Raw genomic sequence first — 144179 nt, 5'->3', positions numbered from 1 at the left:
TACTTCTGATGTACTTAAAAAAAAATTGTTATTACCTTTTGAGTTTATAATATGCTTCCTCTCCTTTCTTGCATTCTTTGCTGAGCAATGAACTACTTTACTGGTCAGCATTGTTAATGATCATCCTTGATATCCTAATTAGTATTCTTTGAAATAAATGGGATAAATGGCACTTCAGAACTATTGTTACAGGCTCCCTGCACACTCAGACAGATATCACTACGTCAGCACATTGGCCTCCAGGGCATTTATGTTCTTAGGCTTTAGGAGATAGAGGAGTAAAATGAGTATTGGACTGCTGAGGTATCTTCATTCTTTAATATTCATGGCTTTATGTTAATCTGGGCTATATGGTTGGCCTGGGCTGCTGGAATGGGTTTGAATCATTTATTTTTGTATGGATTTGGCTGGTTTTAATGTCATGACAAAGATACCTAATACCTTATTTATTAATTAATAAGTTAATTATTCATTGGAAACAGGAATAAAGAAAATAAAATAATAATTCACCCTCTGTAAGGGCATGTTTGTTCCACAAATTATATCCTCTGATGCTTTGTGTAGTCTTATGGATCAGTATGACATTTTAAACTCTAGGCTTTCATCATATGGTTTGTTTTTTATAGTTTATATTTGTGCCAAACAGCTTGTTGAAGCTGGAGTGAAGCATATTTATGCTAATACAAGAGGGAAAAAATCCCATTCTTCATTTGCATTTGAGTCAGAGTCTCTAAACCTGTCCATAATATATTATTCCAGCATAGAAGGCAATCCAAGATCATATTCCAAAGCCAGGCTTGTTCTTTGTTTTGTTTTGTTTCACCCTTCAAGGCACTATTGTCAAAGTGCATCTGACAGTAATTAGTAATTATCTGTACCACTATGTTTTTTTCCCCAGTTGTAGATTGAAATTTTATTTTTCTCTTGTTGGCATGTGAAGGTTAAAGCTGCAGCAAACCGTTCACCCCACTAGTAGGCTCATGTGACCAGCCCCTGGAAAACTAAATATTGAGCTTCCAAGCCTTTCTGCTATTTGTTTTCTTATGAATAGTATGGCTGAAGGATATGTTACGAATTGAGACTAGAAGACACCAGGAGATATAAAATTTTACAAGTGCCAGAAGTGTTGTGAAAATAAAATTCTTATGAATATGAAATATGAGATTATATATAAATCAATATGGGAATTTAAGGCAGCTAAAAAAAGGTTTTTTTATTCCAAAACATACCAGAGAAAGGGGTGGGGAAGGGGTGGGGAAGGGTGAATTTATTCTCAGTCTATATTTTTAAAAGCACCAACAGATAGTTCTAACCTCAAGCCCCAATTCTGCTATTAAGAATGCATGAATGGTATTCTGCAAGTGCAAATTGCAAGACTGAGCCCTAAAAGAAAAAAAAAATTATCTTAAACATATTTGATTCTGATATATTTTGTGGTACCAATCCACTTCATTAAAGCAAGGCCAATTTACACCAGCTGAGGGTCTGACCCATATTTATTATATGTATACTTTTGCCAAGAAATAAGAAAAACAGTAGTCACTAGTTATCTAGCCGCTGTAGTCACATCATTTGCTTATTCCCATAATGTGCACAGCAATACCTAATGTGCATACATTAATTTGATACAATGGTTAAAAATATAGGAAAATTAACATTATTTTTTAAATTCTCTAGGTTTTTAAGGTGGTTCCTGTGTAACCCTATTATTTGTTTTATTCCTACTAAATTCTGTATGACTTTTCCATAAGGGATGAGACAGAGAAACCTTAGAATATTATTGTGCCTTTAATGGCCTCCTCTATTGCCTTTAATTATGTGTGCCAGACTAGCTATGGTAACTTCCCTGAAGCTAAAGAAATTTAGGAAGAACCAATGTGTTCTGTATGATAATAATGGCAGGCAGTTGATCTGTTAAATATCAGAGTAAACTGGACAGCATAAGTAGGTGAAATAGTGGGAGCTTTTTACTTTCACATCTCTAGTTGACATTTTGCTTTCTTATGTTTACTTTCATTTCAGGAGGGTCTCTGCCGATTGAAGTCACTAATAACAGGATTGGGGACTTCAGCAGCAGAGTCCAGGGAAGGGGCGGGGATGGTTTTATGGCCTGCAGCGTGCAGGGGGTCAGACCAGATGATCATAATGGTCCCTTCTGACCTTAAAGTCTATGAGTCTATGAGTCTATGAGTCATTATTGCAAAACTTTAAGATGACATGGAAATATTTTAATATTTGCTAGAGTGACGTAATCAAAGTATTGAGGCTTCTTTGTGTAGCCTGTAGCAGTAATTACTACAAAACAGCTGAAATGAAGTGTGTAATCAATCTAAGGGTGTATTGAAAAACTCATAAAAAATAAAACTATGCTTTTTCATCTATAATCGTGTCTTAATAGACCTGGCACAGATTCTAAAAGTCTGACTACCAGAGATTTCATTTGGATAGCAGCTAAAATGAATAGTTGCAGGGGGAGCATTGACACAGTCTCAATTAGAAAAAAATGAGGGTAGGAGCTTAGAGTGGTGGCAGCCAATGGGATGAATAAAGACAGCCAATTTCTGAGAGAAGAAGAAAAGACCCTTGGGTCTGCACAACTGGCTGAGAATCTCACAATAACTGGTTTTCTTGAGAGCTTCCTGGCATCTCCACTTCCTCTCCTAACTAGAAAACCTGTGAAATTACCCTCTTGTTATCTCTGGATTCTTTCTTTTAGCCGAAGCCAGAACCAAGAAGTGAAAATATATTTATCAGAACTTCAGAAATGTATCAAAAAATTATTGACCATCTCTAGCCAAAATTCTAGTGATGGATTCAAGAGATGAAACAATATACACACATTACATCTTCATGATGTATCTGAAAGCAACACATGAGCTGGTCTTCAGTAGAAAATGTTGTTGTGAATGTGATTATGAAGTGGTTGAATTAAGTGATGTGATGCTGACCATGACTAACCAACCAATGGAAACCAGGAGAAGCTATTCTGAATTAAACATCATAGTCAGCATTTCTTGCCACTACTTTTGCATAAGATCTCCAAGATATGTCCTACCATCTGCTCACACTGCCAAAACACTTGTGCAAGCCCTAACTATAGTGACCTCTGTCTATGGCAACACTCCATACCCCTCAAGCCAATTACAAATGCTACTGGTAAGATCATCATCCATCTCATTGAGCATGCTATGTTACCTCTTCTAAGTCTTTGATCCCCTCCACAAGTATCAAACACAAACTTCTTGTCCTAATCTTCAAAATTCTGTTCGGTTCTACCCTCTTATCATGAGGTTGATTCCTACCATTCCCCCACAAATGATTCCAGTCTCAATCATTTGCTTCTCTGTTCTCCCAGAATCATGTTTTCTGATTTCTCTCATGCATATGTAAGGAAACTATTGCCCCTTACTAAAATTTGTGAGTGACTTTGCTTGGCCCTTTTCCCATACCAGGAGAAAGTGGAATAGCCAAAAAGGAGTCAGGATCCTGGAATTGACAGGGCCTCTGACGAATCAGAGAGCTCCAGACCAAAGCCAATGCGAAATAGTCAGTCTGATTCATCAGGCAGCTGGGCCAATCAGGGCCTCTGTGTTCCGGGGGGAGAGACAGAGAGAGCAGCAGCACAGCAGGCTGAGGGGCTCTGCCTGGAAGCCAGGAAGAACTGCCTAAAGCCCAAAGAAAATTACCAGAGAGCCATCGAGCAGCGTGAAGATGGGTCATTATGGAAAGCTGAAAACACAACATGAAAATGTGAAGGAACCAGGTGGGAAGGGACCTGAGGAAGGAAGTGAACAGCAGCAGTAGTGAAAGCAAGAACCTTGAGAGAGTCACCTGGGCATCAGAGACAAGCAGCAAGTAGAATGAAAAACAGTTACAGAGAAACCTCTCAAGGAGAGTAAGTGGAGTATCAGGGAGGGGGACAAACTGTGGAATGCAGTAACACGCCTCACTATACTGCTCTGAGACCAGCTGTGCAGAGGAACCATAACTAGCACGAGGTTTGGGGAGTTCCAAGCAGCACCTGAGTTCTGGAAGAAGGTGGCAAGTCTTTTGGGGTAGCTTCAGCCCACTCTAAGGAGACTTTTCTGGTCCATTCCTAAGGCATAGATTTGTGTGAGCTGTGAATAGCCCTGGACAAAGGTGGCCCCGTCCTCACAGTAAAAAGAGTGAGTGGGGATCAGAGGAGGACTTATTTTTCTCTTTTTCTCTCCTTTTCAGTTGACTATTGGGGTCTGTGAGTGGACCACTCCCCCCAAGTGAGTTCTCAGCTGGTGCATTCACCCATTTGGGAACTGGATCTTCTTCATTCACCAAAGTCTACTGTGAAACAACATCTAGTGATCTTTTGAACCAGGGTCAATGTTGGAGGGGAAGATTTTGGGCTTGCACAAAAAAGACAAAAAGGTGTGTATGTGTGTGTGCGTGGGAGGTATAGGTGTGTTTCTAGACATTGTGGTGATGATTTCAGTGGAATTCCAAGTGAAGTCATAACCTGGTGAGTGTGGAATTATCCTCATCATACATCCCTTCTGGAAGTGTCAAACCAAAGAGCTAAGTGTCACCACCCCACAGGAGAGACTGTTCCTGTTTAAAGTTGGGTGGTTTGTTGTATGGACACATACAGAGTAAATAGTTTAGTATGTTTTCTCATCTGGGTGCAGGAAGTAGTGTAAAGATTCCTTTTCTTATATTTTAAAATCTTTCAACTGCTTAGTATATTTTGAAGCCTTCTATAAAGCTGTCTTTTGTTTTTAGGCTGTTCCTGAGAAATATAAATCTGTTTTATTTAATTTGGTGTTTTGTGTGTGTGCCCTTTTTAACATTTTAGTTCAAAATAAAGCTACTACCCCCAGCTCGGGGTTTGTTACTTATTGGGAATCTAGTAACTGTGTGGATCTGATGTGGTAAGCAGAGCAATGGAGGAGGTACTGTGACAAGAGGGTGAGGCTATTTGAAAGCTCCCTCACCACAGTTTCCAGTGTTCAATCTGTCCCCAGGTCTCATGGGGCAGCTGTGACATCCCTCAAGAGGGAGGGTAATTGGGTTGCAGCCTTAAACCCAATTCTAGAGTCTTCTGGAGACCGAGTAGTCAAGACCCTGCTGGCATAGCCAGGCTAGGTAGATCAGAGGAAGGAAGTCCCCTAGAAGTAAGTTTCCCACCCCTTCCCATAGGTGGGGAACCACACCCACACAGCCTGTTCCTCTAGGGGTGGTGAGAAATAGGTTGCTGATTGTCCCATTGAGATAACAAAGGGTGCGGTGGGGTGCCATTTTACATTACCCCAGCCCCATGACATTTTGGTGCCACAAACAGGATAGTATTAGATCCTCTCTTACTCTGTAGAGAAGTATAAATCCTGGATAGTTGTTCAGACACAGTGGACAGCAGTGGGACATAAGTGAAGATCATGAAAGAGAGAAGTGAGCAGTTAAAAGAGCTCCAGAAGAATCCAAGTAATCAGAGCAGGCCAGGTTCTTGCAACCGGCCCGAGAGCTGCAGAGAGATGCTATGTCCTTTGTCAGACCCGTTATTGAGAAGCAGTAAGCACAGCCAGCTGCATTGTATATATCCTGCAATCACCCAATCCCTGTTTTCTCTGGATATCCCACCAAACCAGGAGATCTCAAAGTAGGAGAGTGGGTAGCTGCCACTAAAGCTACCCTGAGGATCTTGCAAGTTCCAGTAGAGGATCAGGTCAAGTTAGTCAAACAGTATATAGGGGGGCAAGCACACAGTACTGTCAAGTTCTCCAGCTTTACCAAGGAGAAGGACATCCAAAAATATTTCAGGATTTGACAGAGGTCTATGGGGACAAGTTACCCTTAGACACCAGGCTGAAGGTGTTAGTGAAAACAAGGTCCTAAAGAGTCTATTAGGGCATTTGCCCATGATTTGAGAGAGGATGAGTGTGGTGCAACAAGGAGAGCCAAGTAGGGTTTCACAGCAAGAGGTCATACTAAAGGAGCAACTTGCCCTGGACTTCCATGATGGTCTCTTGAAAAAGGAGGTGAAATGGAAGAACAAAGAAAACCTGGACTTAGCATGTGTGGAACTGATGCAAGCCACTATCAAATGGGTGGAGGAAGAGACCTTGGCCAAAGTAGGTGCACCTAGCTCTAGCATCTGAAATTGTGCTAGACCCTTGGTTCACTCCACCACATCTGAGCATGGCCAGAAGGATCTAAAACTGGGGATTGTGGAATCATCTGGAAGACCCTAGATAAACTTTTAAAGTTAAAAACTAATCTCTAATTACCCAATTCTCTATTCACCTATTCTTATCATTATCTACTTCCTCACCTTTCCAATAGGGATTTGATTTGGATGGTGCAGAAGCCTATATCTATATATAAAATTCTGACTAGTGTTTCTAACACTGTATAGGGAAGTGTTATTACTGATCTTCATTATGTCATCAGTCTACAACCTTGGTATGAGTGAGAACAGACCGATCTACCCAGTCATAAGAAGAGCCATGGGATCATAAGTATGGGTTTAGTATTTAGAGCCTAGATTAGAAGAGAATATGTATACTGTTAGAAAAAGCTTGCATTAACTATTGAGGGGAAGGTGATGGAATAGTGAGGTTAATATATCAGAGGGCACATTTCTTACTTGAAATGTACTAAAAGTTCATTTCTTACATAGAAAAAGTCAGTTCAGGCTTCTTCCCAATGTGTTCCAAGTGAATTCACTGATACAGAGAGTCCTCCAACACTCTGACACTTCTTAAAATTACCAGCAACATTTTACAATTGTTATGTTCACACATACATCAAAAGACCAAACTTGTATTTTCTTATGTTCATCTCATAGGGTTGCTGAGTATGCTTCCTGTCAGGCTTTGTTTCAAAGAGTATTATGCAATGTTCATCACAATGCAATCACTGAATGAAAGCATACATAGAATGCCACTTCACCTCAGCTGCTTGAAGTCTGTGTGTTCCTTTAAAGAGCCCTAGAAGTCTCTGCTCTCTTTTCAGCTGGAGAAATATTATTTCCTTCTGAAAATCTTTATGCTATTGCAGAAGAAGATTATGGTACCCAATGAAAGAAATGCTAGGGATTTGCTGAAAGCAAACGCTATCGTTTGATGTTAATAATAAAATAAATAATAATAATAATAAATGTGCATAAGGCCCATGGTAGGAATCAACCTCATGATAAGAGGGTAGAACCAAACAGAATTTTGAAGATTAGGACAAGAAGTTTGTGTTTGATACTTGTGTGTATAAGGCCCTGATCCTGTGAAGACTACTGCACAAGCAAACCCCTGCACTGGGTGGAAGTCTAAGAGTATGTCTACACCATTAAAAAAGCCCTATGGCAGTAAGTCTTAGAACCTGGGCCAACAATAGCAGTGTAGATTTTGGGCTCTGTTTGGAGCCTAGGCTCTGAGATATTCCCCCCTTGCTGAGTCTTAGAGCTTGCACATCAGCCCAAGCAAGAATGTCTACACTGCTATTTTTAGCATCATAGCACAAGTCCTGCGAACCCGAGTCAGTTGACCCAGGCTCTGAGACTTACTGCTAGGGGTCTTTTTTTGCCATGTATACATAACCAAAGAGGGGTCCTGTAGCGAGGCGGTGGGATACCCCACAGCCCAGCTGAGGGCCGAGACCTTTACAGGTCCATTTACAGAATCAAAGCCTATCTCCTGGAAAATTCTCAATGTTCACATTGGAAATAATCCTGGCCCCAGTGAAATCAAGGAGGATTTCCCCCATTTTCTTTAGTCACAATGAATTCTTAGATTGTGTACTTTAAACTCAATTGTCTTAGTCACCTTTTTAACTTGCAGTATATGAATAGTCCTACATATTTCAAAATGATACCATATGTATTATTTCAGGTAAAAAATGTAGAAATGTCTGTGTGTGTATATGTGACACTGGTGACACCACTTACATTTCCCCCATTTGAAAAATTGCAGTAATGATCCTGACCGTCCTTTTGTAAAGTGTTTTGAGATCTACTCATGAAAAGTGCTCTATAAGAGCTAGATGTCATTAAGCTTGCTGAGCACTTCTCATTATAAGACCTTGTAATGGGTTGGCACCCACCTCTTGTGAGTGCTCCCTTCTGATTGGGCATGTCTGTGTTCTTTAGATATGGAGACCCCTTTCAGTGGTTCTCAGGTGGGTTTTCAGTGACTCAGCCCTCCAGCCAAGTCACACTATCTGCATATTAGCCAGCAGAAACCCCTTCCAGGGTATACGGTCCCCAGGGGCCTATCTCAGTACCCCTCTGGTGGTGTCTCTCTAGCCCTCCTTGGACTTTAGTCTTTAAGTAGTCTAGCACTGGTATGGGGCTGTATCACCAGGGCTTCCTCCCTGGAGAAACTATCTTTGTAACCCTCCCCAGGCTCAGTCCTTACTCAGTCCCTAGCAGCCAGCCAGGAGCCTCTCACTCCCTTGGTCCCTGCCAGCAGACTTAGCTGTCCGCAGTCCTGCTACTCTTCCAGGCAGCCAGGCCTGAAGTCCATTCTTCTCCTGCTCCATGCAGCAACTAACTACTACCCTATTCTGCAGCTCCTTTTATATGGCCATCCTGGGTCCTGATTGGCTTCTTCCTCTGCAGCCACTCTAGCCTGCTTGGAGGACCTCTCCACTCTCCTTTCCTGGGATGGGTGTGGCAGAACCTTGAGGCCTCCAGCAGCAGGCCTTTAAGCCTAGTCCACTCCATCACAGACCTGTTTTTCAGTTGCTTCTGACTTTACCAAACTGTAACCATTCAGGATGAAATTTTCCATACCTAGTGTCTGCATCAAGCTGTTTTTTGTTGTTGGTTTTTTTTAAGTTTCAGCAAAAAAAAAAAGATTAGTCTATTTTGGAGAGCAAGATTGGGGACAAATATGTTTTTGCCCATGTTAAAAAAAAACCCACTTACAATCATTTTGTTGAGAAGCTCTAACATCTCCATTATTTAGAACAGGAACATGCTCTTGGGTTAATTTAGCAGGGGGTTGCCTTTGTGTCAGAAATCTGACTTTTACTGTTCCTGTGCAAACATATCAAAATTTGGACAAGTTATGAGCCTTTGAAAAATTGCAGTTCACACTTGTTCAATAGAGTTTTGTTGGTGTTTGTCTGCTAAATTCTCTGAAGATTCTATCTGTACTAAGCACAGCACCAGCACTGGACTGCAGGAACTGAATATGTCTGTCTCTGAAATTGCTGCTCATGGCTGAAGCTGGCTACTGAGGCACTGGGCATCACATCTGAAAAGAGGGAGAATGTCTGTGCCAAGCTCTCAGTGTTACCCCCTGCAAGTATGCAGGCACTGGACAAGGAAGCTGTCTGTCTGGAATGCAAAAGGGAGAAAAGCCAGATATGGATGAGGTGGTGGAAGAAGTAGACTAAGACAAATAACCTCAGAAGGTGGACTGGGAGATGGCATAGAAAGAAACTGGGAGTGGGGGATGGGTAGAGAGGAGGAGAGTGTGTGGGAATACTGGGAATAAGAAGCCAGGGAGGAAGGTTGGAACTGAAAGCTGGGATGAAGGAAAGACTGAAGCTTATGTGGGGAGCCCCCCCCCCCCAAAAAAGTGAGATTAGCTGGATAAGGAGAGTCTGACTGTCATGAGGAGCTGGAGATGAAAGATGGGAAAGAGAAAAGACAGAGACACTGGCAGGATGGAAGGGAAAGTTGAAGAATGAGTCAGGCTTGGGGAAAACAGAGTCTTCTGTGGCCACAAGAGCAAACTTTCATCCAAATTCTATATAGGTTTTGTGATGCTAGCAGACCAGGTGCCAGCTCATACCAAAGTCCCTAGGCCTCACTGAACACTGACAAATGCATAAATGGAAACCAGTCTGGCTCACTTGTCTGTTAGTATTGTTAAAATACTAACATATTGTTTGTTTATAAAAATGTGTTTAATATTTAGGCTTTATGGAATGCTTGTGAGTTGCTGCATGCATTAATCTCACCTATAATATCTGTATTCCATGTTATAAGGTAATATTTAAGTGTTTCTTTGTAACTAAAAGTGTTTGCTACAAAACTGGAAACATTCAGGGCCAGGAGAGAAGCATTACCAAGTGTGAAATACTAGTTTACCGTAAGAGGTGTCATCTCTTGTCCAACAAAAGAACTTCTATAGACACCAGATGGAATATCAGTGGACAAAATGATTGCTCCCACACACATTCACGAAGAGGGGATGTGCACAAACCCATGTCACATCAACTCTGAGAGAAGGGAATAAAAATCCCTTACTAGAAGGAATTTTATCATGATGTTGCTGACCCATCCCTCTCATGTGACCAGAGGAGAGTTGGTACGATATAGGTGCATGCCAGTGCAGGAAAAGCCCTCTTTTACTGGGACCAGGAGGAGCAGCACCCACCCTCCCAGCCATCAAGATTGTGAAATATTAAGCTTTGTCAGGGTCTGCTATTGGTATTGCTCTAGTCGCTTCTTTCTCAGGGGGCTGGGAAGGAATTTTTCCCTCACCACCAGATTGGCCAAGGCAAAGTAGGTTTTTTTTTCTTTTTTTCCACACAGTCAGGTTTTTTTGGGGGGTAGAGGGGCTTAGTTGGGGCAAACAAGAAACAGGAGTTAGGCTATGATATGGTAACTCATTATATAAACACTAGACACATGTCCAGTGCAGGTACTCCATAGGGAAGGGATAGAGTGATCAGATCATAGCATCATAGAAGATTAGGGTTGGAAGAGACCTCAGGAGGTCATCTAGTTCAACCCGCTGCTCAAATGTAAAGGATTTCAAGGAAAGAAACAGAAACAGTGGGCTTCTATATCTAATACATCAGGGATTCCCACTACTTTCTAGCGCCCCGCGCCCACCTTAATCCTCATTTGAGGGGGGGAGATGGTGAGGTCCCAGAAGTGGGTTGGCTGGGGACAGGGATGATAGGTAAGGGGGAGGACTGACAGAAGCCTCCCAGATATATATTGAAATTATTAGGGAATTACTTGGACTGTACACTTCTATCTGCCAGATTCTTCCAGACATGTAAGAATAAAGTTGTGGCATAATTAAACCACATCCACTTCTGTCCTTCTTCCAGCATAGCTGGACACTAAACATTTTGAAAATTCAGGATTAATTGCTAAACTAATAAATAGTTGCTCCTCAGGCTCAGACTTAGAGTAGAAATATGTAGCTAAATTGGAAAAGCAAAAAAAGGATAAGTTTAGCAATAACTGAGGAATTTTGTGAAAATCATGCAAACATGCAAATTAATGCTTTGGGTATGTTGAATTACTAGGGTCTTTTCATAGGCAGTTCTTTTTGCAATTGAGGGCTTTTTATCAGGGGATTGTATGTATGATAATGTGCTACAAAGTTCTTAACTGAATGATCTAGTATTCTTCAGAGCAGGAAAGGTTATTTCATTTATTGAGTGCTCAAATTGCAGTAATGAAGACTCAGAGGAAAACAATGCCACTTAAAAGCAGAGACTTGGCTGTAAAAAAAGCTAGAAAGCCCCTTTCTCTTAAATCAGGTAGGTATTCATATAGAGCCAGGTTCTAATAGCCTTGCTCAGTTAATGCTCATTCCAAACTCTCACTGAATTCCCTGAAGAATGATTGAATACAAATTAAGTAAGGACATCAGAGTGTGGCTAATAAGAGAATGTATGACTCATGATGGAAAGGGTCCATTGGCCTGCTTCCTACTTTCAGCTCCAGCTTCAGCTCCTGTACTGGTGGCCCTCCACATAATCTTCACTGGGTGCTGGCAGACCACTCCTCACTAGCAGGCCTGTTGGGGAATGTCCAGTATGGCCCATTGCTTCCCTTAATCTGTAGAGGGTATACTTGGGTGGTAATAAAATATACACTAGCAGAAATCATTCAGAATTCTTAGCTTGCAGTTTCTTGGGAGAACAAGGGTTTCCCTAGCTATCACACATAGTCCTGGATCAATGGATGGCAGTGACATCTGCCTATCTTATGCTTCTGATTGTTGGGAAGAAGAAAAACATTCCAGGGAGAAACTAAAATACCTGCTATGGAGAAAAATAACCCCCCAACAACATCAGAAAACCAGAGAAACAGTCACTTGGCCGTAGACTGGAGCAGAAACTCAGGGAGTAAGCAGTGAAACTCCATTCATAGACCAAAGTTTAATAGAGTAGTCCCAGGAATGATGGGAAGAATTAGCTGGATGCTAATTTTTACACACTGCATATTTCTTAAAAGTGAAAACACCTCATTGGATTCATGCAAACATCTTCATTTTATCCATGGATATTAGGAAATAGCTATGAATCTCACATCAGTATAAACCTGAAGAAGGTACACTGAATTTACACTGGCATAACTGAGATTGAATGTGGCCCTAATGCTGGCAAAAAATAATTTGTGTATAGCAGCAAGCCAAAAAATATGGCAAGTAAATTAGAGGGGTAGTATGGTTGTTTGTGCTATCCTCATTTATTATCAGGTCAGAAATATCAGTGATTTTATTATTGGAAAATAGATTTTAAACTCTTTAGTCTTAATCCTGGGAGAATAATCTATAGATCTGAATTGAAAGAATTCTTCAGCTGATATACTACTGACAAATCACAAGACATTTCTACATGCTCAAAAATGTGCATCTTGTCAAAATGTATCATTTAAAAAAATTTCAGACTCTTCAAATGATTGCATTATATGATATTGTACTGTCAACTATAAAAGTGTATTCAATCAGAAAGAACAAGACATGTTGGAATCTCGTTGATACAAACCCTTTGAAACTCATTCAACTAATGGCAAAGATCACCAGGTTCAGCATAAAAAAATATCCCCTTAAAATCCTTATTCATAATTGTAAGCCTTGGTAGTTTAGCTTCCTCCACAAAGACAGTATTGAAATATTATGCTTCCTTTTTTAGTCCTGTAGGAAGCATGAAGTTGTGTGGGAGAAAATAAACAACCAACAGATCAGAAAGTATGTATCTAGACATTTACAACAGATTTCTATGCACGAATAGTGCAGTTATTATTGATATCCATTTAGTTCACGTTGTTCTCCTCCGTAATGCTGAAGCATCATTTACCATCTCAACTAACATTTCCTTATTATGTTAGCAAAAGTTATGTATATATAGTATATTCAGATCTCTGTATTTACCAAATACTTAGGGCCTTTGCTAACATGATCAAAGGGGAGTCTTTATAGGTAAAGCAAAAGGAGAGTCTTTTTCTCGGCATCATGCACACTGATCAGTTTTACAGGATTACCAGCATACTGTTTCCCTACTTACTATCAAACTCCCTCCCTAGAGAGTAAGGTGAGGGACAGTGATCATGCCCTTACATATGTTCTGGCATCCAGCAAGTCTCCCAAAATTGGCAGAACCCCCTGCTGGTTTCTTGGGAGGAACTCCACCCAGCGAGAGAATGATAAGGTGAAAATATGTTGAAACTTGGACTTCCCAGCTCCCCATGTAGCGGAATCCCCATAGCTGATAATATAGTCCTAAGGGCCTGATTTTGCTCTCAAATAGGCATATGAAATGAATCCCAATAATTTCAACAGGAGTCACGTGAATATTCTGAGGGCAAAATTTGGGTCAAAGATAAGATTAAACTAAAATCATCACATATTCAGGTATCACAGACACTCCAAAGATGAATAATCAAATTTATAGATGAGTCTCTCTCTTTCTCTCTCTCTCTCTCTGTAAAATATTCCGTTGCACACTATATTAAAGACACAATAAAAATAAAGGCAGAGATTTTCAAAAGAGCCTAACAAAGTTGGGTGCCCATTTCCTATTAGAATTCCATCATAGTTGGGCACCTAGCCCCTTTTTGCTCCTTTGTAGGTCCCAGCCAAAATACTTACCTAGTGAATCATCCATGCTGATGTCATAGAGGAACAGCACACAGTGAGGACAGCCTTTATTGTAGCAGCAGACACCAGCATAATTATTTGTATGGGTTAATTGATAATAAAACAATCTTAAATGAATTACCTTAGATTTCCTAAAAAGGTGGCTCAAGCGCCCCAAGCTATCAAGGGCTTTTTACTTTTTTATTATGGTCTTAAAAAGATATGGTGTATAATGTGAGAATAATGCTATTGTATAATGCATTAGATCTCATCTTCAACTGATGATCTTATTGGCTTAGATATCCACATCGCAAAAAATAAATAAATACTGAATTTGTTTATTGATCAAGGTTTATGCTTTCATATCTATTTTATGTAGTTTGTACAATGTTGTTTTTTGTTGTTTGAACTTAAGCTATTCTCTCAGCTATCTTTGTATTAAGAATACCAATTAGATGACAGTTTTTTTGAGTCTAAATCATTTTATGCTAATTTTGCCTACACTTTTAGGTTTATTAATAAACAATATGTGTTTCATTTTCAGTTGCATTAATATTTTATGCCTAAAATTGCAGATGTAGCAAGTTTGCAGCAAATTCTTTCTGGCTAGAATTTAAATGAAAGAACAAAGAAAGTATTCAGTGTATTTGAATTTATAAAAAGCTCAGGGAGGATAATATATTTAGGTTTGATATACGAAGTTTGATCAAATCAATGCCCTTATCGTATAACCATTTTTTTGCTTTATGAAGAAACATTTAGTTTACAAAATGACTGGGAAAATAAGTAGGTGGATGAACTTACATTCTGTTGTAAAGCAAAATAAGACAAGAATATAAAGCAATTCCCAGAATTTCCTATTATTTATCTCTACATTTTGTAGCTTTTCTTCTAATGCACCTGAAGGAATTTGAAAAGGTGCTGATGAACTGTTATTTCATGTTTAAATATATATTTGTTTTGGGCTGGATTGTGCCTTGCAGCACTGCTTTTAGCAAGGGTTGGTAGACACCGTGCAGTACCTCATAAGTAATCCCAGTGGCATGGACTGCAAGTTACACCTCAGGGATACATTTCCTGATTCCTTCTTTCAACCTTTCTTGCCTATACCTAGTGCAAAGGGAAATCTTACATCTAATGCACTATACCATCGGTGCACATGAAAATGACATTTCTTGTGTAGAAATCCTTCATATTACAATGAAGATGTCATAATAATTTCTGTCCTCAGCCTATTGAATTATCTGGATAAAGTATAAAAAATAGTCATGAAAAATATAATCATATCCATCAGACGGACAGACAGAATCTAATGTTCAGTTATTGGCGTATCCCAAATCATTGTTTAAGTGGGGCAATCCCTCTTCCAGACTCCCTCTTCCTCCCTGCCTCAATTTGCATTCACACTCTTGAACCACAAGACATTCCAGCAGGAAAACAACGTTTGTCTAAGTCATTTTGAGAGGGAAAACAATCCCTTCTCCCCTAGCTCTCAGCAAAATAACACAACAGGACTCACTTTTCTCTTTTTTTCTTCCAAATAAAATCAGTAGCCAATGTAGCTGGTGACTACCTCTCCTATCCATCAGGTGCTGAAGTATTGTGGGGGGAAAGGCTGAGTCAGCACTGCATAAGAGTTCTTTTCTTCAAAAATGACTGCTGCTCCACTTATCTTCCTTTCCTCTGTATCACTGACCCCTCCTGAGACTGAAGTCTCAACTTCCTGAGGTGATAGCATGATGGAATGAGGCGCTTCTCAGTGAGATAATTCTGGTAAACTGATCCCAAGGGTCAGGGGAATAATTTTGGTTTCTCCCTCTAGTTGAGCAGAAGACCATTTGCTAGCTAAAATAACTTAGAGGATCCAAATTTGGGCAGAGCTGAAAATCCAAACTGCCTAATCATCCCAAAGAATTGAAGCTATTTTGTGCCAACACTAGTTCTTTTCATATGAATGCAGCAAACAAGCATCCCTAGATGGCTACAGAAATAAGATGCCAACATGTATTTTCTCCATTGAGAGAGGTAACTCTGTTATCGCTGTATTATTTTTTTCATCCCCTAGGGTAATTGTTTATCCACCTGCGGATTAACATGACAAACAGAACAGTCAATATTACTTTAGTATCACACTGAATTGTCTTCTTTAAGGCTATTTTATTTTCCCTTTAGGTTCTAAAGCTCAAATTTTCAGGACAATGCCTTTATTCAGTGTTCCCTGATTAGCTTTATTATATCTATGCTTAGAGTATGTTTATTACTCTATCTTACACAGTACCTCAGAGTGAAGGAAATTAATGTTTAGTGTTGAAATTGCGGGTTTTTTTTAATTAACTTGTATTAGAACTGCAATTAACTGCATACAATGGAAGTAATAACAACTGTAGGTTAGTCATTTGTGTATCACACAAGTTTCTTTGCCTGTATGTATATTGATTCAGGACACATTTTTATTTTGGAAGAATTACTCCCTTCATCCCTAAAAATATGCATAGGCAATCGTTGATCCACCAATCACACTGTACATGTAGGTGGTCTAGTCAGGTGCCCGATAAATCCATTTATGGATGACAAGCCCAATTTGAGAGCGAGACAGTGTGTTACAAATTTCACAGATCCATGTGTAGTCTGAGTTGGAGTCCAAAATTACAGCACGCTGCCATCTTATTTCTCGCTATGCTTCCATCCTCTGACTCAAAGCTGCTTCATGTTGAGTTTCACCCAGTGCCAGATATTCCCTCCGGATTTGATGGGATTCTGTGCACTCCTCACAGCTTTCTACATTTATGTTGAATGATTTCATATGATTTTTGCACACATCATGGTACCACCACAAAGGGCAATCCCACTTTCAAGAGCTATCTTGAATCTCATTGTACAAAATATTATTGGGTATATGGTCTCTTCACAGTCTCCTGACATGACTGAGCCATCACAATCGCCTCTTCTTGAATGTGGTTTCTAAGTGTGTCCGTCCTGCGAACTCAAGCACCTCTGTATTTGGTATTTTCTCTTCCCACTTCATTTTCAGGATCTTACGCAGGCATCTTATGTGGAAGCTGATCAGCTTCCTGATGTGCCTAGCATATATAGTCCAGGTTTCTGAAACATAAATCAGGGATGAAAGTGCACAGGTCTCGTAGATTCACATCTTCACCTTGGTCAATAGTTTTCTGTTATTCCATACACATTTCTGTAATAGCCTGAAATTTTTTGCTGCTTTTCTGATTCTGTTAGACAGTTCAGTCTGAAGGTCAAGACTCCTGGTGATCGTCGAACCCAAGTAACCAAAGCTGTTGATGATGCCAAGAGATGTACCCTTCAGATTGATGTTAGGCATTGGTTCCTCCACCCCATGGTACATAATCAGTCTTCTTGAAACTAATTGTCAATCTGAAGCTCTTGCATGACACAGAAAATCTACCCAAGAGATTTTGCTGGGAAGATTCACTGTGGGAAACCAAGGCCGCATCATCCACAAAAAGGCAATCACTCAGAAACAGTCCTTTCTCCTTAGTTTTCATTCTAAAACTTGCAGCCAAAGGTCTGGGATGCTGTCACCTCACAGGGTCTTAAAGCCCAGGCTCCAGTCTGAGCTGGAAGTATACACTGCAGTGAAACAGCCTCACAGCCCAAGTCACTGGCATGGACCAGCTGTGGGTTTTTAACTGTAATGTAAACATACCCTAAGAGTGTGTGGTTCAGTTGCTATATAATATCTTTGTTAAGACAGCCTAGAGGTGTCAATTGGGGTGTGGGCAAGGAAGGACAGGTTCCTAGTTTGCTAGTGATTTGGGACAATAACAGATGACATCTCTCCATTATTTAACTAGTTATTTTACCTCATAACAATCCCAAATCAGTGCATCTGGCCTAAAATATATATGGGTTATTTTTATAATTGTTATGTTTTGTATGAAAAATACTCTCAAATTAAGTTTGAATCCAATTTGAGAGCATAACAATTTTCTTGTGAATAAATTCATTTTGTAAGCCTTGTAAAAATGACCTGGTTATGTCACGGAATAAACACACATATTAGCTAACTATTCCATACATTCATCAACTATTATTTTACATCAGTATCCAGCATGTAACAAAACAACTGTTTGTTGTGCAGGCATTATTAGTTCCATGCAGATGAAGAGATGTCACACTAGAGAATTGTTGTTTACTTTATTGTTCTAAAAGGTTGAGAGCTCAAGGAGAGAAATGGAAAAGCAAATATTATGAAAAAATAGTTTTAAAAGAGGAAAATGGAAAATATGATTTGCAAATATGTTTCTCTTTACTGGCAGTATGATAAAAGATCTATTGTCTCATTAAAAGTTATAAATAGTGTGTGATTATTTCATAATGTTCCACTGCAGAAATATAATAAGTGAATGCAATATTAACCTCTTTTGTACTATTTTCCTGATAAGTTAACATTCCCTACACTCTACACAATTAAGCTTTATGAATGCTACCACTAAGTGTATATTATTCCTTTGACTACTTTGCTTCTTCACTTTGGTCTTGATTCAGTCACTCTTTTCATTCAGGAAGGGTGCTTAGGCACATGCATAACTTTTAGTTATGTACTCAAGTCCCACGGGCAATTAACCTTGTGTTTAAATTTAGGCACATACTAAAGTGCATTTCTGATTAGAGGCCTTTGTCTTTATTTTTCTCTTTTTAGTTGTGTGGAGGATATAGGGAATGGTAGCATCATCAACAGGTGGGTAAACATTCCTTCCTTCTCTGCCTTCCCAATTCATATAATTTTCTCAATCACTGCCACCAATCCTGTTTCATCACAGACCTCCCCTGCTTTTCTTTGTTTACAGACAATAAAGGGACAGTCAGCTTGTGAGCAGGCCTAATTAAGACTCATCCCCATTCCACCTCTAAGAGTACCCTTCTGGTCTTTGCCCTGGCTTTGCTATAATGAATGTTGCTATCATGACAGAGAGATTAGTAGCTTGGTAGTACATCTGAACTGCTCTTAAGAATAAAGCCAATATCTAAAAGAACTTCAAAACCTTTGTTGGGAGCTGTCTGTGGGTATATCTACAGTACAGTTACAGGTTGTGAGTGTAGCTTATGTAGACTTATCTGAGCTAGTTTTAATTTAACTAGTTCAGGTACCAGTACAGTGAAGCTGTGGAAGTGTGTACTTCAGCTTGGGTTGTACAAGATTGCCTGGAATCTCTGGTAATTACTCATGGAACTAGCCCAAAATAAAATATCCACTGCCATAGATTCATTGCTATCAGTGCCTGAGCAAGTTAGATTAAAGCTTGCTCAGGTTATGTCTACGTGAGTTGCAGTCACACCCTATGATTGAAGTGTAGATATATCCTGAGAGTTTTGGTTACAATGTATTAAGCATGGAGTTGATTAAATCCTAATTTAATAGATTAGAAAACACAAAAGTAATTTTATAAAGAATGAATAGAGCAATGTACTGAAAACAGTACAACAAACAAAAGCAGCTAAATTGGTCACACTGTTATCTATGTGTAACACCGATAAACCCCAGGATTGAACCTGGATCTCCGGATCTAAATACATGAGCTAAAAGCCTGTTAGCTAAGGCTTTAGAGCAGACTCATTAATCTCTCTCTAAGTGGTCTCGGTGCCGCTAGAAGGGACAGAACACCACACCGAGGAGGTGCGTGGGTTACATACTTTCCCCTAGCTGAGGAAGCATGTCCTGAGCTTCAGAGACTTCCCAGTTGATATCCAAGACGAGCCGCCACTTGTAACCCTGACAGACCCCAGTCATCAGCGAGCGGGATCAAACCTGGGACCTCAGTGCATGAATCTCTACCACATGAGCTAAAAGGCATATGTCCCTTAGCTAAGGCTGTAGAGCAGATTCATTTATCTTTCCTGCTCTGTAAGTGGTCTTGGTGGCACTAGATGGAACAGAACACCACACGCAGGAGATGTGAGGGTTACATATGCACCAAAGAAACATTCAATAATATTGTTACAGTTCTTCAAAGACTTGCAGTCTTTCTTTTGTTTTTTCAAACATTAAATTCCTTGGATGTTCTTGGAAACAGGTATTGTCTGATATAGGTGAACATGCTCAATGCACTGTGAAGTTGGTGCATATTTAGATGAAGCATTTTGAGATCATTCGTATGTAGCATTAGTCACAAACCTATTTAAAGTCAGTTGTTATCAGAAGCCAACCTTGCCTTTCTCAGAGCTTTTGTGATTGCTTTTGGGCATAGAAACAGGCAACAGTGATACCCAGCAGTTAATATATATATATATATATAGAGAGAGAGAGAGAGAGAGAGAGAGATACAGGCACTATGAATAGAATAAAATACAAGGCTGCTATTTGAAATAAAAGGGCTTTGCTATCACTGCAGTATGAAGGCACATGTAAATAATGACTGTTATTTCAAAGAGGCTAAATGACATGTCAGAGGCAAAATATGTCATGCTAAAAAGTCCTGCTGTTCAAAAGGCAGTTCAGGTTCCAAAGCAAACAGCCATTCAGCAAGTATATCCAATCTACTGAGTCTGAAGGTGGGGGAGGAGGGGAGGGGAGAATAATTTCCATGTTTACAGTGGATTTCAACAAATGAAGAAAAAAATGTCCATTTAAATAACCTTTACCATTACAGAGAAGGAAGTGAAGCTAGAAATTGCTACAATAGCACTCACTTCAGAGAATCACTCCAGAGAAAATTTGAGAAACAGCTTCCTCAGGTTCTTTTGGAAACAGCCACAAGAAATAACCGAGAAGCCACTGATATAGGACATATCTCTGCCTTCAGACCATCTCAGCCTGCAGAGTCTCTGCCTTTAATAGTTCTTAAATGCAAGGGCTCAGCTCTCTGTTGAAGGAACTGGTATAAAAGCTGTCCAATTTGTAACTTTTTTCTGCTAAGTGTAGAATTGTATTTCAGGAAATGCAGACACATCCTTTGCTGATTAATAGCAAATTGTTACCTAATGAATGTATCACTTTAAGACTACCTTTATTCCACTAAAAAGTACAGCTTTTCCAAGATCCCCATTTTTTCTCCATCCCTATTGAACATTCTTTTCCAAACCTTGCCTCAGCTATTGTAGCTTTTTCTCTGGATCACTTTTGTTCTCATCTCATCCACTTCCAGTTCCTCCAGATTTTGTCAGTTCAGTTTCTTTGCTCACTACTCAGACCATGTTGTTACCCCTCCTGTAATGTCCCATTTATAATGCAAAATTGAGAGCCTCATCCAAGAAGAAATTTAGGTATGAAGTCATGCTAATTTATGGTCTGCTTCTGAAGTCAAACAGCAAAAGTGAAAACATTGTAGATGTTTAAATGGTTAATCAATTGTTATAGAACCCAACAGGTCTCATTTTAACATTAAACTACATTTTCCCAAAATGTGGAGCCTTGGGACAGAGAAAGCGGGGGTCCTTCCCCACCCCTTCCACCTGCACTTACACACACCCCCCCCAGCCTCTCCATCTGGCACTCCTGCAGGGGGAGCGCTGGGCAGGCAGGCGGGAGCTGGGCACAGAGGCACCCATTTTTCTGGGGGCTCCCCAATTGGCCGGGACTCCTGGGTATGGGCCCAATTGTCCCAGTAGTTAATCTGCCACTGTCCCCCATTCTCCCCTATAGGCCAGGCTCCCTGACTGGAGTACATCATCCCTCACAGTACAGTCAGAGTCATGTGACTCCCATGACAAAACGAAATGCTTTAGTGAAAGGGAAATTTGCATTGTATTATGAGAGATGTAGCCTTCCAGGGAGATCAAGCTACATGGTAAAATGGAAGCCTGAATACAACAACCATAAGAATGGCCATAATAGGTCACACCAATGGTCCATCTAGCCCAGTATCCTGTTGTCTGACAGTGGCCAATGCCAGGTGCTTCAGAGAGAATGAACAGATTAGGTGATCACCAAGTGATTCATCCTCTGTCGCCCTTTCCCAGCTTCTGGCAAACAGAAGCCAAGATCACTCAGAGCATGGTGTTGCATCCCCGCCCATCCTGGCTAATAGCCATTGATGGACCTATCCTCCATGAACGTATCTAGTTCTTTATCTAGATCAGTAACTGGTTAAAAGATAGGAAACAAAGGGTAGGAATAAATGGTCAATTTTCAAAATGAAGAGAGGTAAATAGTGGTGTCCGTCAGGGGTCTGTACTGGGACCAATCCTGTTCAACATATTGCTAAATGATCTGGAAAAAGGGGTAAACAGTGAGGTGGCAAAATTTGCAGAGATAAAAAACTACTCAAGAGAGTTAAGTCCAAACCAACTGCAAAGAGTTACAAAGGGATCTCACAAAACTGGGCGAATGGGCAACAAAATAGCAGATGAAATTCCATGTTGATAAATGCAAAGTAACGCATATTGGAAAACACAATTCCAACTATACATATAAAATGATGTGGTCTAAAATAGCTGTAACCACTCAAGAAAGAGATCTTGGAGTCCTTGTGGATAGTTCTCTGACAACATCTGCTCAATGTGCAGCGGTAGTCATAAAAGCTAACAGAATGTTGGGAATCATTATTACAGAAAATACCAATTTTCCAGATCATATATCAATATGTTGAACAACTCTGGTCTCAATATAGACCCCTGAGCAACACCACTATTTACATCTTTCCAGTCTGAAAACTGACCATTTATTCCTGCCCTTTGTTTCTTAGCTCATAACTAGTTACTGATTCATGAGAGGACCTTCTATCTTATCCCACAACAACTGTCTCTGCTTTAGAGCACTTGTTGTGGGACCTTGTCAAAGGCTTTCTGAAAGTCTAAGTATACGATATCCATTGGATCACCTTTGTCCACATGTTTGACTCCCTCAAAAATTCTAATAGAATGGGTAAGTGTGATTTCCCTTTACAAAAAACATGTTGACTTTACCCCAACATAAGGCAATGTGCCTCTAGGGAAATGCAGTGTAAGGTTTTATTGAACTTGTTTGAAATGAAGTGTTTCAGGTCATGCATCTGAAGAAGTGGATTATTTACCCATGAAAACTTATGCCCAAATAAATCTGTTAGTCTTTAAGGTGCGACCAGACTCCTCATTGTTTTTGTGGATACAGACTAACACGGCTATCCCTCTGATACTTATTTCAGGTCAGTTCAACAAAATGAAATATTATGATTTGAGTTGAACTGACCCAAAACAATAGTTGTTTAATAGTTTCACAGGTTTCCATTGTTTGACTTTCAGTAGCACACTATAGTGACTGCAGTGAATGTACAATGATGGGCCTTAAAAACTCACCAGTAGACTTAGATAATGTATATAAGAGATGACACTCAAATGGATTTTGGTACAAGATTTTTTTTTCTAATTACTGTACCTGAGGGAGCAGAGCAAAAGTACTCCATATCAGATGAGTAGGCAAAGCCACAAACAAAATGGTTCTCAGCCATATCAGATGAGTAGGCAACATCCACAGATTAAAAACTTCTGATGAAAATTATAGGTTTTAAGAACGCCATGTAATTTATTTATATACAAAAAATCTGTTTGCTTTTTTTAGAAAAAAAAAAAAAACCAAGCATGTGGTCCAACCACCAGCATGCAGTGAGACAATATTTTCCCACTGGGCTTCCAGGTATTTGGTAGCACCAGAGTAATGGCTTCTCAGTAGGCCTAGTTGAAAAAATTCTATCAGAACAGTTTTTGGATGGGAAATTTAGTTTTAAAAAAAGTGAAAAATATCCACTTTTAATGGAAAACCTTGACTTTTCATTCCCCCCCCTCCAATCCAAATCCTCAAAAGTTTTTGGTTTTGTGGATTTTATTTTATTCTACAAAAGGTCAAAATTTTCTGTGGAAAATATCCCATTTTCCAACCAGATTTAGTTCTGAATGAACAGATTCTGAAGGCAAGTGTTCTTTAGTGGTTACATATCCTTCTGCCCCTGTTCTCCCAGCCTGCCTCCTTCTGCCCCAGCACCTCTGCTTCTATCCCCCTCTATCTCTCTTCCTTCCTCAGCCTGTACCTTTCCCATTCTATTTCCATCCCCTAGAGGTGCTGGAACAGTTTTTTATAGTGGGGGTGATGAGAGCCATTGAACCAAACTATAAACCTTGTATATAATGAAAACCACTTCAAGCCAGGGGGTGTGGCAGCATCCCCTGCACCACTAGTTCCAGCATATATGCCATCCCCTTACAGATTGTTTTGGTCCCTCTGTGCTTCTATCCCGACCTATCCCATTCCCAATCCATTTCTTTACCCCATTGGTGACCTGTCCCTTTCCCACTCTTCTCCTGTCCTCTGTTCCTGCCCCCAACTAGCCTGTTCCTGTTTCCCCTTCTCTATCCCATTCAATCTGCACTTCCCAGATTGGCCTTGTATTCTTCCAGCCTCTCTCTGAACTGAACAAGTTCTCTGAACAAGAACTTCTTGTTCTTAACTCCCTCTACTTTTGTGTCATACTTCCCATACATGCTCCCCTTCAGAAATCCTCACTGCTGCCTGGGTGCCAGCATTGAGAGTACAGGAGTGCAAGTCTCTCTTTTAGTTCTGATACCTGGCGCCATAGTGCCCCTCTGCCAGACGGAGAATTCCAGGAAAAGTTTTGCTCAGCACAAGGTTGGATCATGCTCCATTAGCTTTATGTGGCTATGCTCCACTACAGCTGGGATCGAGGCTCTAAGATCTATCCAGCGGCAGTTGATTTAGCGGGTCTAGTGAAGACCCACTAAATTGACAGCAGATCACTTTCCAGTTGACCCCTGTACTCTACCCCAGACGAGAAGAGTAAGGTAAATCAACGTGAGAGTTTCTGGTGTAGACCCCACAGTAACTTGACCTATGGTATATCAACTCCAGCTCTAGAGCACAGTGGTGCTAAAGCTTCTAAACAAAAGAATTGTATTTTTTTTTTAACACTGGAAAACTTCAAATTGATGTAACATTTTTGCAGAAACTTTCCAAACAGGTTCATCATGAGGCCATTACTCTGCATGAATGTCAGCTCGAATGGTTAAAGTTTGACAAATGTATAAGCAACTGAAAACAGGGCTTTATAGTAGAAAGTGTTATGCAACTTTTATTCTAGAGATCACTGCCATCTCCACTTATGATGTCTATCAGAAAGAAAGCTTAAAAATCAGATTCCCCCTTTTTTTTTTTAGTGAATTAATTCATACCATTCCTTATATAAGTAAGAATTATATTTTGGGGGGAAAGTGTACAGTGAGAGCTCCTTAAATTGAAACTAAACATATTGGGTCTGATTCTGCTCTCAGTTACACTGGTGTAAATCCATTGAAGTTAGTAGATCTACAATGCTTTAAAACCAAAAGGAGAGCAGAATCATGTGCACTGGGTATCAACAAAAGATATAGCCTGTTTCAAATCAACTGGATACTCATAGAAAAATAAGCATCATTTGTGCAATAATGCATGCATCCTTTTTCATGTTTTCCTTCTGGACCATGCTTTTGTTCATATCATGTAATTAAGAGAATTTTCATTTTATTCATGTAATAACTTATTGTTGCTGATACTGAATGCTATACAATAAAATCAAGTTGATTTGGCATATTATGATCAGGCGGCTTGAGATCATCATATTTAATTCACTTTATATTTGTTTTGTTTTCCCCCAAAAAGCTTTATTACTATTTTGTTAATAAAATGAAAAACTTTCTACAGCATATTTCACCTAAATCCTCCTTTTTATAAGTCTTCTTAACTCCTAATTGTGTGACTGAGAAATAGTTATTTGTATATGAGCTTAAAGAAAGTGAGATTTTCTTTCTATGTGCCTTTATAATGAAAGAGTATTTTACACCGTTTCTCAGTAATGTACATTCAAATTCTAGATGATTGCAGTTTGTAAATACGAAAGCATCAGGCACTCAGAATGAACATTTACTCAAACTATAAAATTGGGAAATAAATCTTGTTAACTCATGGCCGTGAATGATATATACAGTTCTTTTAAAGTATTTTTCTTATTCTTCCTTAAATTACAGTGTATTATATGTTTGTTATAAGTTAATGTATTCATTGTGTGACTTCTCTGAGGCATAAAACAGTTTAAATTAAACTGGAACATACACAAGCAAATCTTTGATGTGGTGTTCCCTGGTGTAATGAAAACAACAACAACAACTAGTAGAGTGTTTTTACTAAACAAGAAAATATGGCTTTAATTTTGATTCACTATAAAGTCATCTTATATCACGCAAAGCCCGTAATGTTCTTTCTAGAAATCTTTGTGATCAAGAGTCAGGCTGTTATGTAAATTATTTAAGTTAAGCTTCAGTAGGAGCAAGATCCATTTTTATGTCAGAAAATAATCAATTGTTTACACATGAGCCACCAAGGATGTCCCACTGTGTCAGTAAATGTTTATTACTGAGACTGTGAAGAGACTATTTTTATAAATCCTGCATTATTGTATAAACTGTATGAGCTTACAAATCTCTATCGTGGAAGTGCAGAAAAGAAACAGAAGTATTATTTTCTGAGATTTTTTATAGATTTCACCTTTCAGTACATTTAGAAATAGGTACATTTGTACATTCTTGTTACATTTGCAGGTGCTCCACAACTGTTTCATAAAGTTTAGTACTCTCTTTTACTTTGACATCTTTCTTTTACACTCTGAGTATTAATTCATTTTTAAGGGAGAAACATTACAAAGCCATACATTATATTGATCTCAACGCTTCTGAGAGGATCAGCAGTTAAAGATATTTTGTTTTTTCCAACACATGACAAGACAATATATAAGGATTTTATGTACTTATTTATTCATTTATTGTGAGGGGTTAGGGACTTTAAGGAGAGTTCTAAAAAAGAGATGCAAAAATGGTAAAAAGTCACTGCTTTCCACAAAGTATCTTCTTTTCAAGGGCAACCTAACATGCAAATATTGAAAAGAGAAATGGCAGTCACAATGCATGGTCTTTGTTATCCCTGATCCCTCCAATAGAAAAAATATTGGGAGAGGAAAACTTGTTACCTGAATCACAGGTACCATTCCCTCCAGAGGAAAGAAACTTGTTGCTACACAAAGAGATCAGGGAGCATGGTCTTCTTACCATGCAAGATCCACATTTGGATCCATACACCTAGGGGTATATGCTCTAAGACAACTCCCTTTTATCTACCTTTACTCACTTTATCTACCTTCTCTGAGATGGCTCTTTTTGCCTTTGGAGGATTGTCAGTAGTTCCTTCTCTAAGGGGACTGGAGGTGGAAGCCATGAGAGATTGGCAGTTAATGAAACTCATATCAGAGTTAATTCCCAAATGGAAGATCCACTATAAGATTTCTCAGGGAAATAGAATGGAGCTACACCAATATATACTAGCTGAGGACCTGACCCTAGATTTCTCTCAAACAGTACTTCATATATAGTATAGTTGTTCTCCAACTCCAGAAGTTCATTGAAAACCCAACTGTGTAATATTGGTGAAATAAGGGTTTCTCTGGCTGAAGAGGGTTGGAAATAATACTGTATTGTCTCTGATCCCCTGTCTCAACCATCTGGGGAGGGGAATGTCCCCAAATAAATTCTGTGGGCTGACTCCATGACCTCAAATTTCTCCAAAGTACCTACAGACCTGCTGACTACCTTTTTATATATTTCTGGATCCTTGGACTTTTCAAGTCCAAAGTTTTTGGAATGGGGAGGTTCTTTGTTTGCATGAAGGTACTATGTTTCAACCCTATTTGTTGATATCAGTGACCTTAGGAGAGGAGTGAACCATTCTGATTCGCCAAGTTCTGATAGGAGCTCCAAGTGGGAAGAACCAGCCAGCCTACCATCATCAGACCACTGAATGAAAGGAAAAAGATGTATTGCTGTTGATGGCTTGCTTGTTTGTTTGCCTACCAAGGCAACTGCTGTGGCAGCTGTAGGTGCTGACATCTGGACATGCAATGCCACTATGTCTGACAAATAGTATGTCTACACTGTGATGAAAAAACTGCAGCACAGCTGCGGCTGGCCTGGGTCAGCTGACTTGGCTCTGCTGTGGGTCTTTTATTGCAGGGTAGACATACCCAACCTCTCTCTGATAGACCACAAACTTGTCGTGGTGGAGAGACCCTCAGAGCTATATTGCCCAGAGCTTTTATACTCCTCGTAGGGTCTCCGTTGGCGAGCAGGTCTGAGACGAGGCTCCTGACTAACCATGGTACAAACTTCAAAAGACCCCAATGGTGGATTGGGCGCATATAGAGGACCTTCTAGTACTCTGCAGCTGTGAAGGTGGATGAGCGCTGCAGCAGGAGGGAGGCCCTTGGTTGTTTTGGATCTCCTTGCCACTGGGTCATGGTTTTCCTCCTGTTAAGTTTCGTGTGGTTACGGCCTGCACATCGGTTTCCCCACATTAAAAGATTTCATGCACAAGGCTCTGCCAAAGGGTTCACACCCACACAAAGTCCTGCGGTGAATTACAAGTGGCGGGGAAGACAGAAGCAGTGATCTCTGGGAGTCTTAAGTCACAAATCTGCATGCAGGCAGCAGCTGAGTGATGGTCGTCTTGTGTTTGGTTGAGACAGAAGTGCATTTTGGCAGCTGTGGCTATGACTGAGCAGGCCTTTTCAGGATTCCCCTCTGCTCACCCCAAATGGGGAGGGGACTAGAAAAGGTGCCCCAAATATAGACTGTCTCACACTCTTCTGACTGGATGGCCGTATCCAGTGGGATCACTCAACTCCGTGGCCGAAACAAGAGCAATGAATTTCACCACCTGGAATGTCTGCACCCTTATGGACTTTCAGTAAAGTGAATGCCCAGAAAGAGGAATTGCCATAATTGCCAGAGAACTGGCAAGACTCAGTATTGACATTGCAGCTCATAGTGAGACGTGCCGGGCCGATGAGGGTGTATTAAGAGGATGGAGGTGCAACACCTTCTTTTGGAAAGCAAAACAACCTGAAGAGAGATTCATTCACGGGATTGGATTTGCCATCAAAAATAAGATCGCCAATCAGCTTTTGGAGCTTCCTGTGGAGATCAACGAGTGTCTCATGACTCTTCAGCTCAAGCTTAGCAACAACCAATATGGCATGGTCATCAGCGCATACACCCAACACTCAATGTTGAGGAAGACAACAAGGAGCAGTTTTATAGAACTCTTGATGCAGTCCTCACAACCACACCTAAGACAGACAAACTCATCCTCCTGGAAGATTTCCATGCCAGACGGGTAGGATTCCCAACTATGGAGAGGCACAATAGGCAAAGAAGGGGTGGGGAATGTAAACTCCAATGGTATTCTCCTCAGAAAATGTGTGGAGCATGACCTGCTCATCACAAATACCATCTTTAGGCAGAGTAACAAATTTAAAACCACCTGAAAACATCCTTGATCCAAACACTGGCACCTACTTGACTGTTATATTCAGAGCCCAAGACTATACCAATGTCCATATAAAACAAGCTATGAGAGGTACCAATCACTGTTGGACAGACCATTGATTTGTAAGATCAGTCACGTATCTGCAGCTCGCACCACCACACTGCAAACACCCAAAGACTAAGCGAAAGCGGTACAACATCAAAGCACTTCGAGACCAAGCCAGCTGCGAGATGTTCCAGCAACATTTTTCTGAGAAACTCTCTAACCTTTCTGACAACTTCATTTACATTCAAGAGCACTGGGATCGACATAAAAAACACTATTCACTATGCATGGGCTAAACCACAGGATATTCCACTCCTTGGCACCAAGACTGGTTTGACAAAAACAAGGAGGAAATCCTAGCACTAATTCAACAGAAAAGAAATGCATTTTGTAACTGGCAAAATGATTCCTCTAACAAACAAAAACATGAGGCCTATCACCTGCTTAAAGCCAAAGTTCAAAGGTGGCTATGTGACATCAAAAAACAAGTGGTGGCAAGAGAAGGCCTCTGAGATCCAGGGTTTCATAGACCAGGATGACATGAGAAACTTCTTCGAAGCAACAAATCTATGTATGGGCCAAGCTCCAAAGGCCAAACCTCCTTATGTTATCAGGATGGCTCCACCCTGTTCAAGGACAATGCAGGCATTAAACAATGCTGGAAGGAGCTCTTTGAGAGCCTACTAACTGTGAATCCATGGTCTCTGAAGACAGCATTAAGTTTATTTTACAACGCTCAGCAATGGAAGACCTTGCTGATCCCCCCATCTTCTGAGGAAGTCCGGCATGCCATCACTCAGACAAAAAATCACAAGGCACCAGGCTCAGACGGCATCCCAGCTGAGGTTTTTAAAGCTGGTGGAACAATGCTCCAGCACAAACATTGCCAATTCATCAACAAAATCTGGACCTGTGAAGAAATTCCACCTGACTTTAAGAACGCCAACATTCTTACAATATTCAAGAAAGGGGATAGATCTTTGTGCGGGAACTACAGAGGTATTGCTCTCTTTTCCATCACAGGGAAGATTCTTGGGTGGATCCTACTAAACTGCCTCCTCCTCCTTGCTGAAGACCTCCTCCTCAAATCACAGTGTGGCTTCAGGCCATCCTGAGGCACAACCAATATGATCTTCATGGCATGACAGATTCAGGAGAAGTGCAGAAAGCAACACCAGGAACTGTTCATGGCATTCATCAACCTAACCAAGGCCTTTGACTCTAACAATCATGATGCACTATGGAAGGTGCTGTGTAGGGTTGGATGTCCACAGAAATTCATTTCTATCATCGGAGTATACTCCATGATGGGATGACTGCCACCATTTTGTGCAACTGCTCAGAGACCGAACCATTCACTATTCGCACTGGTGTCAAGCAGGTCTGTGTCATTGCTCCAAAACTCTTCTCCATTTATCTTGTCATGATTCTGATTCTCATTCACAACCACCTTCCTGATGGAATCGGAATTGAGTATTGTATAGATGGCCAACTCCTCAGTCTTCAACATCGCCAAAAAAAATCTAAGATCTCAAGAATTAGAATCACTGACCTTCAGTGTGCAGATGACTGTCATTCTTGCACACACAGAGACCAACCTGCAAAGCACTCTAAATCTTTTTGCAGATGCCTATCACAGCCTGGGTGTCTGTCTGTCTGTCTCTCTCTCAGCATCGGGAAAACCAACGTACTCTACCAGCCCTCACCTGCACAAACTACTCTTTGTACTCCACAAATCATGATCATCGGAGAATCCCTGGAAATGTGGACCGTTTTCCATACCTTGGCAGCCACTTCTCCCAAACAGCCAGCATTGACACACAAACTGAATACAGGATCTGCTGTGCCATCATATCTTTTGGAAGACTACTCAAATAAGTCTTCAATGATAGGGATCTACAAACAGGTACCAAGTTCTTGTTCTACAAGGCAGCTGTCATCCCCACCCTTCTGTATGGGTGTGAGACCTGGGTAACTTTCAGACCATATCTCAAGCAGCTGGAGTGGTTCCAGCAGCACTGCCTCAGGAGGATTCTCAGGATCAGCTGGGAAGACCAACACACTAACATCAGCATTCTCTGTGCAGCCAACATCGGCAGTATAGAAGCACTGGTCATGAAATACCAACTCAGCTGTGCTGGCCACTGTGTACATATGCCTCCCAAACAAAGTACTCTTCTCTCAGTTAAGTCAGGGAAGAAGGGCTATTGGAGGGCAGAAGAAGCAATTCAAAGACATACTGAAAGGATGTCTTAAAAAGGGAGGCATCAACACAAAGGGAAGACTTGGTGCAGAACAGAACCCATTGGTACCACACCATACACTAAGCCACAGCTCACTTTGAGGAGAACAGACGTGCTCATGACACAGAGAAATGACAAAGGAGGAAAGAAAGGGCAGAACAGTCCAACCAACAACTATGCCTCCTCCAAGATTACACTTGTCACTTCTGTGGGAAAATCTGCAGGGCAAGAATTGGGCTCCTCAGCCATTTTAAAAACTCACCCATGAACCCCATTGGCAGACATCTTCCTTGCATTGAGGGATAGCTGAAGAAGAGGGTGAGGAGGAGACAAACCCAACCAGGCCTGTGTTTCCTCTGCACAGTCTACTGGCCCCCAGTGAGTAGGAATCCAGCAACATGCAACACCTAAAATTCAACATCTTGAAGTAAGTAAACTCTAGACAGACAGCAAGCCTATTGACATAAAACATGAGAGTCAATAAGAATGCAGACCACTGTTTGCAACCACATACCAGTTTCTTGAAGGTGAATGAAACCACAAGAGTTGTGACAACCATCCTGCAAAAGTTTTAACCTTTTTGGTTTTGTTGCCCAATTTTTGATTACAGGGGAAAACCTCTAACTCGTTCTTGCACTTTTGAGACGGTTTCCAGCAGAGGGCTTACAGTGTATGTGTTATGTGTGTGCACATAGGTGCAGGAGTATGTGTACCTAGAACCCACAGATTTTGTTTGAGAATGGTGCCTACAACCTGATAATCAGATTAATTTGATTTTATATTAAACCATGTTCTTTAAATTTGATTTGTTTACATGCCATTTATGCTTTTGTTTAGTTATTTAGTTTAGTTAATTATATACAACTGGAAACCACAATAGTTGTGGATGTTTCCTTCCCAGACATCAGAATTCTGACCCTAAGGAGTCCTCAGAGCAAATAAGGTGCAATTCTGGGACCCAACTAGTGGTGGCCCTTAGACCTGCCCCTATGGATCTCATAACTAGTGCCTTGAGTAGAACATTTTGAGAGAAAGTTGATTTATGTATTGATCATTTCTTCTGATAAGAAACAGGGTTTTCAAACTTCTGAGGGCTGGTGTGGTGGATATGAACTGGTCAACCTGAAGTCTGACCAGTTCCCCATAATAAGAGGGACATCTTATTGCTAGTAATAATAGTAATAGATTTATAACAATCTGTTATTACTATTATTATTTACCAAGTAGTTATTTGCATTCATATTCATTGCCTGGAGACTATAAATGGCTATGTGGTGTTCTGTCAATTACCAATACAGTGAATTTATAACATCCATTATTTTATGCTATGTAACAGTGCAGTCTACCCCTGTAAGGTTTGGGAGTCCTGGGACTAGCCTTCCCTCTCCATGGTAGAACCGCTTGAAAAATTAGTGTCTGTGACTGGTAGGTTTCAGAGAGAATTGTCAGACCAATCTGGGATGGAGACTGGGTCATGTGACTGCCTGTTGGAGAGTATAAAAGAGTGTTCTCAGTAAGTCACCAAGAGCTTGGAAACAGAACAGATCTACAGGGAGGCTCTGCTGTGGAGGTGCCTATGCGATGCTGGGCTCAGAAAGTCAAGTAGAAATACCACTGGGAACTTGTAATAGTGTTTACAAACCCTAGAGAGAGCATAGGCAGAAGAGAGCCTTCCTCACTCACAGTCAACCAGGCTGACCACACCCTAGCACAGGTGCCAGAACTGCCAGTCATGGAGACAGGTACCCACAGCTGGGATCAATAAGGAAAATAATCCCATCTATTAAGGAAGGAGAGCAGAGAGAGAATGGGAGGTAGAAGGGCCTGGAAGGGCAGAGGGGCAACAGCTCCACACCAGGTTGCCTCCAGGGAACTAATAGATAGAGAAGGAAGACGGGAAGCCTTGGAGCTTAAGGGCTGATTAATTTGTTTTATGTTAAATTAATGGATTGGGCAAATTTGAGTTAAATAGAGGTGATCCAGTTGGGGAGAAGTGGGCTGCCCAAAAAGGGACTGTACACAAAACTTTTGACAGGACTGTAACCTGCTATGGTCATGGGAATTGTTTTATTTTGTATTCGGGAGTTTTTTGTTTAAATATTAAATTGATCTCTGCGGCCAGGGCCTGAAATTGACTTGGGTTCCTTCATAAGAGAGCCAATAAGTTCAAGATACCATTACTGAATAGTTATTTTAAGTTAAACATTGATACATATAATTAGATGATATATGTTGTAAAATACCCATTCCAATTCTGACTGAAGTCTATGGTCACTATGCTAAATAAAAAAATTGTTGTTATCCCCTGCAAAATGCGATAAAGATCAAATATTAAAAATAATATTGACAGTTGAACCAACATTATTTTTCTTTTGTGGCAGTAAGAAAAATGAACCCACTTGTGCTAGTAAAACATGAGTTCTTAGCATCAGAAGGCAAGCTAGACTGCTTGCACTAGTGGGTTAATTATGGAATAAAAGTCTGAACTTCTGAAGATATATATACACCCTACCACCCAGGGACTTTCCACCCAGGTATCTCAAAGGGCATGAGAACAAATGGTATGGCTGAAAAGTTGAAGGGAAGTAGTCACCTTTAGAGACTGTGTGCAGTGCAAAATCTTACTGTGCTAGAACAGGAGTTAACCAACATGATAACATAGCTTAGCACTAAGTAGAGAAAAGGGTTGCTGCATTTAACATTGTGTCCGCTGGCTTTCTAACACATACCTTCCAGTAGAGCTGATTGGAAAATAAAATCTCTGCCCTGTGAGAAAATCCAACATTTCCAAAATCATTTTTTTTTTCAGAATCAAAATGAAAAGTCACAATTTTTAAATTTTAGTGGAATGAAAACATCAGAATGTTTGGTTCAGAAACATCAAAAATGTATATAAAATGTTAAATATCTACAGTGTTATATAATATGATATTAATACTATAATGTAAAAGTTACACAAGGGGAAAGGAAATTATAAGTCAAAATGAAACACTTTTGCCTTATCAAAACTATTTGGTTTACACCTGTCCTTTGAAAATTTCACCAAAATTGACATGTTGGGAAACATGTCAATTTTAATGAAACTCTTCTGTCAAGACAAACACTACTTCCCAGTACAGATAATTCTTTTAAGTTAGAATCACAGCATTGAAAGGGTTTCCTGAAAGGGAATAAGATAGAAATCCGGCCATCAGGAATAAAGATAAATATTTTCCAAATTTGGCACCGAAATGTAGGCAACAAAATCCTTATTTAGTCCAATCAAACTTCATTTGATTTATTGTGCTTTCTTAGAACCCAAAATTCCTCTTGAAATCAATGTGAGTATGAGGTGCTCAATGCCTCTCAAAATGAGTCCAATTTCATTAAGGTGTCTAACTTTACAGAACCACATTGGAAATTTTTGACTTTGAGTGACAATAAACATAATGCATTTTGTATGTATACCTGAGTGCACACACTAACCACATTAGTTTTGTGAAATACTTACAGTCAGGGGAAAACAATTGTGTGTGAGCATGGCATATTGGAGCTCAGTACCATTTTTTTTCCTATCTGTTATTTAAACCTCTATCACAGCTGAGTGCACTCTGGACGTAGCAGTCTGGGAACAGTCATTCCATTGATGAAAGTGATCATTGTAAATATTCATTTGATCTCCATCATTTAGTCAATTTAAACAGCTAATAACAATATTGATCAAATAAATAATATTGGAATTTAAATAAATAACAGTAGTATGCTTAGTTCTTATATGACACTTTTCATCCAAGGGGAAGTATTATTTTATTCTACGGATGGGGAAAGAGAGGCCCAGATCCACAAAGATATCAAAGCACCTAACTACCTTTGTGAATCTAGGCCAGAGAGGTGAGTATTTTGTCCATGATTACCCAGCAGGTTAGTGGAAGAACAAGAATTAAATACATGACTCCTAACTCCCAGCCCAGTGTGTCTGATCCAGTGAAGTCCTATCCACTGGAGCACACTACCTCTTAGTTTAAGTGTGTACTGGAAAGAACCTAACTGGCATACATATAATGATGTATGATATAACTAAAGGTCCATATGGTAGGGATAACAATTGAGGATTCCATGTACTTAGGGACATATCCTACAGCCATCAAAAGGGACTGTGAAAGTGCTCAGAGGATGCTCAGACAGTGTTTGGGTATTTCTCCCCAAGCAATAAGCTCTGTGTGCAATGCAGGGACCTTGCCAATGGCTCTGCAATTATGTGGATCCAGTGACTAAAATGCCCTGTGGGAGAGGAGCAGAAAGGCAATGGGCATTTCTGTCTTCCCCCTGAACCGCTGTAAGGAAACTTTGTGCAAAGCTAATTTAGTCATGTTTTGAACAGGGAACATAACTTGGCTCCTCATAGTTAAATTCTATTTCTAATGCAACACAGTTAAACAACATGGAATCAATCTATTGTACCATATTATTCCCTCTATTCCTTTTACAGATGGGTCATATAGATTGTAAAGGCCACATAAAGGCAGGAGGCTGATTTTGAACATCAGTGTTCTTGGACACATTTTCTCATAGGTGAATGAATCTACATATAGGGTGACAAGATGTCCCGATTTTATAGGGGCAGTCCCGATTTTGGGGTCTTTTTCTTATATAGTTTCCTATTACCCCCATCCCGATTTTTCACACTTGCTGTCTGGGTCACCCTACCTACATAGTATAGTCGGCTGGAGTTAAAACAGAGATGAAAACCACTTTAAGATGCAAAATTGAGCTGTTTTACTTATTCTTTTTTCATTAGTCAGATTAACGGCCTTCTGAATGGGTTGTTGTATATATGGCATTCTTTGTCCAATGCACAGATCTCCCACGCCTGCCAATGGCAGAGTCATTTGCATATTCCCCAGAGAAAAAAGGAGCATGCATGGCATGTGTAGAGACAAGCTAATGTCCAAGTGTCTGAACTGAGTATCTGGTGACAAGGAGTGGCATGGAACCAAGGCTTGTTACATTTAGTCTTGCTGGTTATGAGAATGCAAAAGAATAATAAAAAATTGCTGAGTGAAGAAAAGGAAATAAGCCTAATCTTTGACATGGCATGGGAGTTGTTAATGTTTACTTTGCCATACTGGGTCATCTCACACTTGCCAGTCCCCATTATGCTCCCTAAGAAAAGAAACAGTGTGGAACACTTTTGCTTGTATGATAATGTTAGTGTAATGAGAAGCCAGAAACATTTATTTAAGAAAGGTGGTTCAACATTTTAATATAAATTTAGGATTTCCAGAAAGTGTTTAAAGGAAATTTGATTTTCATGTCATTTATTAAAAGTGGTAGGGTTCTCCTATTCACAGGAGTTTGACACCAGGGTAACTCCATTGTAGAGTCACTGATTGATACTGATGTAGTGAGACTGCTGTCCCACATGAAGGCCCTGAGCTTGAGTCCAGCCAAGCTCTGGTTAGTGCCACCTTTAGACTTCCTGACACTAGACTTTGCTGGAGCTAATCCACATTCCAACATAATTTAGAGCAGTTCCAGGTCTGTTCTGAGTTACATCTGCTTGTAACAGTGCCCTAGGGGCTCTTGTGCTGGGTGGTGTTTAACCACCAGAGCAAAGACCATTCCAACCATGCCCCCTCCTGCCCTTGCCACACTCCCAATATTCTCCCTCTATTAGTTGGACCAGGAGTTGACCATTAGCTTCCTATGCTGGCTCTCTGCCAACCTGGGAGATCCTCTATGCTGGTGGAATCCTCAGCTGCCTATTTGGGACAGCTTTACAACCTCTTTGTGCCTCTGCAGTGGTGAAAAGGGGCCATCACAAGGTTCAGAAAATGGGATAGCTGATATAATTAATTTTCATGTAGACGAACATTTTCATATTTAAGAGACTAAATGTATGCACCTAAGTAGGAGGTCTGATTTTCAAATGTCTTAAACACCCGCAACAAAGGATCAAAAGGGGCTTATTTAGGTGAATGATTTAGGCTCTTATTTTTGGTAATCTAGTCCCAGTTTCCAGGAAAGAGTTTGAGAAATATTAAATTTCTCATTACTGTTAAAGGGTCCTTGCCATTGGCCTAATTCTGCTCCCATTGAAATTAATGGGAATTTTAATGTTGGAGGAGAGTTAGGTTAATGCTTAGCACTTTTGAAAATCACTTCTTAAGGCACACTCATCTCCCCAGTATATTCTATTTTACACAATATATTCTTTCCCAATAAAGCTGTGTACCCCCCATGTACTGCAGAAATGTGTGTGTGCATAACTCTAATGTTCCCATCTTCAGGGATTAATTTACCAATCTAATGTACTTGGGATGTGTGTGCCCCTATTTTCCCTTGCAGTACTTGAAAACATACTGTCTAGCAGTTGGAAGCCTTCAATTAAGAGATATATGGTAAAGAATTATGTAAAACATTTGTTATTGTTTTCTGTTTATTTTCCTTTGGGATTTAGACTGTGAACTGAAAATTCAAATAAAGGAAAATCACTTATAATTTATCATTTGACTTTCTTTGCTCCTCAGCTTTCTTTTGATCTACTGCCACTAAATTAGCGGAGGTTTCATTCATAGCATTAAGGGGCAGATTGTGCCTGGCCTTTGCATACATGTGCATGGGGACTAGGAAGGAAGACATGAGGGACCTGCCCCCCAGCCTTTGTTCCACTTACGCATGTTCTATGACATATGCAATAACTGACTCTGGGCTTGGAATGGCTACAGTACTCCCCGAGAAAAGAAAACTACTCCAAAGGTTAAGGGGAGGCAGGCAGGATCATGACCCTCATCCAAACCCCTACTCTGTTTGAAAGAGTTGACCAGTTGTACAGTGACAAATATATTCAGCTAGAACAAATTGTCACAGATCTGTTGAAGTCACCAGTGAGTCTCTGATCTTAATAAAATGAGGAAGAGAACAGAGTGGATTTTTACTTGGTTAACAAGGCAAAAAATGAGATATTGTCTATATTAAAGTTGTGGGGCAATTGCCCTTGGTAGGTATACATGTCTCAGAATGATGTAACAAGTTCCTAAGAGTGTTGCTTGTACATTTCATCACATAATCCCTTTGTTTCCAGAGCTTTGACAATGTGTGGTGAGTTATAGTTGTTATAATTTAAGATGGGTTGTTTTGTTCCCCATTGATAGCATAACCTAATATGGAAGGGCTGTGAGATTGATTTTAACTAAATATTTTTTAATTTGACTGTTACTGTAGGATTAAGTGGATGATATAGTGTTTTACAGTATGCATAGACTCTCCTGCTGATTTCCCTGAGGTTGTATTCAGTTCAGCCATCATTCAATTATCCTTTATGTTCAGTTTCGAGGGTACATTCTCAGCTTCATCTCTCTAGAAATCAGAGAGGAATATTTCATTCCCTCATAAACAGTTACTTTGTTTTGTTCAGAGTTACACCTTTAGCCCCCAATCATTCTCAGATACTCTCATTATTCATTATTGCTGATCGGGCTGATATGATGTACTTAACATTAAAGTGGCTGTCATTAATTTTCATTATTTAAATCAAGTGTTGATTACTTGTTTATTTGCCAGAGAAGGCAAGATAGCCACACTTATCTTTCCATTTTCCTTATGTAGAAATTATTTAATTTTCATTTTAAAACATCTACCCCAATTTAAAAGATAAATGAAATATGTTTCTTGCTTATTTAAATGACATTTTACTTTTGTTAAGCAGATTCTGTTCACATTTCAGGTTCTTTAAAGAGGTCTGTTAGTAAAAAGTTAGTTTAACACAAATAATTCATTCAGTTACATAAGAACATACTCTCCCCCACTGCCTTCTAGTTCTGATCCAAAACCCATGAATCAATGGGAAGACTCCCATTGACTTCAGCTGGCTTTATATCAGGCCCTCTGTGCAAATCAAGGGGGCAAACGCTCCAATTTTCTTTAATTAGCAGCTAAGCGCCAAATCTTTCTTACTCTACCCACTCAGGAAGCCTTTTTGAAATAATAGAATCATAGAAAGGTAGTATTGGAGGGGCTGTGGCAGGACAAAGTAAGAATATCCCTGACAGGTGTTTGTCCAACCTACTTTTCAAAACTTTCAGTGATGGGGATTGCATGACCTGTCTTGGAAGTCTATTCCCGATCTTAACTACTTTTATAGTTAGAAAGCTATTTCCTAATATCTAACCTAAATCAACTTTGCTGAAGATTAAACCTATTACTTCTTGCCCTACCTTCAGTGGACATGAAGAACAATTGATCACCATTTGGCTCTTAACATATTTGAAGATTGTTACCAGGTCCCCACTCAGTCTTCTTTTCTGACTAAACGTGCCTAGGTTTTTTTTTTTTTTAAATCTTTCTTCAGAAGTCAGGGTTACTAACTTTTGTTGAGTATCAGAGGGGTAGCGATGTTATTCTGAATCTGTAAAAAGCAATAGAGGGTCCTGTGGCACCTTTAAGACTAACAGAAGTATTGGAGCATAAGCTTTCATGGGTGAATGCCCACTTCATCAGACGCCACCGGCGAAAGCTTATGCTCCAATACTTCTGTTAGTCTTAAAGGTGCCACAGGACCCTCTGTAACTTTTGTTGCTCTCCTCTGGATTCCATCTAATTTAATCATCTCTTTCCTAAAGTGTGGTGTCTGAAGATAATAGCTCAGGCAGGAGCAGATGCATCCTAGAGATGAATGCGTGGCTGCACAGATGGTGTTGACAGGAGGGCTTCAGCTTCCTCAACCATAGGATGCTGTTCCAGTTGAAGGTCTGGTAGGAAGAGATGGGGTCCACCAGATCAAGAAGTGGAAGAGCATCTTCATCAACCTAGTGAGGGAGGCTTTAAAATAAGTTCAAAGGGGGCAAGGGACAAACAGCCACAGGTAAGTATAAAAAAAGATAACCTTAACAGAGAGTTAGATCTTAGGTGGGACATGGAAAATTACAATAGGGTCATAGGAGCAACAAGATGGAAGTCAGTGGGGATGCTACACTGCTAAATATGTACTTGGGCAATCAATGGCTGCTTGCCAACATTTGGCTTAAGAAAAGGGAAAGTCGTCTTTTCACATAGCAAAGCTGTGGCGTAAGCACACACATAGATTTTTTTCTAACCTGAATGAATCTGAGAAGCATGGACATGCCCCAACACAAGACGTTGGTGCTAATGGTCATGACTAGCAAATAAACCCAGCATAAGCTTTGCTCCAAGGAAAGGTGTATTATCATGTGGGGACTGTGCGGCACAACTGCAGATAAGTTTAAGGAGACAGTTGCAAGATTTGAGCCAAGAGAGAGACAAATTGGAACAGCAGGAGAGAAGTGGTGTATTTTCAAGAATATATTGATATGACAAGCTGAGATGGTATGTGGATGCTCTAAACTGGGTAGACCACGAACTTGTGAAGAATGATGTTAAAATGAGGAAATGCATTAAGAAATAAGAGAGAATCCAGGAAAAAAAATATGGGAAAAAACCCTTTGGAAGCAGTGGTTGCCTCCTATGGAGTCACCAAATGAGCAGTAAAGTAGGCAGTCAGAAAGGCAAGAACCCTAGCTTCAGATGAGCTGTATAATGAGTTGAACAACTGCCCTCAAGAAAATATATGCAATTTCATAGATAAGAAACAAAGGAAGGAAGTATCAGGGGGTAGCTATGTTAGTCTGTATCTACAAAAACAACAAGGAGTCTGGTGGCACCTTAAAGACTGACAGATTTATTTGGGCATAAGCTTTCGTGGGTAAAAACCTCACTGAAAAAGCTTATGCCCAAATAAATTTGTTAGTCTTTAAGGTGCTACCAGACTCCTTGTTGTTTTTAAAAGGAAGGAAGACAGCATATAGGGAGCAGACTTCTTGCGACAGGAAATAGTGTATGTAACTGGCAGCATGACTACAAGTGTCTACTTAATGAGGAGAACCCTTTATATGCTATATTACCATTGTGTGAACAGATATTCCGAGGCATACATTGATGCAGCACTTTTGAAGATGGCACTTGGAAAAGCAGCAGGCCTAGATGAGGTCACAGAGGAGAGGCTCAAAGCCCTGAGAGAAGCTGGTGTATTCTGACTTAGGCAAGTCTTGCATACAATTTGGAAAAAAGAAGAGTATCCCAAGAGAATGGAGAAAGTCCATACTAGTACTGATATACAAACAAAAAGGTGGCATACATGACTATTCAACGTACAGAGAAAATTAGCTGCTGTCTCACTGTGAGATGGAATCACAGATAGTCACATTTGCTGAATAATGGAGCCCATTTTAGAAAAAGAACAGCTTGATTTTAGAAAAGGAATGACAGGTGATATGTTCATTACCAGGGAGTTATTGGAAAAGAAACTATTGGAAAACATTGAGCAAGGTTGGGCTTTCCTCAATTTAGAGAGAGCCTACAAAAAATACCTAAATGACTGCTGGTGCCTCTGCAATGATTCTATGGCGTATCGGAGGAGCTTGTCCAGATGGGTTTGTATGATGCTTCTATGACAAAAATGGGGATGACTTTTGACGTATTGGAGGGTTTCAAGGTGAAGATTGGGCTCAGCACACCGGAGATCAACCCTTAGTCGATTAATGATCATAATTGTGATGGACTTCATAAGTAAGCAAACAAAATGGAAGGTGGTACGAAGTTGATCTATGCGGATGATATTGAGCTAATGGCCAAAAGTAAGAAAGATTTGGTCCATCTGATTGATGCCTGGAATAGAGAACTAACAAACTATGGCCTCAAATGAGTAGAGAAAAGACTAACTAGCTAAATTTTGACATGAAATATCAAAATACTTTCTTTTGACAATAATGGAGTCATATGTGTGATTCACATGGAACCAGGGCAGATGACTATCAATATCGAGGGACAACACCTAAATAAGGTTTCTGCATTTCAGTACTTTGGGGGCTGGTTAGCAGCAAATGGAGAAACTAAAAGAGAACTGCAAGCAAGGCAGATGAACACAGAGGAAGTCTGGCACAAGACGAGTGGATTGATTTATGATAAACAGATGCCTGGACTACTTAAGGGACAACTATACAAAACTATATTAAGACCAGCTCTTCGGTATGGATCAGAGTCATGGACGATCAAAGAGAGGCACTTGAGATGACACGAAGCCGCTGAAATGAAATTTTTGAGGGCAAAGGAAGGGGAGACATTGCAGGACCTCATAGAGAATTATGTAATCAGAAGTGATACCAAGGTGTGTGATATCAGAGAGAAGATGCAAGATAGGAGGCTGAGATGGTATGGACATGTATGATAGATGGATGAAGGGAATCTTGTTAGTGAGGGATTTGAGACTAGAGCTTATGGGCAAAGAACAAAAGAAAAGTGTGGATAGACTGTATATGGGAGGGTGAAGTGGATGTGGAATGAGCTTTGGACTGGCACACCTGAAAAAGACTGATCTGTTGACAAAACTCCAGCTATTTGGGAAAAGGGAAGGAAGAGGAAGAAGAAGAATAGAGATTACTGAGTGATGAGGCAATAGAAGACAGAATTAGTTGGGGAATTGAGTAAAGTATTCAAACTTATGAGGAGCATATGAAAACTGATTACTTCCTCTTTTTTACCCTGATCTATAACAAGAGAACAAGAGCAAATCCAATGAAATTCAGGGACAATACACTTAAAACACAGAAAACAAAACATTTTTTTCTACAATAACAGTAAATTTATGGGGTGAAAACCTGGCCCAAATGAAATCAATCACAGTTGTGGGGCCAATCAAACTTTGTGGGAATTGACAAAGCCTGGTGATTTTTGAAGGACAAGTTCTTTAATTTTGTGATCAGTTCTTTACCTTGGAGGATGAGAGGAAATTTTTAGGAAGTAATCCAGGGAGATAGCTGCATAGTACCCTAAGGTGGAGTCTTAGGCACATTTCACTGGGCCCTGGATCAGAACCTCGTGGAGAAGATGGGCCCAGACTCCCCTACAAACCCTTAAAGAGGGAACAATGACAAAAGTCTATCCCTCCATACGGAACCTAGTTAGAGAAGTTCCTGAAAGTGGAAGGATCGAAACCCTAAGACCCAACCCAAGAGTGAAGCCATGAAGCACTTAATGACTTCTGAAGATATCCACATTATTGGATTCTTTATGTACCCTGAAAGGGATGGACTTGAGTGTGTGACGCTGCTGGAGGACTATGTTGCTAAAAGGACAGAGTCTCACACAGTGAAGCTTTACTAAGGCCTGGTCTACACTAGGAGGTTATGTCGAATTTAGCAGCGTTAAATCGAATTAACCCTGCACCCGTCCACACAACAAAGCTATTTAGTTCGACATAGAGATCTCTTAAATTCGATTTCTGTACTCCTCCCCAATGAGGGGAGTAGCGCTAAATCCGACATGCCCATGTCGAATTAGGGTAGGTGTGGATGGAAATTGACGCTAATAGCTCTGGGAGCTATCCCAAGTGCACCACTCTGTTGACGCTCTGGACAGCAGTCCGAGCTCGGATGCTCTGACCAGCCACACAGGAAAAGCCCCGGGAAAATTTGAATCCCTTTTCCTGTCTGGGCAGTTTGAATCTCATTTCCTGTTTGGACATCGTGGCGAGCTCAGCAGCACTGGCAACGATGCAGAGCTCTCCAGCAGAGGTGACCATGCAATCTCAGAATAGAAAGAGGGCCCCAGCATGGACTGATCAGGAAGTCTTGCATCTGATCGCTGTGTGGGGCAATGAGTCCGTGCTTTCGGAGCTGCAATCCAAAAGACAGAATGCAAAGATCTACGAGAAGATCTCAAAAGCCATGACAGAGAGAGGATACAGCTGGGATGCAACACAGTGCTGCGTGAAAATCAAGGAGCTGAGACAAGGGTACCAGAAGACCAAAGAGTCAAACGGACGCTCCGGATCCCAGCCCCAGACATGCCGTTTCTACGAGGCACTGCATTCCATTCTAGGTGCGGCCACCACCATTACCCCACCACTGACTGTGGACTTTAAGGATGGGATATTGTCGACAGCCGCTTCCTCGGAGATGTTAGTGGACGGGAAAGATGAGGAAGGTGATGAGGAGGACGAGGCAGTCGACAGCGCTTACAATGCTGATTTCCCAGACAGCCAGGATCTCTTCATCACCCTCACAGAGATCCCCTACCATCTGTCCCCAGGCGTTAACCCAAACCCTGAACCAGGGGAAGGATCAGTCGGTAAGTGTTTTAAACATGTAAACATTTATTTTGAACAGAACAGGAATATTAACAATGGGTTTTTCATGATTAGTTTGCCCTAGGCCCTCTACTTTTTAGTCCTTGCCAGTGCAGCTACTGGAAAAGAAGGTCTATATGTCTGGGGATAAAGCTGAAATCCTCATGGGACATCTCCACGAAGCTCTCCTGGAGGTAATTGGAAAGCCTTTGCATGAGGTTCCTGGGGAGAGCGGCCTTATTGTGTCCTCCATGGTAGGAAACTTTTCCACGCCAGGCTATCATCAAATACTCTTGCAGAGCATGGGGGCATACGGCCCTGGTTTTTGCTGGCTTTCATGCAGCATGCGTTCTTTCTCGGTCTCAGAAATCCTCAGCAGAGTGATGTCGCTCATGGTGACCTGCTTAGAATTAGGGGAATGTTACTATTGGGACTGCTTGCCTGTTCCTTTACAGAACTGTCACCGGTGGTTTACAGCCATGCGGTGGAGGCGGGAGAGGGGCAGCATACAGGAATCTTTCCCAGGGACAGTCGCGAGGGGGTGGGACAGGGGCAGAGTTCATGCTTGCCGGATTGCCGGCAGCAGGAACTGCCCAACGATAGGAGCATTGCTTTGAACGTGAAAGGAGGGCACTGCTCTAATTTAAGTGTTAAGCCACCAAAAGTCTACGGTTTACCATGTCAGCCTGCTACCCAAATTCCGCTGTCCTGCCACGCTTGTCTGATCTCCACTGCAAGACCCCAGGCACTGAATGTGAAGGCCGAAAATTCGACCTTGTCCTGAGTGCGCATGTGATAGGTGCTGTGCATGGTCTTGTTCACAGAGAAAGATTATGTTCATTGTTCACAAAAAATTATCTTTGTGAGGAATTCACTCCCTTTTTCCCATCCCACAGTTGCGACTGTCTCCTGACCTACCCTGGCATCCCCCTCCCAGAGGCTGGCGCAGATTAGGCAGAGAAAGAAAAGGACAAGGGTCGACATGTTCTCAGAACTTATGGGCTGCTCCCAAACCGACGTGGCCCAGCAGACCCAGTGGAGGGAGTACGTCACAATACCAGCGAGCACACAGCGAACGGGAGGAGAGGTGGCGGCAGGAAGACCAGCAGGCGACTCAAACGCTGCTTGGACTAATGAGGGAGCAAACGGACACGCTCCGACGCCTTGTGGATGCTCTGCAGGACCAGAGGCAGGAGGACAGAGCCTCGCTGCAGTCTATCTCTAACCGCCCTCCCCCGCCACAAACTCCCATACCCCTCTCACCCAAAATCCCAAGAAGGATGGGCGGTAGGGGCCGTGAAAACTGTCACTCAACCCCTTCAGACTGCTCAATTACAAGAAGGCTCTCACTCCCAAAAATTTGATAAGTCCTTTCCTTCCCGCCTCACCCAAGCCCCTGTCCCAGTTTCATCCCCTAACTGAGTAGTTGCTAATAAAGATATGTTTCTGTTAATTACTGTTTCCATCATGTTCTTTTAGAGTAGAGTGTGTTTGAAGGGGGGGAAGGGGGTTGGTAATTGGAGAGGACAGTCACCTTTACGAGGGTACACGCACTGAATAAACTATTCACCAAAAGAAAAAAAAATCTTCCAGCATGAATCACCAGGCCATTAATAACAGGAATAACTTACAAACAATAGGAAGATTACAATATTGATGAGCATACGTCAGTCTCTATGGTAAACGTTGACCTCCTGCAGGAGTCAAATAGAATTTTCCCACATTCTTATACACGTCTTAAGTTCAGGGAGCTGTTGTTTTCCTTAGAAGCATGTTATTGGCCACACAGAAGCAGCATCCTAGATTATATGGAGCAATTAGCTAGCCTAATAGTTCGCTAACCTAGTAGGTTACTCCTATGTTCTAACAAACTTGAATAAATCTAAGTGATTTTCACATATAGAATTCCATACAGAGTATGTTTCCACATTGAGTTTGAGGGTAGTTGTGCTCATGCAGGGGCTTAGGCTGTAATTTATTATAATAAAGCACATTGCATTTTTTCATGTTGAGCCAGAGTCATCAAAGTGAAAATGTCTCATTTTTCATATTTGAATGAATAAATAACATCCCTATTCATTATTTATCTATTTTTGACTTAAGAAATAGTTCCAGTAATAAATTGCTTTTATATTTAAATGAAATCGGTATAGCAATTCATAAATATCAAATTATGTTATCTGAATATGCCAGTTGCTATAAGATTTGAAATGTAGTGGGAAATATCATTGGCACTGTTTCTTAAAATAAAAAAAAGCTAAATAGAAAATAGGAATGAGAATTATCTTTTAAAAACTTGGAAAATATAAAGAATTAATAGAGTTATTTGAGTTTGTTTCATTTGACCTTATGCTGTAAGCTATGGAAGGGCATTATTTATTAAATTTAGCATGAAATATCAAGGAGTTATGTGAAAAGTTGTATATGTAAAGTAAAAAGTAAAGAATCATTCAGTGGCATTCGTTCTACATAAACAAAATTAAAATCCCTATGGAGGTGCAGTTATAGCAAGGGATAAACACTGCTTAATGTGACCTGCTTTTGTCACACGCATCTTACCAACTTGGTCAGTGCTGTGAACTTTCACATGTTCCACTCTAAAGGGAGAAATTCAAAGATGGCAACTGTATCTTATTAATTCCTAAGGTGCCTCAGAAAAATTCTGTCCACATCCCTGCACATCCTCGGCAGTTATCAAATGACTGCACTGTAATCCAACAAATGTATATTAAAACAAAATAAGATTAATATTTTTAAAATGTTACACTGCATGGGATGGCTCTGTCTTGAGCTTCTCTTTTTGGCAGTCATGGTAATGACTTCGCCGTTAAAGTTACACTTTATTTTCCATTTTCACACCTAACTCTGACCCCTTCTAAAAATTCTTTTCAGAGTGAAAGGAGGTAAATCTTAGAAATGCTGTAAGCTGAGTTATAAAGTGCCATTTTTTTCATTGGACTATAGAGTCAGGTACTTTTGGTCATAATGAGTAGAATCATACTGCACTTCACTTGATTTATTGTTATGTTCTTCTTATTATTTATTTGTAATACTACCTATAAATGCCAGTCATGGATCAGGACCTCATTCTCCTAGGCACAGTACAGAGGGGGGGGGGGAAATCCCTCTCCTATAGAGCTTACATGGAACTGAATGAGGAGTAAGGTGATACTGAAGTAGAATATGGGTACGAGACTGCCTGACCATTACTACACTGACTACAAATACATCACAGTATGTTTTGTCAGTAAATGTAAAAGAACACAGTTGTTTACATGGATAAATATGGAGACTGGGTAACAAAGAAAACATCTGCAGATCTCATTTTATTAAAATGAGACTGCAGTAGCTAAAAAAATAAACAGGAAATAAAACTACAGTATTGAGTCAAATTATTTTTCCATGGTTACTAAACACACACATTATTACAAACAAAAGACCATGTATTTCTCCCAGTCAACACCTGCAATTGACATTAATTGGAAAGGGAGTGTACCTTGCAGGATGAGGATATGCTATGAATAGGGTGACCATCCATCCTGTTTTTAAAGTGACAGTCCCATTTTTGGGGACTTTTTCTTGTATTGGTGCCTATTACCCTCCACCCCGTCCAGTTTTTTCACAGTTGCTATCTGGCAACCCTAGCCATGAACCAACATGCTTCTGGAGGTCAGCCATGTGCTTTGTTTATTTTAGGTTCCTTTTACTCCTTTGTTTGTACTTTGTGGCCAGTGCTCCTTTGAGATGGGAAAACAAATTGGTGGGGAGAGCAGTGAAATGCATTGCAGGGAATTTGAACAATGTCAGGATGCAAATTCATTTATTCTGTGTGCATAAAAAATAAAAAAAGTAATAATTGAATGAAGATCCTCCATCAACAAGGCCAACTTTTTCTGTTAATTAGAAGATCAGAAATCCCTAAAAAATATGTGCTATATCAAAATAGTTTCCTGAAAATTATCTTTGTAGACAGTTTCAGAGACTTTTAGATCAATACAACATTAAACTCCAAATTCTTTCACCTAAAATCAAAGGAATGGCCTCAAATAGACAAAAGGTTGGGAAAGGGCAAGGGGCAGATAATGACCTACTAAGCAGTCCAAGTCTTCAGACAAAACCAAGAGATTTGGTCAGTGTGTTCCTTGTTATATCTTTAAAAGCAAAAAATCACAAGAAAGCTATTGTGTTTTCATCACAGTCACCTAATGCATGAGATATGACTGAGTTCCATCTGGATGAGCATTCAGCTTAAAACAATCTCAGAAAAGCATACAGCTATCTCAAAAAAGCCCCAGGTTTGTTTGTAAAACCCAAGGCTTTTCTGAGATTTGTTTTCTCAGGGCTGTTTGTCACAAACCTTCAGTTTTTCCAGAGATTGTTACATTATATGTGTTGTGTCACAGAAGCAGATTTAAGCTGGTTTTCTACAGATAACTGAAAACATGAACTCAACTAATGGATATTCATTTCAGTGCAGCACTACAAGCTTTCACGTAATTGTTTCAGAAGAAGTTTGAGAGATTTTTTAAAATAAAGTTTTGATTTAACTCTTCAAAGCTTAAATATACTTTATCACTTTGTTTTTCTTTAAAGTAACATTCTACAATATTTTTTCCTATTTTTTTAACAGGAGGTGGCACTTAAAGCAATTATTAAATTTACAGACCATAACAACTATGTGAAAGAGGTATACTGCTACAAGATATTTGTGATTAAAATTAACTATCACACAATATTCCATATCTATGATTTAATATCTTCACCAATTCATGTAGTTACAAAAATTCCTATGCAATCTTAGATTCCTCTTCAGTATATGATGACAGATATTATATTTGCCTATAGACCCAATCTTGTATCTAGTACTAAAACAATTTCCCTTGATCATAAATTGTAGGACCAAGCTCCTTTATTCATGAACTGAAAATCTTATGGACAAAGTCTGCTCTCTTTTTCACCATTATCAATCCTAAATAACATCACTGATGACAGTCGGGTAAGATTAGATTTAAATTAGAGAAAGTATGAACAGATTTTGACCCTTACGGATTATGATTCATGTCCATATTTCTCAATCTTTGAGACCCAGATATATGACACAGACCTTTAAGACGTATGACAAAGACATGAACTAGACATATCTTTCAACAAGTAATAGTCGAGAAGTAGAGCGTGTTAGAGCTGTCATGAGAAGACATTTTTCTGTATACATTTCTATCTTTCTAACAATGGAAATTATACAATTATTATTATTTTTGGTTGATTGTGTGTTTATGACATATGGTGCATTGTTTACTTCTTAAATAGTTGCATCTTAGCTTAAATTTACTGTAAATCCAAGATGCTAAAGTAGGCAATGAATATATCTCTGGACACTTACCTTAGGGAAACTTTGCATACTCTCAGTGCTTACCCGATTGATTTATAGCTTCAAGCAAAAGACACAGAAGAGCATTTGGGGGAAGAGAATGGAAAGCACAGGTGAGATATTTGAGCTCTGGGGGGCAATGGTGATGGGCTGTGTGCTCTTTAGTGCCTCCCTATGGCCGGCTCATGCAACCTAAGATAATTCAGGACACATCGACTCATAATAATTCAGTATATAAAGTAGAAGTTATCATAAAAAGTGTCTTTTTTAATGTGACATTTACTTAAATAGAAAAAATATTGTGCTTCTACCTTCCTTGCCAGCCTGCCAAATGCAATGGAAAAGACGACAAACAGAACACAAGAAAGAAAAATAAAAGGCTTTAAAACCACGTAAACATGTTACTCCTGGGGGGAATTCTGTGCCGCTGCCATGCTGGAGCTGCCATTCCAATTGCTCTTCTAATCTATTGTCTGCACCAATTTCAGTTCTAGTCTAGTGACATGCTGAGTACTAATTAACCATGTCATTCACAAGGGCCCCAATCTGGCAAAGCATTAGTTTCAATAGGGATACTCAGCTGCAGAACTTTAAGAACATTTTTAAGTGTGGTGCCAGATCATGGCCTAATTTCACTCCTAAGGATGCTGCTCTTAAGGGTATGTCTACACAGCGAAGAAAAACCCACACCTGGTCTCTTTGAACTTTGTCATTGGTATGGAGACCAATACCAATGGGGCTGTTTCATTAGTATGTAGACTTCCAGACTGGAGCTGGAGTCCAGGCTCTAGGACCCTGCAGGCTCTGATGGCTATAATTATATATATATATATATATATATATATATTACGCTTACTTTATTTTTCACTCCATGCATCTGATGAAGTAGGTTTTAGCCCATGAAAGCTTATGCCCAAATAAATTTGTTAGTTTTTAAGGTGCCACAAGGACTCCTCGTTATATAAGAAATAGAGTCCATTTAACTTTGGTTCCATCTTCTGTTTTGATTGTCTAAAATTAGTCTTAAATATTATATTCATTTTAAATTATTACAATAGCAGAAACAAGGCGTTACTACATGGAAGTCAGCTGTCCTAAAAAGTTGTGTCAGGATCAAAGAAATCAACACAGAATTATAGCCTTTAAGGAATATAAAGATTAATGCCCTTCTTACCACTTTTCTTAAGGATTACTAGCCTATGTTGGTCTCTAATTTCAAATATTTCTGTTTTTTGTTTGTTTGTTTGTTTGTTTTTAAATCAGGTCATAGTTTCTGTAGGGATTCAATGCACAGAGCCTCACAAAATCTGAATCCTGCCAGCTAATAGGATATAGGAATGGGTTAGAATTTCTACCTGCCCTTATGAACCCATGCAAGGGAGAGAAGTCTTCACAGAAGAGAGCAGCAGTGGGATTATGACTCCATCCTGCTGTCCACATTAATGCCATGACCAGCACAACTGAGTTGGAACTGATCTGACACCAGTTATCAAAGATGACAACTTCCCCCCTTGGAGTAAAGTGTAGTGTATTGGTCTCAACAGGTGAGGGACCATATTTTTGCCACAAAGAAACACTGCATAATAAACCCTAATTGCATATCAAATTATCTAATGATGTGATAACTAAAAGCAGCATCAATGAAGAACATAAGGTTTTCTGCACTCTATGGGCTATTTCTGTTTATACTGTATCTTCTTAGATGCTCTGAGGTCTGATTTTCAGAGGTGCTGAGCACTTTCCCCAGCTCCCATTGGCTTCAGTTGGAGTTATGTGCTATTATCTCTGAAAAAACATCACTCTGATGTATGAGAATCCTTTAATTATACCTTTTTTTTTGGCAAGTGAGGAAGTGTACTTGACCTCAGAGTTTTGGTCAGCTCTGCCTATTTGAATAACCTGTGACTTGATGGATAACTAATGAAAAAAATAGGATTTCATGAAATCATCTGTTATACTCATTTCTTCTTCTTAGATTGAGTTGTCCTCACCATTCTGGTTGAATTATGAGAAATATGCAGTTCCTTGTGCTTCTGTAATACATCTTGCTGGAAAACAGTGTAAGTCCATTTCTGCTCTTAGTTTATTACACAACTCCCACTGAACACAAAGGATCTGAGGACATCTCTCTTAGGGTAGAAATGGCTGTTAGGCGGATAAGATTTGTGATGCTCGCAGACAAGTTGCCAGCTCATGCAAAGGTTCCCATGTCTCAAGTGAACACTGACAAATACGTATCTGGGATCAGGCTGACTCACCTGTGTGTTAGAATTGTTAAAATAGATATTTGAATTATAATGTGTTTTGTGTTTAGAATTTATTGAATGCTTCTGAGTTGCTGTCTGCACTAAACTTACTTATAACATCTGTATCCCTTCCTGTAAGATAATATTTAAGAGTTGTGAGCCTCCATGATTACGTAAATCACCAGACAGAAAAGAGACATTAACTAGTGTGAAGGGCTGATCTTACACAGGTGTTATGTCTTGTCCAAATAGGAAAGTGCATCAGCACCAGATAGACTTTTGTGGGACATTGACGAGGACAAAAGATGTTGGTTGTTCTGTCCTCCCCTCCGTGAAGACAGGTCATGCAAGTGGATTCCTTCTGTCAGCTGAACTTGCAGCTGAGAGCACAAGGGAGAAGGGAGATAAAACCCCTAACACAAAGGAACTTTATTATCTATGTTGTTTGGACTCTTGCGAGCAAGATTTTCTATACATAAGCAAGATATCCCCAGCTGTTTAGCCTGGGTTAGCCCTACAGGACATATAGAGCTTGCTTATTATAGAAGTTTCTATCACTTTTTGAAACTTAAGATGATAATGTATTTGTACGTATCTTTGTTTAACTGCTTTAACCTTGTAAATAACTTGCTAGTTTCCTTTTCCCACTTAATGAATCTGTATATAGTTTATTAGAGGATTGGCTACATGTGTTGTCTTTGGTGTGAGATCTAAAGTGCAATTGACCTGGAGTAAGTGACTTGTCCTTTAGGACTGAGAGTAACCTGAATATTGCTGTGATTCTTGGTGTAATGGACCATCTCTCACAAAGATACATTCACCTGGGTAGAGAGAAAGATCTGAGTATCCACTGTCCGTGGCTCCATGTTTATTCTGTTATAGTACCTGTGGAGTTTACACTTGATAATTGGTTGATGAAATTTAAATATAGAACTCACATCCAATTTGGGGTTTGTGCCCTGCTTCCTAAGGTTTGGTCTGCCCTGAGGTTGGTACGCACACTCTTGAGACACTGGCAGGCAGCTTTATAACTTTATCTCCCCCTGTTCCCCCCAGTTCCAATACAGCACTGGTTCTCAACCAGAGCTATGTATAGCCCTGAGGGTATGTGTACCCCTGAGGGTAAACAGAGGTCTTCCGGGGGTACATCAACTCATTTAGATATTTTTCTAGTTTTACAGCAGGCTACATGAAAAGCACTAGCGAAGTCAGTACAAACTAAAATTTCATATACGATTCATTTATACTGCTCTATATACTATACACTGAAATAGAAGTACAATATTTATATTCCAATTGATTTATTTTATAATTATATGATAAAAATGAGAAAGTCAGCAATTTTTCAGTAATAGTGTGCAGTGACACTTTTGTATTTTTCTGTCTGATTTTGGAAGTTTTTAGGTGAAGTGAAACTTGGGGATACACAAGACAAATCAGACTCTTGAAAAGGGTACTGTACTCTGGAAAGGCTGAGAGCCACTGCAATACAGCATCATCTGCAGATTTTGTTAACATGCTATTTTCAACTTTTTTTCCGATTATTAATTGTCAGCAAGGATGCTACACTGGTCCTGTGGTATCCTACTCTAGTCAGCGTCTTCTCTACAGAAAATGTTTGTGGCAAATATCTTCCCTTTTAACTCATCCACTCATCTCTTTTTACATAGATTTCCAATATCATACATTTTCTCTCATCTCATCTCTCTACAGTGCTGGTGCTGTGGGCAGCAGGCTGCATTTGTCCCTTTCTTCTCTGATAAGCCTTTTTAAGGTAGGAATGAGTGGGTTAGGTCATGCTACACTTCCATGCTTTTGGTGAGCACTTCTTTGTGTGAAGGTGCTTATTAGAACACCTGTAATTAATAGTGAGGAGTCTTCTGATTGATTTGCTCTGTCCTAAAGAAGATGGCTCCACCTGTTATTCAGACATTAACAGAGATCAGATCATTTGGTTTATTTTATCCTCATCTTTCAAAAAAGCCTAAATGCAGAAACATTAATTAATTTCATAAAAGTTTATAGTCATATACATGTGCTATAGTTGTGGCCATTTTGGCTGTATGCACTGCAGTCTATACAATGCTGCATGAATAAAATATTAACATAAACAAAATAAAATGCAGCATTATGCAATTAATGTTTTATCTATATTATGATTGTATCCAATTTGAACATTACTGTGTAAAAAGGAGTGTCTTTCTGGCCCAACTTTTACTGTATATTAAATATATAAATTTGTATATTTGAGATATTTCAAACAAATCAGAGTCATACACTTGAAAAGACATACTTCAATTTTAGAGTGCAAGAAATTGTGGAAGCTTTTATTCAGTGCTTTACATTTGGAATAAAAATTTCTCTGACACAGTATTCTTGACATTTTTTCAGGGTGGCTTTAAGATAATTGTGAAGGGGATTGTATAGTGTAATGACATGTGAAAATTTAGAGAACGTGAGACTCTAAGTGATTTAATTCCTTTGGTAACAAAACTCATTATGATAAGTAACAACATCCCAGTTATTTATTCCATTTATACATGATTTTTGGCCTTGAAACATAAAGTAATGCCATGCAATTTACTTCTTTACTGATTGACTCATTTTGGTAAGTGGCTTATTTTATGTCTTCATTCACATAAAACATCTTATCAAAGTTCTCTTTCTGTATACATTGCAAATAACTGTTTTTCCCCCCCGCCACAAACCTAATAATGGCTTAATCCTGCAAGATGCTGAGCCCTCTGGCCCTAATCCAGGGAAACATTTAATACATACTTAATTTTAAGCATATAAGTAACTCATAGAGCTACTCACATGCTTATGGTTCAGAATGTGCTTAAGTGCTTTACTGGACTGGAGTCAAAGTGTTCGGCGGCTTGCAGGTTTAAGGAGGGAAGAACAATTTAATGTCAGAGACCTTCCCACATCCAGGTCCGTTATTGCAGATCTGAAAGGAGAACTTTGCAGTGAGCACTGATATGTGAGGTCTGCTCCTGCTTAGTGGAAGTCAAAGGGGGATTTACAAAGGGAGTAAAATCAAATCTCTGGTTTTGTTGTTTGATTGGATGGTATATATCAAATGTACCAGTCTAGCACTCTTTCATGACCAAACAAATCAACTGTCAAATGAATAGGAAACCACTTCTTTTAATTTTAGACATAGTGGTATAGGCAACGATTTAAAACATCATAATCCCACTCTGTTCACATTGTTACTGTCATGTCAGCACTTCTCTTGTTTTCAGAGGTTTATAGCTCGGTCATAAAAAAATTGTTCTGAGCTATAAATCACACTCCAAAAACAGGTTTTCAAATATGCTGTTTTCAAGATTTAGAGTTGTAAACATTTTTTTTTCTAAAGTGCTATTTTCAGATGCTTGTATTGTCTTCAGACATTTCAGAAATGGAACCCTTTGTCTATATTTGGCTCAGGAATTCTAAACAGATGTATATAGTAAGCATACTTTGAAAGATTAATCTGTCTTCTTTCCTTTTTGACATGTTGGGGTGGGGTGATTGCAGCAGCTAGCTATCACAGCTAACAACAAAGACACTTGGAGTCAGGCTGTACAAGCCTGCTTGTACTTGCATTGGTAGTCTGTGCTGAAGCCAATGCCACCACATTTTCACTGCTATTTTTAGCCCTTACATTGAAAGTAGTGTGGGCCCACTTGAGCTGTGAATCACACCTTTTGATTGCAGTGTAGGCATACAGTTAGTGATCTGGGATGAAAAACTCTCATTTGAATCAGTCAGAACAGGGACTTGAATCTGGGTCTCCCACATTCCAGCCACTCTAGCCACCCTCACCATAAATTGAAAAAAATGGGTGTCAGTCCAAAAATGCACATTTCTACAAGATTCGGTTTTCACAAAAAATATTTTACAGGTTTTGTTTTCTGTCTAATGTAGAATGAAAACAAATTTTGAAACTACAGAAGTTGCCATGAATTTTAACTGTTGTTCTTGAGTTATCTTTATTAGCTACAATGTCTGACCCATTCACACACTCAGTCAGGCCTTAATCCCTCAAACACTCCTGTGTTTACCTTTATGCACATTAATTGCCCCAGTTGTGTTTCATCGAACACACACATTATTCACGTGTGTAAGTGTTTTGGGGATCAGACACTCAGTTATGGGGCTGATCCAACTCTCTTTGAAGTCAAAGGGAGCTGGATTGAGCAAAGGGAGTGATTCCAAGAAAATAATCTGCCAGATTCTCAGCTGGTGCCAATTTACTGATTTACACCTGTAGAAGATCTGGCCCACTGTGTTTAACAGTAATATGGAAAAAACCTTAAAAGGTCTCTATCATGAGTATTTTCAGTAGCCCCAAAATATTATGCATTACCACAGTCTGCTCTCACATACTATATCTGAATGATACAACAACAATAAACTGCAATGTAGATATTGCAATGTATATATTGTAGATAGGCATAATGAATTTGAATACTTAAACTATAATTCCTATAAGTGGTGTTGCTTATGAACTGCTGAGTTAGAGTTTCTTTAGTCATAATATCAGCAAAACACTTTCCACTGTGTATAGCACAGCATATAGTAGTCTGTCCTATAAAATATGGTTTGATGATTATAAGCTTTATATATAGTAAAACATCTGTGCATTCACAATAATGACTTTTTTATATAATGCATTTTTATTAAATATTATATCATGTTGCTTTTATATGGTTCCTATGATGAAATGTATCATTTTAAAACCTTAAAAATATATGGTTGACATTAACCTTATAAAGTATATTTTGAGATGTATATAAATATTAGCACTGCATAATACAAGGAATCCAGGAACCAGGAAAAGAAACACTCTTGGTCTACAAACCTGTTTATACGTATCCAGTAAGTGCATTCCTTTTTTCTAGGTGATTACAAGCCTGGCTTTCTCTGGAATCTTAGCATTCAATTGTGATTTTAAACAATTATCTCAGTTTGGGAACAGGACAGAGCCACACTGTCAAAGACTGAGTTCCTGGAGACACTGTGGCTTAGGCCCCAGTTCAGTAATGGTGATTCCACAGGTGTATTCATGTGCTTAAAGGTATGCACCTGCTTCAGTATCTTGCTGAACTGGGGACTCTGAAAGGCAAAAAATAGCCTTGGTAGCTCCTTTGCATTCCAATGTTATTGTCCTTATGGGGGCTCCATTGGAGATGTAGCATGCTTGCTCTTTCTGGCTAACCTGTTCTGCTGGCTAGCTGGTGAGACGTGGGAGCAGGGCCTCAGTACTGTATATTTCCTATTCCTTTGGGATTCCCAGAACCAGACAGGAGTCCTCCTGTGCCAGTGGAGCAAAAGGATTGCAGTTGTAGCCCGTCCTGAAAAAAAAAAAAAAAAACAGAAAAAAAACAAAACAAATGAAAACAATGGGGCATAAGAGATTGGAAAACTTTGCATGTTTTCCATCCTATCTCTGCATCCCCAGGCAGAGCTTTGTCCTTAGTGGCTAATTTTGGTGATCTGTGCAGTATATGAGCAGCATCTGTTAATGCTTTGTTTCTGTGGTTTATAAATAAACTCTATATCATCTATTCAAGTTGAACCATGTTATACAATTTATCTTCCCACATCCTACAAAATTTTACAAAATTTGGGTGAACTGGCTTGGCAAGTGGAAGCAACAATAATATATTTTTTTTTAAATTCCAACAGGTTTTTAAGTGAAGGTAATTAATGTGATAGAAACTAGCATGAGAGCAATGGAGATTACAGTCTTCTATTCAAGCACATTAGATAGGACATTGTTTCTATCTAGAGCTCCTCAGGAATTTTCCAACAAAGGTCTTTTGGGTCAGAAAATTCCAATTCATTGAAACTTAAACTGGTGGGGAAAGATCCATTTTGACGAATCACCCGATTCAAAAAAAAAAAAAAGGAAAAAGTTTTGAAATTGTCAAAACAGCCCATTTTGACATTTTTGAAAGAAAACATTTTGGTTTTGGGGGTTCAAAATGACTTCTCACTTGAAAATGTTAATGTATACTAAAAAAGGTATAAAATTGAAAAGGTTGAAATCAAAACATAACATTTCAAAATGATCTAAATGAAAGAGTTTGACTCTATCCATAATTATTTGATTGTTTCATGAAAATTTTTTGAGGTTTCAACTTTTTGTCACAGCTGGGGACAGGAAAACGTTTTGAAATGTTCAAAATTCTCACTGGATGGGAAAATGGTTTCCTGTCCAGCTCTAATGTTTTCTCCATATTGTCATATCACTTTTCTGAGAATAAGGCTGAAATTTTTAAAGCACCACCTGCCTTAAAATAATCATGCTTTGAAATAGGCAGATAAATGATAAGTCATGCTTGTAAGGCTATCTCTACACTAGAAGCTAGTGATATGATTTCCCCCTGCTCATGTACACATACTCTCATCAAGCTAACATGAAATTAAATGGCAGCATAGACATGTGAAGCTTAGGTAGCGGCAGCAGAGGCACCGGTGATGCTGCGATAAGTACATACCCACTGGTTTCAGCCAGCTTTATACATCACCACTGCCACTACCCAAGCTACTGCAGCTACACTTATTTATACTCATGCCAGCTTGATAAAAACAACTGTGAGAATGTGTACACGAGTCAGGGAATCACAACTCCAGCTCACAGTGTAGAAATCACCTAAATGGAAAAAAGGATTTCAAGCTAAGACATTTTCTGTGGATGATATAACCTCCTGCAAGTCTACTACATGCCCTGGGTGCATCCAGTATTTGTGATCTGTGAATGTGCACAAGGGCCTAGTAGTTCAACAGGCATTTTCACACTTGGTGGAGCAAGGGAGGCACATAGCCAGATTCAGGGACTGGAAAGTTATCCATGGCATACCTGAGTTGTTAGATGGTCCATGAAACATGCCACATTAACAATAAAAACAATGAGGAGTCCTTGTGGCACCTTAAAGACTAACACATTTATTTGGGCATAAGGTTTCGTGGGCTAGAACCCACTTCATCAGATGCATGAAGTAAAAAATACGGGAGCAGGTATAAATACATGAAAGGATGGGGGTTGCTTTACCAACTGTGAGGTCAGTCTAACAAGATAAATCAATTAACAGCAGGATACCAAGGAAGGAAAAATAACTTTCGAAGTGGTAAGAGAGTGGCCCATTACAGACAGTTGGGTGTGAGTAACAGTAGGGAGAAATCAGTATTGGGGAAATTACATCATCTGCTCAAGAAACTCCATAAAGAGGCACAGGAACAAATCTACACTGACAAACCCCTAGAGCCCCCACCAGGGGTATTCTACCTGTTACCCAAAATCCATAAACCTGGGAATCCTGGACGCCCCATCATCTCAGGCATTGGCACCCTGACAGCAGGATTATCTGGCTATGTAGACTCTTTCCTCAGGCCCTTTGCTTCCAGCACTCCCAGCTATCTTCGAGACACCACTGACTTCCTGAGGAAACTACAATCCTTTGGTGATCTTCCAGAAAACACCATCCTAGCCAGTATGGATGTAGAAGCCCTCTAGATCAATATTCCACACAAAGATGGACTGGCATAGCATCCCCGATACCATCACGGCAAACCTGGTGGCTGAACTTTGTGACTTTGTCCTCACCCACAACTATTTCAGATTTGGGGACAATTTATACATTCAAGTCAGTGCGACTGCTATGGGTACCCACATAGCCCCTCAGTATGCCAACATTTTTATGGCTGAGTTAGAACAGCGCTTCCTCAGCTCTCGTCCCCTTATGTCCCTACTCTACTTGCACTACACTGATGACATCTTCATCATCTGGGCCCATGGGAAGGAGGCCATTGAGGAATTCCACCAAGATTTCAATGATTTCCACCCTACCATCAACCTCAGCCTGGACCAGTCCACACAAGAGGTCCACTTCCTAGACACTACAGTGCTAATAAGCGATGGTCACATAAATATCACCCTCTACCGGAAACCTACTGACCGCTATACTTACCTACATGCCTCCAGCTTTCATCCACTCCACATCACATGATCCATTGTCTACAGCCAAGCTCTAGGATATAACCACATTTGCTCCGATCCCTCAGACAGAGACACACCTACAGAATCTCCATCAACTGTTTTTAAAACTGCAATACCCACGTGCTAAAGTGAAGAAACAGATTGACAGAGCCAGAAGGGTACCGAGAAGTCACCTACTACAAGACAGGCCCAACAAAGAAAGTAACAGAATGCCACTATCCATCACCTACCGCCCCCAACTAAAACCTCTCCAGCGCATCATCAAGGATCTACAACCTATCCTGAAGGACGATCCCTCACTCTCACAGACCATGGGAGACAGGCCAGTCCTTGCCTACAGACAGCCCCCCAACCTGAAGCAAATATTCACCTGCAACTATACACCAAACAATAAAAACACCAACCCAGGAACCAAACCCCTGCTACAAACCCCAGTGCCAACTCTGTCCACATATCTATTCAAGGGACACCATCATAGTAAGTAACCACATCAGCCACACCATCTGGGGCTCGTTCACCTGCATAACTACCAATGTGATATATGCCATCATGTGCCAGCAATGCCCCTCTGCCGCTATACATTAGCCAAACCAGACAGTCTCTACACAAAATAATAAATGGGCACAAATCTGACATCAGGAATCATAACATTCAAAAACCAGTAGGAGAAAACTTCAATCTCTCTGGTCACTCAATAACAGACCTAAAAGTGGCAATTCTTCAACAAAATAACTTCAAAAACAGACTCCAACGTGAAGCTGCAGAACTGGAATTAATTTGCAAACTGGATGCCATCAGATTAGGCCTGAATAAAGACTGGGAGTGGTTGGGTCATTACAAAACCTAAACTTAATTTCCCCAATACTAATTTCTCCCTACTGTTACTCACACCTTCTTGTCAACTGTCTGTAATAAGCCACTCTCTTACCACTTCAAAAGTTATTTTTTCCTCCCTTGGTATCCTGCTGTTAATTGATTTATCTTGTTAGACTGACCTCACACTTGGTAAAACACCCCCCATCTTTTCATGCATTTATACCCGCTCCTGTATTTTTCACTTCATGCATCTGATGAAGTGGGTTCTAGCCCATGAAAGCTTATGCCCAAATAAATTTGTTAGTCGCTAAGGTGCCACAAGGACTCCTCTTTGTTTTTGCTGATACAGACTAACACAGCTACCATGCTGAAACCTGTGATCATTAACAATAAAGAAGCTGAATGTGGAGAACAGGAGACGAAACTTGGGTTCTGACTCAGGAAAGCAATTAAGAATGTGGTCCAGCTCATTGACTTCATTTGGTTTTAAGCACACACTTAAAGTTAAGCATGTACTGTGCCCTTCCTGAATATGGATGCTTGCGTGAACTGGATGGAAGAAATGGGATGGTGCAGGAAACCACAGATAAAATTGTGCAGTACAAGGACTGTATTTTAAAAAGTGGAGGAAACAGAAGGAAAAAAGGAAAAGGAATGACTGGCTAAGGCGCACAAAGGTGAAAAGTGAGATGGGTAGGAAGTGCTTACTTTCTCTTTCTCCACTTGTTGAAGGGTTGTATGACTTGTCCCTGAAGAGGATGTAATGCACGGTAGAATCAGACATCAGTTCATAGTCTTTTTTGATCCTCGCTTATCTCCTCAGGAATAAAGTAAAGAAATAGTCCCATTTATCTGTTATAACCATTGTGATTTTTTCCTTCTTATAGATAAGTTTCTTTTAAGCAGGTGCAAATGAGCAGGACATGTTTGGCTTATTGTTCCTTTAGTTAGCCGTATTTAAGCACTTACAAAACAGCACTATCGTAGAACAGAGGGTTTCCTTCATCTGCTTCATCTTGTATGTATGTACCTTGAGTTCTTTTGCTCCCACACAGAATTAATTTACAATTAATTTCAAGTGATCCTAGTATCTCTCGCTTCAGCATGGCCACATTTTATCCTATTCCCTCCCCACATATCACCAGTCCTTACTGTTTTGGATTCAGATTCAGTAAATCTCTGACTAAGATAGCAAAGAGGGCAAGTCCTTTATCAGAGATTAAACTAATGGATTCTTGAAATGTTTAGCAGAAATATTCTTATCATAAATCTTAAATTTGTTAGTCTCTAAGGTGCCATAAGTACTCCTGTTCTTTTTGCGGATACAGACTAACACGGCTGCTACTCTGAAATTTTATCATAATGTCCTTCTCTAGACCAGCCGGGCATATCATCTGTGTGATAAGTCCCAATCACAGCTGCTTGAGGGGCCAAGGGAAAGAATACAGGGGCAGAGGAAGAGATTTAAGGTAAAGTACAAAGTATAGTTGTAGCCGTGGATTATGACGTGATCCAGGTGAATACAGGAACTACTCAAGCTGGGAAAACATCCATAGTTGTCCTTGGAACCTGTCTCTTGTTTCACTTAGTTAAATTAATTATTACAGAACTGTACAACAAACTTGTGTAGAAAAGTGTGTATCAGATGTCTGTACATTTAGCATTAAAATCACCCTTCTTTCCCATCCAGTGGTATCATCAGCAAATATTTCCTGTTATTTCAAAATAAATAAAAATAAAGAACCCATCCAGTCTGATTGTAAAACTTTATTTATGCTGACCAGGACTTGCTCAAGTGAGTATTTCCGTTGAAATTAATACATTCCTCTTAAAAATGAGTATATTTCAGTTTCCTGTGATTTTTCTACTGCTATTTAAAAGAAAAATAAAGTTAACATTTTAAAAAAATGACACCCTAATCTGGTGAGGTGCAAGAGGCAGATGTTGGAATAAAATTCTTTTAAAACTCTTTTGTATGTTTGAGAAATATATAATTAATTCTAGGATTCCATTGCTGACTCCAAGTGATCTATTCTATTTAATTGTGTTTGGTTCTTCACATAATTGCTGATTTTCATATTTTGTGCTGAATTTTCTCCTATTTCCTGCATAAAGGAATGGAAACACCAATAATTCCAGTTTCTTGGTAGTTCTATTGGGTTTTTGTCCCTCAATGAAGAGGTCTGAGGACCTGTTTACCCCGTGAGCCCAAATCCACAGAAATCTACATGAAATCATCAGAAGGAAGGACTGCCACATGAACCATCTGTTTCCTGCCAGTTATTTTAACACACGGCTGCTGAAGAAGCCATGCTGCCATGAGCTCTCCAACCATGACAAAACCAGGACCTCCTGTCAACTGTGGTAGAGGTTTCAAACAATGAATTGCAGATGGAGATATCCCATCTTCCTTGCCTTGCCTCCAACCCACCTTCTCCAAACCCACAGAGCCAGAGTTCCCGCAGCCTCTGCAGAGGGACTAACAAGGGGCTGGAGGGAAGGGGAAGGAGGCTGTGGAGGCACATCCCTTCAGCAGAAAACCATGTGCGTAGAGTCTTTTCTGCTTATCGAAGCTAAAGGAAGCATTGGAGTTGATGGGGGAGCCTATTTAAATTGAAATATCTAATTAAATAAGAGAAGAATGTTTATAAAAAAGCAAACTTGCAGTGTAAATCTGGAATAGCCCCATTGACTTCAGTGTAGTTCCTTTATGCTTACACACATGTGTTGTGAGCAACTTTTGGCATTTTGATTTCAGACATATAGTGGGTCAGCCTTAAAATCTGTCAAATTTTGCATTGGAGTACTCAATTTACCACAGCATTTGCAGTATTCTCTATTCAATTCAATGGGGAAAAAATAGGTTAACAAAATCAATAAGGTTGGTTGGTGGTATGTCCTCTCCTTGCAGAATTCTGAGCTGGGCAAAACCCAAATTTCTGAAAACCTGGAAATGCAGAGTTAAAGTTGCTCATGTCTCCTTCACCTCCCTTCATTCTCATCCACAGGATTCCCTATAATGTTATTAGAGGACCAAAAAAAAAAAAAAGATGGTTCATGCCACCTTCCCTCTATCCAATTTGAGCAATGCATCAGTATGCACATACTTACACTGGCCTTGGCACTATAAGGGTATGTCTACACTGCATACTCATTTTGATGGCATGTAGAGGACATACACTGCACACACACCTCGACCTCATCAATATAAATTGCAGTGTAAACAGTGAGGCTCTGTTTAGATGAGTAAAGACATGCTGGAACCCTGTAGGTCTGTACCCTACATGGTTCTCTACATGCTCAAGCAGTGCTGCCCCTGGCTATTTTTAGCAGTGTAGTGTCCCGCTTCCTCCCCACTTCCTTGCCGCCTCCACCAGAGGTTTTCACTGATGCATGTAGCTACACACCACAGGATGGACACAGCTTGCTTTTCACTGAGGTTGGGGTACACTGGTAGAACTGGGGGCATGGTTGGGGTGCACTGGAAAAGCTGGGGTTGCAGGGTGGCTGGGGTGGAGGAAGGTCGGAGTGCACTGACAGAGCTGGGAGTGCAGAAGATTTGGGGTTCACTGGCAGAGTTGTAGAGTGCACAGGGGTTGGGGTGTACTGGCAGAGGTGGGAGGTACCATGCCTCCCTCGCCTGAACCCCCAACATGTCTCTCTTCTCCAATCATCCATTCCCATTTATCCTCCTCCCATAACTTCCTTCTTCTCACTGCAGCCCCAAACCCCTCTCCCCAGTTCCCTTAATTTTCTGTTCCCTAATATGCCTTCCTTCCCAGGAAGCATTCATATGTTCCCCCCCGAAAACAATTTTATTACATTCACCCCAAAATAAAATTGCTGCCCATGACTCAAAAACTGTGGAACCCTCCAGTCATTGAGTCTAAAACTCCCTTGTCTTAGGTGGGGGATTATGTTTACTTTATGCTTTGATATTTTAGGTTAGTTGAAGGATGAGTTCACAGACATCATGGAATCTGTGATTCATCTGGTCATTAGTTTCCCTCAGTTTAACAAGGCATGAAAAGGAAACTTTTGGGGGGGGGGGGAATACTGATTCTCAAGAACACCTTGCTCAAATGACCCCAAATTTGGATCACCCCATGAGACACACCAAATTTCAAAGCAATCTGAGTAACTGTGGATTTTGGAGAACTTACAAGAGTTGAGTTTAATTAAAAAAAATAATGGGAGTAGAAACCCTGTAGCCATTTTTCTGTACTGGCACATCCACAGTGTAAAAATATCCATTTTCTGAAATACAATAAAACAAGCAAACAACAAAAATTAGAACCTTTTTATGTTATTTTTTTTGGTGGGGGGAGATGTTTTCAGAACACCTTGATGAAATGACTACAGATTTGGATCACTAATGCTACCCTGCACCCTTGTGGTGCACACCATATTTCAGAGAAATGCATCTCGATTTTAGAGGACTTGGAAAAATCCACCTTTAAATAGATGTCACGACACACTTAATGATAGTGGTGCTCCTGCACACTATAATATTTATTTGTAGTATCCCCTAGGTCAGGGGTCAGCAACGTTCGGCACGTGGCTCGCCAGTTTTATTTACCTGCTGACGTGGCAGGTTTGGCGGATCGCGGCCCCCACTGGCCGCGGTTCGCCGTCCCGGGCCAATGGGGGCAGCGAGAAGCTGTGCGGGCGAGCGATGTGCTGGCCGCGGCTTCTCGCCGCCCCCATTGGCCCAGGACGGCAAACCGCGGCCAGTGGGGGCCGCGATCGGCTGAACCTGCCGCGTCAGTGGGTAAATAAAACTGGCCCGGCCAGCCAGGGTGCTTACCCTGGCGAGCCGCATGCTGACCGTTGCCGACCCCTGCTCTAGGTATTACATATACTACTGATGGGTGAGGGGAAAAAACTCCTTTTATAATTGGCAGGTCTGGTCCTGCCTCCTGAAGCTGCAGAGTAGAGGAAACCCCAAAGTTGTAATGGTGAATTTGGAAATTATGAGTAAGAATGTACCTGCAGTTTCCAAGGTGTAAACTATTTTTCTACTGAAGTATGTCACTTGGGGCCAGAAGTGAGAAAGAGAAAGAGAGATGAGAAAGGGAAAAGCCCAGAAACCTCCAGAAGATACTCAGTCTGCATGCTTCCCACCTCCACAGAAAGTCATAAAATCCTATCCACATCACCACTATGCAGTTGGGATTCTGTGGGTTCTAGAGTTACCAGTAAGGCAACTGAAGGGGAGTAAAGGAACAAAAGTCTGTGAGGAATTAATACCCTGGTATTACCAATGGATTTCACTTGTGCACCTTCTACTGCCCTTGAAGGCTTTAGGAGACCATTGATGCAATAGGAGGAACCCAAAGGCAGCCCAACTATGCTGCCAGAAGGAAAGGGAACCAAGAAATAATGTGAAAACAAGAGGTTCTCTTCATATTTTCCCTGAGATTAATGGAGTTGAATACTGATTTCTGCAGTGATCTCAAGACTTCATGGGGCTTGATCTTTTGTTTAGCCTTAATTTTCTGCTAAAAAAACCCCTGGGTCTGAGTCAGAGTCAGCATCTTTATGCAGTGAACCTCACAGACTTTCCTGACAACTTTGAAATCTTCCCCATATCTGTGGTACTTTGTGTAGCTTAGTCAGTGTGTGAGGCAAGATGCTAAAAAGAAAAGAAAATGCTTGTGAGCTGGAGGACTAAAGCTGTGAAGTCTCAATGAAGCACACATGAAAAATATTCAAAACTCAGTAAGTACTGGTAAGGATAACACTGATTTATGATGAATGGCTTTGTTTGTTTGAAATAACATCTAAGTTCACAGAGAGCAGCTTTACTGAGAAATACAATCCTCCTACAAGGAAATCAAATCTGCAAAGGGTAAGTGCAATTATACAGTATCAAAATTTAAAAACAAAAGAGGAGTTCATTATTTCCTTCCAGGTTTCTTTCTGTTTAATAATCCACATAAACTTCTGTAGTGGCACAGGCCAGGTGGAAGTTTATGAGCAAAGGTTATAAATAATTGACTGAACAGCCTTCAGTTGAGTAAAAAGCAGCTTCTAGCAATGAAGCTCTAAGAGATTTCATCTATCCCAATACACTTGAAAGGATTATAGCAGCAAGAAAGGCCAAGTGAGCATCTTATCATTCCATCAGCATTCATTTTTCATTGTGGTAAAGGAGTGAGTGGCTGACATAAAATGGAACAGTCTCTACAAATTGTTTAAAAACTATGAGGAGAAACAAAAGGGAGCATCTTGTAAATTGAATTTTTCAACTACATTTGTTTCTGCTTTTAAAATATGTATACAAACAAACGGACACAGATAAAAAACATGAACAGATTTGAAACAGTTGAATCTCAAGGCATTTTCTTCTGGATGTCTTAACAAAATATATTTATTTAACATCATCACATATAATAAAAATTAAATGACAAATACTCAGCAAATTTGTGAAAAAATGCCATGCTGAACAATTGATAGCAGGATATTCATAGAACTGAAGGTCAGATAGTATCATTCTGATCAGCTAGTCTGACCTCCTGTATAGCACAAGCCACAGAATTACACCCAAAATAATTCCTAGAGCAGATCTTTCAGAAAAAAAATCCAATCCTGATTTGGAAATTGTTAGTGATGGCAAATCAACCACAATCCCTGGTAATTTGTTCCAATGGTTAATTACTCTCACCATTAAAAATTATGCCTACTTCCAGTCTGAATTTGTCTATCTTCAACTTCCGGCCATTGGATCATGTTATACCTTTCTCTGCTAGAGTGAAGAGGCCATTGTTAAATATTTGTTCCAAGATAGGTACTTATAGACTAATCAAGTCACCCCTTAACCTTCTATTTGTCTATGACTATAAAACACGTTTTCTAATCCTTTAATTGTTCTTGTGAGTCTTCTTGGAATCCTCTCCAATTTATCAACCTCTATCTTGAATTGTGGGCACCAGAACTAGACACATGACTCAAGCAGCTATTGCACCACTGTCAAATATAAAGGTAAAATAAGCTGTCTACTCCTACTTGAAATTCCTCTGTTTATGCATCCAATATTGTTCCTAATATTTTTTTTTTAAATAATTTCTTCTTGTCCTTCACACCTCTAGCCATGGATTTCTACTTGTTTCCCTTTGCTTCCCTTATTAATTTTCCCCAATTCCTAGCTTCTGATTTATATTAATTATTATCAACTTTCCCTTTTTTCCATTAGTTATATTTATTATTAATGTTTATTATTATTTATAGTTGCCTTCACTTTCCCCTATACCAGGTCAGTTTTTCAATTAATTCCTCCTTCTTCCTCCATGGTGGGATTGTGGATTTTTGGGCATCTAGTAAAGGATTCTTAAACAGTTTTCTATGCTCATTCACATTAAGGAAAACTTCCTGGCAGATCTCTTAGATGGTGAAGTAGTCTTCTAAAGGAAGAGATGGATGGGAATATGTGATGTTCGTGGATGACACTTATAGCAGAACGTATGTCTGCTGGCTCTGTAGTTGCTCAGTGCATGTTTCTCTACACTAGAGCATCTTTTCATTTCAGTATACCAGTTCAAGTCAATCATGAAAAATACATTTGGCAGCACCAGCAGGTCACAGGTATTTAAAATACCTAGACAGCTACTCCAATAGGAACAGGCCTTCAGTATGCTCACTAGTGGGCACTAGAATTCACTTCCTATACAAATACAATTAAGCACAAACTTGACCACTTTTAGAAAGAACAGCAAGACTCACCTCTCTGAAAAGGCTTTCTTAGCTGATTAACTCCTGATTTCCTTAGTGATTGGGTACAACTGTAGGCAGCAGGGGAGTGTGGTATTTAGGGTCTCTCTTACTGAGTTCTTGAATGTCTCAATTTAAACCTTGTAAGACAATCAGACACCATCTGTGTTAATTTTCATAAGAATTTCATTCGTTGTTACTCATAATTATATTGGCTGAGTCCCCAGTTCAGCAAATACATGCATAACTTTAACTATGCAACTATTATGCCATAGATTAATGTTAGGATACTAAGATTAGATTTAAAATAAAACACATGTAAAGTTATAAAATATAACTATGGATTTAAATTAAACTTTGCCAGTTTTTGGAACATCTACAAACTTGATGAACTTGTTGAGTGTTTGGACAATGAAGATAAATGAGTTCAGTGAAAGCCAACAAAAACAGTAAGGGGCTGGCGTGACTAGTTAATGATGGAAGATTAAAAGACCTACGGCTCCAAGCTTGCAACTGACTCTATGTGGACAGACTTCTGTACCTGCCCAGAACCAAATATACTTCAATGGGGGTGCCCCAAGAATGCAATGGTCTGGCTATATTCACTCAGTTGCAGAATAAAGCAATATATATAGACAGTATAACTATCACCATTATAACCACCTACAAATATTTGAAAGAGAAGGAAATAATTATTTACAGTGACAGAGAGGGTGCAATTAGGCATATTGAAATGAAATTATGAAAGGAAAACTATCGGCTGGTAATTAGGAAAAACTTCCTGAGAATAAGATGTTAGAGGGTGGAAGAAGCTCCCAAGGGAACTAGTGGAAACTCTAATATCTAAGATCCTTAAAATTAGACTGAACAATGAGGATTGTCCTCTATTATTGTCTGAACCAGGAGGCCTACAGATGATATAATTATACATTCTGTACTATTGGATCCCTACTAATTCTTTGATTACTATATGGCTTTTTTAATCATGAACCTTTGAAATTTATTTCTTGTATTGATAGATAGTGTGACAAAATTCCTCCTCTATCTTGGTGGGTCCTGCGCTTATTGGCGGATTTTCTTGCATCAGAGATTCACCATGTGGGTTGGGGAACAGCCCAGAGACCTTCCCCTCTGGAAGAAACCACAGTCCAGGTAAATTGGGAGGTTTGGGGGGAACCCGGGCCTGCCCTCTACTCTGGGTTCCAGCCCAGGGCCCTGTAGACTGCAGATGTCTATAGTGCTTCCTGTAACAGCTGCATGACAGCTACAATTCCCTGGGCTACTTCCCCATGGCCTCCACCAAACACCTTCCTTATTCTCACCACAGGACCTTCCTCCTGATGTCTGATAATGCTTGTGCTCCTCAGTCCTCCAGCAGCACACCCTCTCACTCTCAGCTCTTTGTGCCTCTTGCTCCCAGCTCCTCACACTCGCACCACCAACTGAAGTGAGCTCCTTTTAAAACCCAGGTGCCTTGATTAGCCTGCCTTAATTGATTCTAGCAGCTTCTTCTTAATTGGCTCCAGGTGTCCTAATTAGCCTGCCTGCCTTAACTGGTTCTAGCACGTTCCTGATTACTCTAGTGCAGCCCCTTCTCTGGTCACTCAGGGAACAGAAAACTACTCATCCAGTGAACAATATATTTGCCCTCTACCAGACTCCTGTACCCCACTGGTCTGGGTCTGTCACATATCCCTCCCCACTGCTCAACGCCAAGGGGTTGGGCAGCTTGGGATGCCAGACAGTGCACATGTGACAAGCCATCGGCGTTGCCTTGACGGCTCCCTGCTCTGTGTTGCACACGGAACTGGAAAGATTGGAGGGATAAGAACCATCTGGTCACCCTTGTGTTCTTCTCCTTGTTCCGCTGCATCCATTGAAGAGGGGCATGGTCGGTCACGAGGACAAATCTGCGCCCAAGCAGATGGTAGCGCAATGTTTCCATGGCCCATTTTACAGCGAGGCATTCTCTCTCCACCACTGCATATTTTTGTTCCCTTGGAAGGAGTTTCTGACTGAAGTATAGAATTGAGTGTTCCTCCTCCCCAACCATCTGTGATAGAACGGCCCCCAACCCTACTTCCGATGCATCCGTCTGCAAGATAAACTCCTTAGTGAAATCAGGGGCTATCAGTACGGGGTTACTGCAGAGGGCAGTCCATAGGTCTGTGAATGCTTCCTCTGTTGCGTCAGACCATCTCACCAGATCAGGTCCACTGGCTTTCACTAGGTCTCTGAGGGGGCTTGCCCTTGTGGCAAAGTGGGGGATAAATCGTCGGTAATACTCCACCACACCTAGGAACGCCCGGACTTGTTTCTTGCTACTTGGTCGGGGCCAATTTTGGATGGCCTCTAATTTGTTCACTTGGGGTTTTACCAAACCTTTTCCCACAATGTAGCCAAGATATTTGGCCTCTGTAAACCCTACAGTGCACTTGGCAGGGTTTGCTGTAAAGCCAGATCGCCTGAAGGTATCGAGGACTGCCTCCATCTTCTCCAGGTGGGTTTCCCAGTCTGGGGTATGAATGACCACATCGTCCAAGTAGGCAGCAGCATAACTGTTATGCGGGCATAATAGCTTGTCCATGAGGCGCTGGAAGGTAGCTGGGGCCCCATGTAGTCCAAAAGGGAGGACAGTATATTGAAAAAGACCCTCTGGTGTAGAGAACACAGTCTTTTCCTTTGTGTCTTCTGCAAGGGGAATCTGCCAGTACCCCTTTGTCAAGTCTAGGGTAGTCAAGTACCGGGCATTACCCAGACGGTCCACTAGATCATCTATGAGAGGTATGGGGTATGCGTCGAACTGGGATACTTCGTTTAGTCACCGGAAGTCGTTGCAAAATCTTGTGGTGCCATCAGGTTTGGGCACCAGCACGATTGGGCTGGACCACTGACTGTGGGATTCTTCAGTGATCCCCAGCTTCAGCATTTCTTTTACTTCTGCTTTTATTTCCTCCCTTTCTGCCGCTGGCACCCAATAGGGCCTCATTGTTACTCTGGCCCCAGGGTTTGTGACAATGTGGTGATATGTCTTGGTTGTTCGACCCGGTTTTGTCGAGAATACATCTTGGTTCCGGAAGATCATCTTTGACACCTCTTTCTTCTGGTCTGGTGTTAAATCAGGAGACACTCTCACCTGTTTGGAAGGCTTGTTTTCCTGGGTTAGGTCTTTTTGGACCATTGTTCATGCCTCTTGTGCATACCAGGGTTTCAGAAGGTTAACGTGATAAATCTGTTCTTGTTTTCTGCCTCCTGGCTGCCGCACCTTGTAGGTTACTTCCCCCACAGGTTCAATCACCTCATAGGGCCGCTGCCATTGGGCCAGAAGCTTGCTTTCTGCCGTGGGTACCAACACCATAACCCAATCCCCTGGTTGAAACTGTTGCACTTTTGCCTGGCGATTGTAATGGGTTCACTGGGCCTCCTATGCCTTCTCCAAATGTTCCCGTACAATAGGGGTAAACCAGGCTATCCGGTCTCGCATCTGCATTACATGCTCTATTATATTTCTTCCCTCATTGGGTTCCTCTTCCCAGATTTCTTTGACGATATCTAGTATGCCATCGGGTGACGCCCGTATAATAACTTGAAGGGGGAAAACCCAGTTGAGGCCTGAGATACCTCCCAGATAGCGAACATAAGGTAGGGTAGTGAGTGTCCCAATCCTTCCCGTGCCGACTTACCACCTTCCTTATCATAGCCTTGAGGTTTTGGTTAAACCTTTCTACCATCCCATCAGTCTGCAGATGGTAGACCGAAGTTCTCCGGGCATGTATATGGAGCAGCGTACAGAGGTCCTTCATTAGCTTCTACATAAATGGGGTTCCTTGGTCGCTTAATGTAGCCCCATTCAGGCAAAGATCCCCACCAGCTCTTTGGCTATAGTTTTAGAGGCCATGTTTCACAGGGGGACGGCTTCTGGGTAGTGAGTAGCATAGTCCAAAACAACAAGTATATATTGGTGGCCCCGAGCCGTCTTCTCCAGGGGTCCCACTAGGTCCATGGCTACTCGCTCAAAGGGGACCTCTATGATGGGAAGGGGGACTAAAGGTTCCCTCAAGTGGGGACAGAGACTGTGCAGCTGACACTCCAGGCAGTAGGCACAGTACCTCCGCATTTCTTCATGTACTCCAGGCCAGAAAAACCATTGTAGGACTCGTGCCAGGGTCTTATCTACCCCCAAATGCCCCCCAAAAAGATGACTATGATCAAGACTTAATACAGAGTTCTGGTGTTTTTGAGGTACTAGGATCTGCTGTAGCTTCTGGCCTTGTACTGGTGCAACCCGGTATAAGAGATCCTTCTTCATTATGAAATAGGGTCCTGGTCCCTGGGTTTTCCCTTCCACCGGGACCCCATCTATTTCAGTCACCTCCTTCCTAATGTTGTCATACCTTGGGTCTTCTGCCTGGTCCCGTCCAAAATTTCCTCTCCCGGGGCTAATCTGCCCAAGATCTAGGGGCCCAGTCTCTGTTGCCTCTACTGGTTCAGAAGCATTAGGGTGGGGGTCAGACTCAGGTGCTTCTCCCTCCTGCATGGCTTCCTTTTCAGCTGAGCGGGTCCGCCTACCTACAAGAGCGACCCTCTGGCTTTGGGTCAGTATTCGGATTCCCAAGGACTTAGCTGCCCTTCTTTCCCTTTTTGTCTTTCTACCCTGTCTGGGAGTGGAGAACAAATCTGGGGATATTTCAGAGAACATTGGGGGTTGACAGTCTGCTGTGGATGCCTCACCAATTTTAGGGTCCCCATCTTTCTCCAATCCCCCTACTGGGAGTAAGTTTCCAAATCCTGGGAAGTCCCTCCCTGTGAGCACCGGTATGGGAGGTTAGGGACTACACCTGCTGCTACCTCAGTAGTGTTCCCTGGGATCTCGATTTTTACTGGGATGGTGGGGCAGTAACTAACTGTCCCACGGACACATGTTATCCCCGTATGATTAGCCTGTAGCAGCTGACTACTCTTCACTAGCTTCCCTGAGATAAGTGTGATCGCACTCCCCAAATCAACCAGTGCCATGGTCCCTACCCCATTTAGTTTCACTGGTCTGGTATACCTATGTGGGGTTAGTGAGACCCCCCACAAGGTGGATTGGGGAGCATGGATCTGCCCAGTTCCCCAGGTTACACTGCATAGGCTCCTCAGCATTGGGACACTGTGCAGCCATGTGTCCCTACTCCCCGCAGGCATAACATCTGTATGGAGCCCTAGGCGTTCCTTGGTCTCTTGGTTTGGGCAGTCTAACATCATGATCGTCTTCTCCCTCAGTGCTCCGATTCTTTGTGGCCTCGGGCCTTCAGCCTCTCTCTTTTTCCACCTGGGCCCTCCTGGTGGCCCAGTCACCCAAACTTTAGGGCTTGGTGCTGCTAGTTTAACCCCGGGTGCCTCTTCCTTAACTGGTCGGGTCAGCTCCCTCGCTGTCCTTTGCCTCTCTACCAGGGCGACAACCTAGTCATAAGTGGAGGGTTCGTTCTGGCTTACCCAGGGTCTGGTGGTAGTCCCCTCATGTATCGGTCGATGACCAGAACCACTAGTATCTCTTCTGGACTCCGGGACTTTGTTTGCAACCACTTTCATTTGAGATGGATGAGGTCATACAATTGGGACCGCAGGGTTTTGTCTTCCTGGTACCTCCAACCGTGATACTGCTGGGCCCGCACTGCTGTCGTTACCCCAGATCTGGCCAGGATCTCTGCTTTCAGCGGGGGGTAGTCTGCCGCAGCCTCTTCAGGCAGATCATGGTAGGCCTTCTGGGCCTCCCCACACAGGAATGGGGCAAGGATGCCAGACCACTGATCTCGAGGCCAGGCCTCCCGTAGGGCTGTCCTCTCAAAGGCCAGAAGGTATGCCTCTACATCATCCTCCCGTGTCATTTTCTGCAGCCAATGGTTGGCCCGTATGAGCCGCATCCCATCATGGCTGCGATTCAGCTCTGTAAGGGACTTTACCTGGTTTACCAGTTCCTGCAACATAGCTCGGTCTTGAGCAGCCTGGTCCATTAGCAGGCGATTAGTCTCTTGCTGCAGCCACACTGCCTCCTGTTGGGCGGCTGCCTGGACACGGGCAGTCTCCTGCTGGGGCGCCGTAGCTTGTATCAGTGCCTGCACTACGTCATCCATTGTGGTGAAAAAAAATAAACCCTCTGCCTTTTTTTTTGTTTGTGGTGGTGGTGTTTTTCTTTTTTTTTAAATCACCCTCCTTCTTCTGCCGCGCCGTGCACCCCAAGATTCCCACTCCTGACACCAGTGTGACAAAGTTCCTCCTCTATCTTGGTGGGTCCTGCGCTTATTGGCGGATTTTCTTGCCTCAGAGATTCACCATGTGGGTTGGGAAACAGCCCAGAGACCTTCCCCTCTGGAAGAATCCACAGTCCAGGTCAATTGGGAGGTTTGGGGGGAACCCGGGCCCGCCCTTTACTCCAGGTTCCAGCCCAGGGCCCTGTGGATTGCAGATGTCTACAGTGCCTCCTGTAACAGCTGCATGACAGCTACAACTCCCTGGGCTACTTCCCCATGGCCTCCACCAAACACCTTCCTTATTCTCACCACAGGACCTTCTTCCTGGTGTCTGATAATGCTTGTGCTCCTCAGTCCTCCAGCAGCACATCCTCTCACTCTCAGCTCCTTGCACCTCTTGCTCCCAGCTCCTCACACTCGCACCACAAACTGAAGTGAGCTCCTTTTAAAACCCAGGTGCCCTGATTAGTCTGCCTTAATTGATTCTAGCAGCTTCTTCTTAATTGGCTCCAGGTGTCCTAATTAGCCTGCCTGCCTTAATTGGTTCTAGCACGTTCCTGATTACTCTAGTGCAGCCGCTTCTCTGGTCACTCAGGGAACAGAAAACTACTCATCCAGTGACCAGTATATTTGCCCTGTACCAGACTCCTGTACCCCACTGGTCTGCGTCTGTCACAATAGACAGAATCACAAAAACAAACGAACAAGCACATGCACTTTTGGGGACAATCCTCCACTGGCAGGCAAATTGCCAGTTAAAAACAGCAGAAAATACAGTGCAGCAAATAGAATAGATAAACTAAAATGGCTTCTTCATCTCTAAGTTCAAAGAGCTCTTGTACATTTGGGTACAGCTACTTTGAAGTCAATGGAAATACACTCACTTATACCAGAGATGAATTTATCTCACCATGCTATGATGAGGTCTGTGGGTTTCAGACTCTGATGTAGGGCACTTGGCAGTACAGGATGCTTGAATCTTCAGTTTTATTTTGTATGTTCTGGTTGATATTATCAAAGGGTCAAATGGAACCAGACTTCCAACTCTCACTGACTTTCACGGCTATGTGGGTGCTTAGTTCTCTTAGGTTCCTTAGAAAAATGGCAGTCTCTGTATGCTTTGCACACCTGACAAACAGAACATAGCAAAATGAAGTAGCAAATACAATGAACCCCTACGGATTCACTAAGTGGTTCTACACAAATTTCAACCTTTCCAAACCACCATACAAGTTCTATGTCCTCCTCCTACAAGGTACCCTGCCACTGACTTTTGGTCCGATACCAAAAGAGGATACGATGGTTAAACGTATCAAGCATACTCAACAATAAAGACAGCTGAAAATACTTTCTAAAAAATCTACCGAATACCTGTACAAATGAAGCTCCTTAGCTGATAGCCTTTTTTTTTAAATGGCACATAAAACTTGCTAGATGCCATTGAGTGAAAGTGTAAAGGTCTTGGGGGTAAGATTAGAAAAACATAATGTGTGCTTAGACATTTTGGTTTAAGTAGAGTAGATAAAAGGTTTTGGTGACATAGGGAGGGGAATGGGTAAATGACCTGATCCAAAGCCCACTGAAATCAGTTGGACCTTTGCCATTGATTTCACTGGATCTTCAATCAGGCCCGGAGAGAAGATAGACTGAGAAAGAAAGAGAGAGGGAGAGAGAATGACACTGTGCTGCTGCTCCTGCTCATGAACTGGTTCAACAAACTTATAAAAACAAAGCCTTCATCATATCTCTGCTTCTCGAATATCTGAAGCGTCTACTGTAATCAATAGCATGGTTTGAAATTAGGCAGAGGGTCTGGCAGGGGCTGGGGGAAAATGTTATTGCACAGAGGTCAGTTTATATATTAATTTTCTTCTGATATGGTAATTACTGTACATTTTCATTCTGTGAAGCAAGTGTGGTGCTGTTAAATATTTTTGCCATGTTGCTTGTTCTCTGGTGAGTCATCATCTATGGTGATATTCTTAACTAAGACAAGCATAATTATCTAGCTGCTTTCATATGGGCAAACAGATGGGGAGAGAGCAGAATATTTTCAATATATTCCAAGCAAAAATCTCAATAAACAAGAAGTAGATCATTATTTCTTTTCTACCTGCTTGCTGCCTGCAACTGTTAACAGAGCTCAATTTTCACCTATAACTTGTTTTGTGTCCAGCAGGAGCTGTCTTTACATACTCTACATAGCTCTGTAAATGTGTATAGAGCCTAAAACAAAAATAAAATGAGTTAAAAGACTACATTAGATCCATAACTTTGGAGGCAGTGAGAGCTGGAACAAGGGGGACTTGGGCTCCTAATTACTCCTTTAGAAATCCAAGTCCAAAATGTAGGCACCACTGACATTCACATAACCACAGTTCAGCTGCTGCCTAACTCTGTAGGTTCCTAAATTCCCTAAGCACCTATATTTCCACCATTCAAGTCCCCAAGGTACCTAAGTTTCTGTGGTGTTAATCCTAAGAGATGACACTATCAAGCAGCTTGGTGCCTAACTCACACATAAGTCCCATATTCTCCCTGCCTAGCTCGTCCATGGACCCAATCTGTTAGATGCATTCAAAGACTGCATTGCCACATGTCTACCAGGTCAAGTAAGGTATAGCACAGAGCCTGGTGCTGCTCCCCTAAAGCCCTGTGGTTAGAGTATTTACCTTGTTGGAGTTTCCCATCATAGTGGACGTATGAGAGTCAGTCTGTTTCAGTCCGAATGTAAACCAGTGATGGATCTGCAGATATGTCCTCACATCAGACAGACAAAGGCTGGTGCATGTCTGCTATCTTTTAATGAGCTTGCATTGTTCAAGAGAAGGTGTTGAGCAGTGTAAGAAGCAGCGCCAGCTCCAGGCACCAGTTTACCAAGCAGGTGCTTGGGGCGGCCACTTTGGAGAGGGGCGGCCCATCCAGCTGTTCGGCGGCAATTCAGCGGATGGTCCATCACTCCTGCTCGGAGCGAAGGACCTCCCGCTGAATTGCCGCCGCAGATCGCGATTGCGGCTTTTTTTGTTTGTTTGTTTGTTTGGCTGCTTGGGGCGGCCAAAACCCTGGAGCCGGCCCTGGTAAGAAAGCACATTTCTGTGGGGACTGTGGGGATTTGCTAACGTCTCCCTGTGTGTAGTTCGTGAAAGGCTGTGAGAGTCTGCATGTAACTTTGGGTGTGCCTTCACATGCTAAAGGCTATGTGAGAGCGAAGCCTGAAGGGCTGTTCGTAACTAGTATCAATTATTGGGAGTGGACCACATCCACACTGACTGAATTGGCCTTGTCAACACGGGTTCTCCACTTATAAGGTAACTCCCTTCTCTTCATGTGCCAGTATATTTATGCCTGTCTCTGTAATTTTCACTCCATGCATCTGAAAAAGTGGGCTTTTTTACCCACGAAAGCTTATGCCCAAATAAATCTGTTAGTCTTTAAGGTGCCACCAGACTCCTCATTGTTTTTGTGGATACAGACTAACACAGCTACCCCTCTGATACTTAGCAGAGCAGAGTGAGAGGTACCCTGATCCAGAGAGTTAAAGGGGACACAGCGGTCCTACAGTCCAGGTTTTACCCTGGGCAATGTCATACCACCTACACAGGAGGCTCTATTCCACCTACTTGGCAACCAGAGTACCTGCACAAGCACACAGATGTAAGCTACTCTATGAAAAGGTGTGAAGTAACTTATTCTCTAACCACCCTCTAAGCAAAGGAGCAGGAGAGAAGGAATGAGAGTGAATAGTAATTCATTCTCTAGCCTACTTCTAGGACAGTGCATAGCTGTCCTGCCCGTTACTCGAGGCAGTATTTCCCTTAATAAGGAAACTGTAAGAATTGGGTTCTTTCATAATATGACTTTTGTCCTTACTTTCTTTTAAACCTTGAGAGATTCTTATAAAAAAGGCAGGTATACTTCTCTGTTAGCTGTGTTCTGCATGGTTTCTCCAACATACGTGGCTAAGATGAAGTTCCTGTCTCAAAGCTGATTTCAGAATCTTACTAAGAATTCAAGAAGGCTGGTTGGTTGTGTTGTGGCAGTACCAAGTGATGCTAACAAGAGAATATATATTGACCGTTTCACCTCTGTGATGGAATCATCCTGGGAAATATTTGTGGATTTTTTAGATGACTGGACTACTACCTCTTGTGTCATGATGTGCTTGGGAGCTCAAGTGTGAAACTGTCCAGATTGTTTTATCAAAAATAAAATGGAAATAAGGAAGTGGAAGTGACTCCAGTAGACTCCCCTCCCTCATCACTAGTGTGGAACATCAAATGCAGCACCAACAGCCAGTGTACAATTGACAGATTAGTTTTAATCAAATTTTATTCCTATTTGTTATAGGGTAGAATTAACATTACAAATGCATTATACACACCATGTGTCTTTACAAACAGACTGAGCTGGTTTCAGATCAACACCTACAAAAAAGACCATGAGCATACAAAAGTATGGTATTTAATAGAGAACCAAGGGAAGACAGCCTTTGACAATAAGATGCAAAGGAAAAAAACACTATTATGTTTGTGTGAATGACTTAAATGGTGCAGTACAAACAGGACCCAAACAAGCAGTTTATCCAAAGCAATGACTACAGTCCTGAATGTATTAAGCACAATGGACATTGTGGAAATTACCTAAAATTTCTCCCCTGAAAAAATTACCTTCAGTTTGAAACCAAACTTGGAATATATCAGCCCCAAATAATTTTGTTTGTGAAAAAGTTATGAGCAAATAAAAAGCAGGGGTTAAAAATGATGCTTTGTAACGTTAGCTTTACTTTTCACACTATAAGTGACATATAGATTTGCTTGCCTCCCATATGGGTCAAATGTGATTCAGGTGAGACTGCCCTATGTTCTGAACACAGGGATTACAAAACTGTTTCAAAATAACTTTAGACTGGAGTTGACACAAATGTCACAACACTGTGGTGCAATCATTTGGTCCTGCAGAACAAAGTCTAAAAGGTAGGAAGTTGGCAACCCTAAATAAAATAGTAGAAAAATAATCCATTGCTGAGGTTAGGACCTTACATTTTTCACATGGTTTCTCTCTCTGAGATTTCTTTTTCTAACTTTAAGCCATTGAAATTGCAGTGATTCTTGCTCCCTTTAATGCAGTATTCATGCCTATTTATACCCTTGCATACTCTGATTTGTATTTTCTGGAGTCACACCTTTTCTATATTCTAACCTTGTTCATACTTTTGTTCTACTTTGAAGACAGCATCTTTCTAATAGCTGGCTACTATCTGATTGGAAAAAACAGACTGATAGAAATATTTGACCGTTTAGTCTGACCAAACCGGTTCCACAACCCCCCCATGCTAAATAAGTTTTGAAATTTCAAACTGCAGGGCTGAAAGCAAACAAACAAACACTAAAAGAATCTAAACAGCTAAATCACAAGCTAATTCCTTGACCATTTATAGTAAATTGGTCAGCTAATTTTCTATAAAATGAAATTTGTCCAAAAATTCACTTTTTTACATAGAAATTATTTGTTCTGCCTCTTAATTTCATGTGGAATCAAGAATAAACCATTTGGTTGTAGTAGTTCATTATTCTACAATGATTTACCACCTTATTTCACACTATTGGATTTAATGAAATGTTTGTGGAAGGATGTGTTCTTATCTTTGAATATAGTGATGTTGAGATAAATAGAAAGGATGAAATCCAGGCTTAATTGAGGTTCAGGAGAGTTTTTAATTGACTTTGATGGGGCCAAGCGTTCACTCAAAACACGCAGAATACTTTTTGGAGGCAGAATGTACAAATCTGGGGGGTTTTTTGTAATGGAAAAACTGGAAGGTAATATAACAGTTATGGCACTCCATCCCCAGGGGAGACTGGGAATGCCAGAGTGGGGATAAATCACACAAACTGGCTTGCATAATTTTGAGTCCTGGTTTATGATACAGACATTAAAGATTAAAAAGAAAAGGTACATTTTCTAGAATCCTCTTAATTGGGAAGGGAAAATAGATTCAGGGGGGGAAAAAAAACTTCCTGCATTTCCCCAGAGTAATTCCTAGAATCATAGGTTTAAAGGCCAGAATTGACTATTATGATCATGTAATCTGACCTCCTGAATAAAAGAGGCCATAGAATTTCACCAAGTGATTCCCCATAATTTCTGACTGACCTACAGTATATTTTCTAGAAAGACATCCAGTCATGATTTGAAGACTTCATGTGACGGAGACTCCACAACATCCCTTGATAAGTGTTTAACTAATCTGAAGAACAGAACATCACTTCTTTGAAGATTCTGTAAAGCATTGTTATTGTCGAGTACATGTGAATTTCTATGCTCTGGCTCCTGTAAACTAAAAAACATGATATTGTCTGTCCTGGTGATATTTCCAACCTGTATTGAAGCAGAATGTACCAGAAATTTTACAAGCCCACTGTTTCAATATTTCCAGACACATTTGGGTGACTCAAGAGATTACTCTGAGATCTTAACTAATGAAATTCAAATGTCAAACCTTTTGATGTTACTCATTACTACTATATAATCAGAACAGCCAGCTCACACAAGAGTCAGAACTGATTCCATTATCTCATTTATAGTGCCACAGGTTAAGTGACTTCATAGCTGAAGAAATGGCTGTAGAATTAGGTTTCCACCATGGAATTTATGGGTCTCTATTGCAGGGGAGGGAGAAGAGGATGGAGAGACTTTTCATGCTCTTTATAGCATATTTTAATGCACTTGCATTACTCCATGAGGCAAAGTTGATTTTCCCCCCATGTGGAATACTGAACTCAATATGATTTTTCATACCTAATTTTAGTGATGCAGTTTCAAAACATTGGTCTTCTCTTTTTCATTTTTGAATTTCTTTTATTATAGCTGCAGGAATTAAAATCCAAGACAATATTTTCCACTAGTGCATAACAGAAATCAAGGGTGTCTGGTGTATAATATATTAAATCTACCATAGATTACATGGGACCTTGCTCTAAATCAGACTGTTTAAAATAGAAGTGTCAATAATAATCAATAAGAATAAGAGTCAATAATAAGGCCTATGTGAAGCACATATGTACAAAACCAATTTCAAAAAGGAGTTATACATTTAAAAAAAAATCAGCTTTTAAAATAAGAGGGCAAATCATAGAGTACTTGTCAATTTTGATTCCCTTCCTCAGGTAAAACTACTATGAAAGAGCTTTACTTGAAAGAAGACTGAGTGGATTTTAAGTAAGCACTACCATATCTGGACCAATAATTATTAATTAATTATTATTATTTAAATGCTCACAAAATAGAACAGACCATGGGAATCCATTGTCATAGGAATTCAGGGGCTGCGATAATTCTAACTTTAAAACTTTAATGCATTCCAAGTGTAATATATGTGTGTGTGTGTATATATTATATCTATCTATATAATTAATAAAACAATTGTTGGCATATTTTTATCTGACTACACATTAAGACTGATTTTTATTTGGAATGTATAAAAGCAACTCTCTTGAGTAAATGATTTGGGGTTTTTTTTGTTGCTTTTTTCCATAAACCTATGAGTTTATGGAAACCATCTATCTGTGGAAAACAATTGCATACAATGCAATAATACTCTCAAAGAAAAGGTCTATAAGGCATTGTTCTGCTGATTCCATGAAACCTCCTCCCACTTTTGGCATTAACTTCTCCATCACAGGTGCTCCGCATACTCTTTCTAACCATTATGCTACTTAGAGGTCTGAAGGTGTCTACAAATTTATATTGAGCAGGTTGACATAGTCTGCAAAAGATTTGTGTGGCTGGGTGTGCAAAATTTTACAATTATAAAATGTCAAAAGAAAAATAAACTGAAAAAAAAGACAGAACTTTATAAACTCAGTATTGACCATTTCACATCAAAGGAAGCTTCTACTACAATATACATCCAGCTTTACTATAAGTGTCACTAGAAGAAAGGTTGAAAAAATGTCCTCTAGAGAGCTCTTGGGCAGGACTCTGTGGCCAAATACCCCCAGGCACTAGTGGCACTGATGGGGACTGAGAAGGCATGCGTGCTGTCCTCTTCAGGTTACTGCTTAGCACATAATATAGGTGTACGAAGGCTTCCAGGGTGAACCTGTATTTCTTGTAGGCCTCTGAGCCAGGGCAAAGCCAAACACAAATGCCAAAATGCGAAACACAAGGAGCACTACCTCATACTCGCTGTCACTCACCTCCCATGCTCTGCCTTCTCTGTATTTCACTTTGAATAGCAAATGTTTTTTTTTCCTTCCCCTCCATTCTCACTCCTGTTATGCTGAGTATTTCAAGGTTTTAAAACAATGTTCAGAATGATCTACTTTGGTGTATGGTATGCAGAATAATATGGGTAGCAAGTCTTAACATGTGTTTCATGGTCACTTGCATCTCCAATAAGATTAGACTCACCACAAATAGCTGAATGTATGGGGATCCCCAAGTACTTTTGAGCATTCTCAGGTCAGGAGATTTAGGCCTGACTAACAAGTTTTTCTGAGTATCAGAGGGGTAGCCATGTTAGTCTGAATCTGTAAAAAGCAACAGAGGGTCCTGTGGCACCTTTAAGACTAACAGAAGTATTGGGAGCATAAGCTTTCGTGGGTAAGAACCTCACTTCTTCAGATGCAAGAATCTTCAGATTCTTGCATCTGAAGAATCTTGCATCTGAAAAAGTGAGGTTCTTACCCACGAAAGCTTATGCTCCCAATACTTCTGTTAGTCTTAAAGGTGCCACAGGACCCTCTGAAGTTTTTCTGAAAATCCCTTATGCACTCATTTTGGAGAAGTCAGTTTGGAGAACTCAGTGGGTTTTGTGCCCATGCAAAATTTTGAAAATTCTAGCAATGAATTCTCCAGCTCTGCTTACTGATCTCCATCCATGAACCTCTCCTTTCTTTGTAGGATACTTGCAAAGGTTTGTAAGTGTCTCAGAGAATAACTTAATCATTGCATCATGTCTCTATTGGATTTTTAACTCTTTGGGGCAGACACTGTGTCTTGCTACCTGTCCTGTGAGTCACCTAGAATTTGTTCTGGGAGTTGTAGAGTATTCACTTTCCTGCTGCTCTGTTGCATTATTCAGCTTCTCTGTATTTTTCTAACTAGCATACTAGCTACTCATATACCTGTGTCCACATCACTGGTTTGTTGTGCCTTAGCAATATTTAGTGCTGTAACCTGTTCTCATGGCAAGACCGACAGATATGTTCTGTTTATGACTCTTGTTCATTCATTTCCTGGCCTTTCCTCATTCAACTGTTGTCATAAGGAAATCCATTAGTCATATGCTACCAAATGAACTGATTCTATGGATGCATTTGTAAATACCTAGTGTTAAGGTACTAGCTATGAATAACTGCTTTAAAAAAAACATAAGAGGCAATGGTAGACATAAATGGGAACAGACTTTGCTCTTTGTCAGGCTCACTAACATGTCACTTTAAAAATCCACAAAAAATATGCAGTTCATCATGCAGCAAATCAAAACTGTGTAAACCACATAGGCTCCCTTAAAATATGTTTTTCAATAAAATCTTTCATTCTATATGAGTTCTTTCTCAGCTGCACATCAAAGGAGCAGCCAGTGCAGAGAGAAGAGAGACAGCCAGCTAAAAAGATGCATTCCAATTTGAACTCACTTCTTCCAGTTTATGCCAGGAAAATCCTATCCATCCCAAATGATTTCTTCTGCCTTGGCATATAGGATGTGCAAGAAATGGTAAACATTTCCTATTCCTATCAGCATAGCAAACTGTTACTCTTATTTTCCTTCACTGTGATTAATTTTCTGTGTCATTCCCATACTCAGGCAGAACTGAGAAGTTGTTTACAAATGTACTTGCTCCTGCTCCCTTTGATGCTCTCCAGATTCTGCTAGAGATCCTGGCAAAGTCACCTTCCTAAATATGTTATCTATGTGCTTTTCACTTCCTTGGATATTAAACTGTTTGGTAAGCTGGCTCTTAACTTACCCAGTTTTATCCTTCAGAGCAAGACTTGGACATGACTTTTGACATCTATTACAGCTCAGAGTAAGGAATTTCCTAATCTTCAGGCTGGTGGACCAATCCAAGGAGCAACCTCAGTTAGATTCAGGATTTAGTCCAAGGGGCTCATTCAGCAGCTGAGGATCACCAGAGAGCAAGAAACCTAGCCATGCTTCCTTGCCCTCATCCATGCCTCATACACCATTGGTCTGTAAAGGGGAGGGGTAAGGTATAGGAAATCCCTCAGCTGACCATGTCAGCTGACTTAAAATTTGCTTTGCACTATTGGAGAGGTACAAAACAGACTTAGTAAAGACAAGGATCTGTCTCAAAGCATTCGTCAAATGGATACTCTCTTTTGCCTCACTGGGTTATTATACGTACACTCTCCCATCTTGTCATCTTCCAGGAGATATCCAAGGTGCCCTGCAAAAATGTCTCAGATTTCCTGATCTCACAGTCCATTATAATTTATACAATATATTCCCCTCAGTCCGCCTCCCACTGCTTTAGATGAGAGAGAAAACATGTGGGTTTTGCAGTTTGTCCAGAAGGATAACAAATATTGGCTCTGGCAAAACAAGGGTCAAAGTGCATGTTCCAACACCAAGAGCCCCTCAGACACAGCACCCTCTCATCATCTTCCTTTCATTTATATTGAGGAGCTCCAGGTTGAGTGCTCCTGCTGATCTCAAGTGTAGCAGTATGTCAAAGGGAGAGAGGCAATTTCCAGGTAACAAGGTCCCAAACCACTTAGGGCTTTATAAATTAAACCAGAACATTGAATTTTATCTATTGGAAGCCACTGCAGATCACTGAGAACAGTAGTGTAAGAATGCAAATGGGGTCTAGGGGCAGTGGACAGGGATAAGTTATAGCAGGAGGCCAAAGTCACATAAGGTCACCTAGTGATCATTATAGTGCTTATTTAAGCAAAACATGCAGGTCCAGATCTACAAAGGTATTTAGGTTCCCAACGCCCATTGATTTCAGTGGAAATTAAAAGCCTTAAATACAACTATAAATCTGGGCCCCAATGCACAGATGTAGAAAAAGTTGATAGATTAGATAGATAATCTTTGAAAAACCTGGAAAAAGGGAAACTTTAGCTCATTGCAACTTTGCTTCCTCTTGAGAAAGGGGATATGAGTTTTAGAACTGCTTGAAACCTGAAGGACTTTGTTCCCATAAGCTTAACAAGTATATGACTGCAACTCCTGTTCATAGGTTTTGAGAATTTTAACCCTGCAGATTCTATTGAAACCCTTTCATCCCCCGAGGCTCAGTTTTTCTTCTCACTGGCATACCACCTTCCAGCAACCAATATCCGATGGACTCCTTTCCTGTTACTAATGAAGTCTTCTGGATGCAGCCCAACCTCCACCTTGCCATTACGCAACAGTTTACTTTCATACCTTGATAGCAAATTTTTGAGGTGCCCGGTGCCACTCCCTCCTATTCTAGGAAAATGGTTGGGTGGGAGGAATGACATAATGCAGTGGCAAGAACAGAAAACACTCTGCCATAACTGCTGGCAGCTACCTGTACTGAACTTAGGATAGATGCATTCTATAGGCCCAAAATTATTCACACTTCTGAGTTCTGTAGCTATGCCAACCTAAACCCCAGTGTAAACATACCGAGGTCAATTGAACAATGCTTCCATCAACCCAACTGCCATGGCTCGGAGAGGTGGAGTTCCTACAGAAACAGATAAACCTCTTCTATCATAGCAGGAATAGTCTAAACAAGAGCGCTACAGTGGCATTGATACAGTCTGCACATTAGTCTATTGTAAATAAATGCTCCCACCTGCACTAAATAGAAGATATGTGAGCATATCTAGGACCCTTCACTTTTCATGGCACTGGGCTCCTTCTGATCTTAATGCACCTGTTTATCAATTAAGCCTCTGATTTCTCTCCAGAATTGAGGAAGAAAGATACCACCCTAGTTCAACATTCACAGATGGCTGCATGAACGCAGGCCCAGGGCAGGAAGTAAAGGATTAGGAGGGTGGTGTTGTAGTAAACAAATTTACTGTGATCTCCACTGTAAAAAGTATGAGAAAGTTCATAACATACTAAATGTTGATGGGAAAAAGTACAAAAAGCAGACTGAATTATTTTAAACAAAAGGGCCTACGGATATATTTCCAGGACTATGTTAAAATCATTCTTGGTAAATGCAGAAGAGGTGGAACTGGACATTAAAGAACCAAAACCAGTGTAGCAGATATTAGGCCTAACTGATGGACAAAATAATGAGGGGATGGGCTATTCCCCCCATCAATCCTTTTCTTGGGGTCCTTAAAGAAATAATCTTTGGGGGGAAATAGCGAAGAGACTACTGAAGCAAGCTTCACCATCCAGGATGTTTCTCCTACCATGTCCCGGGACCCTGGAGCCTTTGACATTCTAATCCTGAGAGATGTCCTTACCAGAGGGAGAGACCCAGATAACTTTGCCACCACTATTGGCTCCAACTGAATCCCAAACACTACCTGGGATGGAATGGGTTCAGACTATAAAAACAAGAGCAACAATAGCTCAAGCCCATCTCTATTAACTTCTTTTCTTTTCCAGAAAAGGACAGTTATTTCCATTTTTGATATAATCTAAGAAACTGTCAGACAATGGGGGTTTCCTTCTAAAACCTCTCTCTAGCTAAAGGGAAAGAACAAGGGATGTTATTAAAATGAAAACCTTATTTAATACTTTACATTTCAAATATTTTAACTATTTTTCCTTCTTTTTTCTATCTTTGCTCAAAGGATGTTTAAAGATGTGTTTGTGCCAGGATACTCTGCATCCCAAACACCACACCTTGTTTAACACTGCTTAATGTTGGACAGTGACTGGCTTATGTTAACTCCTTTGACTTATATATTCCCTCTAAATTAATACAAAAGCAGGCAGGATTTGAAGGAGGATTTGGGGCAAGAGTTAAAGAAAGGGGATTTGGGGAAGGATGAGGGGAAAGAAAGGGAATGAAATACTGGGCATGGGGATTATCAAAAGACAATGAGCAGCAGGTAAAAGTGAAAGGTTAGCAAAGTGTAAGAATTCCGAGAAGGAAGAAGGGGAAGGCAGAGGGATATCTGACAGGGGTAAGTGGCTAGAGAGATCTGGCACTGGGTAAATGCAAAGGGTGCTTGGTACAGGGAGAAGGCGAGGGATAATGGGGAGAAGGAGGAGATGAAGTAGAAGGGGGAATCAGGGAATGGCAATGGCTGGTGATGATGAAGGGGGGAAAGAATTGATACTGACCTGGAATACCAGGCAGCTTGTAAAGCTGAGGGCCAGGTATAAGGAGGAAGATCTCAGGGTTAGAGGGGAGGAAGATGAAGAGGACAGCCAGGAGAGGAGTGTGCTTCCTGCAGTAAAAAGCCAGTGCTTTCTCCTGGTGCTATGGGAGGTGGTGCCTGGCAGATAAATTTCTCTCCTACTGCCTGCTTGCAGTTGCCACTATGGAGTTTGCTCACCCATTGGTGGAGGTGTGGCGGGCGGGAGCTGTTGGGCAAGCATACTTCACTGACTTATTTTTTGTTAGGGATTTTCTCTCTTGTTTTTTTTCCAATTTCTTTTCTACTCTGAATTCTCAGGCTTTAATCTGTCCCTATCTTCTTCTTTGGCTATCCCTCGATGCAAGGATGATGTCTGCCAAGGGGGTTCATTGGTGAATTTTTAAGTGGCTGAGGACCCCAATTCGTGCCCTGCAGATTTTCCCACAGAAGTGACAGGTGTGATCTTGGAGGAGATATAGTTGTTGGCTGAACTGTTGTATACCTTTTTTCCTCCTTTGTTGCTTCTCTGTCTCATGAGCATGTCTGTTCTCCTCATAGTGAACTGTGGCTTGGTGTATGGTGTGGTGCCACTAAGTTCTGTTCCATGCTGAGTTCTCCCAGTTTCTCTGGTGAATGCCTCCCTTTTTAAGGTGTACTTTCAGTATGTCTTTGAAGTGCTTCTCCTGTCCTCCATGAGCCCTTCTTCCCTGACTTAACTGAGAGAAGAGTATTTGCTTCAGGAGGCAAGTGTCAACCACTGTGGCCAGTCCAGCGGAGTTGGTGTTTCATGACCTGTGCTTCTATACTGCTGATGTTGGCTGCAGAGAGAAGACTGATGTTAGTGCGTTGGTCTTCCCACCTGATGCTGAGAATCCTTCTGAGGCAGCGCTGCTGGCACCACTCCAGCCGTTTGAGACATAGTCTATAGGTTACCCAGGTCTCACACACACAGAGAAGGATGGGGATGACAACTGCTTTGTAAACCAAGATCAAGGTTCCTGTTTGCAGATCCCTATCATTGAAGACTCAATTGAGAAGTCTTCCAAAGGATGTACTGGCACAGTGGATCCTGTATTCAATTTCTATATCAATGCTGGATGTTTGGGAGAGGTGGCTCCAGGCAAGGATCTTCCCTGCGATGGAAAGGAGGGCAATACCTCTGTAGTTCCTGCACAAAGATTTGTCGCCTTCCTTGAATATTGTAACAATATTGGCATTTTTAAAGTCAGGTTGAATTTCTTCGCAGGTCCAGATTTTGTCGAGGAGTTGGCACAGTTTGTGCTCGAGCATTGTTCCACCAGCTTTAAAAACCTCAGCTACAATGCCATCTGGCCCTGGTGCCTTGTTATTTTTTGTCTGGGTGATGGCATGCTGGACTTCCTCAGAAGAAGGGGGATCAGCAAGGTGTTCCATTGCTGAGCATTGTGGAACAGACTCGATGGTGTCTTCAGTGACCATAGATACATGGTTTAGTAGGCTCTCAAAGTGCTCCTTCTGGCATTGTTTAATGGCTGCATTGCCCTTGAGGAAGGTGGAGCCATCTGGTAACATAAGGGGATTGGGCCTTTGGAGCTTGGCCCCTATATAGCTTTTGTTGCTTCAAAGAAGCTTCTCGTGTCATCCTGGTCTATGAAACCCTGGATCTCAGAGGCCTTCTCTTGCCACCACTTATTTTTGTAAAAAGCAACAGAGGGTCCTGTGGCACCTTTAAGACTAACAAAAGTATTGGGAGCATAAGCTTTCGTGGGTAAGAACCTCACTTCTTCAGATGCAAGTGTTGCATCTGAAGAAGTGAGGTTCTTACCCACGAAAGCTTATGCTCCCAATACTTCTGTTAGTCTTAAAGGTGCCACAGGACCCTCTGTTGCTTTTTACAGATTCAGACTAACACGGCTACCCCTCTGATACTTGACACTTATTTTTGATGTCACATAGCCTCCTTGGACTTTGCCCTTGGACAGGTGATAAGCTTCATGTTTTCATTGGTTAGAGGAATCCTTTTGTCATTTACAGAATGCAGATCTTTTCTGTTGAATTAATGCTAGGGTTTCCTTGTTGTTTTCCTCAAACCAGTCTTGTTGCCGATGAGTGCAATATCCTGTAGTTTCAGAACATGCACTGTGAATGGTATTTCTGTCCCTAGAAGTGTCCCTTCAATGGGGCATGCCCTCCCACGCCCCATATTGGTGGCCTTTGCTCTTTTATACCCTACATTAGTGTTCTCAAGCCTTCCCATACTGGTCTCCCCCAACTCTCCCAGGCCCATCATCAACATCTTCCAGTCTTCCCAGAACCCATAATCTTACTCCATCTCTCCCAGGCCCAATACTGTTGTTCCCTAAGCCTCTTTACTGATGACTCCTAGCCTTTCCAGGCCCCATATTGGTGTCCTAAAGCCCTGCTAAGCACCTCATGGTATTCTCCAGCCCTCCTAGACAGCAGATAACCCCTCGCCCTCCCAGGCCCCTCATTGGTACTCCACTGTCTCGCCAGCCCTATATTCATGCCCACTCTCTAGAGGATCTGTTTTATTTCTTCTCTTTTATTCCCTACTCTATATTTTACTTCTCTTCACTCCGTTAGCTCCATTTCAGACCTTGTCTCAGCCCTGCACTCTCAGACACAGTTCAGGCTTAGTATGCTCACCTACTGGTCAGACCTTCATCTACCACTCTGCCCCCAATAAGGCAGCTTGTTCCTGGTCTAGACCATGCCCCTCACATTCCCGCTTCAATGGGTCATATCAGGGTGATGGAACAATTTGTATCATGGGGTACTGAGAGCCATTGTAAACTCTGTATATGGTGGAAACCACTTCAAGCCAGAGGATGGTGCTGCACTCCCACCACCCCTTGTTCCAGCACCTATGGGTGAAATGGCAGGCTCACCACACACAGTTTCCCTGTTTTAAAGAATATAGGGTGACCCTACAGCTGCAGGAACCCAGGGAAATTGACTGACCTAGGGAGTGGAGCAACTAGCCAGATGTAGCTGTAGGATAGCAGAGGACATAGGTAAAGACAGCAGACAAATGGCTGAAAAGGAAGATTTAAGCAATGAGAAGAAAGTGAAAGATCTAAATAGATTAACAGATTCAGATCCAGAGATTATAAAAGCAAAAAAGTGATAATCGAATCTGATCTTGATAAAACAGGCCATGGGAATGAATTAATTAATTCCTGTTTCAAGTAGAGCCAATCTCTTAGAAATGCTTTTAAGGAGGACCATGGGAGTCCCATATAGAGTGTGCTCATTTATTTGAGTTGCTTGAGTTTGGGTAGAATGTATTTGATCAGGAAGAGCTTTCTATTTTGACAGCTACATACAATGTAATTCATTAGTCAACAGAATATTTTTAGCTAGCTGGTACCTTTTGACAATTCACCAATTGGTCACATTAAAGCATGAGAAATATCTCTTTCCTTTTCCCTTCTTGGAGATCCTCACACACAGTGAGCCATGCTCACGCAAGGAAGCATAGACCCAAATGGATGGGGGAATTTGGCCTTCTTGTAACCTACTGTTAGGTATCCCCAAGCAGAGGATGTAAGATGAAAGACCCAGTTATGTTTTAGCTATTACTCCCCAAAATAGGAGGAACCCATTGGACGCTACCTCCCCTAATCCTGAGTATGGGTGGGATGTGCGAAGAGAGACTTCACAAGCTCCTGCCTTCCAGAAACTTTATCAGGGAATGAATACTGACTCTATGAGCTGCTGTCCCCACCCAGTCTGTTGGGGGATGAAGTAAGACCATACCCCCACTACAAGCAACAAAAACTGGATAATGGAGTGACTCCACGAATGACTGCCCCCTTCCTCTTTGCAAGCCTTGTGGTGGTGCTATGTGATGCAAAACCTTATGAGCTGCTAAACCCCTGAACCTGGAGAGGAGATGAATAGAGACTCCATGACCTGCTGCCACCACCTACCAACCTGGGGTGTGTGTGTGTCTGTATGTGATGGTGGTGGTGGTGGTGGGTGAATAGCAAGTCCATGAGGGGCTTAAGGGGTTCTGCAGGGATCTATTCATGGCCCACTGTTTATCAGTATATTTATTTGTTCTGGTTGTGCTGGTCAGACTTTCCATTAGGTGAGAAATTCTGCCATTTTGAAGTGTGTTTTCATTCTGAATGGGACGTGTCAAGCACATCCACACCTTCATGTTTACTCCCTCATTGAAACTGTTGGGCAAGGAAGAATGGAGCCTAGGCTTCATCCTCCTAGTTATTGACCATGACAGCCAGGCAATGGGGATGGGGAAAGAGATAATTTAAAGCTGCTATAGGCTAAATTATTACCTTGAGTGTGCAAAGGTCTGGGGAGGAAATAGGTAAGAAATTGGCATCTTCCCTGGGATGCTCCCAGGGCAGCACAGCAACCTACAGTCCTTTATTATGAACAGCACTTTGGGGCAAAATCTAATCCACATAAGACAGTCCCTGCTTGAGTTATTATTGTGTTGCCACTATCTCTATTTTATTGTGAGTCTCACACTACTGGACGTTTTACTTAAGTTCCCAGCAGCTGGAAACAAGTGATTAGATGAGATTCTCAAGATTTTTTTTTTTTTTAAATGAGAACCACCTTTTGTCCCTCATGGTTATGGAGAAAAGCTGAAAAACTGTGAGCCAAGTACATGTTTGGGGTTGGCAATACAAGTTACCCCAGAAATGAATTTGGCCCATGTACCTCTTCTGTTCAGCTCTCAGAAAACAACATTTTTTCACATCAAGGGTGAGTGAGAAATGGACTAGATTTAGAAATAAATGTGCTTTAAAAACCGTTTAGGTCTCCCCCCACCACCTTTTTGTCACCATCCATAAGCAAATCTTTGTAGAGTAGAAAAAGCAAACAAGAAAACTCAACAGAGCTTGAAAATTTCAAACACAGATCACTATTGTTGGGAAACTAAAACATTAAAATCCACTCTTGAACAAGACAAAGCATGTAGCTTGTTTTTATTTACTTTTATTGAACTCTGCTAAATTTCTCATTGAGGTATTACAATAATTCATAATAATTAATAATGCAGTTATGCTTGTTCCTGTTTAAAAATTTAGTTAAAGTTTTAAATCAATTCTTCAAGTGCTGCTGAGTGCATTAGCTTTTACTGTCAGACAATACATCAAAGGAAAAAATAAAATAGCAAGCAACCAACTGACTCTTTGGTGTCGACAACAGCAGCCTTTTATAAACACATTAATGACTGAGATAGTGTTTTTCACTCAGTATGCACTGAGGCATAATGAATTTAGGGCTCCAAGCTGAAATATATTTTCCCTCAGGAAAGCACGATCATTTAAACAACCATTGATTTGTTACCTGATGCATTGATACTTTATCTGAAAAGTAAGATAAGATTACTTTGAAGAAACTCATCATAATAAATAACGTACAAGAGAATGGAAAAAAATATTCATCAAGGAAATATTTCTCTTATTGAATACTTCAGTCATGCAGATAATGTGCATACAATCACAGAAATGGCTTTGTTTTAACTGACTCTGAATAATATTTATGAATCTATGTTTTAATATTTTCACAGTAAAAATGTACTCAGTATACCAAAATTATAAGCCCCACATTTTTTTTTACAAATGCCTCACATCTTAGCATGTGTCTGATGGTTACTACAAATATATTGAAAACTGATAATTTTTTTCTGGCAATTGGAAGAATAAACAGACCAGTGGAAGCCTGAGCCTTTGTAATTTATCTGCATTACTTTTTTTCAGGTTTAAAACTTAATTGTCTTCAGATTCCATGCAGGCATGTAAATTGGATCAAATATCCACCTTTACATAATTATATTATTATGATTTCATAGATATAAAGCATCATAAACAATATAAATAAAATAAATAAATGGGCATAGTGGTCTATAAGCCAGGAGAGGGGAATAAGGGAAACAAAGAAACCCAGTCAGACCCATCATATCTGGCTTCAACAATGGGACCCTACATACAACTACATTCAAGAAAGTCACAGATCATCACACCTATGTTCATAAATCTAGTAACCACCTCAAACACACCAAGAAATGTGTTATCTACAGCCAGGAACACAGTTACCTCAGAATATGCTCCAATGAGAAAGACCAGGATATACACCTTAACATCCTCAAAACTGCCTTCACCAAACAAGTGCACTCCACCAGAGAAGTAGATCACATCATGGAACCAAATTAACCTGCTTCAATACAGAAATAACCCCCCCTCCGACTGCACACTCCTAGTTATCACCTACCAGCTCACACTGGAACCCATACGGGTATCATCAAACAACTACAATCCATTCTCGATGGGGACCCCAGCCTGAAATAAATCTTTCTGAATCCCCTCTTTTAGCCTTCAAACAACCCCTCAACCTCTCCAAACTCATCATCATAAGCAAGCTCCCTAAAGACCAGGACACACCAATTCAAAGTGGTACCAGACCCTGCCAAAACAACAGATGTGAAACCTGAAGACCACTGCTACAATGATCAGACCCCACCTCCCCAACACACCTTTCAAGATCTATGGGTCCTACATATGCCTATCACAACATGTGGGTTATGCCATCCAGTGCATTAAATGCCCCAACAACAATTATGTGGGTGCATGCAGACAATCCCTATGATCTCAAATGTACTCACACAAGAAAATGATCAAAGACAAACATCATATCACCTGTGAGTGAACACTTTTCACAACTCGATCACTCTGTATCTGACCTACCAATCCTCAGCCTCAAAGCATGGGTGGAGATTGGTGGAGCACAGGGGAGTATTATTCCCCTCCCAAAACTGGAAACATCTCAGAGGTGACACGTGGGGGAGGTGATTTATCCCATAGTCCTGCTTCATCCCCACAGAGGAATGTTCTGCGCGTGCTGGTCAGTTTGCCCACATGGTCTGTGTAAGGGGAGGGCAGGGAGCAGCTCCTGTTGACTCACCACACAGCCCATGCGGGAAAACTGACCAGCAACCACAGACTGCCTGGAGTTGCTGCTCACCTTCCCTTCCCCTCAGCCCCATGGGGGGGCATGGAAGAACATGAGGGAGGAGCCAAGTGCTCTCTGCTAGCAGGTCAGTTTCCCCCTCATGGGCTATGTAAGGGGAGTGCAGGAAAGCAGAAACCTAGGAGAGCTAAGTAGCTGAGCTGATTTTCAAGTGTCTGTTCAGTGTACAGTCCAGATGAGTGAGTGAATTCTGGGGGAATTGGAATTCTGCACTTGGTTAATCTTCTACTGGGGAGGGGGGAACTTCCTCTTCCCCATAAGCATCAGGGACTGGGTGAGACCCACCCCCAGGAACCTCCCGGGTTGCAGGAAACTCTTCACCCCTCCCTTATTTCCTGCCCACATCACTCCTCAGCCGCAGGGGGGAGGAGTCACTGTATGAAGAGCTGCCCCCACAAGCCACCCAAACCCCTTGCATCTGAACCTTCCCCCCCCCCCCCCCCGACACACAGAACCTTCCCACTGAGCTCCCCACACCCGGACACTTCCCTGTCGAGTCACCCTGCATTTTGATCCCTACACTGCTGAGCCTTACCCCCTGTATCCAGAGCCCCGCACCATGCCAAACCCAACCCCCCCACTCTCAGATAACCCGCTGAGCCTTCTGTGCCTCCTCTACCCCACAAATATAGAAGTCAAACTATGCCTATGCCTCAAAGGAAACTTGAACAACATTTTCAAAAGTTGAGACTGGGAGCTTAAATTCAATAACTTCACAAGACACTAAAAATCATGGTCTTAATAAAGACACTGTACTTATGGCTTATTTTATTACAACAGTCAGTAACCCACTTACTTCCATTTTTGTTCTATGACTACAGGGGTGTTAATGGGCCACTTCACCTTGAATGGTCCTTTAGAATATGTGCTATCTCTTTGATCTTGTATTTAACCTTGACACTCTTAGTAACTTTTCCAGACCTGCACAGGAGCTCTGTATAGCTCAGAGGTTTTTCTCTCTCAACAACAGAAGTTGGTCCAATAAAAGATATTGCCTCATCCACCTTCTCTGCCCAACAGTACAGACAGTTTGATGTGAATAGGAATAATTCTTTTGCTAAAATTCCAATTTCCTTAATTCAGCCACTAAGCAGAGAAAGCCAAGATGATTCAAGCTATCAACCACCCCAAACAAATCGGCCGATCGAGAATTGCTGGAATGTGTGGTGGAGGCAAAGAACCTTCTCTTTGGTGGCTTCCATAGAATAAAAGTAAGCAATCTTTATGAAAAGAAAGGTCAGATTCAGAAAGGGAATTTCACTACCCTTTCTTTATCGTTCTTCCTTGGGACTTCATCTATCACAGAGCATGTATAAACCAAGGTGTTCTGTGAACATAAGACTGGGCAACAGAATATCCAAGGGCTACTTGATGAATGGTAGAGGGCAAATGATTGTTACAGAAGCCTGCCAATCCATCAATTCAGACTGTCAGGAAAAAAAAAGTTCCCTCCCCTAGAGCCCTCTGAAATTCTTTGGTTGCATCAGGACAGACCATCCAAAGAGGTCCTATGCCCTGACTTAAAGGGTGCATATCAACTCCCTACTCTGTTTACTTTGAGTTTATAATCTAAACAACACTACAGAAAGATTCAAACAAATGTTTATTTACTTTGGACTTAAATTTCTTCTTCATTACTTCTTCCTTTTATTTAGATGGAACAGAAGTGTTTTGATTTTGGTTGGAATGGAAACTAATTTAGACTTTAATAAAAGATAAAATAAACTCTAACTAGAGTCATCGGATTATTGAAGACAAATGTACTAGAATCTTTAGGTCTCTGATAGAAGTCCTCCAGTAACCAAGACACATCAATAGTCACTTCAAAAAAATTTTTTAGTTCAAGAAACTCCTTTTTTGAGATGGAAGTAGATCAGATAAGAATTAATACAGAGTAGTTCATTAGAATGGGTTTGTTCTCATTTTTAATGGGCTTTCTGGAGTCTAGTTCAGGATTTGTTTCTGTTTTCCATCTCCCAGTTTTCTCTCCTCCTGAGTATATTGTACCTATGTTTCCCTTTCCTCATCTCCTTTTTTAATACATTTTTTAAATACTCTCTCACCGATTGTATATTTTGCCCTGCTGTTGCTTCACTGAAGTCAGCAGCAAAACTCCTATTGACTTCAATGTGGGAAGAATCGACCCTCACCTCTCCCCCTCCCTCATAGCTAGCAGCAAAATCCCACTGACTTTGGCTGTGATCTCTGAAACCAGCAGACAGTGCTTTGGAGTTTTGATCCTAGTCAGATCATTTTTCTGACAGCCAGCACCGTATCAAAATAGAATCATCACTCTGTCTAAAACCATGGATTATAGGTTTATTTTACTTTTATTTATATTACTGAACCAGCCTTGAAAACATACATGGATTAATATGACAGGAAATTATTTTTCACAGTCAAAATAACTTTGCAGATGCTGAAAAAAAAAAATCAAGGAGTAGTTTGTGATCCTCACAAGCTTCAATACCACAAGGTTCAGCCATCTATATCTGTAAACCCTGCACTCGTATTGTATATGGCAGAGGTTTTCAAACTGTGGTCCGTGGAACTCTATTCAGGTGGTCCGTAGATAGTTCTCACTAAGGTGTGTGCCTGGGCAGCCACACATGAGAGAATGAAGGGCTACCCACCTAATTAGTGGAGCCGCGCAGGTATGGCTCCACTAATTAGGTGCCCGGACTTTGGAGAAGACGCACATGTAAGTTGAGGTGGTGGCCTTGGGGGGAATATGGGGCAGGTGGGAGGAGGCAGTGGGGTGAGAAGAGGGGGTGGGGGGCATTTGGGAAACGCAGGGCTGTGGCGGTCAGAGAAAGACTTTCCCCAGCTCCAGGGCTGCAGCTGCCGGGGAGAAACGGTCCTCCTTCCCAGCCTCAACTCTGTGGCTGCTGTGGAGGCAGAGAGGACCCCCTCCTTCCCAACCCCAGCTTGGGGACTGTCGCAGCGGGGGAGAGAGGGCACATCCATCGCATTAGAAAGATAAGACTACTGATACTAAAATATGAGTTGTGTGCATTTATTTGTAGAACAAAAACACGTTAATTACTATTAACTTTTTTTATATTGCATTTTTACCCAAAGCGCTTTACAATAGTTAGCTAACGGTACAAACAACATTTGGAAAGATCATTAAGTGGTCCACGGAAAAAAGAAAGTTTAAGAACCACAGGTATACAGACACCACTTACTCACCATGACTTTCAAAAACTTTAGCATATCAACTCCTATAACATTCTATAATTATTGGAGTAGCTTCTCAGTTGGTTTTACACATTACATTTAAGTCACAATGAAGCTATGCTGTTCTACACAAACTGAGGTTGGAGTCTATTATATGAAATGTTAAGCCACTACTACAAAGCAGTTAAATAAAAACACCATACATTTAGGGCTAGATTCATGTTGAGAAGTACCTCGCTTGACAGATGATCTTATCAATTTTAATTGGGCAACATGCATAGTCAGGTACTATTCATCATGAATAAGGGTGGCAGAATCAATCTGTACAATTTAAAAAAGTTATCTAAGACCAAATTGTAGTCTAGTCAAGAACTTTTTTTTACAATATTGCAAGCTTGTCTCCTTGAAAAAAGTATTTGTGTTGACATAGTAGACTTCTGTAAGGTATTTGCCTTCTTACCACACAATATTTTACTAAGAAACTAGAATGATACAAAAATCAGCATAGCCACTTTTGAATGCATTTCATGTGTGCTAACTAATAGGTCTTAAGATGTAATTGTAAATAGTGAATCATCATCATTAGGTTTATAGTGGGGTCCCACAAGGATTGATCTTTAGCACTATGCTATTTAATATTTTTAACAGTGAATTGAAAAAATCATTAGTATTTGCAGATGACAATGATTGGGGGAAATGGCAAATGATGAACCACTGTAACAGACCATCATTAAATTTTGTTCAGTAGTTTTGGGAAAGGATGACCCTCTGATGTAGTTCAAATTATAACACTATAACTCTACTCTGAGAGGTCTGTTCACATATGCTCAGCTTCTAAATAAACACACAAAACCAACCATAAATATTTTTCAAAGAGGCCCATGTGTAAAGATTATCTGTAATAGCACCAGCTGTTGACTTCCACTAATATTCCACTCCCTCCCTTTTACCATTTTTGATGCTCTGACAGCCTTCTCTGAATAACCTTCTTTTTATCAATATCTTCATCCTACTCTCTAGCTATAGTCACATCAGAGCCAAGGTAGATCCCATATTTAAAAACAAAACAAAACAGATTTATGTTACTGCTTTCCACTTTTGTTAATATTAAATAAAATAGTTTATTGTAGGCTAGTAACTTTAAAACATTACTTTTAAGAGTCAACAGTCTAGGATACAATTTTCCAAGAGCTGCTTGTATCTTGTTCTATCCCCAAAATCAAGCTAGTAGCTGCAACCTCCGATTCCTTCCTTAAAAAAAAAAATGATTCAGTCCCTCTTGAATTGATTTATACCACTTTGCTTTTATTATTGACTCTGGCAGTTTGTTACTTATTGAGACTACTCTTTGTGTAATGAAATTCTGCTTGAATTGCCTATAGGCAAGTCTTGTACTTAACTTCAATGTATGAACCTGTGTTTTTAAATGAGTTACTATTTCAAGCAATAGATTTCTTTTCAGGATTGTATGTATCTCTGTAAGATCTTGCATCTTGGCCTCTTTTTTTTTTCCTGACACTGTGGGGTAGATTTTCAAAGCATGTTTTTTTAGCATGCAATTGAGAGCAATGAAGCAATATATATATCCTCAAAGAAATAGGAAAATAATTCTAAATGCAACAGAAAATTAGGTATCGCTGCCCCTCACTTGTGCATTTAAGATATAGTTAGGACTCCAATTTTTTTGCAACCTATTATAAGGTTTTTAACAAATTTTTGTGTTTATAATTATACAAATAAACATTCATTCACTATGAATCTAATCCAATGTCCACTGCGGTCAAGGAGAGCTTCCCTACTGACTCCAGTGGCATTTGCATCAGGCCCTAATATACTGTACAAAACAAGTCCAATTTTTTGGTCATGTCTGCTCTCTGCAGACAGCTTTTCATGACACTCTTAACTATTACATTCAAATAATAACCTTTTCAATCAAAGAGAGAATTAGTAGAATAGCAAAAATATATTTAGTGATGCTGAGAGCAAACTGTTATTTCACTTCTATAACATGAAAGTTTCTATAGTAACTTTTCCCTGGTTTGTGCCTTACCTCATCCCAATCTCAGAAGTAGGAATCCTTTGTCTGGATCAGCAATGAGAAGATAATCCTTCTCTACTGTAACAATTGCAGTCCCCCATCCCTTCCTGATGAGCACTCTGGCTACTCATGGACTTCAGAAGGGGAGCCTTGTCACTTATTGCCTGGATGGAAGGGTGCAACATAAGCCTATTGGCGCCCGTGAGTCCCAAGGAGAAGATTTGCCCAGGGATACTACTCTATTGTGGGAAGAGAAGCTTCCTCCCCTTGCCTTGGGATTAGAGCAGGATGGAGCTTTTAACACTTGCAGTGATTAGTCCACTATTTGGGGGCTCCTAGGGGACCTTTCCCTCACTGCCAGACTGGCTTGGGCAGCATGTTCCCCCCCCCCCCCCTTCTCAGCAGCCCAGTATTAGCTACCAGGGCATGGGTGGCCTAACTAGTGGGTGGAGCAGGAGCTTGTCTGGTGGTTACAGTGGCAATTTGGAGTAATGGCAGGCATGGATCCAGGGTCAAGGAGCAAACCAAGGGTCAGAACTGGAGTCAGGATTTGGGAGCAGAGCAGGGAGGCAAAGACTAGTCCGGAGTGAACAGGAGTCAGGGCTGGAGTATGGACTGGAAGCAGGAGCAGGTCGAGTGCATCTGCAAGCACGGCACACACTGAGCAGCTTGTGGGCTGCTGCAAGGCTGAAGTAGCAGGCTGCTTGCTCCCTGGACCAATCAGGAGGCACAATCATTTGAAGAAAGCTCATTGGGCCCAGTTGAGCTTGGTGAGTTGCCTAGCAACCAGGATTGGCGCCAGCTGTGCTCCTGACACCCAGGAAATTCATAGGTAGATTAAATTGTAAAATTTATGTTGTCACAATTTGGCAGGTGCCCAGTGCAAATAATCAATCAACAGGAGATGTGGCTTTTTGATAAACCAAAATTGGAAGCCAATTAGGAGAAGTCATCTCCAAAAGAAGAGGTGCTGATAGCAGGCCTTCCCCCAGCTGGAGAAGATCATAAAGGAAAGATGACTTGTACTAGAGAAGTTTTTGCTATATAGTTCCCACATATATTACTTAATAAATGTGCAGCCTACCTAAACCACATTTCTGATGTCTTGTCTTTCTTCCTGCAGCGACCAGGACAAAACATTTATGTATTTCAATTGAAAGCCAGGTTCCTAGGGCTTCCACTTATTATTGCTTTTGTGCATGTGTCATAAGAAAGTGCATCTTCAGGTTCTCCCCCCCCCCCCCCAAGCAGCTGGCTGTGGCATGACCAGTGTGCCTGCTTCTGTATCCTCTTTATCCACATGGGCAAAGAATGATTTTTCTGTGTATGGCAGATTCAAACCTTTCCATTCATATGAAGTGCTACAGTCCACAGGTCCCTCATGATAAAAACAGTTCCTCTCAAAACTCTACAGTAAAACAATGTTAAAATACAGCTGCTGTTCAATCCCATTCTAAGGTCACCCATTTAACAGTCATTAACTACTCTATTGCCAGTCTTTTGCTCCTGTTCTAGGCCACACTGTCTAGGCAATCCACCTGAGAGTTCCCGCTTCCATTCCATGAGTCCTCCTGTAGTCCCAAGTCCAGTCTCCCACAAGAGAGCTTCCCATAGTGTTTCATTCTCCAAGGCTTCCTCACTTTTGTGTCTTATCCTTTCTGAGGGGATTCTCCCACAGCCTTTCACTCAGGTCCTCTGCCATTGGAAGTGTCATCTGAAATGTCACACTTCCCAGACCTTCTTGCCTGTGAGTCCCACCCCTGGTCATAGGAACCTCTTTCCAGAGCCAGTTTTTTGCTTCTGAGCCCAGCTTACACTAACCAAACTGTTTTTCTCCTCATTCCTAGGGACTACCGCAGAAACCTTCCTGCAACTTGCCAGCGTTCTTCAGCTCTTGCCAGTCCTCTTAACAGCTTTCCTCCAAACTCATCACTGGCAACACAATTTACTGCTGTTCTTCTGATCTCCTGCTATTTCCCTCAGGCAACTCTATCTGTCTCACATCTGTTTTTTATGCAGCTCATACCAGCCCCTTTTGACTCTTCAATCTCCTCTCAGGTAACCTGCCCCATCTTCCTCCTTTTCAGGTCCAGATGCCTTCTCTTGCTGTCAGCTGACCATGCAATTGCCTGTTCTGTATCTATAATTCAAGCACATAGTTTGGAAAGTGTAATCCAGTAGCTAGACTAAAAGTAGGTATCTTTGCTTATGATCACGGCCCTGTGTTGTCTGCAATTCCAAACACACTGTATTGGAATATGTTTCTATACAGGGTTCAACAGGGACTGACTCATTTCCCTCCTTTCTGGCCACTCACATGGGAGCTTGCCTCCTGAAAAGATCCAGTAGTTTTGATTTTAGGTAACCAATGAAGAATACGAATAAAAGGTGACCTCTTTCTTCTGGTCTGCTTGCTTAAGTATAACAAACCAAGCAGAAGACTTGATTTCAATAGGACTGCTCATGGGTTTAAAGTTAGGCAGGGGCTTAAGTGCCTTGCTGAACTGGGGCCTTAGTTAGGGGTTACATGACCCCTATTTATACAGTTTATAGAGCTTTGGGGTGAAAGTTCTATATAAATATCAGTCTTGTTGTTCTTCAATACCAAATTCATTGACATCCTATTTTATCTGGTTGTTAGTTATGAATATTGATACAAGACAATATAAATCAATTATCAGTTCATTAAATTTAAAATGTAGTAGATGTGAAACACATTAATTTTCCTTATGGATTTTAAGGACTAGTGTGGGTTGAAACAACTAACTCAAAATGGAAAAAAAAAGCTACTAGAGTACTGTACACAGATGAGTGGGCCTTTACAGAATATGGGCTAATTCACTTCTTATTCATACCACTGCAGCTCTGTTGAAGTCATTAGGGATGGTTTGGTGTAACTGAGGGAAGAATTTAGCCCTACTTCTGCTCAGTAGATATTCAGAACAACTATCTGATGAAACGATTCACCTCCATGGTAACACCAACAAACTGAGCAAGATTCTACTGAAGTTGTGAACATGTGGTTCTGATTAAAGTTAATGGGGATTATGCACAGATGTTTGCAAGAGAAATTAGCTCATTGTTTGCAATTCTAAATGAAGTGTAATTCATAAGCACTTCTGTTTTAGGGCCCATTCCTATGCCAGGAAGAACACAAGGATTACACATACAGGGTGCAAAGTTCATGTATTGCATATTCTGGAAGGTCTTTAATTGGCATGATCTTTTCATTCTCCTGGTTTTAAATCATGAATCTTTACATGCTTTGAAACATCCACCCATGATCTTTGCAGTTGTGTGATTATGGAATCCCGAGAGTTATTAAGCACCGCGTTAGGCTGTTCAGCTCCCTTCACTCCAGCTGATTTCAAATGGGAGTAATGGGCATTCAGTGCCACAGGATCAGATCCTTATTTTTTGGAAATCTGAGTGAAAATCCAGTTATTCTTTAGTATGGGGTACAAAACAAAACAATATCTGGTTAATCCTGAGTGGGAATGCAGTGGATTCTGTTTGCCAGAAGCTGGGAATGGGGGACAGAGTATGTATCACTTGATGATTACCTGTTCTGTTCATTCCCTCTGGGGCACCTGGCATTGGCCACTGTCGGAAGACAGGATACTGGGTTAGATGGACATTTGGTCTGACCCAGTATGGCCGTTCTTATGTTCTTATGGATACTAGGTACATTATTATGCAGTTTTGCTTTGCTTGTCCCTAGATGAAGTGAAGTGAAGGCAGATGCAATGCAGTATTTTCTAGTCTTTTTCCAGGCATTTCAGAGCTGACAGGAGGTCCCACCCTCTAGTGAAGTGGGAGGATAAAAAATTCTAATTACTCATATAGCAGAAAATTATATGCTGCTTTTTAAAAAAAAATGTAGATGTGTAGTTCACCAGTAATGTAGCTCATCAAAACTTATTTCACTGTAGGCCTACAGGCATCTGATCAGAAAAAGATGCTCCAATAAGGGACACATTTGACTGTGGCCCCAGAAATGAAAGGCCAGTGATTAATCTTCCAAGTTCATTGCCTGAGTGCATCCTATTAACCGTTAGAACAGAAACTACACAGCATAAAAGTAATCTCAAGAATGTAGGTCAGTTGGAATATTGCTGTACCAACACTTGTAAAGAAATGGGCTGCAATGTATTTTAAAAATTCAAAAAGGCTTTTATACATCCACTAATAAAAGATGCCAAAGTGCTTTTAGTAGCAGATTTAAAGTGACTTATTGCTTGTGGTGATTAAACCCAGCAGGCTTGCTTGTTTTACAAACAGTATCTAGCCCCTTCTTTGTATAATTCGTAGAGACACATAATGCATTTGCTATCACAAATGCAGAAATGTAAGAGCTTTAACATCTTTCTCCTAACAGATCACTTTTAAAAAATGTTTAGAATGGAAGGTTTTTATCTTATTGACTAAATCTGTTTGGAATATAGGCTATGGACTGCTATTACTTGCTGTTCTTCAGCAGTCATACATTACTCTTAAAGACATTCCAAAAGGAATAGCACATTGGACTTTAGTATAGAAATGAAAGACTGTTTTTAACAAATTGAGTAACACCTAAAGAATTTCTCTTTACTCACACCTCTTGTTTTTGCTCTTCCATTTGAACAGAGCTGTACAACTGAGGCTTACATTCATCTGCTCCACACAGAGCCACGAGTTAATACAGTAGTAATAAAGTTTCTCTCTTATCTACAGGATTTTCTTTTATATGCTATGGAATCTTCTCTACAATTTCCTGTCCTGAGTTTTCATCTAATGTGATGTCTTGTCAGCATGATCGCGTGCTGTTTGTAGCTTGTCCTGTGGATGTTCTTCTGTTTCATGTGTTGTGGCATGCTCTGCCTTGTCTGTCAGATTACGTTTCTTCACCGACTTTTAGCTCCAATAAAAAGTGTGTATGAAAAAATGAATGAATGTACTTTACATGGGGCAGACTTATATTTCATATGAACTATTCAAACTTACATCTTTTGCAATATTTGAAATCATATAAAAGATTTATTTCTTTAAAAATAGTCTGAATAATCTAGCTCAGATTTTAGAGGTGGCATGTTCCTTTTTACAGACCTGCATTTCACTGTTCGTTGCTGAAATTCATGTCCTCTACAAATGCATTAGTCTCTTGGCTGCCCACAATCATGCTAGTCTGTTTCAATATCATATGTGTTCACTCACTAGTTGTTTGGTGAGATGTGCCAGGCAATGATATGTTTACTGTGACAGTCTGCAAAACATACTGCTGCTGCTGTCTTTTAGGTAGGTAGTCCACCCTCTAATTCAGTATTTGTACATTAGTTCCACAAGTCTTTGTGAACATTAATACACCTTTTGACACTTGTGTGCCAAAAATGAGTTCCTGAAAAGAAAAGGGAAGGGACATGCAGAATTCATTAGATTTCTGGTTGACAAAAAGTAAGATTTTGTGGCAGGGCATACCATGAAAACTACAAAAAGTATCAAATATATACAGTTTGGGAGCACAGTGCCTCACCTTGCAATCCTTGTAAAGGTCAAATAAACTTCAGTGGAATTTGTCACATGAATAAAGATGACAGAAAATCAGAGCTATATTTGCAAAAGTGGCAACATAATTAAAAGTTACTCTTGTGCTTGTTTAGTGCAATGTGAGAAACATACACAGAAAACGTAACCTTAAAAAAAACCACTGTATTTGAGCGAAAACAAGCATGTTGTGAGTCAGGGTGGCTCAATGCTGTAAGGAAAGTGAATGTGTACACTTGCATATATGAAAGTGTTTCAGAAGGTTCTATGCTTATTTTGTCTTATTTATTTAAGAAGAAAGAGCACAAAATGACTGCAAGTGGGAATCCATGCTGGCTACTTAATACGTCACACGGCACACCCTCCCAAATTGAACAAATGTAGTACTCTCAAAATATAGCTCCATTGGATTCTAAAACTGAAACCCAAAAACATATTAATACTAAGCATTCCAGTACCATTTGTAACCTGTATAGATAATAGGTAGTATTTTGCATAAGGATCTTGTCATCTTGACAGGTTTTTATTCTGTAAATTCAGATAAGGAATCATCATATAGGAAACAAGCATTAATAGCTGATTTATGTAGACACAATACAGTTGTAAAGGAAACACTATAAAAAACATCTAATGTTCCAACAATGGAGGCATAACAAAGAAATCAGACACATAGCTAGGGTTGGTGAAATTATTTATCTGATGAGTTTTGGCATTGCTCTTTGAATTAAGATTGTGACTACTTGCTGCATGTAGGTTGTGGGGAGCAGGAGAAAATGGGCAGGAGTGAGAGGAGCCCTAACTTTATTTTCCTTCCCCTGATGCAGTGACCAGACAAAATGTGGAGAGAAAGCTAATCCAGAAAAAGGGGTAAAGTAACTTAATTCCCTTCACACAGAGACCATGGGGGAAGCAGGGGAGGAACTGTGCCTCTGAATCACAATTCATTTTCTGGTTTACCCCTTGGAAGATGCAGCTATGCATGTCACCTTACTCCAGGCAGATAATAAAATTACAGTCTATCCCAGTGTAACAATGTCCAGAAATGCACGAATTCATGTGTGTTAATGAATCACTGTGGTCACTAATTACATCACACAGCAAAGGAGAAGGACATTTATTTTATATTTTATTTTATTTCATTGCTAATTTTATGTAGTTTGAGACAGGAAAGAGAGACACTGAAATCAAAAGACCAGATGCTTTTCTATTTGGAATATTCATTTTCAGACTTAATGACTTGGTACAAAAGGAAACAGCTGGCCCTGTGCAGAAGCCGATTAACATGCATCCCTTGATTTCCTCAGTACAGGTGTAACAAACTTAAGAATACCACACATCGAGAACAGATTCTTTCCGGACTTTATGCAAATATGCGTGGTGGGACAAGAGATGGCACAACACAAGGAGAAGGGTACAAGGACCGTCCCCCATTTTGTGGAGGCCAGCCATCATTCTAGGGAGAACAACTCTCTCACTGATTCTCCTGGCTTTGTGTTCCAAGTTGTGGCTGGTGGAGAGGATTTATGGCCATGACTCCAGATCTCATCCCAATGCACTGGCCAACGGAGCTGGCTGGCCATGCAAAGTATAGTACACTGCATGGGATGAAGGGCTTTAGTGGTAGGCACACTGTCTCAAGGATACTGGAAGCTCTGGGAGCATGCTACCTGTTTCTTTCCCTGGAGTGGGAGTAGTTACAAGCAATAGAGCCTTAAGGGAGTCCTTGAAACCAAAACTGTGTATGTTCAGTGGAGATGATGGTTATAAATGTAAAAGTAAAAAAAGATGAGTCAGGATTCAACTATCGAATAACTCCATCTGCTCAAAAATGCTGCAGTACTCCTTAACTGACCTTATAGGGCAGTCATGGCAGTTCCATTTTTGCGGAGGGGATGTGTGGCTGGCAGGCATGCAGGGTCATCTGCTCTCCGATTTGCTGCTTGGCTTATACTGAGCATGCTTACATGGACTGAGCATGCTCAGTAACACTGCTGAAGCTGGCTGCTGTCACTCTGCTCCCCCCACTATTGGCAGAAGTGGGTTATCTCTGCATTTCTGCATGCCAGAATTAACCTTTGCAGAGCATTGAAGCTTTAGAGATTCTCAGGAATGGGTTTTTGATGACTTTGAGGTTCCAGAAAGATAAGGAAGGGGAAGTTCTCTCACATTAGAGAAGTCAGCATTTATACAAAACTCTGAGGTAGTTTCCCTTAATCCCTACATATAGACTGGGGAACTTCTCCATCCATGTACTATCTAACAAGGTCCCAAAAGACAAGGACTTCTCATCTTACAAAGTCCAAAGAAATTTCTCCTCATAACAGTCACAACTTACAAAGGATGCCATGGTGCAACTTCAGCCCCCTGCTCACTTTAAATGGTCTGCTAGAGCACTTCCATCAGTGCCCACTTCTCTCTACCATTTTCCACATTTCAGGTGATTATCCTCTTCACTGTGAATGTTTGTTAACTATGTGCACACTAACAGGCAACCCTTCTTCTTAACAAGGCCAGCAGAAAAAAATCTACTGAGAATACTTAGTTTCATAGGGAGGAAAATCATGTTTTGCCACGTTTCTATTAAACTGAAAAAAGAAGAAAAAAAAAACATCTTGCACAGCATCTACATCCTGTAACAGAAAAGCTCTAAATACACAGTACTGCTACTATATCTTCTTTGAAATGAACACTCACGGCAATAAAATAACATGAAATATTGCAAGAAACTATAAAGAAAAGTCAATATTATAATTGAAAGGGAAGAAAGTGAGCAGGGAACCAATATCAAAGGTATAAGAGTTGAAGTTATTGGTACTTGAAGCACAGAAGTGATGTTGATCTGCAGACAGACCTGCTCTCTTACAGTTTCAGTACATTCTTCACTGAAGGTAATAGAAATAAAGACAGAGCAACTGGGAAAAATCAAACATGCTCCACCAAACTTTTTATTATATGCTGGCTAATCCTAAAAACGCTAATAATCATGGCAAGCATTATTGCATTATCTTCTGCCGTATAAATTCTGGAGAGAACATGACTGTGTTCCTGTCGGTCAGCACATGTTGTACTTGTAGTCATCATTGCTTCCTAGTGGAAGGAACAATGCCTTAGGATTATCACAGGCTGATATGAAATGACATGCCAGATCACACACTGCATCATACCATCTGCCAAATCACACTCTATAAATACTCCACAAAAAGTTGAAATTCCTGCTTTATCACAATGACACTTGTAAGCACAAGTATTTTATCATAGACTTTTCTGAATTACTACCAGGAAAATGCACGAAAGGCCCAGTGTGTTGATAAATCTTTAAGCAAAGTTGGTTTTGGCAAAAAGAACAAAATAAGTGGTTTGCTGAAGAGCCTGAATTGGGCTGTTACTCTTCAATAGATGATAGAGTAAACAGCGGGGACATATGTGTCTAAAAATAGACACATATGGATAACTCAGTTGTCCTACTCTACCAACTTTCTTTCATGCCCCCCCCCACAATATATATATATATATATATATGACAAAGTTACAGAAGGATAGAAAAATAGAAAAGTGAAAAGATATATAATGTTTTATATATTCACTTTGTAGTATTGAAATCTAGCTCTTATATAGTATTTTTCAGCCATAGATCTCAAAAAAACTTTATAAAGAACATCAGTATAATTATCCCTTTATTACAGATTGGGAAATCGAGGCACAAAAAGGTTAAGTGATTTGCCCATTTGTTCATTATTTAGAAGTGCTTGCACTGCACAAGATATTTGGAAATATTTACATAGAGTGGGTATGCTATCTACTTCAACTACATCTAGACAGGAGATGCTTACTACCTTGAATAGCCATAATTAAGTACTTTGGAAAATAAAATATCTGTGATGCCCAGTGCTTATCATCAATCATTCCTGCTCACTTTTCTAACTGCTAAATGGGGTGCCAACAGCAGAGCTGGGTGACACAATTCACTGGCAGTTTTGCTAAAAAAACAGTTTCACCCAAACCAAATCTGAAAATGGTGAAAAAAATTGCAAAAAATAGATTGTTTCAAATATTTTTAAGGAATATTTTATAGCCCAGTGAGTAGGCTCTCTCCTGCAATGTGGGACTCCCAGTTTCAAGTTGCTTTGCTACATCAGGCCGAGAGAGAAATTGAACCTGGCTCACACACATCCCAGATCAGTCTCGTAGCTAGTGGGCTAAGAGTTATAATGAAGGAGGTACTACCTTCTCCTCCTTAGGCTGGTTAGCTTTTTTTTTTTTCTACCTGGACTGAAACTATTGAGTGAAGTTGTGTCAAATTCACCAGTAGTTTCAGGTCATTTTTTCAGTGAATAAAATGATTCATTCAAAAAATTTCACCCAGAAAAAATTCAGGCCTCACATAAAAGGTGCCACTCACATTGGACCCCCCCCCCCGTCCTTCACTTCTCATTCACACTGAAAATCATTTACATGAGTGGTTGACCCACAAATATGTGATATGAAAATGAAGAAGCTTGCAGACTTTGAACTTTGCCCTAATGATGGGTTTCTGTGCATGAAAATAATATCATACATTACGCCAGCAATGTTTTAAATGTAACATTTTTAAACACAGAAAGTTATAATGAATTGCATTTGATTACATGCTTAATGGTTGTTGGGGAGTTTGTCATGTTTTTTGTTAATTTACCTTCCAATATAGTAATAGACTGCACTCCTATGTGTAAAGATCTGTATATGGGCGAGTAACTACATGAAGTTCCCCTTCCATTATGGAGTTGCATGGCAGTTTGCCTTCCAATGGAAAAAAAAAACACATATGTGTGGACTGCTGAGATTCAGAGATTCCCAGGCCAGAAGGGACTATTGTGGTAATCTATTCTGATTTTCTTTCTAACACAAGTCCTAGAGCTTCCCCAAAATAATTCCTGTTTGAACTGGAGCATAACTTTTAGAAAAAAAAATCAATCCTGATTTTAAATTGCTAGTGTGGAAAATCCACCACCACCTTGGGTAAATTGTTCCAATGTTTTGTTACACTCACTGTTAAAAATGTATGCCTTATTTCCAGTCCTAATTTATCAGAGCCAGACCTGAAGAAGAGTTCTGTGTAACCCTGAAAGCTTGTCTCTTTCACCAACATAAATGTGTCCAGTTAAAGCTACCTCACCCATATTGTCTCTCTGAATCTACTCTAGAGTTTAGAATGTCAGAGTAAGTACCAGATAAGTGTGAAGATGAGGTGGTGAAAGTGAATAATAAACATATTTATTTATTTTGCAATGTATCATGTGGATATCACAAACCCCATGTGATGTATATAAAGTTCTTCACTGAAGGGTTGATCCTTTAGGCTTTCCTCAGGTAAAAATCCCATTAACTAACAGAGGGATATTTGCCTGAGTCAGAAAAGTTGGATTAGAGTCATTGACTGAAACAAGCAAAAGGAAGAAAGAACATGGATCCTCCTAATATAAAACCTTGACTTGCACAAGTCGCCCCACCGAAGCAGTGGGGCTGAGTTTGAATTGCATGTTGGTGATTCCTATTGCTACTTATTCTTGTTGTAGGCATTTGACCGAGGACTGGGCACTTGTAGAGTGGTATAATAATGAAAACAAATCTATAACTTTTTATATAAATCTTTATTTAATATTTGGATCAGATCCTGCAGATCCTTACTTAAACTGGAATTTCCCATATTTGGTTTCTTACTAAGAGTGACTATGGGAAAAGTTTGAAAGAGGGGCAGGGGAGAGAAATTTAGGCATTTTTAAGGCTGTGGAGAGAGAAGAAATGCACCTGTTTCCAATTACTTCAAAAAATTGCAACTTTACAGCTAATATAGCTGAGGATTAAATTTGAAATCTGGCATGCAAACAGCCCTCATTGAGAAACAGTACATAACCTTATTCTGGAGAAAATTGATTTTGAATGGACAGTTATTAAAAGCAAAAATAGGTGAACTAGAATACCAAAAAACAAAGAAAACATTGACATAACAGTCATTACAGAAATATGGTAGAAAAACAAAAATCATTTGAATACTATAATATCTGTGTTAAACATATAGAGACAGAACTGGGAGGTACAACACTATATTATATCACACAGAATCTAATGAGCTAAAATTTCTGAACACATAGAAGTCCAGCATACAGTAGATTCAGTAGGGGTACAAATTTCTACAAATGTTAGAAGTAAGTTTATACAGTCAAATTCCTGATCAAGAAAAGGCTAGCGCTGAAAAGAAGAAGCAACTAAGTCTAATAAAACTATAATTGCTTCATCTACCCAGCTGGTCAAAAGTTTAGAGAAGCAATTTCTTCACGCTGTACATGACTTCTTCTTAGAGTAGGTAATTCTATAGCACACAAGAAGAGAGGCTATTCTCCACCCAAGTGAGATGGTTCAAGGAGTAACTGTAGCTAAGTCTAAGGGCAATGTTTTTTGTTTTGTTTTTTGTTTTCTTTTGAGAGGAGAGAGAGAGAGAGAGAGAGAGAGAGAGAGAGAAAGCACAGTTGTTGCTATTAAAAAGTCACAATTTGTCAGCAGTTATCAAACAATGATCCTTTAGGTTGGATTGCTAGGAAGAGAAAATGAATCACCCCCATGTTCTTCTGGCAAGGGAGCAAAGTTTATTATAAAAACATTTAGTTTCAACAGGATACTTCCCATCCTGTCTTTATCCCTGGTCTGTGTCTTATAGATTAGGAAGCATCTCTGTGTTAAGTGAAGGGGGCACAGGATCTCCCTGGGAATGGGGAAGGGATGGTGGAAGAATGAGGGGAAGTACTGAGATTTGATGGCGGGGGAAAGGCAGGAAACCAGCTCCTGGCAGGGAAAGAGGATTTCAGACCTGTACCAGCCCCGCTGAGTTCTGCTCCCTGGCCCAATCCTAGGTCCCAAGGAAGCCACTCCAGCCTCTCCGGGACCAGGTCTCACATCTGCCCCATGCTCCCCCTTGCCATCCTGGGACATGTATACATTTACACTGGGTCAGAGCTCCCACAATATTTGGGGGGTTCTATTCCCCCTCTCACCCCCCCAATTTTGCAACCCGCCACAGTGTCTTTCAAGTTAGGAAGCATCATGGATCACACACAGTGAAGGGGAGGAGAGGAAGTAGGCAATAGAATTATATTAACACAGTTTATAAATTTAAATTCCTTTATTTTTGGCAACATCATTTTATTTAATCATTAACAATCAAACAACTATAGTTTAACTAAAAGATCTTACACAGTTTGTTGCTTATGTAAGCTGAGCTGTACAGCCAATGACAGAACAGCATGTTAATGGGCTACCTGAGATATGGGAAGGCAGCAGCAGAGGGCATCAGAGAGATTTATCTGTCTGCTGCACCAAATGGGCACTCTGTGGACCTAATTTTCTTTTCAGATTATGGGAAATCAGGATTTTCCGGTTTGCCAGTTTTCACGACAGTCAATAGATTACTGCTCATGGATGCCTAGAACAGTCCCTGGAATTTTGGAATTGATCGGATGCGCTGTTCAAAGGTTATAACATTTCAAACAGGCCTGAGAAATGCCACTGAGTTGAGATTAGGGCCTCATTGCGGGCAAGATTCACACTGATGTGTCTGGGAAGCACTAGGGCATCTGCATGTCCCTGCTATCTCTGGGGGTGGCTTAGAACAATCCAGGAAGGAGCTACTCTATTAGATCCTTGCTAAATAGGTCCAACTGTCATGAGAAGTCATTGAGTGTAGTCCAGTCCATATGTTAGAGCAGTGTATGTGAAAGGACTGTACAGCCAGGGTGTGTACTGTGGTGTGGATTTTGTGCCCCAGATACTCAAGCACATAAATCACATAAAGTTGTTTGGAATACATCTGGATGAAGTGAATTTTACTGTAAGCAAGTTTCAGGTATTGCTTAGAGTATAGTGTAACAAAATAAACATTCGGTACAGATAAAACATCAGCATAATTTGCAAATATGAAGTAGATGGTATTGCACTGGTACTGTGAAAGAAACAAGGAGAACAGCTAATACATGATTATTAAATGAACACATACTATAGAAGTACAGAGCTGTAAATTATGAAATACTCTAATGAATGTAATTATGAAACAGGAACTTTGTCAGACCCATTGTAAAACAATTAATGTCTAAACATTAAATGAAGTGATTAAATAAGGCATTAGTAAAAATAAATTAGTTACATTACTTGTTTAATAGCGGTGTTAGAGTCAATAGATTCTTGGAATCCTTGAGATTTCTACATTGTAAAAAAATGTGGGGAGGTTTGTTCCCTTGAGGATCTCTTCATGATTATTTATCTCTGTTTTGAGGTCTTTGTTCTATAGCAACACCTTATGGAGCCACTTTGGTCTGAAAACCAACTAATGCTATCTGGCATATGTGAATTTGGACTTTCTTTAACAGATTTGATGCAAATAGGATTCCTTACTGTGCTTTGAATATGGCAGCAATTAAAATAATGTCATGATTCTTTCCACTCTGTTGCTACTTGACTAAAAATCTCCTGTGTTAATTGTAGGATTTTTAAAGACATTTATATACATACTGAGAGGCTGAAAGTGGATATTCAAATTTAGGGAAGTGAGGAAAGGAAAGGTTTTTGAAGTGCTCAATGACACAAAAGTAAAATACTGCAGCACATATAGTATCTGTTGGCAAGATCTCCTGCAGAAAATTTTCAGCAGCGCAAAACATCCCATTATTACCAGCTACTGTCAGTGATGATCATGAAGTAGGAGCAAGGTAAACACTAACATAGGAAACATATGAAGACATTCTTGGTATAATGTAAGAATCATGCCAACCATGTTCTTCTCAGACATCCTGCCAAATGTATTCATTTCTTGCAGCATATTTTATGCAAGCCCTATATGTATGGAATGCTCATTGATATGGACTATATCTACACTGCAATAAAAAACACGCAGCAGCACCACAGATGGCCCAGGTCAGCTAACTTGCATAAAATTTCAGTGTAGACATTCAGGCTTCGGCTGGAGATGAGGATCTGAGACCCCCCAAGGGTCTACACTCAGGACCAGAAGCAACACTGACTTTTTTGATTCACCAAAAATTTTGAAATATTTCAAAAACATTTCAACCTGAATCAACTTCCCTCCCCACAAACCTCCAGAACTGCCAATGAATGAATATGGATTGTAGTTGTAGCTGTGTCTGTCCCAGGACATTGGAGAGACAAGATATGTGGGATCAACTTCTGCTGGTGAAAGAGACAAGCTTTGGAGCCACACAGAACTTTTCTTCAGGTCTGAAGCTTGTCTCTCTCACCAACAGAAGTTGATCCTGTGAGATATTATCTCACCCACCTTGTCTTTCTATTGGACCAAATAATTAGTTATTTGTGCAGTTCTAATCAGAAGCTCTTCAAAGCAGGGACCTTGTCTTCTGATCAAGATTTTTCAAGTGACAGTAGATTTTGGGTGCCTTTCTTGGGATGTCTTAAAGTGGCCTGATTCTAAGAAAGAAGAACAGGAGGACTTGTGGCACCTTAGAGACTAACAAATTTATTAGAGCATAAGCTTTCGTGGACTACAGCCCACTTCTTCGGATGCATGCATCCGAAGAAGTGGGCTGTAGTCCACGAAAGCTTATGCTCTAATAAATTTGTTAGTCTCTAAGGTGCCACAAGTCCTCCTGTTCTTCTTTTTGCGGATACAGACTAACACGGCTGCTACTCTGATTCTAAGAAAGCACTGAGTGCCTGCCCTCTGAAAGTCAATTCCCTTTAAGGTGTGTTAAGTTGGCCATCCAAAATCACTAATCACTATTTAAAATCTAGGCCCCTATCTGCTAGTACAGCCCCTAGCACAAGGGGGCCCAATCACATTCAAATAACAAATAAAGATAGTAACTATAAAGGAATCATATGTTTAAAACTACATAGAGCTTAATGTATTTTTATTAAAGTAGGAAAAGAAAAAAAAATCTGCAAATTCTCAGTAACTGTTTTTTCCTACTGTCATTAATGTTGAACTGAGCTGTAGAATATATGGTGGTCAAGGTCATGTACCATAACTCATTTCTAAGGGGAAAAAATAATTCAAACACAGAGCTTCAGCAGTTTTCAACTCTTCCTAATTTATTACCCATTATCCATAGAGAAAATGTTACAAATTACAATAATAATGAAATCAAGAAAAATAAGCTCACCACTAATTGCATGGTATTCTGTAGGGATGCCATTACCTACTCACATTGAAAGACTGATCCAAACCATTTTTGGCAGATTTCCAGGAGGTACTGTATAAACCATTTCACCTATAAGCCAATCAGCTAACAAACTGCATATGGAAGATTTTTAGCTTATTGGGGATACCCAGAAGCAGACACTGTTGGAAGCAGTATTATTTTTATTTTTTTTTAAATCCATTACAATGGAAAAATACCTGTGATTTAAAACAAACAAACAAAACATCATGGTTTTGATAGGGCTTAAGAGCACAGACTCAAATAAATTTTCTGTATTTGTTACCATTTTGTTATGCCTATGTACAATTCACTTCTGCAACATACAGTGTTATTTCTTAAATAAATAAATAAATAAATAAAACCCTCAGAGCTTACCTCCAGAAGACTTCTTGTGAATGCACAAATGACTCACCTACCACAGTACAGCTGGCTGAAGATTAATGAGTTGTTTTTTTCGGGTGCAAACTTTCCACATGCATCGGGTACACACTAGTGATATAATTAATTTTACAACACTAGGGGTTTGTCATCCAGCACTCCTGTGGCATGCTGCTATGATAAGTATTCTTTAATTAAACCTTTAAAATGTCACCATTGTTGCATACTATAGCTGAAGTACAAAAATACCTTTGAGAGCCATAACGGGTTTAGTATGCAGGTGGGGAAGTATATATACACAGAGATAAACTTTTGGCTAAAGCTTTCTAAATCTGTTTGACTTGAAGGTGCTGCAAATATTTAATAGAGAGTTATATCCAACTTGACTGTAAAAGCCTAGTCATACAGGAATTACCATAGTGGAACAAAGTAATGGTCCATCCGGTCCAGAATATATCCGTGAGAGTAGCCCAATATTTCAAAGCTCAGCTGATGTGAGACTATAAATGTTCACATTATAGTGTTTCATGAGAAAAATCTCTCATGACTTAGTTGATTATGCCCTGAAATATAGGTTTCATATATAAATTATCCTGTGGTAACTGCAGATGCAATTCTCATTCATATAAATATCACACATACACATAATTTTTTAAAATTACTAAGTCATGGTTTGCAGAGAGACAAGACGGAAGAGGTAATATATTTCATTGGACCAACTTCTGTTGGTAAAAGGCACAAGCTTTCAAGCTTATGTACAGCTTTTCTTTATATCTGGGTGCTTTGTCTACACATAAAACCGCAGCAGCGGCACAGTTGCACCCCTGCAGCTTTGCCATTGTAGTGCTTCAATGAAGACACTACCTACGCCGACGACTAGCTAGATAGTGTCTAGGTAGCTAGATTGACAGGAGAATTCTCCCATTGACCTAGCATTGTCACCAAGGGATTAGGTCAGTTAAATTGCTTTGCTCAGGGATGTTGATTTTTCACACCCCTGAGCAACGTAGTTATACTGACTTAATTTCCTAGTTTAGACCAGGCATGGGAAATGTACTCAGAGTGTCACAGTCAAATACAAGGTAGAACAGATTGTTTAGATAATACATCTTTCAAGGGACCATGAAAGGTGAAGTGTCCCAGAATCAGAGGGGGAAAGGAAAGGAAAGGGGTGGGGGGAACTGGACGTTTGGGGGATTAGTGAGTTATAGATTGTTATAATAAACATTAAATCCAGTGTCTTTATTCAGTCTAGCAAAGTTATTAGTTTAAACTCCCAAGTTCACATTTTGAAGGTTTTGTGTTGGTGATGTGTTAATGGGCTACTTCACCTTCAGTGTCCCTTGAAATATATATTAAATCGCTCTAACATCTACAACAACATTGCACAAGCCATGGTTTTTCAACCTATGAATCACAATTCAAGAAAGGATTTCCCCAAACTATTTGAGTCAAATTTCAAAACTTTTTTTTTCTGTTGTGACATTGGATTATTGTATGGAAAATATTGAAAACTAATTCATTAAGCTATTTGTCTTAGTGATGTCATGTATAAATGAATTCCACAGGTTACTCATGCACTGCATGAAATAAATAAATAATAATAATAATAAAGTATATCCTTTTCCCCATTTAAATGTATCTTACTTGTATCAAGTGAAATCTTATTTTTCCCATTATGAGACATGATATATAGAAACATCTGAGTGGCCTTCTCAATACCATTAATTTTTTAGAAATCCTCTATCACATCTTCTTCTCTTTCCCAGTTAAATACCTTAAGGATAGCAAAGTGCTCAGATACTAAGGTAATGGGGCCATATAAGTGTCTTAAATAGACAGATATACTGATAGCCTTATAGCTGTCATTCTGGAAGATTTATGCAATGAATCTGGAAATAGTAATGAAAACAAAGTTTAGCAAAATATAATCCCTTGTGCATGTGTATGAGTGTTTCATACTGGGACTATTCAGCTTGGAAAACAGATGACTAAGTGGCGATATGATAAAGGTCTAAAAAAACATGAATTGTATGGAAAAAAAATGAATAAGGAAGTGTTATTTACCCCTTCACATAACACAAGAAACAGGGGTCACCCAATGAAATTAATAGGCAAACAGATTTAAAACAAACAAAATGAAATACTTCATGAAACCATGCACAGTCAACCTGTGGAACTCATTGCCAAAAGATGTTGTGAATGCCAAAACTATAATTTGATTTAAAAAAAGAATTAGATAAGTTCATGAAGAATAGGTCCATCAGTGGGTGTTAGCTAAGTTGGTCAGGGATGCAACCCCATGATCTGGGTATCCCTAAGCCTCCGACTGCCAGATGCCATGACTGGACGACAGGGGATGGATACCTTGACGATTGCTATATTCTGTTCACTCCCTTTGAAGCATCTGGCACTGGCCACTAACGGAAAACATACTGGGCTAGATGGACCATTGGACTGATCCAGTATGGCCACTCTTATGTTCTTATGTACATGTATGTTCTTCTTTTTCCTACCTACTAACTATCATCAATGACGGTAGCCTAGTAAATGGCCTACAGGAGACTATTGCAAACAGACACAATCTATACTACAACATTTTGGTCAAATCCTGTAATACAATTCTAGTCAAGTAGCAGCAGAATAGAAAACATTCATGACATTTTCATGAGAAATGTTTCAGAACCATATATTCAAATATTATATGTTTAATAATGAATAGGTTTTCAAACCATTTAAAAAAAATAAATTATATTTTCCTAATATACCAATTTAGATGTCATTATCAATTGTCTTACAGGGGCTTTTAAGAAAAATGGGGAAATTCACTGATGACTTCCATGTATATAAGACAGTACTGAATTTGGCCCAGTAATAATATAATATAATATCATATAATATCATATCATATCATTTAAAGGAGAGTGAGCCTAGTACGCACAAAAAATATTAATCCTCAAATGGATAAATTTTAGTTTGTGCTATTTGTTTTTATTGTTGTTAAAAGTTTTGGTTCTAGGGCAGTCAGTCTTCTTGTTTTGATTATCTTCCTGATGTCTAGACAAAACAGCTGCTAAGCATCAAGTTTCTAAACTCTGTAGTCCATGGACCTACTTGAGAAAGAGCATGTGGTGTGAAATCCAGATGATAAATCATTTGACAGTCTTCCTTTCTCATAGCTGAGATTCAATTCTAATCCTTCTTGGAGGAAGCACATAGGTTGTCTGATCCAGTTCAACAACCCTCACTTAAGCCACAAAATGCTTAAATCTAAACAAACAACAACAAAAAAACCCTCTTCCTTGAAACAAACTTTGCCTTCAAGATCATTCTTTGGTCATTGATTCAAACTCTTTCTTTGATTGTTTATAGTCCATTTCTTTCATCTTAGAATACTTTTAGACTTGAAATTCTCTACCTTCAATAACATATTAAATCAAATCAAACCTTTGTAACTTTCATTTGGCTGCTTTTTTATTACTGACATAAAAGAAACAAAGAATGAGGGGGAAAGTTTCTCTAGGAAGAAAAAAAAAGTAATTATACAACAGTCACAAACTTTTCTAGTACTAGAGAATAATTAGAATACCCTACAGAAATACTTGTGAAGTGCTCAGGCCAATTAAATCACCCATGAATGTCCTTTTGAATTCTTTATTTCTAGCTTCTGTTGCATGCATATTTAATCAGGGGACTCCTCACTTTTGTAAATGCAAAGGCACAAGGCCTTTTAAATAAAATATATTTAATAAAAAGGAAAAGATTCATTGGTTCAGTTTCCAGAGCTGATGATTAAAAATTCAGAAAACATCTTACCTAGGATGGAGTTGTTCTTAATAACCGCCTGTCAAAATATTCTTTTCAAACAAATGCAAGAGGTGCAAAGCAATGTATGGCATCTAGTATTTAGACATTAAAAATATGCATATGTTCCATGAAGTCAGACATGTTCAGTCTTTAGGGAAACCAGCTGGCCTCTTAGTTCACTCCTTGATTGTTTCTGACTGCTGATACACTTTTCAAAGGAAAAATGAAATGTTATATAGAAGATAGTTTAAACTTTTTCTGTAAGTACAAGGAACAATTTAAGAGCTTCCCACCCCTCTCACGAGAGTGGGTCTTTGTTCAAGTACAGAGGCAAGACACAATCCCAGGGACCTCTCTAGCCCTGCAGTGGGACTGGTCTTTGGCTCACCCTTCTTTTGTATTTGACCTACATAGAGAGTGAAAGATTGGGTGAACTTTATCTGGCTCCCACAGCAATCTGATTAGGCTTCTTAGGTGATGTGGGAGTTTTTGATCTCTTCTGCTTCCTTGCTGAGGGTGTAAAATGAGGGATTTCCTAGGTCCTAGAACCTCTCTCACTGGCACTAATTCTCTCCCCTCAACCACATGTATTTTTGGTGTGTTGTGGCCTAGTTACCGGAAATGATTTGGCTTTTAGATGATCACCTATTCAGGGTCAGGAGGGAATTTTCCCATTATGTAGACTGGCCTTTCAGTCTGGATTTTTCTGCTTCCCTGAGTACTTAAGAAATTTATTCCAGTAAGGAAGTGGGAGATGGAACTTTGTCTAGTATTGTCCGGATCCTATTATCACAGCTGTTATGGCAACTATCCTGTTCATGAGTGCTTGGATTGGATAGCCCAATCCTGACCATAACACCAAAACAGAGATGGGAGTGAATGAAGGCTTGGTACTGTTGTAGTGAAAGGAGGGGGAAGATGTATTTCTATTGTGTAGATAATATGAGGTACCTCTCATGGGCCTCTGGCTTTTGGATGTGGAAGCACCATCCAGAGATTCTGGCAATTGCCAAATCCTGTGGCTATGGTGGGAGGGGTATGGCTAAAGTAGTTGATCCTTTTGTATTCATGTCCGAGTGCTAAAGCTTTTGTCCCATATTGGACCAATTTGCTGTCAAGTGGATTGATTGTATAGGCTAATAAACTTACCACGAATCTTTAAACCTCTTCAGTTGTATCTCTATCTCATTTGCCTAGTATGTTTACATCAATCAATTATTATATTGGAAGCTGACATCTTCTTATATAGTCTTGTAGTTTGGGACACAGGAAGTGCCGCTCAACATTTGAAAGTGTATCCCATTGATCAGTGTGTGCTATATGTCCCCCTCACTGCCTGAGTCAGAGGGAATATGAATATGTTACAGCTGTCAGCTGGCTCTTTTCATCTAGCTTTAAAGACTTAAGCTTTTATCTGTAATGTCCACAGTTCAATCCCCTGTGTTAACCAAGATGGCTGTTGTCACATAAATAGGAGTTAATCTTGCATTCAAATGTCTGTAGGCCTCAGATGCTTGGGATGAGCTTCCTCTGTCTAGACCAAGTCAGGTAACCCACTGGCCGGTATGTATTCTGCATCTCCCCTCCTCCCACAAAGGGGGAGATTCTTTGACAGCTGTCTGCTTGATAGTCTGACTTGCTAGCTCAAGCTGTAGACACTCACACACTTAGCTCTGGAGGTCCCCAGTGTTAGCCAAGATGGTAGTCATCGCATAAGATGAGAGAGACAAGTGACTTTCAAAATGTAAGGTGGAAGTGCCTGGCCCTGTTGGTCACCTTACACTGTTTCTGGTCCTCCTTCCTCCCTGACAGGCTATGCAGGGATTACTGAAGCATGTAGAGCTGTTATGAGCAAATGGAGAGAGTGACATAACATGGATGGTGGCAAGTGAAATAAATAATAAATTGTCTTATGGGAGTTGAGTATTAAAAGGGTCTCCCTAATATGTCACCAGAAGAGAAATCTTTGCCACAGTAAATCCTGTATTTAGCATGGATGACAGTGCTGTTTCTGAGCTGGCAGGTGGGAGTGTATTCTGTGAAGTTCCTGTCACAACTCACCGACTTCCTAACTGCATGTAACTTGGCCAAAAACTGCCCGCTCTTCTCTCTGCTACAAGAGCATCAGAAGAGGCACCACCTCTCTTGATACTATCCCTCAGAACTCTTCTGTGAAATATTGCAATCAGGAGGTGGAGTCACAGGATACTGCTGAGACAATATTAGTGGCTGCCTACATACTTCCGGGTCACTGCCTTGGAGACCTCTCCACACCATCACTAAGATCCGAGTAAAGATCCATGGGTATGCAGCACAACTGTGGTGCATAACTTAGAATGACTCCATGCTGCAGCACAGGGTAAGCCCATGATTTCATTCAACATAAATCATGAGCATACAAATCCCTGTTTTCTTAGAGATGCAGCATCATTTCTGTGTTTGTTATTTTCTTAATTAACCCATGTTCAACATTTCAGGGAAATGGCCTAGATACAGGGGAGGGATAGCTCAGTAGTTTGCGCACTGGCCTGCTAAATGCAGGGTTGTGAGTTCAACCCTTGAGAGGGCAACTTAGGGATTTTGGGGCAAAATCAGTACTTGGTCCTGCTAGTGAAGGCAGGGGGCTGGACTCAATGACCTTTCAGGGTCCCTTCCAGTTCTATGAGATAGGTATATCTCCATATACTATTATAATGTCTAGTTAATATCAAATCAACATCAAGAGGCAGTGTGGTAGTGGGTGGGGTATCAGATTAAGACTCAGGAGATATGAGCTTTATTTCCAGCTCTGCCATTCACCTGCTGCTTGACCTTGGGCAAATTACTTCACCTCTCTGTGCTTCTGTTTCCCCATCTATAAAAATTAGGATAATGATGCTCACCTCCTTCATGAAGTGCTTTGAGATCTACAGATGTAAAACACTCTATAAGAGGTAGATAGAATTACAAATCTTCTGTTGAATATTGTTCATTTAACTATGCAATGGAACATTTACATTTTATAGTAAATCAGGTATACCCAGTAATAATGACCCAAAATTATTCATTTTCTTGGCTAATTTTATATCAGTAAATTATTTCCAAATATATGAAGCAATAAACAAATCCACTATTTAACATTCCTTTTTCACCTCTAAGCGGCACATAATTTAAAAGATAATAAGCAGATTTTAAAATACAGGGGGGGGAGGGGGAAGCGCTGATGACTTAGTGGGAGTTAAATATTTCTCAATTTCAGTTCATAGGCTGGTATCGTACGTTCTGTCTTTTGCATGTGAAATTATAGTCCTTGCAAACGCTGAATCCATTAGTTTAATCCTATGCATGCAATGCTGTAACCAATCAACCATTCTCTATGCAGCACCACACAGTCATATGGGGATGCTCGCTTGCTCTTTTTTATTTTGAGACATTTGATTAAGGTGCCCCATAGGCCTGTAGAGGAGCCCAACAAATAGCAAAGGATTAGCAGTAATAATAACAGGATTGGACCAGACTAGCAGATTCAGCAGTCATGGGGGCTATCATTGTACAAGCTGCCACAACTAGACCAAGAGAGCAATTTGCATAATAAGTTGCATGTTACATTGGCTTATATTACTTTACTATCTCTATTTAAGATAAACAAGTTTTGATCTTTTGAAAACCATATATGTTGTAAAATATACATTTTTTGTTCAATGTATAAGCTTGTTCCATATGGGACTATTCAGACACAAAGTTATTCACATGGGGCCTGATCCAACTCCCATTGAAGTCAATGCATAGGTTTCTGCAGGCCCAGTGGGAAAAGGGAAATTAATACAGGACAAGATTTAGTTCATTTCAGTAAATTGCTTGATGCTAAATTCCCACTTTTTGATGCACTTGACTCCATTCCCAGCTGCCACATTTTGTACTTTATTGTATATGTCCTCAGCCCTTCAAACACTGCTTAAACTTAACCATGTGAATACTCACACTTCATTTGGAGAGCAGGTCTATAATTAATCCCTTGCAGGATATGTTAACCCTTTAGCTTTTCCAGTGTTTTAAATTTACATTTAACCTTTGCCTTTTCTGGTTTTATTTATCTTTATTAATATTTTAGCTCTTGTCTTTTACTAATTTTGCATCCTAGACTTTTATATTCATTCATATATGTATCACAAATAAATAATAATAAATAATAATAATAATTAATACTTAATTGTTAACATTTGTTTTTATTTATCATTTCCTCTTTTCACTATTTTTCATTTATTTAACCTTAAAAACTACCTTTGAACTGCAGCATAGCCTTTCTCTCCTCCTCAATTCAAATGAGGTCTCCCCTTCCTTCCACATACTGGCCATCTGCCCATATTCCCCACTCCATCCCAAGAAGAATCAGCAAAGATGAGCACTGTCCTACCTGGATCAGTTCTGTTGTCAATAGTGAAAGTCAGCTACTGCTGTGCTACCACTTCTGCTGTTCTCAAGGGACAGTGTTTTTAAAAGACACTGTTGGGAGAAAAATCACTGGAGGTCTTGCTCCATGTGGGGTGGTCACTGAGTCTGGTCTGGTGTCATAGAATATCAAGATTGGAAGGGACCCCAGGAGGTCATGTAGTCCAACCCCCTGCTCAAAGCAGGACCAATCCCCAGACAGATTTTTGCCCCAAATCCTTCACAATTGATTGAACTCACAATCCTGGATTTAGCAGGCCAATGATCAAACCACTGAGCTATCCCTCCCCCTGTTCTAGCTGCTGTTCCTCTCCTGTACCTACTGAGGGAGAGGAGGAGGTGTATAGACCAATAGAATAGGTGTAAGTTGGGTTGACATTCATAAAATTAAGTATCTCCATCACAAGAAGTACCACTTTTGTATCTGTCTCTGTATTACATAAACATATTCATATAAAGCATGATATGCAAAAAATGAAAATATTTATTGATTGACCGTACCCTTGAAGTCAGCAGAGATGAATACAGCTTTGTTAATAACATTAACATACATATTTAGAGCCAGCAGAAGGCACACAAGACTACAAAGAACTGTTTTCTTATTCAACTCTCTTGGTCTATCTGGTTTTCATGTTGGGATACAATTTTCATTACGATTCGCAAAGCACCCTAGAAAATTTGGATGCTGAAGTTCCATTTCATATTTTTGTGGGAACTGGCTGTCCATAGCTGTCACAGGGTACACCATTCGTCACCAGTCTGACCATCTCCTGGTCATTCTCAGGATTAGCTCTCAAGGTCAACACTCCTGTCCATGGTTTACATGCCATCACTCTGACTCTGTTCTGAAGCTCCTCTTGCTCCAGGACCTTCAGCCTCCTGTTCATGACATAGTCCTCTGGATAGGTCACTCAGTGTTCACCCTTTTGGGGTTCAGTGCATCACCAGTCCTAGGCAGTCTTCCCATTCGCTGCCTCAGGTCTACACCTTGGTGGCTGATAGGGGAAATCAGGCCTGCCCTCTTTTCTGGGTTACAGTCCAGGGACCCTCAGCTCAGCAGCTCCAGGCTTCTCTCTGCCCTCATTACTCCTTCCTTGGACTGCTCCCTACATTTCTGGTTCCCCTGGGCATTACCAGCTCCAAACCTTCCTCCCTCATCCCAGGGAGCGACTGATGGCTGCTGCCTGCCTTCCTGCAGCCTTTCCCAGAAGCCCCAGTCTGTAGCCAGCTTCATGGCTTTCTAGGCCCCACCTGTTCCTGCACAAGCGAGTCTCTCTCTAATTAGCTACCTCCAGCCAAAAGCTGCTTTGTTTTCTTCCTAATTAGTTGTTTGGGCCCACCTGGCCCAATTCTGCACTTGCAGGGCTAGTGTGAGGATCTCACCTCATCACAATAGCCCATAGGTGGTTTTCATAATCTCAGGCTTTTGCTCCAGTAGTTCCTCCATTAGTAAACAGTGGATGCTCAACCACTGAGGTACATGAGGTAAGACCAATATTACAAAATTAGAAAATAAAATCAGGAAAAAAAAAATTATTTTCATCCCAATTTTCTATGCCATTTGCGTCTCTCAATTCAATGGAATAGCTTTTCCAGATGACGGATCCATATTGAGTAGTTGCTCTGGTATTCTATAACCGTTCGGAACTTTTCTGCACAGTAATATGGCTATTGATTTCACTCTCTCCCTATATCTTGTTACTAAATTATTCTTCATTTAGAAGTAGTCATATATGGGTATAACTAGACCATTCAGTAACTATTAGAAGGACCAAGTCAAGTTCACGGATGTATTTTAAAAGTGCATTGGTTGCTCATCTTTGTCCTGTAAATTACAAATGGTGATTAAAAGAAATTCCTATTGTGGCAAAATGGCCGATGTTGGTATTGTGGGTCCCACACTTTTCTTGATGGGTGAGCTAGGATGCCACCCCTTGACTCTGCTTGTGGGGTGCCAAGGGCCCCGCTAGTGGCCCAGGAAGGTGGTAGAGGAGGGAAGCAGGGGAGGGGTCTGGGTTTGCTCCTCACTTTGAGCCCCAAGCCCTTCAACCCCTGTGGGTTTCTTACCGTCTTCCCCCTTGAGCAAGGTTACCCTTGGTCCTTGATGCTGGTGGAGGGAGTCTCCCTTCCTCTGGTTTTCTGGTCTTTCAATTCTCAGCAACACACCTCCAACTCCAGTCCTCTCTCCTTCCTTGCACAGCCCTGTCTGCCTGAAGCAGAGTTTTTTATTAGGTTCCTGACAGGGCCTTAATTGACTACAGGTGCTCCAATTAACCTGTAGTAACCTTCCCTAGTCTACAGGAAACCACACCTTAATTAGCCTACAGTTTATATATCTCCTCTATACCACTCTCCCACTGCTCTCTGGACCTGATGTATCACATATCTGCCTGTGGTCAAGTCAGCAAGATGGCCAGGCACATCTCCCGCTTGACCCAGGGTTTCAGTAAGTTGATGTAGTAGATCTGTTCTGGCCTTCGGTGGTCTGGCTGTTTCACCTTATAATTCATCTCCCCAACGGCTTCCACAATCTCATAGGGTCCATGCCAGCTGGCCAGGAGCTTTCTTTCTGTTGTTGGTACCAGCACCAGCACCAGCACATGTTTTCCTGGTTGAAATTTCTGTGCTTTTGCCCAATGATTGTAGTAGGTTCACTGGGCCTCTTGTGCTTTCTCCAAATGCTTTTGTACTTGGGGCTCACTTGGGCTGTTCGTTCTCTCATCTGGGCCACATGTGTGATGATGTTCTTCCCTGAGTTGGGTTGTTCCTCCCAGTCCTCCTTCATGATGTTTAATATGCCATGTGGGTGGTGTCTGCTCGAAGAGGGAGAATCCAGTAGATGCCTGGGGAACTTCTCATATTGCAAACATCAGGTATGGTAGGAGGGTATCTCAGTCTTCCCCATCTTGGGCCACCACCTTTCGCTCTTGAGAGTGCAGTAAATCACTCGACCAGACCATCTGTTTGGGGATGATAGACCAAGGTCCACAAGGTTTGGATGTGGAGCAGGGTACATAAGTCTTTCATTACTCTCAACATAAAAGGAGTTCCTTGGTCTTTCAGGATCTCCTTAGGGATGCCTACCCTAGCAAAAACCTGAACCAGTTATTTTGTGATCATCTTGGAGGTGGGGTTTCTTAGAGGAATGGCTTTGGGGTACCGTGTACCGTAGTCCAAGATGACAAGTATGCTTTGGTGGCCATGGGCTGATCTTTCTAGTGGGCCTACTAGATTCTAGGCTATCCTTTCAAAAGGGACTTCAATTACAGGCTGGAGTAGCAACAGGGTCTTTAACTGAAGTCGCAGGCTATACAGCTGGCAGGAGGTGCAAAAGCATTGGACTTCTCCTTGTACCGCCAGCTAGTACAACCTCCTTAGGACTCTATCCAGGATCTTATCTGCTCCTAAATGTCCCCCAAAGAGATGACTGTGAGCTAACTCTAATACGGCCCTTGTGTGCTTCCGTGGCACCAAGAGCTGTTGTATTACTTCCCCCCCCCCCCCCGCCCCCATATTGGCACTACCTGGTACAACAGATCCTGTTTTATTATATAGTATGGCCCTGCGCTTTTGGTTTTCCCTTCTATTGGCACACCGTTTACCTCTACTATCTTCTCCCTCATGTTTGCATATAGTGGGTCATAGGCTTGGTCCTGCCCAAAACACTCACGTGCGAGACTGATCTGGCCTGATTCTATTGGATTGGTCTCCCCTCCTTCCCTTGGGGTACTTCCACTCATGGTGGGGGCTGTCTCTGGGTCTACACTGGTCTATGTTATTGTGCGGATTCCCTGATGGAGCCGCCTCCCAGCTGGGATATTTGTGTGTGTGTGTGAAAATAACTCTGGGGAAAACCCAGCAAAAATTAGGGCAGGGCCATCCATGGACACTTTGATCTCTTCCCAGGGTTTATTCCCATCCCCTAGCTCCAATGGAAGGCAGTTTGCTCTTGAACCCAGGAAAACCTCTGCCAATTAAGACAGGGTAGGGGTGCTTGGAGATCACCCCTGCAGTCACCTTGGTAGTTTTCCTCGGATCTCAATATGCATTGGGATTGTGGGGTAGAAATTTACTGGGCTGTGGACACATGTCACTCTGGTGCTATTGGCCCACTAAATTCTCTGAGACCAGTGTGACAGCACTCCCACAGTCTACCAAAGCTATGGTCTAGATCCCATTCATCTTTACTGGCCTGATGTACTGATGTGGGGCCATTGCGATCCCCACCAGGCTGATTAGGCCACATTGGTCCCCACAATCCCCCAGATTGTGTTGCATGGGCTCCTTCCTGTTAGAGCACTGGGCTGCTATATGCCCAAAGCCCTCACACTCGTAACAATGATATCTCATCCCAGAGGTTCCCCAGGGCTCTCCCCCTGGACTCCCAGGTCCATTTGGTGCCTTAGGCCACTCCCTATTCTTCCAGCTATGGTTTTCCTGGAGTTCTCGATTATCTGGGGCCTCGGGGTCAGGATTGGCTTCCCGGAATGCCCTGTTTCACCTCCCGGGGTTTCAAACAGTTCACGGGCTGCCAGTTGTCTCTCAACGAGGGTGACCAGTTTGTCATAGGTGGAGGGGTCATTTTGGGCTACCCAGGCTTGGAGGCCCGAGGGTAATCCTCTTGTATAGCGGTCCAGCACCAGGATCTCCATCATTTTCTCAGAGCTAAAGGCCTCCGGGCATACCCACTTGCAGGCTAGGTGGATTAGGTCAAACAATTGTGGCCACAGTGTCTTGTATATGCAATATTGCCATTCATGGAACCTCTGGGCTCACAAGACCATCATTACCCCAGACCTGGCCAGGATCTCCGCCTTCAGTCGGGGGTAATCTGCCGCCTCCTCTGCGGTCATATCATAGTAGGCCTTCTGGGCCTCCCAGCACAAAAATGGGGCGAGGATGCCCAACCACTGGTCTCGGGGCCAGGCTTCCCACAGGGCAGCTCTCTCAAAGGCCAGGAGGTATGCCTCCATATCATCCTCCCATGTCATTTTCTGTAGTTGGCCCGTATGGTCCACATCCCGTCATACCCACAGCTCAGCTTCATAAGAGCCTTCACCTGGTTTACTAGTTCCTGCAGCATGGCCCGATGTTGGGTGGCCTGGGTCATCAGCAGGCAACTGGTCTTTTGCTGCAGCCGCATGGCCTCCTGTTGGGCAGCTGCCTGGACCTGGGTAGCCTCCTGCTGAGTGGTGGTGGGTTGCTTTGACCATGTCCTTCATCTTGGGAATGGGGTGGCCATGACCCACTCTGCATTACATTCATGGCATGGAAATCCCACTCCTGACTGCTCCACTCCTCCCTGGCCCTGATGTATCACATTATATTCTTATGAACTCTTTATATTCTTTACATCACTCCTTTCTATGGCTAAATCATAAATTTCTGGACTGGATTGAATTTCATGTTGCCACTAAATATCAGAAGCAATAAAGTTTTATATGTAGCATAAAAAATTTATGAACAAGAAAAACATCAGTCTCTTCTCTATGTATTTCATTCACCAATACTGATATATATAGTCCATTCCTTTAAAATAGTGTAATGGTATATTGGAGCAAAGTCATTTATAAATGATGAGTTCTACAGAGCTACACACATGAAAATAAAACGGATATGATATTCCTATTTTATAAATAAAATCAAGTAGAATGAACCACAGTAACAAGATGACAAGGCTATGTAGCATGACAGAAAAAAAAAAGATAGAAAATAAATATAAAATGTAAATAAATACATACAATTATTCCTTCTTATTTACATTGGAAAAAGGATAACAGTTCTCAAGACCTTAAAACTTTTCCTGACTTTAAGTTATTGGTTTGGATTTTTTCAAGATGGGTATCTACCTCAGACTAGAAAATTTCAGCCACGATAGTTCAGTTGTTTTCAAAAATAATATTAGGGGACATACACTGCTTTGTCCAGGTTAAAAAACATCCATTTGACCTATTTTTTAATGAAGCTCTAGGGCCCTTATTCTTTGAATAGAGACTTGAAATTTGGCAAGGGATGCCCTATGTGTTAGAGATGCATCTTTCACCATTCCCAGGAAAATATGCCAAAAATTGGCCAAGTTATAAACATTTGAAAAATCATACAGTTTTCACGGGCAATTTGAGTGAAAGTGATGAGAGAGAGAGATTCTAAGAAAAGGAAGGATTAGAGCAGCAGAATAAGGACTTCAGAATAATAGCCTTCAAAAAAGCAGAACATAAGAATGGTCAGATTGGATCAGACCAAAGGTCCATCCAGCACAGTATTCTGTCTTCCAATAGTGGCCAATGCCAAGTGCTTCAGAGGAAATGAACAGAGCAGGTAATCAAGTTATCCATCCACAGTCACCCATTCCCAGTTTCTGGCAAACAGAAGCTAGAGACCATCCCTTTTACAAACTCAAATAACTGGTAGATGAGGTCCCATGGTAAGAAAATCTAAAGGAAAAAGGAGGTCAGGAATGCTGGCACAGTCTCAAAGGGACAATATTAAAGTCACAACTGCCAACTATTCTGATAAGAAGGAAAGATAGATAGGAAGGAGAGTAAAAGGCCAAACGTTCCATCAGGATCTCTTTAATAACCAGAAAATCCCCCCAAAATTCTACAAAATTGGAAATATAGACAAATAGCTAACAAGGAGTACAAAACAATAGCACAAGAGCACAGGGACATAATCAGAAAGGCAAGGATACAAAATGTTACACCTAGTTAGGGACATAAAAGACAATATGAAGAGATTCTATAAATAGATCAGGAACGAGAAAAATGAAGGAAAATATAGGTTCACTACTTAGTGGGGAAGGAGAGCTAATAATGAATAAAGAAGGCTGAGATGCTTACTGTCTATTTTGCTTCAGTCTTTCCTAAAAAGGTTAACCATGACCATATACTTAACACAAGTATTATTAACCACAAGGGGGAAAGAACACAAGCCAAAATAGGGAAATAAACAGGTTAAAGGATATTTAAATAAAGTAGGTGTATTCAAGTTGGCGGGCCAGATGAAATTCAGCTTAGGGTACTTAAGGAAGTAGCTAGAATAATCTCAGAACAATTAGCAATTATCTTCAAGAACTCATGGAGGACCAGTGTGGTCCTAGAGGACTGGAGAAGGGCAAACATAGTCACTATTTTTTAAAAAGGGGAACAGAGAGGACCTGGGGAATTATAGCGCAGACAGTCAAACTTTGATACCTAGAAGATATTGGAACAAATTATTGAACAATCAAATTGTAAGCACCTAGAAGATAATAAGGAATAAGTAATAGTCAACATGGATTTGTCAAGAACAAATCATGGCAAAACAACCTACTTTCATTCTTTGACAGGGTAAGTGGCCTAGTAGATAGGAGGGGGAAAACTGTAAATGTCAAGTATATCTTGATGTTAGTAAGCATTTGACACAGTCCCACATAACATTCTCATAGGCAAACTAGCAAAATGTGTCTTTACTCTAAGATGGGTGAAGAGCTGGCTGAAAAACTGTACTGAAAGAGTAGTTATCAATGATTCACTGTTCAACTGGGAAAATATATCTAGTGGGTTACCTCAAGGGTCTGTCTTGGGTTCAGTACTAGTCAACATTTTCATTAATGACTTGGATAATGGCATGGAGAATGTGCTTATAAAATTTGTGAATAATGCCAAGCTGTGAGGGGTTGCAAGAGCTTTTGGGGACAGAATCAGAATTTAATAGGACCTTCACAAATTGGATAATTGGTTTGAAGTCAACAAGATGAAATTCAATAACAATAAGTGCAAAGTACCACATTTAGGAAGGAAAAATCAAAAGCACGAATGCAAAATGGGGAATAACTGGCTATGCAATTGGACTGCTGAAAGGGATCCAGGTGTTAGAGTGAATCACAAATTGAACATGAGAGAACAATGTGATGGAGTTCCAAAAAAGCGAATATCTTTCTTGGGTATACTAAGAGCAGTGTCATATCTAAAACATGGGTGGGATGAGGGGGAATTGTCCCTTTCTACTTGGCTCTGGTGAGGCCTCAGCTAGAGTGTTGTGTCCAGTTTTGGGCACCATACTTTAAGAAAGAGGCAGTCATATTGAAGAGAGGCTGGAGGAGAGTAATAAAAATGATAAAGGTTTTAGAAAATTTGACCTATGACTAAAGATTAAAATAACTGGGACTATTTAGTCTTGAGATAAGAAATCTAATGGGGGACCTGATAACAGTCTTCAAATAAGTGAAGGGCTATTATAAAGAGGATGGTAGTGAATTATTCTCCATGTCCAGTACTGGAATAAGTTAACAAGGGAGGTTGTGGAATCCTTGTCACTGGAGGGTTTTTTTAAGAACAGGTTACACAAACACCTGTTAGGGATGGTTTAGGTTTACTTGGTCCTGCCTCAGTGTAGGGGGTTGGATTGTTTTAGCTCAGCAATACATTTCTATGATTTTACGTTCAGTAGAAACTTTCTAGAGCTTCACAGCTTAATTCCCCAAAGATTCTGTCAGCATTGAGCATGCTCTAAAGATAGTCTGTGATTATGTAATTAAAGATGGTATAATTATGCACAAGGGGACCAAAATAAGATAATCTATGCAACCTTAAGTCTAACATTTTCTAACTTGAGTGCTTGACTTTGCAACCTTAATAACATTATTTTAATGTAATGCAATATATATTCTATGGTTATGTCAACCAGCAGCTTTTCATATTTGAGCATGTGAATCCTATTTTGGCTTTGAATAAGATGCTAAATAAATTCCTGATATGGCAGTTGCCTCAGGAAAAAAAAAAGAAAGACATTTTTTTAAATAGATAGATTCAAAGGCAGAGAAGTTCCCAAACACAGATGGATGTTTAAATATGCATAAGTAATCAACTAAAATATTGTTAGTTAAAACTTGTGCTTTGATGATTTTTAGCTCATTTTGTACCCTTCATATAGTTGTTTTGAGGAATGGATTGTTATTTATTACTACTACTATTTCATAGCTCCCAAAAGTATGTTACATGTTTCACTGAAGACAAAGATACTGCACTGCTGTGAAGAGCTTAAGCCTGATCCTGCAACCACCTATGCACATGAGTAGTCCAACTGGCTTAAATAGCACTACTTATGTATAAACTACCTATACAAACTTCTAGTCAAATAACAAGTTTCTCATTGTAGTCTTGCCACAGTTCTCAACTCATAGAGAGATAAATATGGCAATTACTTTCAGTGACCCTTAGACTGCAGGAAAATGTAAAGTAGTATGAGAGATGTGTTTAGTTCAGCTCTCGGGATATACTTGAATATCTCTGTGAATTTTAGCAATGTAAACCAATAAAGAATAGAATTCAACAATCATCTTCCACAATTCCCAATAGCCCAAGTAAGCCAATACAAACGATGTGGAGCAGATGTTTCCTGCAGCTCTCTGAAGTACAATTTCATTCACAATAATAGTCTAGATTGACAGAAACCAGCATCCTCTACAAAAAATAGTCTAAGAGGTAGAGCAGAAAGTCAATGTATTGGGCATGGAAAGAGTGCAATTCTCAAAAGTTATACTAGAAATACAGATACAAAAATTAAAGTTATTTAATGTATGTATAAAATATTAAATATCTCTTCCTCATTTTTAAAAAGCAGTAAAAGAATTTTAAATATTAGTGAGATAGAATAGATTTAAAGAATAATCCTGCAGAAGTATCATTTTCTGCTAAATGTGGTGCTTCAGCCTGAAAACTATAAGCCAAATGAACCTGAGATACTAAAGCACTGCCATGTATTTTCTGGACAACAGGGTAAAAAATGAGAGTAGATACTCAAAACAGAACAAACGTAAAAGACAAGCTTTGAGCCAGAATGTCCTACATGACAACTAGAAGCAATTTCAAGAAGTCACAGATGTTCATCACACGAAGAAGTGAAAAACAGTTACTGCAAAGGGTATTCTTGTTATACTGTTGTGCTTTCATCTCAAGGTGCTCACTTTATGTGCTCGCTTTATGTAATCTGTATTTTCATTAATATGCCTGAAAATACAAAAGTCACTGTGCATGTCACCTACAAGAAATTAAAATAAAAAAAAAAAATCAGCAAAACATGGGTCAGCTATATCCAAAGAAAGGCAGAAATGTTCTCTTTTATTTGTTCTACTGTTAAATGATAAAGCAATAATGCATAGAATGAGTCAAATCCATCCTTTGTGTAACTATAAAATTCTTCCAGAACCATACCCTCTAAAAGCCTTAGGTAGCCTCCATTATCTGTAATGGAGTTACACTGCATATGATTTGGCCCCAAATGTTTGAAAGAACTTTGGCAGCTAGAAGAAAAAAAAAGGCAGAAAAATATATCAACCACAGAGCTAATTAAACTGACATCATTTGTTTGTGCAATGCTAAATATTTAAAATAGTATATTTATTGATTAATTATTAAGAAGTTAATTATTCATTTTTATTCTGAATTGAATGGCATTTTTACTCCATTTAGTCTATTAGCAAATATGTCTTTGTCCTCTGGAAATTATTATTGCTCTGTACAACTTTCCTAAAATATGAACACATCCATCATTAATTCATAATAACCATAATACTGCTTGAGAGTTACAGAGTTTAAAACCTTCTCCTTTGTCCCCTCATGTCATCGTGCAAGCATCCACCATAGAATCATATTATGGTAGGACTGGAAGGGACCTTGAGAGGTCATCTAGTCGAGGTCATCTGCACTCAAGGCAGGACTAAGTATTATTTAGCACTGTCTTAGTCTGTCTGAGGCAGCACTAAGTCCACCTACTTACCAACTTCTTTGATTAAATGAATCAATTGATTCCTCAGGGTCTCTTTCCTACTGCTCTCTCCTGCTATGCTATCTTCCTCAGGTCCTCTTAATTTATCCTCAGCATGTGTCTGAACCAACAAAGTCCTGCTTCCTGGATTGTGTCATCCACATCACACACTCTTATTGCCGGAGCAGTGTCGGGTTTGAGCTCCCAACACCTATAAAATGCCTGTAGAATAGCTTAGATAGCCTTTGACAGTCAAACTCCCCCTCACTTGCCTACATGTGGTGGAGATGGTTTTACTCACCTTTCAGACCCCCACTTTTAGTATCAGTCACCTTTAACCAGGCAGCTTAGGGCAGGTGGGGTCTTCAGTGTAGAATGGCAGCCTACCTCAGAGAAGGAGAATTCTCATTTCAAACCTACCTCCATGAGTTAAACAAAAGCTGGTGTTAGGCAGTGGTGACAACAGTACCACCTGTTGTCAATCTACTAATCTACTAATAAAAGAGTGGGCATTTACTTAGTTCAGCTGGGGAAAGGCCCTTACACTGTTATGTATGTCAGGACCATGAACCAACATATTATAGTTTCTGGAGCAAGGTGGCTAGCTCAGTGCAAGCACTTTTTTTAGTTACAGAGTTTAAAATATAGGCCCAATATATATAACTGAACTTGGCAAGCTGATCAGGCACACTAACCTTACAGGTCATTATGTGGTTTATATAAGTAAGAACTAAATTTAAAATCCTCTGGCAAAAATAATAAGAGTAGGTCCTTGAACATTTCCGAAATTAAGACCTCATTGTTTGTAACAGATATTGTGCAACAGGTTTAAGACATTATACCCTGATTTGAGGCGTGATTCTGCACAGAGTTCAGCTCAGCACCTTACAAGACATCAACAAGGATCAAGCCCCAAATGTCCAGTCTTGCAAGATACCATACATTATCAATTCCCACTCTGGTCAGTGTGAACTGAAGAGGCAAGACAGATCTCAGGAGATGTTTCACATCTTGAAGGACTGGATACTTGAGGTCCAGTACTTGTATGATTTCTGTGACATGAGGACCTGAACTGCTTAAACTGAAAAGCATGCTAGGCACGTGACATGGTTCCTGTCTCAAAGAGTTTATAATTTGAATTCAGCCATGACACAGCAAATGATAATAAATAGAGTTGTTCAAAACATTTTCAACTGAACAGTTTTCTGCTGTAAAATGCACTTTCACCGAGAAAGAAACATTCTGTGAGAATGTCTCAATTTTGACAACATTTTCAATGCAGAAATCTCAATTTTTTTCATGTTGATCTTTTCATTTTATTTCATTTTGCTTTTTATATTACATTATAACATTAATTTTAATATATCTATATCTATTCTAGTTATATAATTCTTAGAAAAATATATTATGTTTCAATATTGATGAAATGAATTAATTTGATATTATCAAAACAAAAAGTTTCAGTGTTTCTGAATTAATTTGGGGGGGGGAGGGGAATTTTTGTTTGAAATGAATTTCCTCCCGCCGGTTTGGGCACTTTCCCCCTCAAAAGTTGGAATGGAACTACCTCTAATAATAAACAACCAAAAAGTTAGGAAGAAGACCCGTAAAGCATGCTTGTAATAATAAGATGACATGGTTTGTATTGCTAATAGTTCCTTTTCTTTTTAAGTTTAATTTTAAGATTATTAACTCACTTCTCCCAGGCAATACGGCAGACATTATTATTTCTTCCTTCTGCCAAATACAGCCTTTTATGGAATACCATTGCTCCCAAAATCTATTTTCTTTCCCAACAGGTAGTAGTCAGTAATTCTGTTTCTTTGTTTTTACTTCTCCATGTTTTTAGGTCCCCTATATACCTTGTATGACTGTAAGCCTATCCATATATTCCAGGTAGCAATTCAGTCCCTGGCTGATTGATATGGCATCCATATAGATCTACCATTCACATTACACTGCTCTTTTCTAACAAAGCATTAGTGTATTTACTATTGCAGTTGAGAAAAAGCTATTTATGGCCATGGATTGAATAGCTTTGTTATTTCTACTGTACATGGAATATATAAATCAAGTGGTTCTGAGAGTCTCAAAATAGTGGTTAAATATTTGATAAGCAATGACTGGATGAAAATACCAAAGTTAAACAATCTATTAAGAAAGAGATTAGAGCTTTCACTGTTTGTTCCAACATTCATAGTCTCTGACAGCCATAATGACCTACTAGCACGCGTACTTCCTTCTATTAACACTCATAGAAAATGAAGTCAATATTGTCTTTGTGATGCTAACTGAAGAATCACCTGGATTTGATGCTGTACATTATACATGACTAAAATTATCATACACATCTACAGAGGTATCAATTTCCCTGGTCTTGTGACCATACTATATTTTTATGAAAGTCACTTGAACTAATAGCCTCAGTCCTGTCATGAAACAGATACATATATGCAGGAAGGAAAGGGGGAAAGTCTTACACAAAGATGTTGAACCTTTGCAGAAAGGTATATGAGAATTGTGTTAAAAAAATGCTGAGATGTGCTGGAAGAAGCAAATTGGACCAAGCTGATAAGAAAAGCTCAGAAATAGAGATGTGAAAATTCTGTCTTCTTCAGTTGCTATAAAAAGCATTTCAAAAAACCTATAAATATTATAGGAAAGCTAATAAATACTAATCCTTGGCCTGACTGCTAAGACTACCAATAAAAGCACCCATTGAAGTAGCTTTTTGTGTGATACAGATCAATATGGGATCAAGACCATATGCCACCTTCATTTAAACACACCATCGAACCACCAACATATTATTATTTATTTGTATTACAGTAAATCTAAATAGATAAGAAAGACATGGATGGGAGGAGAATCAGAGGCCCAGAGTAATTAATTGATTGATCCAGTCAGCACTGACTGACTGGAATAGAATCCAGGTCTTCTGGCTCCCAGCTGGCTCCCAGCTGACTGTCCTGTCCACCAGAATATGGTCCCTTCCTTATTGGAGGGTGATGTCTCTTATTCGTTCCAACCTAGACCAGATACAAGGTGGAAGACTCCATATTCTATAACTAATTCCTGAACAAAACAATCCAATATGTTAGTGCTTGCTGTTTACTTATATTAGTACCCATATGAGTGCAATATTGTATAGCTGTTCATTGTTTTAGTAACCTTACATTGGTGGCTAGCATGTAGCAGGAATATTTTGCTTCCATTTTCAGTGGTCTGTCACAGAACAAACATAATGTAAGCAAATGAAACAATGTTCAAACTTCTGTACATCAAAATACATTCTGTACACTTACAAGAAAAACCCTTTGACAATTCAAGATGGAAAAGGGCAAAATACACTGAGTTTAAATCTTTTTTAAAAAAAAAAGCATTTTTGTCTTCCAAACTGTGTCTTGATAATCCACTAATCCAGTGAACAGAGAAATCCTTGGAGTTTAACATAAAGGATATAATCTCAAAACCACAAAACCTCTTGCTTCTAAACTAAAATTTAGTAGAGTTCAATCACTACAGACAAAACCAATTAAAGCAGTTTGTTAATGCTGTTAGGGTAGGTCCTAAGTGATACATTTTAATATCCTACAATCCTTTTCAATTTCAGTGATACAACTTTCATCAATAACTAGAAGATATCACTAAGAATGTAATAAAGACAAAAGTAAGACGTAATCTTTCTAGACACGGTATTGTAGAAACAGATTTATTAGTTTATAATTCTTTATATGCAAATCCATGAGTCAGTGAAATATATTGATTAATTTTCCCAATCCATCAATTTCTTGTAGATGGCTTTCAATGACATGTACTATGGTGTCAAGTATCAGAGGGGTAGCCGTGTTAGTCTGAATCTGTAAAAAACAACAGAGGGTCCTGTGACACCTTTAAGACTAACAGAAGTATTGGGAGCATAAGCTTTCGTGGGTAAGAACCTCACTTCTTCAGATGCAAGTGCAGATCAAGGGATATATTCTTACTTTCTCTCTGGCATATCTATGGATCACTTTAGGGTTTAGGAAATGATGTGATATGTTTCAGACTCACCTGGGCTCATGTTGAACATGGTGGTGTAATGGTTCTCTGAGTGGTAATGAGTTCTTGAGATGTGGTGCACAGTATATGCAATGACTCAAAACAAGGGTATTAGCCAAACTAATAATCCCAAAAGGTCATTTTTCATCTTCTCAGCATTTTGCTCCAGGTTAAATAAAAGTAGGATGAGAATTTGTACTGAAACAAGATAAAACAATATATCTTTGTGCTGAAAAAAATATATACCACTTCATGATTAGATCAATAAATCTGATGTTTAAGAAGGCCTATTACAGTTTTAGGTCTTTGGCCATATTCAGTGACCCCAGGGTTGGCAGTGAATTTTACCATGACTGCTCCAGAGAAATCCTAGTGAAATGTACTGATTTAAGGTTCTCTCTTGTTTTAGTCTCTCTCCCTCACCAAATGCCATTGTTCACACAGCACATGTGAAGAGGCAATACAAATCTCACTCAATGGACTTGATTTTCTTGTCACAACTGTTTCACATTGATGAAACAGTGAAGTTACTTCTGATTTACCACAAAGTAAATAACATCAGAATAAGACTCACTGATTTAATTGTCAGTATAATTTTAATCCATACCTATTTTCTTCTGCTTGAGTTGTCAAAGTGATAAACAGATTAAGCACTATTAAATATATTACTTCAGCACCAAGTAAATGAGACTACAAAAGTCACAGATAACATTCTTCTGTGATAACATACTCATAGCATTTGTGATAGCATTACCTGACAGAAATTTGAGATTAAAAACAGTTAGATTGTTTAACATTTTCTAAAAATAATGTATTTTGAAATCCAAACACATTGATGGAAATTCATTTCAGAAAGCATTGAACTTCTCCCAATAATACAATATAGTGTATGATTTACATGTATTAGTGTCTGCAGAATTAGGGCTTAAATATGAAGGAACAGAAGGATGAAGATTGGCAGTAGCTGATTGTGTGTAGAGGACAATGTTTGTTAGGTGACTTTAACTCAGTGTTTCTTTTCCTCCCAGTTTGTTTTCTATTGGAAACTAATTGGGTTTCCCACATTCCCAAACTTTAGTTTGTTTAAAAAACAAACAAACAAACAAACAAACAACAACAACAAAACCCAGAACATTCTTTTAAAGCATTTTCCAAACATTTGCATTATGTCTATTCAAATTTAACTTTAGGTAAACTTTAGGTATTTACCTGGGAATGAGTATTTAGTTATAGTTACTTTCTTTCTTTGTTTTAAAATCTTATATTTTATTTATACATGTAACAGGGTCTACTCACCACTCTGGCGCTCCCTCAGCCTATCTTGGGAATTAGCTCTGCTCTTGAGTGTGCCCCCTTCGGATGGTGCATTGCCGCCATGACTCCTGCTCTCGGACCCACATTGCTCCAAGGACCATGGTGTCCTCTTAAGTGACACAGCCCTCTGGCCATGCCACACACTGTGCTTCCCCTCTTCTGGGGAACCTGCAGTCCATTGTTCAGCCACTTCCCACCAGAAGCAAACCGCAGTCCATGGTCTAGTCATTTCCCATGTGGCTCCGGCACCCTATTTACCCTTGTATCAGGGCCTCAGTCTGCAACCCCGCTGGCAGCCAGCCAGGAGCTGTTTCTGTCTTCCTTGGCCCCTGTTTTCAGCACTGCTCTGTCCTGGGTGCTGATAGTTTTCTTGTCCCTTCCTCCCTGGGCTGCCAGCAGAGAACCACCTTTCTCTGCTTTGCAGCACCCTTTTTATATAGGCCTACTTGGCCCTGGTTCGCTGCTCTCTTCAGCCCTCCTCTGATTGGCTGCCTCCAGAGGAGCCTACCTAGGTCTGCTTTTAACCCCTTTTTTGCCAGTGAGGGGCAGCTGGTACATCACAATACAACATTGACACTGGCAGACCAGGTGCCAGCTCATGCCAAGGCCCATAGGCCTCACTGAACACTAACAAACGCATAGCTGGAAACCAGTCTTTCTCACCTGTGTGTAGTATTGTTAAGATAGTAATTGGATGAATATAAATGTGTATCGTGTTTAGATTTTATGAAATGATAGTAGGTCACTGCATGCATTAATCTCACTTATAACCTCTATAGCCGATGTTATAAGTTAATATTTAAGTGTTTGTTCTATAACTGTCAAATGTTTGTTCTGAAACTATGTAGCTCACCAAACAGGAAAAAAAACGTTACCTAATATGAAATGCTGGATTCCGATCTCCAGCCCATTAGGAAGTATTATTGAATCCAAATGGGCCCATTGTGGAACAAAGACTTTGTTGACTGCTTCTCCCACAACCCTAAAGCATCCCATCACAGCTTGAATGCTGGGGGAAGGGAATAAAAATGCCTGTTAAGGAGAATTTATTATTCCTATGCTTCTTGAACCTACAGGGGCAAAGATTCCTTAGCATAAATGAGGAGTACCCAACTGTTTAGCTTGAGATAGACCTAAGAGACCTATAAAGTTTGCTTATTATAGAAGTTTCTATAATAACTTGTAATTTAACACTGCAACTCATTTGTGTGTGTGCTATCAACTTTAGCCTTGTAAATAACTCTCATTTCTTTTCCCTGGTTAATAAAACCTCAATTAGTTTGATACAGGACTGGCTACAAGCATTGTCTTTGGTGAGAAATCTAGGTGCAATTGCCCTTGGGTAAGTGACTGGTCCTTAGGGATGGGGAATAACCTGAATATTGTTGTGATTTTTGTAAGTAAGGGACCATCTATCATAGAGGCATGCTTTCCTGGGTGGCAAGATAGACTGGATGCCCAGAGCGTCTGTCTGGGACTCCATGGTAAGACTGTTATAGAACTTCGTGAGTTCACGCTTGTTACTAGGTAGTTGAAATCTAATTATAGAACATACAGGCAGTTTGGGGCTTGTGCCCTGCTCCTTCATGGTCTGCCCTGAGGTTTGCACTCTGGACAGCATGACAAAGATATTGCAATAATAATTAATTGCCAACTTCCATGCCCTATAATAATATTTAACTAGAATTATTCTGAAGCAATTTTTTTGTCCATTACAATTAGTATTTTTTAACAGGACAGAGTATTATTTTGTATCTTCTATCAACCACTTCAAGTCTGTGATTAACTATAGACTGGTCCAAATTTCAACAATGGCTTCCACGGAGAGCAGCACAAGCTAAACTTCCAGTGCAGGTATAGATTGTGATAAAACTTCAGCTGGATTCTCTGTCTTCTCATCTGTTTTGTTGCCTTCATTTTTTCATCATTCATTAAGTTGGATACAATTGCAGTTATTAAATCTTAATTTTCTGGGATAGTTTAATTTAATTTATTTATTATTAAAGTCTCCACAGTTTTGTACTCTGATTTTTACCCCATATCGTCTCCTGAATTCCTTACTTGGGAGAAAATTATGAATGAAATTGTTGCTCCTTTTCTTTAACATGGTGGCAGCAATTTCAGGGAATACTCAAACTTTTACATACTGTGACTCTTCACTCCTGTTTTCAACTCAGGTGTATCTTTTGTTCTAATTCCAAAGGCATTTCAAGGATCCTCCATGAAATGTGACACAGTGGTTTGCAATACATTCTTAAACTCTTCGGATGTACTTTGCTGCAAGATGGAAAATGCAGAATGGTATCAGACTTGTGATCCTAAGTACAATAGTGGGAAATTCCCACTAGCATCATGACAGCCACAAATGTTTACTGAAAAATTTCAAAATTAAAAAAAAAATCAATATTTTGAATTTTTGAAAAAAACATCTACCACTTTATGAGCTCATAAATAACACACACACACACACACACACACACACACCACATTTGGGGGAAAAAATAAAAGTTTTCAAAACTTTCAACCAACTCTCCTCATGTTCCACAATTTGAAAATTGTAGCATGGAACAGAGAATTGACAGTCATGTCCCACAGTTTGAAAACTGCAGCAGAGAGCATGGATCATGTGCTAGGATCATCTGGGCATATCATACTTTATCAATTCTCTGATATTGCAGGGGTCTTCATCTTCAGATGCAGCTTGATCTCCCCTGTTCTCTGCCTGTACCACAATAAATTTAGTCTCCTGAAAAAATTAAATGTTTTAGTCTAACCCAAGTTATTGGGCTAAACACAGATGCAAACTGTCAGATTTTAATGGTCTATGATATATAGGAAGTTAGACTAGATGGTCTAATTGTCCTTATGGCCTTAAACTCTGTGTATTTGAGTATTTTCAACTCTGACTGAACAAAGTACTTTTGTTATTAATGCTGGTTTACATTTACCGTTTGAGTGGTTTTGTAGCAAAAATGCTAAACCCACAAAGAATACATTTTAAGTGCAACATTAAGGACTAACACACAAGATTGTACAGGCAAAAAAATAGATTCATTTTCAGAAGTGCAATGAAAGTGTCTAATGCAATTGAAAATGTCATTTCTATGTGTAATTTATTATGTTAATCTTTCACTGCTCCCAATTTTTCACACAACCTATTATTAGAGTTAAAAATAAAATAATCAGGGAAGACTATAGTCACAATGGCACTCTAATCAACACCCCTTTTTATTTAAATGTCTGGTGTGTCATCTTTACTTAATTGTCTTCTATAAAGTACATCTTCACCATTCATGTGTAACACACTTCAGGGGCAATTATCCAACAAGATGTAGGAACTGGGAACTCCAAAACAAGGGCGG

At 40.3% G+C, this 144179-nt stretch overlaps 1 long non-coding RNA gene across 2 annotated transcripts; it reads right to left on the bottom strand.

Moving 5' to 3' along the window:
• Positions 1-54532: 54532 nt before the first annotated feature.
• Positions 54533-101031, bottom strand: LOC135984134 (uncharacterized). Of its 2 annotated transcripts, none has more exons than XR_010602042.1 (4): positions 100397-101031; positions 68666-68793; positions 61652-61761; positions 54533-57479 (listed from the first exon to the last, which is right to left on the bottom strand). It is a non-coding gene; the product is annotated as an uncharacterized LOC135984134 (long non-coding RNA). The 2 variants fall into 2 exon arrangements; XR_010602043.1 differs by having other exon boundaries at positions 61652-61758.
• Between the last annotated feature and the right edge of the window lie 43148 nt (positions 101032-144179).

This window comes from Chrysemys picta, chromosome 5, assembly GCF_011386835.1.
Source record: "Chrysemys picta bellii isolate R12L10 chromosome 5, ASM1138683v2, whole genome shotgun sequence".
Classification (NCBI taxonomy): domain Eukaryota; kingdom Metazoa; phylum Chordata; order Testudines; family Emydidae; genus Chrysemys; species Chrysemys picta.
This window is presented reverse-complemented; position numbering and strand designations above follow the sequence as displayed.